We start from the raw sequence: 122,779 nt of genomic DNA, 5'->3' as shown, positions 1-122,779 counted from the left end.
ATTTAAGACACTGGTCCACAACTAATGTAAAAGAATGCTTGTCTTGGCTCGTGTTTTTTAACCCTTAGGCAACTAGAGCAAATACAAAATATTTGAACAATGCAGTTATCGCTCAAAGGTGAAATAAAAAATACAAATAACATGCAAGCTTATTTGTTGCCTTGGGTTTTCCTTTATATTATCTTGATAAGTTTTTTCAATTGCCATCTTAAAGTGTGACATGGGAAAATATCACCACAGTTTAGAGAAAGAGAGCTTTGCTTGTTTACTGGTCATTCCTATTTGAGTTAGACTTTTTTTAGACTATGGACTTTTGCTTCCCAATCATCAGACTGGTCTCACTGGCTGTTAATGATAGAAACTCTGTCTCCTAAGGCCAGCTACTTAACCAAACTACACTTTTTTAGGGATAAAATAACTAAAATAAGTGAAGTGCAAGGATTAATTTTCCCTACGAGAAGGCAAACAAAACCCTAATTTTATCTCATAAACCAGGTTCACTGCTGTTACAATTTTTTTCTTTAAATGTTTTGTAGCCCAAACTGAAATCATACATCCGACCCCTGCTAAAACAGATCAAGCCGCATGAAACTAAGTGATTCCAGATGCTGGAGATATTTAACTCAAGTATCTGTGAGAACAGAATGATGCTCTCCCTGGTCCTACTCAATCTGACGTCTGTTTTCGTCAATACAGACAATTACTCACTCAACTGAACCAGGAGTACCTGAGTCTGCTTGCCTAAATGCTGTTGCTGTAGGCATTAAGGGGTACTCTGAGGGGTCCATGGCATAACAAAGGCAGGCAAACACACAGATGGTAAAGCAATGTTTGGAGCCATGAAGAGATCAGGTTTCATGGATATGGAATGGAAAATGTTAGACGTATTGGAATGGAGGAAAACTGGAACAAATGCCAACCAATGACTGGAAATGGGAGGGCCATTTATAGAACTGTTTCAAGGACCCTTTTTTGTACTGTATACTGTACATCCTATGCTTACATCAGTAGAAAGTATGGTAACGTAAAAAGCTTCAAATCATATTAAATAAATCCTACTGAACATGGTATTTAGGTACATATTCACAAGTGAGTTATTTTAGGCTATTTTACAATTGAAAGTCCACATCACCCAAGCTGTGCACCTCACTGGGCCAGTAGGTTTCTGGACTAAATGGGTTACTTCCAGTAAATCCTTCCTTCCCTCAAGCCTTAGTAACATTCCCTCAGAAAAGATTGGGATGTGCAGGGAAGGGTGGGGCCGTCCAGGGCCAGGAGGTCTGTGTTTTCACCCCCCTATAGTGAACTGATGAATGTTATAGAACTTGAGTCATCCACAAGGCAGGTAGAGACAGGACAGAGAAGTGGGTGGGGGGGTGGGAGGTCTGGCTGAGAGAAAAAGACAGAAAAGGGAGAGAGAGTCAGCATTGAAGATGTGGCAGTGAGAGGAGGAGAGCTTGCCTGCTTGTCTCCCTCTGCACAAGGCATAAACATGGCTAATGAAATGTTTTGAAATACAGCGTCTGTTTCTTTGGCAAGCTCTCCAAGAATTTGAATATGACGAGCTCTGAACCTCAGAGAAAGATGTTCAAAAGAAAATTCACTGCTGGACTGCTGGTGTCTTCTCCCAAATTACCATTCATTATTAGCTGGTCAAGGTTTCTTTAGAATGGCTTACTTTCTCAGCCAGCAGTGTGTGTTAGTGATAGTGATTATCACTGAAGTCAATACAGGGTAGTTCTAAGGCCAGGTTCCTTGTTATAAAGAGGCTCCTTTGGTTAAGTTGTTGAATGCAGGAATGATCGGCCTGTCTTGTATCGAATGCTGAAGGTTAGAGGTTTAATTTGCCCAGTTTCCAAATTTTGTTTCACAAAATATACATTACATTTTGGACAACAACAAAAAATCCTGTTACTATTTATTGGATTCTTGTTTATTACCAATTAGTCTGATTTTGTTAGTGGCTTTATGAGCAAATAAACACTTACTGCCCAAATAAATAGCTCTAAAGTATTTCAGGTGGCCTAAGAATTTGCACAGTTCTGTATCTTATAGAGACAGTTGGGAAAGATAGAGGTGAGAGTTTTTTCTAAAAGAGCAAGCGGCTGAATTTAAATTTAAAGTGCAAGACAGGAAGTGATGTAAACCACCAGCCTGGACTAGCTCTCTATACGTAATAATCAGCTATACCTTTTGGCGAGAATGTATTTTTTTCGTTAACATGCGTATATCGTAGGTCTAGAAATAAAGTGCTCTAAAGGCATTCTGTACGGTTATATATCTATAGATACCTATCACCCGGCACAGCCAGAAGAGGACTAGTCACCCCTCTGAGCCTGGGTCCTCTCTAGGTTTCTTCCTAAAATTCGTCCTTCTTAGGGAGTTTTCTTAGGGAGTTCTTAAATTCGTCCTTCTTAGGGAGTTTTTCCTAGCCACCGAAATTCGACACTACTGTTGTTTGCTCCTTGGGGTTTAAGGCCGGGTGTCTCTGTAAAAGCACTTTGTGACAACTGCTGTTGTAAAAAGGGCCTAATAAATAAAATTGATTGAAAAAATGGATTGACCTATAGAAATGAAAAAGTCCAAAGATTTGTCTACGCCCCTGCGTTTACTCAGACTAGACCATTCAATATAGAAAACCTCCACCGCCCCCCTCATTGCTAGACAGCTGTTGTCTTGTGAGTTTCTGAACCAAATTGGTGTTTAACGGGGCTTCCAATGGGTTAGGTGTGTTTGAGCACACGTTAATAGTAGCTATTTGTGTAATGTACAGAGACAGGGAGGGGAAAGGAAGCTTTAAATATATCTCTGTGCGGAGTACTTTGTAAAGTACTGTCATTCCAAGGTAAAATATGTACTAAGTATTTGAGTCAGCATTCCAAAATTGCACACTATTCCTTATACAGTGAACTACAGATGTGTTGTCTTAATTTGATCACACAGTTGTCACTGATAATGTCCCTGTGCTGCAGGGATTTAAAGAAATGTTGAAGGTAAAATTATCTTTCTAGTTCTCTTTCTATCTCGTTTGCTCAGTCGATTAAATACGCAGTCAGGGATTTTTGCGATTAACAACATATTTTTTAAAATCTTTCTGGATGTGTAATATGTTGTTGTTCTTGTACATAATCTATTAGTAGAATCCCTATCATACTCCAGTTTGCACAAAATTCTAGTTTGAAAGCAAGTGGTTTAGTTTACAATTGTACCCTATACATAAATTAGTATCTGCCACATCTGCATGCTTAGCAAAGCAAAATACTAAGAACTTTACATTTATTTCTCAATATCCCAGTTGAAAGATTCCCAGAATTAGTAGAGAAAAACCAGGAATCCAGAATCCATCCATGATTTCTGGAAAACTAGGCCATAAATTGAAATATTTGAAACTGAAATATTTATGCAACACAACTGTAGAAATGCTGCACCTAAACTATAACATGTATCCTGTCAAAAGTAATTTAACAACCACTATTTGGTTCCGGAGTGGCATAGCGGTATTGGTAAGGCATGGCATTGCAGCTACATTGCAACCCAGAATTGTATAGATGGTTCATGAGGTTACTTACTGTTGGAGGAGATAAATTAGAAAAGTTAACTCTCCATGTTTGCTGTGAGAGATTAAAACCTGCAACTTAAAATGATCACATAAAATGTAGATTTTAAGTAGTTAGTGTTTATTTCACAAAGTTTAGACAATTCTCCTCTGTGGGGGAAAAGCAGTGTAACTACATGACATTGTACCTTGCTCTCCCTGAGTGAGAGAGTTGAGTGCATAGAGAGAAAGTCCAACAATAACGTAAAGCAATTTCTAAACCTATTTTTGAAATTCGTTGTTATTCCCCTTTAAGATCCCAGAGCCCTGGTAAAAAAAGAAGTGTGCTACAAAGGGTTCCATTTGGGACATAGTCTGTAAATGGTGAGCATGCTGTTATTTTCTAGTGTTCCAGTTTTTCTTCCTTTCAATTCCAATTTGGCTACACAAAAAGGTTTTTTCCCCAACTACATACACTGCAGAGTAAAAGCATGCTTTATAAAAGTATAAAAGCAGTCAATTAAAGCACTACTAAAACATTTGATTGTAATCTCTGAACCAAATTCTTCTCCTTCCGGTCACTTTTCATGTTTCCATCGTGGAGCATTATTCATGGAACAGTTCTGTAAACACAGGAAGGCCAAAAGATAGAGAGAGAGAGAGAGAGAGAGAGAGAATGTGGGAGAGGAGGTATGCTATGACAGTGAATTGTTAATAACAGAGCTTTTCTCCTGTATAAGACTAGCAGAATGAACCAAACTGTAGTGTGAGTCATAAGAACATTCTTCCTATTATATCTGATAGTGAAAGGACAGAGATATAAAACACAAGAAGTTCCTACTTACATCATGGATTATACATGTCTAACTCTCTCTACAGAAAAGTACACGTATCGGTGGGTGAAACCACTGAGGGTATGAAAGAGTGTGGTTGTGGAATAATCTTCAGGCTGTTAGTTCTGAATTTTGCCCCTCCCTTATTTCTATATTTTTCTCTGTCTTTCAGTGTCAGTTTGTTTCTCCTGGATATTGAAATGAGGACATTGTTTTTTTTTCTCCTCTCTCTGTTTTTGTGTCTCGTCCAAGTGTACTCCCTTCTGTTGATGTGGCAGACAGACCTGAGACAAGAACTGGGGCTCTGCTCTCATGTTAGCAAAGCCTCCTGGAGAAAGTTGTCCATCTCCCTTTGAACAGTGTTCTGTCTCATGCGTAAAACAGGTGGGTAGAAATGGGTGAAGGCTGTCTTTATATGACCCTCAAAATAATTTATTGAGGATTCCTATTAAACAATTGAACAGGTTAATAATGAAACTTTGAATGAACCTCCTCAACTCCCCCCCAAGTTTAAGCAGTTTAGCAGATGCTCTAATTCATGACAACTTAACTTAGTGAGGAGAGGACCTATATTTTAAACCAGGGGTTATTGAAATTACAACCTTGAATTTTGCAAGGGTCATGCTCTAACAACTGAGCTACACGGGACTAAGTCAATAACTGAAGGGACTGCAACTTAGTCAGTTTAGCTGGGGGAGCCTGTGTTAGGCGGGCTATAGAGGCTGGATCTAGCCTTCAGCTTAGCGTGTTTCCATGATGTGATGTAGAGAAAGGAAACAGATGGCCAGCTCAACCCTATTCCAAGGGTTCAGCTAAACACAAAGTCTGGAGAAACTAGAGGCTCATCTAAATATGGGCATTGTTTCATAGCCAATCAGAATACTAGGAATCAGTTCATAGCCAATCCAAGAATTAGAATCCTCAGGCTCCACCATCCATTCCAAGTTCACACTCTCTCTTCCAGTGACTAACTTTCACCTCATCCTTTTCCCAGTTGAACACGTGATGTGGAAACCTCAAGTTCTAACATTTCTCTGAAGTTCTTTTCTTGTTTAAAAACGTGGCTCAGTCAGGTTGTCTCTCGTCAATCAGGTTGTCTCCTTTGTCTCCTCCTGCCTTCTATCATTCTCTCCTCTCCTCCCCATTTTCTCTGCTCCACTCTCCTCTACATCCCCTCTCATCCCCTCTTCTCACCTGCCCTCTCCTCTCCTTCCTTTTTCCTCCCCACCAGTCGATGTCTTCTGTGCCCCCTCCTGGTTGAGAGTTTCTCATAGATGTCTGGGTCCCAGCTGATAGAGGGATGGGGGCTTTGCTCTTGGCTGGGAGAAGACATGTCAATGGGATGTGGGATGTTTGCAGTGGCTCTCCGTCTGGTAGCGGCATATTGGCTCCCTAAAGTTGTTTCCATAGGTGTAGGGCTTGTTTCTCAGTGTTTCCCTACAGATTGTCAGCAATAAAACAATCTTGTACTGCCAGTTAAGCTATAAAGACAACTGGACCAGACTTTTGTTCTGCTCATAGGGAGTGTCTGCAGGATGAACAAAACCTGTCCATAGTCCATGAACATTAGACACTAGACATCTTTCAAGAGAAAAATAAGTTTCTCATTTAAGTAATCAGATGTCCAGAACTTCCAGCATGTCCCCTTCCCCCTGCCCCGCCCATACCCTCCCCCCACATTGATATGACTGGCTGCCAGTTAACCAGCCATCAACTGTGTTTCTCTAGCTCACCAATAGAAGGCGTTTCAAGCTTCGGTCGTATGTTTCGGTCTTCGTCGTATGTTTGAGCATTTGCAAAGGGAGGCGGGGGTGAGCAGGGGAGCTTCACTGTTTAAAATTAAGGCCAGTCTCATGTGCTGCTTCACAATGACCAGGCACACTAATCAAATCCTGCTGTCTCTCCTTCCAGTTATGTTCAGCTGATGCTCTCGGGCCCAATGAAGGTAGTAAACATCTGAATGTTACGATTTACGTGGCTAAACACTTGCATGTGATTCTATTTAGGTAGAAGGAAAGGGAATCTCATACAGTACCTGGTTATCGCCCAGTGAACTGCAGATGGGTATTCTGTCTGTACGTCAGGATAACAGACACAATTTCAGCCCTGAATTCCCAAAAGCACGGGTGTAATTATGACAGCAATGACAGGACCCATACTGTTTACATCTTACTTTTTCCACCACCACAAAAGGATTACAGTAAAATGCTACTGCAGACATCAATGAGGCCCGTTGAGTGCACTCGCCACGTCCATAATGCATGCCTGTGTTCTGCTGCTATCCCAAGGTGTAATTGGGATCTCCACGAGACACACAGGGTGCGCCCAGCTCACCTCGGAAAATCTTCCCAGCTGGCAGAACCTTTAGTGAAGTCTTGGTCCGTTTCTACGCTGCCTGTAATGGGACCTTTTGGGTAGATCGTTTTGGTGACCAGAAAAGCAATTTGACATAGACTGTGAGAAGTGGTTGTGAGAAAGAGATTGAGTTGAGGCAGACACGTTTCAACAGAGTGCCTGCCCTGAACTACTTGGCTGCTGAACAGTAGATGGGGTTCTACTGTATCTGGTTTCAATACTGCAATCCAGGGACAATCTGGTTTTGTCACACATAGACCATGTTTGAGAGTTTGTAAGTCAATGAACTCATCTCTAGGTAGAGGGACTGTCAAATACATTAGGCAGCAGAGAGAGAGAGAGAACAGATCCTGTGAAATTATACTTTGGAGTGCTTACAAAGGTCTTTCACTGAATGGATATCCTCACCTGTTTAATAAAATGGAATGGAAAATGTGAATGTGTGCCACTTGGCATCTTAGACACAGTTTGAAAACTGTTTCTTAAACAGATTATATTGTCAGATTATGACTACAGATGTTTGTACGCCCATACAAAATGTGAGGTCTTTAAAATACAAATTGTCTGTGATTCCAGTCAGCATAACATAAGTTTGGGACAGCTACATAATCAGTATGTAGCTATCTCCCGACATTGAGGAACAGGGATACAGGACTGGTTACCAACAAAGTGAACTAGCATAACTATGGGATTACTGTGGAATGAAATCCAGACATTTCACATAATGGTTGCCCTTTCACCGTCATAACTATACAATTCAACCCTCTGGTCACTAGCCACATATGAGAACCTAGGATGGAGGAAGGAGACAAAGAAACTGTATCAATAAAAGTTGGTTTGTTTTCATGTCAGCCATCATAAATACTGTTTGTGGACCCGGGGAACACAATGGAAATACGTGTTTTGCAAAAAATAAATAAATTGTTATGTCATTGTAACGTATGAACATATGCTCAGAAAATTCCAAATGAAATCTATGTAATCCAACCATCCAGCTCTTTCCCAGCTCTATCTGGCAGAACACCAGATATGACAACGAAGTAGAAAATTGGACTGAAGGCTGCAATCTGCATGGTACCAGGCCCAAAACCAAGTTCACCAACCCAGTTAGCCTCTAATTTGGCTTCTTATTTTAAGAGGTTTTATTGAGTGTGTTCTGTGTGACGATTCTAAGTCACTTAAGGCAACAATGACCTTGCAGTCTCTTCACTGTTTTATGTACAGACCATAGTCCTTTGTCACACCCTTTTTCCTACATAGCGCACTACTTTAGACCAGGGCACGTTCAGGCCTTTATACAGAAAGAGCGCCTTTTGGGATTTGAGACGGATGAGCTGGTTAAATCTGCTCTTTATTTCAGGACTGAATTACAGAGCACACAGTTATGGGAAATAAGTATCCACGTGACATGAGAACTAAACGTCGTTCTCTGAAAGAATATTAAAAGGAGGCCATGTCTTTCCTGTAGTGCAGGGGTGGCAAGTTAATTGAAGAGCATAAAAGCACAGTAGACTTATTACTGTTTACAGTAGAATCATATCTGTTTATATGATTCTACTGTAATATATATATATACACACACACACACACAATATATTATATATATATATACATACAGGTGCTGGTCATAAAATTACAATATCATCAAAAAGTTGATTTATTTCAGTAATTCCATTCAAAAAGTGAAACTTGTATTATGTATACATTCATTCCACATATATTTCAAGTGTTTATTTCTTTTAATTTGGATGATTATAACTGACAACTAATGGTGCCACACTCTAATCAGCTAATTAACCCAAAACACCTGCAAAGGCCTTTAAATGGTCTCTCAGTCTAGTTCTGTAGGCAACATAATCATGGGGAAGACTGCTGACTTGACAGCTGTCCAAAAGACGACCATTGACACCTTGCACAAGGAGGGCAAGACACAAAAGGTCATAGCTAAAGAGGCTGGCTGTTCACAGAACTCTGTGACCAAGCACATTAAGAGAGGCGAAGGGAAGGAAAAGATGTGGTAGAAAAAAGTGTACAAGCAATAGGGATAACCGCACCCTGGAGAGGATTGTGAAACAAAACCCATTCAAAAATGTGGGGGAGATTCACAAAGAGTGGAGTGTAGCTGGAGTCAGTGCTTTAAGAACCACAACGCACAGACGTATGCAAGACATGGGTTTCAGCTGTCGCATTCCTTGTGTCAAGCCAGTCTTGAACAAGACACAGCGATAGAAAGCGTTTCGCCTGGGCTAAAGACAAAAAGGACTGGACTGCTGCGGAGTGGTCCAAAGTTATGTTCTCTGATGAAAGTAAATTTTGCATTTCCTTGGGAAATCAAGGTCCCAGAGTCTGGAGGAAGAGAGGAGAGGCACAGAATCCACGTTACTTGAAGTCAAGTGTAAAGTTTCCACAGTCAGTGATGGTTTGGGGTGCCATGTCATCTGCTGGTGTTGGTCCACTGTGTTTTCTCAGGTCCAAGGTCAACGCAGCGGTCTACCAGGAAGTTTTAGAGCACTTCATGCTTTCTGCTGCTGATTGGTCCAAAGTTATGTTCTCTGATGAAAGTAAATTTTGCATTTCCTTGGGAAATCAAGGTCCCAGAGTCTGGAGGAAGAGAGGAGAGGCACAGAATCCACGTTACTTGAAGTCAAGTGTAAAGTTTCCAAAGTCAGTGATGGTTTGGGGTGCCATGTCATCTGCTGGTGTTGGTCCACTGTGTTTTCTCAGGTCCAAGGTCAACGCAGCGGTCTACCAGGAAGTTTTAGAGCACTTCATGCTTTCTGCTGCTGATTGGTCCAAAGTTATGTTCTCTGATGAAAGTAAATTTTGCATTTCCCTGGGAAATCAAGGTCCCAGAGTCTGGAGGAAGAGAGGAGAGGCACAGAATCCACGTTACTTGAAGTCAAGTGTAAAGTTTCCAAAGTCAGTGATGGTTTGGGGTGCCATGTCATCTGCTGGTGTTGGTCCACTGTGTTTTCTCAGGTCCAACGTCAACGCAGCGGTCTACCAGGAAGTTTTAGAGCACTTCATGCTTTCTGCTACTGACCAACTTTATGGAGATGCAGATTTCATTTTCCAACAGGACTTGGCACCTGCACACAGTGCCAAAGCTACCAGTACCTGGTTTAAGGACCATGGTATCCCTGTTCTTAATTGGCCAGCAAACTCACCTGACCTTAACCCTATAGAAAATCTATGGGGTATTGTGAAGAGGAAGATGCGATATGCCAGACCCAACAATGCAGAAGAGCTGAAGACCACTATCAGAGCAACCTGGGCTCTCATAACACCTGAGCAGTGCCACAGACTGATCGACTCCATGCCACGCCGCATTGCTGCAGTAATTCAGGCAAAAGGAGCCCCAACTAAGTATTGAGGGCTGTACAGGCTCATACTTTTCATGTTCATATTTTTCAGTTTGCCAACATTTCTAAAAATGGGAACGGAGACCTAGTTCAGGCTGAGTCCAGTTGTCTGAGAGGTTAGACCAGGTTCAGGCCGAGTCCAGGTGTCTGAGAGGTTAGACCTGGTTCAAGCCGAGTCCTGGTGTCTGAGAGGTTAGACCTGGTTCAAGCCGAGTCCTGGTGTCTGAGAGGTTAGACCTGGTTCAGGCCGAGTCCAGGTGTCTGAGAGGTTAGACCTGGTTCAGGCCGAGTCCAGGTGTCTGAGAGGTTAGACCTGGTTCAGGCCGAGTCCAGGTGTCTGAGAGGTTAAACCTGGTTCAGGCCGAGTCCAGGTGTCTGAGGGTCGTGACCTAAATGCACAGTTCCATATACACCCTAGGGATGTCCTACAAATGAGACTGTCCAAAATGGCAGCTTAATCCTCATGAAGAGCATAACATTTAACCAGGGCATCTGTATTGCACAGTACAAAGACCCATCCTAAACTGAGGTCATGAGCCAATAACCAAATCCCCAACTGGTTTGTTAAACTCAAACTGACTAATAACCGTTTTCCTAACTGAAACTTATTTAATAACTTGCTTCATTATGTTGCTGCACAAGAGTTCATATTAAAGTACCAGACATGGGTCAAATTGGGTGCACATTAGGTTCCAGCTATAATAACCTAACTCTGGGTATTTATATTAAGGGGGAGTAACAGCTATGGTACTTAAGTCAGTGTGCATCTTACGGTGTCGACCGTAAAAGTTACTCACAGTAACTCAATTAAAGCAGCCCTAATAGGTGAGGAATTGTGCTGCCTCCAACCAGAAGACCTCCTACTGTAGCTCAGCCACAGCTCCTCATCCCCCCAGCCAACATCTGAAAGCCGTTAGCACCACGTTTCCAGGGTGACGGAGGAGGCCATCATAAATCCCGGTCATCCTCTGCTTCAGCGTCAAAACATGTGGCCAGCACCAGGGGAGCCTCGAAGCGTAGCACATGAAATGCCCCCATCACACGCCTCCACTGGAGATGGGATCACAGGCCGTGGACAGTAAAATGCCTGGGGCAGGATATCGAATGACCCCCTGTAGGGTCTGGACCAGGGCTACAGGGACCAATACAGGTTAGACTAGACACCCAGAACCAAATGCCCTGCGTGCACTGACCCCGTTCGAAGGTGTCACGAAGGTTAAACAGTACCACTAGTCTGGTTGCTCCTGATGGCCTTCCGCTTTGCCATCGAAGTCGATGGAGTGAAATAAAAAATGTGAAGTTGAAATCAGAGAGGATTTATCTTGCATGCATAATCAAAAAAGAATTCCGTGGATGTACACGTATGCCAGAAAAAACTCCATTTTAAATCTCTGCCCCGTCTGGGGAAAAACAACAGCCGACGAGAGGAAGAGGCTAACGTGGCAGCTAATGTTAGACTGACCCAATGGATGTGGTTGGATGTCATGGGGGGAGGAAGAGGAAGAAGAGGGAGGGAGAAGGAGAATGGTTGTGGCCATTTTAAAAAGACGAAAAGGCTCATTCTCTCCCTCCGCTAAACAGTGGGTTCGGAGGAGAGCACATATTAAGCTTGATGTTAGGGGAGGAATCAACCGCGGCGCTGAATTCTTCTCCAGTGAGGTCACTGCTGCAGATTCTCTCTGCTCTACCATTCTGAACCACTCAGCGAGTGGAGAGGCCTGCTGCACTGGTCCCCCTCTGCAAGCTTTAGTTGTGTTTCAGTGCTGGGGCCCCGGGGGTCTGTCCGCACATGCTCAGAAGATTGTGTCACATGGTGTTCTCCCACTGACCTAGCCCTTCCTCCACCCGCCCAGAGAATCTGACTTTCTATAATACATTACTCCCTTTGCTGTATGTCTCAGAGGTTTTCACTACATTCCTCTGGTCTACTGTAAACCAAGCTAAAACGTAGACCTGAGTTCATGGCCTCATCTAGCCCAGCATCTCAACTCCGTTCTCTCTTATGTCAGAGTTGAACTGCGATGGAAGACCGTACGACATGCTAGCGACAACACTGTAAGCGAGGTGGTTGTATTCAATAAACATTTGTAAAAGTTTGCATTGGCACCCCTCTGACGGACCGCGCCCACACGGAAAACTCATGCAAAACCTATGCACATATATGATGAGAATTTCTCAACATATATTTACATAATGTGCCCTGAATATATTCATAAAATACATAACATGTACTTCTCACAATATCATAATACAATGCATGTCATATATTTTAACGCTGAATATTATGGTTTAAAATAATGAAATATATAAATATGTAGAACTTTAAGCATTTCTCATCAACACATCATGGAATTAACCCTGAAGACATTATTTTCCAGTGAATCCCCTTGTTATAGTGAGATTAACAAACTATCATTGGCAAAGTGGGGAGCAAACCAACATAACCACTTGTCTAGGCCATATTGCATTAAATAGATTACTATGAAAAAGCCCATTATTAACTTTTACAAACAAGAGCCGATTTGTAAATTGCACAGTATGTATTAACCATAATTTCTATTGAATACATTGTCAATGCAAGTAAAGAAACAACTGGTTAGAGTCAGTCATCTTAATTTAATAAGAACCTATATTCACAGTATCATACAACTGCCATTGTGTCACAATACAATGAAAAAATATTTAGTAAATACACCAGTTTTGACTTTCGTCACTGTCAAGCAGCATATAGCACCTTTTTCACTTTTAATATAATGAACCACACTGTAAAAAAAACGCACTTTTTCTGGCAGCTGGAATGCCGGAGAAATACCTTTAAAAAACAGATTTATGTTGTAAAACTACACAGCGTAAAATTACATTATTAATCTGTAGAAATACTTCAAATGAAGTATATTGATGTAATTTCACAGCAAGAATTGATTTGCTCCCCCAAATTCTCCCCTTTGTTGCTGTCATTTATACCTTTCGAAAATGTTTGTTCTTCTAGTTTAATGCATCTATACATTACCTATTTGTATTTTGATGACTCATGCCTTACCAACTCCTACCAGTCACAATGGTGACAGAAATATGCCAGAGTCAAAGCTACAAAGCAGCAAATCACACCAAATAGAATCGTCTTCTTTTCTATGGTTGGCACACAAACACAACCATAACCCCAAAAAACATTCCAAAGGGTAACACTGTACATAAAGAACAAGATGGCAAAAAACCCAAAGCTCTTTCACCTTCATATCAATCACAACAAACATAAACATTAACTAAATGAACTGCCGCAAAGCATGCTGGGGTATCAATAATAAAACAGAAATAATCTGTATTTATAAAGTTTTTTTTTGTAAACTCCGAATCAAAGTCTGTGGAAAAACAGATAATTCCTATGTTTCCTGATAACAGACTTTTCCAGTTATTTTACAGGACAAATGTTAAATGAAGGTTTTAATGTGTAATTTAAAACAGAATTTTACTGTAATTCTGAAATACAGAGAATTACATGTACAATTTCAAGTAAATTACCATAAAATACAATTTCTTTTTTACAGTGCAATTTGTACTCTAAGTTTACATTTCAAAAGAGATTAATTATGAAAACAATATGCATACATTTTAACACAGTATCATGAATGCTATTCCTCTCTGTAAAAGAATTTCAAAGAAATTATTAGATAACATATTAGACAGGAAACAATACAAATATATCAGATGTAAATGCTAAATGCATATTACCAAATTTAGTTGTGTCATTTATGTAAATATATTTACATGTATTTAAAACATTAAAACATATTTGAAAATGGCCAAAATCAAATATGTAAATATATGTATGAAATATATGGCCAAACATTAGTAATACATACAGTGGGGAGAACAAGTATTTGATACACTGCCGATTTTGCAGGTTTTCCCACTTACAAAGCATGTAGAAGTCTGTAATTTTTATCATAGGTACTCTTCAACTGTGAGTGACGGAATAAAAAAATCCAGAAAATTACATTGTAATTAATTTGCATTTTATTGCATGACATAAGTATTTGATACATCATAAAAGTAGTTAATATTTGGTACAGAAACCTTTGTTTGCAATTTTAGAGATCATACGTTCTTGACCAGGTTTACACACACTGCAGCAGGGATTTTGGCCCACTCTTCCATACACACCTTCTCCAGAGCTTTCAGGTTTCGCGGGGCAATACGGACTTTCAGCTCCTTCCAAAGATGTTCTATTGGGTTCAGGTCTGGAGACAGGCTAGGCCACTCCAGGACCTTGAGATGCTTCTTACAGAGCCACTCCTTAGTTGCCCTGGCTGTGTGTTTTGGGTCGTTGTCATGCTGGAAGACCCAGCCACGACACATTTTCAATGCTCTTACTGAGGGAAGGAGGTTGTTGGCCAAGATCTCACAATACATGGCCCCATCCATCCTTCCCTCAATACGGTGCAGTCGTCCTGTCCCCTTTGCAGAAAAGCATCCCCAAAGAATGATGTTTACACCTCCATGCTTCACTGTTGGGATGGTGTTCTTGGGGTCATACTCATCCTTCTTCTTCCTCCAAACACGGCGAGTGGAGTATAGACCAAAAAGCTCTATTTTTGTCTCATCAGACCACATGACCTTCTCCCATTCCTCCTCTGGATCATCCAAATGGTAATTGGCAAACATCAGACGGGCCTGGACATGCGCTGGCTTGAGCAGGGGGACCTTGCGTGCATTGCAGGATTTTAATCCTTGACGGCATAGTGTGTTACTAATGGTTTTCTTTGAGACTGTGGTCCCAGCTCTCTTCAGGTCATTGACCAGGTCCTGCCATGTAGTTCTGGGCTGATCCCTCACCTTCCTCATGATCATTGATGCCCTACGAGGTGAGATCTTGCATGGAGCCCAAGACAGAGGGAGATTGACTGTCATCTTGAACTTCTTCCATTTTCTAATACTTGCGCCAACAGTTGTTGCCTTCTCACCAAGCTGCTTGCCTATTGTCCTGTAGCCCATCCCAGCCTTGTGCAGGTCTACAATTTTATCCCTGATGTCCTTACACAGCTCTCTGGTCTTGGCCATTGTGGAGAGGTTGGAGTCTGTTTGATTGAGTGTGTGGACAGGTCTCTTTTATACAAGTAAACAGGTGCAGTTAATACAGGTAATGAGTGGAGAAAAGGAGGGCTTCTTAAAGAAAAACTAACAGGTCTGTGGAGAGCCGGAATTCTTACTGGTTGGTAGGTGATCAAATACTTGTCATGCAATAAAATGCAAATTAATTATTTAGAAATCACACAATGTGATTTTCTGGATTTCTGTTTTAGATTCCGTCTCTCACAGTTGAAGTGTACCTATGTTAAAAATTACAGACTTGTACATGCATTGTAAGTGGGTAAACCTGCAAAATCGGCAGTGTATCAAATACTTGTTCTCCCCACTGTATATTAATATATGTTTAAAAACATATAGGCACATATTAAAAATATATTTTCTAAGTATATGTCAATACAGTGAGGGATTATTTTTTTAATCCCCTGCTGATTTTGTACTTTTGCCCCCTGACAAAGAACTGATCAGTCTATAATATTAATGGTAGGTTTATTTGAACAGTGAGAGACAAAAAAAATTCCAGAACATTTTATAAATTGATTTACATTTTAATGAGTGAAATAAGTATTTGACCCCTCTCAATCAGAAAGATTTCTGGCTCCCAGGTGTCTTTTATACAGGTAATGAGCTGAGATTAGGAGCACACTCTTAAAGGGAGTGCTTCTAATCTCATTTTGTTACCTGTATAAAAGACCTGTCCACAGAAGCATCAATCAGATTCCAAACTCTCCACCATGGCCAAGAACAAAGAGCTGTCCAAGGATGTCAGGGACAAGATTGTAGACCTACACAAGGCTAGTATGGGCTACAAGACCATCGCCAAGCACCTTTGTGAGAAGGTGACAACAGTTGGTGCAATTATTCGTAAATGGAAGAAACACAAAAGAACTGTCAATCTCTCATTTCACCTTGTGGAGATGCAATGATCATGAGAATGGTGAAGTATCAGCCCAGAATTACACGGGAGGATCTTGTCAATGATCTCAAGGCAGCTGGGACCATAGTCACCAAGAAAACAATTGGTGACACACTACGCTGTGAAGGACTAAAATCCTGCAGCACCCGCAAGGTCCCCTGCTCAAGAAAGCACATGTGCAGGCCCGTCTGAAGTTTGCCAATGAACATCTGAATGATTCAGAGGAGAGCTGAGTGAAAGTGTTGTGGTCAGATGAGACCAAAATCTAGGTCTTTGGCATCACCTCAACTCGCCGACAATGACCCAAAACACACGGCCAAGGCACCAAAGGAGGGGCTTAAGAAGAAGCACATTAAGGTCCTGGAGTGGCCTAGCCAGTCTCCAGAACTTAATCCCATAGAACATTTGTGGAGGGAGCTGAAGGTTCGAGTTGCGAAACGTCAGCCTCAAAACCTTAATGACTTGGAGAATATCTGCAAAGAGGAGTGGGACAAAATCACTCTTGAGATGTGTGCAAACCTGGTGGCCAACTACAAGAAACGTCTGACCTCTGTGATTACCAACAAGGGTTTTGCCACCAAGTACTAAGTCATGTTCTGCAGAGGGGTCGAATACTTATTTCACTCATTAAAATGCAAATCAATTTATAACATTTCTGATGTGTTTTTTTTAGGATAATTTTGTTATTATTCTGTCTCTCACCATTAAAATTATAGACTGATAATTTCTTTGTTAGTGGACAAATGTACAAAATCAGCTGGGAATCAAATATTTTTTTCCCTCACTATATTAGCAGTTAAGCCCAAACGTATTCAGACCCATGCTAAATTTTGAGCCATCGTGAATTTTTACGTTTCTTCTGGCTGGAAAGGATATAAACAAGTGATAAAACATGGTAAGACATTGTGCTGGAGACACAAATGAATAACGTAACCATTTCTGCAAAATGTCCGTGTGGGACCGTTGCACAAGAGAACACACAGCCATTTTCAAATAATTGACAGATGGTTCCCCCATTCATGACTACTTTGTCTGATATAATAATTAGAACAAATTTCAGCTAAAATGTATGTAAAATGGCAATTTCAGAGCCTGTCTGTTTTATATGTACCAGATGGGCAGAAGCATCTCATCCAGCATTTCCATGAGCTATAGGAGTAAAATGGTGTAGCCTATATTTTTGTGCCCATTAAAATCTCAAGTTGGCACATGTGTGAGCATGCGGTGTGCACAAGCAGACACAAACTCCCAGTTTCTCACATACCTCAGCCTGTTTAATGGTTCAGTCCTCACACTTCCTGCTAGGGCCGCTAAAGAATACTGCACTGATACAACACAGGCTAGAAGCACGAATCATGTCATCAACCAACACTTAACATTTGCCCCTCAGACATTAGGGCAGAACTAATACACTACCTCTAGGTAGCGTGTGAATGATGAGGGAATCCTCCCTTTACTCTTCACACCAATATAAACAGTTTACACAGCACATATTATTCTGATGACCTTTTCATGTTGTCATTGTTTATGAACCTTTCCTAAAACACCACCATGGAAAGTCAAGTAATTGCAAAATCCGCCCCGGCGCTCTTCCAATACATGTTTTGAATTTATAGATGCATTTGTTGTGAGAATGTTGACTTGAGAGCTATTTAGGTTTCACTCTGATGTTGAGAGTCATTAAGGTTTACAAGACAGACCGAAGTAAATACAAACCATATCTTCACAACAAGAAAACAGGATTAATCTTAATAAAATAGGCCAACTAAAGTAGCTCTAACCCAGGCACAAACATTATTTGATTCACAAATACATTTGTTAGATCATTGGTATTTTGTTTCTGAATATCGTTTCTAGACACTTCTGATGGAATTATCCGCCAAACTTGGACTTCATTAGCCGTTTATGAACCTTTAATCTGCTTAGCCTACCAACGAGCCACTTGCAACACCTTCACCCATGTCTTGTGGACCCAAGCACCAATCGATAACATTCTGAGAGTTCAGTGACTAGCCAGAGGAAGACGACCCAACAGAGGTGTCTCAGGGGGTTACAGTAGGTACTCTGTGCCACACAGCTGGTTCCACTGATTGATCTGTCTCCCTCTGTTTAGGTAAGACACAACCTTCACTGGAGCAGATACGGGGCAAAGCAGCATCGACGCCCCTTCCATCCTCCTTCCATCCTGTTCGAGTAGAAATGTTGGGCATAGTCTACCTGTTTCCCCCAATTTACAATGTATAGGCTAAAGGCCTTTTCTTCTCTGTGACATAGGAACACTCATGTTATACCAGGATTATTCTTTATTGTTGTTGCTTGCTATTTGGGTTTTTAAGCTGGGTATTTCTATAAGCACTCTGTGACAACTGCTGATGTAAAAGGCCTTTATCAGTACATTTGTTTGATTAGCGAGCTAGTTAATTGAAGGAACATTTTAGTGAATATAGTTGTACCTGCTGGTTAACTTCTCTTTTGTTATATGAAATGTCTGTCTTTGGCTAGACTGGAGGTTGGCTAGTAAAGTTAGTTTCCATTCATATATTTTATTTGGATTCACGTCTGGCAATGTTTTGATTGGTGACAATCAAAAGATGACCAATACTCTGAAAAATCACTGCCTTTCAACTATATCGAAGCAAAGGGTTAATTTGTAATGAATAAAAGGCTGCTGCACTACCATATTGTGTCACATCCAATGGCAGTGTCCAAGCTCAAGAATCACCTAGGTTTAAATCTCAATGGATGATGCATTAATAATGCTAAATGACATGAAAAGTAGTGGAACTGTTTTATACAGAACACATTTGAACTGAAAATTGCATATTTGCTGTACTCAATAGCCCGGGGATGTTGTTTGTTTCTTACTAATATAAATTATTTCAAGCACCACCTATATCTGGCCAAAACATTCATTAATATAACTGAAAGACTTGCATGCTGTCAATGCTCTTTTATTTTATTTTGTTTGTCAGCACAAACAAAATGAGTGCCTCATATCACTACATAAATAAATATACCTTCATCTCTTGGCCATTGTGCATAAGAGGAATGAAAAGTGGTGTCAATGGTCCATCCAGGGTTACTCAGAAATGTAAAACAACGCACTATTGTGGTTGAAAAAAGAACCATATGAATGATGTTTGGAAGTAATTTCAAAACATGGTTCACATGTAAGATGTTTTAGTATTTGAATTTGCTGCTTTGTACATTACAAGGAACAATCTATTTCAGCCAATGTCAATGGAAAAAAAGTCTACCTTCAAGGCTGGTTTGGCTAAAGCAAGTTGGCCTCATCTCGGGGATGTAATACTTACTTGGAATAGATACTGGGACAGACATATGTCTAACTGCCAGGTGGAACAATGTAATTCTGGATGTTCTGCATAGAAGAAAAATGACACAGGGCAGAATTTGGAAATGAAATATGCGAGAACAGATTGGGGAGGGAAAAAAACAGAACGCCAAGGCTGCCGCAAGTGAATTAATGTGGATGATAACATCTGCTGTTTCTGTTTGGTAGGAAGAAAGAAATATGGGAAAATCAGAGATGGGAGTGTGAAAAAGGGTATGCTAGGTATGGCTGCCATGTGAGGTGATCGCATGCTTGTTTTGGTTCTTCTTGGTAGCCTGCGGTAAATCAGACTGAATCAAATGAAGAGGGGGTGCTTTGCTCTTTAGATGTAATAAAACATGGTGAGGGAATTGACTTGAAATTCCACATGGTTTTGTCCTGCGCTGACATAAAGACAAAGCACAATCCTTCGTAGAAACCGTGTCTTAGTCTCACAGACTAAAAAAGCGTCCCCTGGTCTGAAAAGTTTCTGAGTTTGGTTTTAGTTTGAGGGGAGAGTGTGACTCATCGGTGCGAATGGGCACATTTTCCTCCCACGTTTCCAAAATTCTCCACATCCCATCCTGGCTAAGTCAAAGCTGAGGTTATCCCCTTTTTTCTGTCTCTCATTCTCTCCCTCTTTTTTCTGTCTCCATCTCTCACTCTCTGTTTTTCACTCTACCTTCATTTCGCTTACTCCAACTCTCTTACTTTCAGTCTCTTTCCCTCTTTCTTTTCAGCATCTCTTTCCCCTTTCTCTCGGTCATCCTTTCTTTGACTTGCCTTCTGCCTCAACGTTCCCCGTCTCTCAGACTATGGACACATGCCCACAGGTGCCTGAACGTTTATGAGTGCTTGCCTTGCGATGAGGTGTCTGGTAACCGGGGTGACAGAGATACTTTATCCTGACCAGTTTTTTAAACAAGCTAACTTCCCCCAATCATTTCCCCATACTCACTGGTCAACTATGATGCAGTCAGATCTGTACCTTGTCTAATATTTTTGTTACCTGCCATGATGTACTGCAGAAGATAAGAGTTCACAGTCGAGCACAATATTAATGAAATCAAGACCTTCAGACTGAAGCTTCTTGAAACAATACTGAAAAGTGATCCGACAGCTTTTAGCAATCAACAATCATGTAGGTGTCAATACCTTTCTCATAATTGTTAATGCTAGCTGGAAGAATAAACAGAAAAGCAGCTTCAGTAAAGATGGTTCCAGGGAATTGAGGGAACATCAAAAGATACACGGAGTTAGAAATAAACCGTGAATAAAAGCCATGAAGTCTCTTTCCACCAGATGCAGCCCTGGCCATGCACCAAGGAGATGGAGAGCCTGCCAGGGGTGACTGGAAATTATGGCTTATGTCGAACAGGCTGGAAGTTTCTCCCCCTGCACATCTCTCAAAACGACTGCCATTTAACAGTGTCTGCGTGTGTGGGTCAGGCCTAATCCGTCTTATCAAATTATACCAGATACTGTGTATATGTCAGCTTACAGAAACCTCTAAACGCATAGAAAAGCCTCATATAACTAACTTTGGACAATATTGGAGAAGCTGTTAACATAAGATTTCAATTTGAACACGTCACTTGTAGAAAAAAAACATCCCTTTATTTTCCCCAAATGTTCAACCCCTCCTAAATCCAGCCTCCCCCTTTTTCCGACAGAATAGTCTCTCCCTAGAGCCTCCCAGGTGGTGTGGCAGTCTAAGGCTGTCTTCATATACAAGTCATTTAGCAGATGCTCTTATCCACAGTAAAGTGGTGAGTGCGTACTTTTTTGCTCTGCAACACCACCCCCACGCCCGTGGGAATCGAACCTTTGACTGTGACGCTTGCCAAATGCGAAACCCATGGGCAACGCAAGCTGGCCAGCGTCACCTGGGGAGGGGGAGGCATTATCACGGTCTAGCGCCTCCCTCAGGTGCTTCGGGCACCTCAAAAAAGCAAAATGAGGTCGTTAGGTGAGTTAGTGTGACCTCACATGCGGTGATTAATGTGACTTCCTGGTTGGAAAAAAGCGCAGAAAACTGCAGATCTTGGCATGAAGGGTTGTGGGTGGGAACAGACTCCCAGATGAGGCTTTCAGGACCTTGGGTTCGGTCTGGTGGCTTCTGCCATTGTGGTCACACTCAATTAACGTCAAGTACAGAAATCAGAAAAGCAATTATTTGATATTTAAACTGAGAAATAAAGTTGTAAATGACTGCACAGTGAAATATGATCTACGAAGAGTAAATCACTCAAGTCTGACTTGGGGGGGGTTTGAATCTGTTGGTTTATGCAAATAGCATTTGAGGGACTGTGTAAATGATTTCGATATACAAACAAACAGCTCCCTAACAAAAAACGTTGTCATGGACTGTCATGTCATAACAATAAGTCGCACAGCGAGCAGCCCCCCACCCCCACCCCCACCCCCACCCCCACCCAGAGAAACTGCTCACATTCTTCAATACCTTGTCTCTCCTTCCCTGTATTTCTGTCATGTCTGCTAGCAGAGCACCAGCACCAGACTTACATATTATCTGGAGTCAAGGAACAAGTCGGTCATATTTTCCATCTCCTCAGTGTCTGACTGGGTATGTCTGAGTAGAGGCAAGAGGGGGAGGACTGGAGAACACAGAAGGAAGGAGAGAGGGAGGCCTTTAGAGATGGCACGTTCCGGGGAAAGAACAAAAACTGGACCAGGAAACAGAGGAAAAACACTGCCGCAACAATTTATGTTCAGGCTAACTTGAAGAGAGCACAAATACTTAACATACAGCTAATCTGACCAAATGTTTTCCATGAAGAGGCAACTTAACATAATAGTCTAATGAAATGAGGGTTGTGTCGAAGTGTTATCTTGATGGTTTATGATAGACAAAGACCATAGGTGTATGGTTGGGACTACTCACTCCTTCCCAGGTGGTCTGATGCTGAGGTAGTATATATTACAGACGTATTGGTGGCTAATCAGTGTTGACATAGTCTCTCAACAGAAATAATGAAATAAATAAAAAGCCAAATCATTCACAAATGTAACTCCCTATATAGTGAAACTCCTTAAAAAATACAATACTCCTAAAACACCAGAACCCCAACGAAGATCCACGTCAGTTCAGAGGTCCACTCCATGTACGATATGACACAATCCTCTTCCAACATTCCATTCTCAGCCATAGTGAAAAAAAGACACTACACTGGATGGGAATGACTATTGTGGAGACAAGTTTGAATCTCTCCTAGTACTATTCCCAGCCAGAAAACTGGGAACGCCAAGGCATTGCATGATTATGGTTCACAGGGACTCCACTTACAACAAAGACAGGCCCAGGTTTAGTGAGGTGGGCTGAGTAAGGTGAGGAGCAGCCACCTTATAATTCATGTAATTGACTTTTCCTAAATGCTACAGGTACGTCCCCCCTGATAATATTAGACGGATTTGAACAGTATCTATAGCAGGGAGCCTTCTATTTCTATCTGTGCTTGTGGTAAAACAGTGTGACAGAGAGGAGTAGAGAGAGAGAGAGCGAGCAAGAAACAGAAATAGAGAGAGAGGTATGAGAGAGGGAGGGGAAGAGATTTCAGGTAATAGAGAAAGAAAAGGAGCGAAAGAACAAGAGAGACAGAGAAAGAGATTGATGCTCCAAGAAAGGAAAAGGAAATGCTAGGTAGAAGTGAGAGGTAGCTAGGAAGGGAAAAAGAGGGAGAGACAGACAGTGGTCGCTGAAGGCATTGAGACAGAGAAACAAAGGAGTGCATCAAGAACACATGCACTTCTTCCTACTCTGTAGGATGTTATATTTATCTGTTTACACAGACCACATCTCTTTAGGGTGGCTTGGAAAACTATCTTCAGTGATTCTAGAATATCTTGGCTTGTGGCAAGTTGCAGTGTATCTAAAAAAAAAAGTTAGTTTGTCATTATTAATCTAGGGAATCTTCCTTTCCTCTAGCTGTAGGCTATCTGTAATGAAACCTCTAAACGCTGACTTTAAGATGTTTGATAGTATTAACAATATGCCTATTTTGACATTAGAAACAGTTGGAACAAATCTAGCAGAAGATCCAACTTACAAGTAGAAACACGTGGACAGAGCAAGATGCTTTATTGCTGCTTGCAACAGTGTAGCTCAGAGGCTTGGAGAGGAATGCTCTGTGATTCTTTTCTTCAGGGTGGAGATAAGGTTTGACATTACAGATAAAAAAACATTTGAAAATCTGAGCTTATTTTGTTGAGGAATTACCCTTAATTTGGTTTATTTACATGAACTGAAACAATTAACTGGAGAAGCTAGGGGCCGCAATGCTTTTGCAGACATGTTGTCAAGTGAGGCAGTGTCTTCAGTAATCTTCACATTTCCATAAAATGTCTCTCTTTACACACACGTCTATTTTTTACAAACAGCAGGCAATTCATACATCACCCGAATATCATTTTAAATGTTAACAGATCAAAGTGGACATATCAACCCATCATTTCCTGGGCATCCTACATTCACAATAACATCTCACCACAAACCAATGCTGGCCCTAAGCCTGCACTCACGGAGCTGTATAGATCCATAAGTACACACTAGAAAATGGACACTCAGAGGTGTTACTCATGGCCGGTGACTTTAATGCAGGGAAACTGTAATCTGTTTAAGTGCATCTTAACCAACATGTAATATGCGCATCTGGAGGTGAAAAAAAAACTCTGGATTACTTTTACTTTCACTCACAACGATGTATACAAGGCTGTTCCCCCTCCCTCCCTAAGGTAAATCAGACCCTCCCCCACCCTCCCTAAGGCAAATCAGACCAAAACTTTATTCTCCTGCTTCCTGCCTACAAACAAAAACTCCAACAAGAAGTAGCACTGATGGATCCATAAGGAAGTAGTTTCTATCGGAAAAACATTTTGTTTAATAAAATATATAAGAAAAGGAATCCTGTTCTATTTATTTTTTATGCAGATAAATGTTGTAATTTTTAATTGTGCTAGCAGTTTGTTTTTAGCAGCACTTGTGAGAAAAAGGTTGTCCGAGCAGGCCATAAAGGACTGTTGAATCTCTGGTCCAGTCCGTTTCCACATTCTGCCACCAACCACCAGTCTGAATCTTGACACTGTGACCGCAGAAATATAGATTACTGTCAATTCATTCCAACAAAAAACCAAAATCACAAGTTTTGCTTAAAAGTTTCCCCAGCAGACTTCCTCCTCGTTTCACTACAACAGTAGTATCTTAGTGTCTTTAACAACTATGAACACTCCAGACCAAATAAAACAGCAAGAACAGACAATTCGAAATTAATTATGCATTAAGAGTTTAATTTTAAAAGAGTGGGTAAGTACTTTACAGCATTATGTTGAATGACTCCTCCACCTGAAAGAAATGGGACAGGAGAAATTGTAATCCATGGTTCAGTTCTTCAAACAGTCACAATCTTCACTTAACTTTAGTCAATTCTAAAAAACCTTCAGAAATAAGAGGGCATTGACCAAAATTACCTGACTAGCTCAAACACAAAATGTCTCCACCATTGGTATGCAATTTGTGATTACGGCCATGTCTCAGGAAAATTGAACACTGAGACATGCCTCTTCCAAAGCACTTCCTGTCCAGCAGTTCTGCTTCTTATCGAACTACAAGCTCAACCAGGAAACTGGTGAGCCAATTTGCACCAACTTTCTGTTGAACTCACGGACACAGTCAATATGCAACAACCACAATAAGAACCTGAGGTACATATCAAATTTGCACTAAGATTCAGGCACTTGGGCACAATAACAAAAATAATTAGGTTCACATGTCCCTATCACTTCAACAGATTTTTACTGGTTCATGGTTATGGTGGTTTATAGTGCCTAAAACCATTACATAATTTATTTTTGTTCACACTATTATACTAATAAGTCTGATTACACCTCAGAGATAGCAACAGCGGTGGTGCCGTAACCAGATATCCCTATTTCCACAGTGCATGTGTAATTACAGAGGTTTGAAGGCGAGACACAAACATTATGGACTGGCTGGCAAGAAAGAGAGAGATTGTGTCTGCATTTTTTTTATGGTTGTCTGACAGAGAATCATACATTCTGAATGGGCACACATATTTGGAATAGTTTAAATAAATAAATAGTTTTTAAAAATAAGGGTTGATACATTTCAGTACGGCCTGGGGGCATGGCCGAGACCAAATATACGCACTACAAGCTTGCAGTAATAGCAAGGATGTTCAGGTTTGACATGAGAGTCAAACGCACACAAAAAGGAAAATCATAGCCTAACATCTGTATATGTTAAAAATTTGATAAACAACAGGTGCCCATCTCCTAAGTTACTATATGAGGCAGCCCCCCTTATCAGCTTTCATTGGGTTTTTAACGGCACAGTAAAAAAATAAACATCTGTGAAGAGTAAAACACATAGCACATGGACTAATCAGGGAGCTGGAACTTTGGAGAATAATAGACATTACCAGCCCACCCTCAGAAATGTAGGACATCCAGCTTATAGGCTTTTATGAACAGAAAGACTACCCAAAATCTAGCAGTTAACTGTGATGTCCAGCACACCCATTGTTTTAAAGAAAACAATATTTCTGGACTATTTCATTCATTCACCGTAGTCAGAAAGTCAAAGACATGATTCTCGAGTAACTTATTGACATACACTACCGTCCAAAGGTTTGAGGTAACTTAGAAATGTTCTAATAATTGTGTCCTTCAAACTTTGCTTTTGTCAAAGAATCCTGCTTTGGATAATTTTGCTCAAATCAAGCGCCATCCCCAGGGTGCTGCAAAATGGAGTTCTTTAAGATCCCTTTTGCCCTGAAAAAAAATCTCCCACTTCACCACACCCAAAGCACCCCCAGACCATCACATCACCTCCATGCTTGACAGATGGCACCAAGCACTCCCCCAGCATCTTTTCATTTGGTCTGGGTCTGACAAATGTTCTTCTTTGTGATGCAATCTCAAACTTAGATTTGTCTGTCCATAACCCTTTTTTCCAAACTTTATCTTTTCTTTTTATGGGCTATCCTGAGATATGGCTTTTTCGTTTGCACTGGCGGTTACTGATAATTGGCCTCTGTATACCTATGTAGATATTCCATAAAAAATCTGCCATTTCCAGCTACAAGTCATTCACAACATTAACAATGTCTACACTGTATGATCAATCTGATGTTATTTTAATGGACCAAAATTTTTGTATTTTCTTTCAAATACAAGGACATTTCTAAGTGACCCTAAACCTTTGAACAGTAGCGTACATACAACCAGCGGCGTTGTTGGGCCTGGGTGTCTGGGGCTATAGCCCCGTTTCTTTTATCAATAGCCCCGGATCTCAAATAGACCAAAAATATAAATAAAAAAGCCCCTGATCTATTCATCTATAATTCCGATCGCACATTATAATAATGTTTGCGTATTGGCCACTAGCATGCGCTTAACATTTTTCTTATAGCATGTACATTCAGAACCCTGTACTTTCTGTGGGGGGGGCTGAGCCCCGAATGTATTGTGATCCTAGCAACGCCTCTGCATACAACTAAGACAAATGGGAGAAGGAAGCGAGGAGGTCAGATGAGGCCACGGGTATAGAAGCTGCAACGTGTCCTCTCACTGAGTGTGCAGTGATACTGCCACATTTTCTTCTCTCTTTCTTCTCTAACATCACTGTACACATGGGAGTGGCCATGACTTGGAGAAGCTGCATTATGCATGTCATGTAATTACAGTGATTGCTGTACATGATTGTATACCATTCAAATTTCTTTGTCAATTCCGAGTCGACCATGAATAGTGAAATAATGTTGGATACACACTTGGGAGATTTTTTTAATTTAATGTTTAATTTAATAGTAAATACTAGAATCACTAAATAAATGTTAAAAGATCATTATCTCAAGCTTCCCCAAGGCAATAATATCAGAAATTCTCTTTTCACAAGACCACTGAATTCAGAAACATGAAGGATTCCCTAAACGTGCATAAAAAACGTCTGTGTTATTAATTAGTGCTTGATTTCGGAAGTAGGCTAGTTTCCATGATCTGTCGAAATCAGATAATTATTATGATGCTTGCATTTCACACAGTGCTGAAAAACCTCATCATAAAATAAAATGTTAAAGTTTCACAATTCAAACTGTTATTCCACATAAAATAAAAGTAAGTTATCTACAAAAACATTCAAAAGATACAGCACTTGATTGCATTTATCCGATAAACTGCCTTTTGTTTTGGCAATGAGAAACATTTTGGATAAAAGATATTGATAAAAAATGATGGAACGTCCTTGACACGTTGCCATAGGGGAATAGTCTACTGTCAAGTTTTTAAATATTAACGAAAACGGTTCGTTGGAATAAGTAAAGAACATCCATGTAGTCAGATATGCCTTGACGATGTCATCCCTTTCGAAACGCAGAACAGCGCACCGGTGTTCGAATAGCCACGTTTTAACCAAAATGTGAACTTGTTTGATATGTTTTAAAACGCTCCCCACACCCTCCCTTTTAGAATTGTGAAGGAGGGACTCCTTTCACTTGAACATGTAAAAGTTATCTTCTGCGCCCAGGACCTCCCCAAAAGTTTGGCATATAAAAGCCCAGTTTTTGTTTAGGCAGTAGGGAGGTTCTGTCAGGGTCTGGATTGGAGTAACAAAGAACCGGACCCTACTTTTTATGGTTGGAGTCTGAGGAGTAAACCCAGGATTCCCCTTGCCTCAAAGAGTCTACATGTCTAATATTTAGACATGTTCAGCTTTGTGGATATTCGGTTAGCGCTGTTGCTGAGCGCAACAGTGCTTTTGGCGAGAGGTCAAGGAGAGGACGATAGTAAGTATTACTTTATATGAGATTATGGGACCCATGGACGTTTGCAGGAACAATGGATAGCGCGTAAAAGGATACTGCGCACATTTCTATTATGTTTGGGATGTTGCAAATGATACCTGGGGCACCTGACGTTAAATTGTCAGCAAACATCATCAGAGGTTATACCATTGTTTTTGAGCTCCGAAACTCGATGCATTGAACAAGGATTTTACCTTTTTCTGATTTTATGCCTGAGCGTTCCCTGGCGTGCAGACACATGTTTTGTGCGCCCCTGCCCTATTCACGCGCTATTCCATATCCTCCGGCTGAGGGAATTGTAGCTGCAGAGCCTGGGTGTGCGATTATGACATGATGTTCAGATGGAATTGAAAACTACAAATATACAAAACATTTTTATCTTTAAATAAAACCACCAATAAGAAATTATTGTATTTTTTTAAAGTTTATTCGCAGCTGAGGTCTATCACACAAATTAAGGAATTATATTATGTACAATGCCACATCAAATTTTACCTGGACTGAAACAAGCTCCTAGAACTACAGATAATAGTTAAGCCAAGCCTTTCCCAATTAACCTATAGTAGGCTATATATATACACGTTTGTAGCCTATAGTATATAGTATAGCATATGCAATAAGACGTTTCTATTGTTGGTTTAGACAAAAATGTATAAAAAGAGTTTCGATAATAAAAATAGTTGCGGTATTACGTCTTCAGTGGAAATGTCTAGACATCAATATTTCTGATTGAGGGGCGTGTGCCTGGGTTTATCAGAATCTTACCGTACGGGCTTGGAGCGCCCCTCTGTGGCAGATACGGAAATACAGGCCTCATCAATAGCAAGACAAACCTAGGGCGACTCCACCCACTTGAGTCCTAAAAGTGGCAAGGCCTTGGCTTGGCTACATAGCCTAAGCCTGCTGTAGTAGGCTCTATTGGCTCTATTTTTAGGCACGTTGGCTCTATTTAAGCATAGGGTGGCCTAAACCATATTCCATTCTTGTTTAATATTTAGACATCCGCCTTTGTAATTCCTAAATTACATACGCAACGATATATTTAATTGCGTTCGGACACGTTAATGTATGCATAGGTTTTTTTTCCCCATTAGACATTCTGTCATTTGTCCAACGCTTGTCGACGCCTACCGCAATGGTTAGAACAACCCAACAGGGCATCCAGTTCAGTCACGTGAGGACTTTTAACCCTTTATTTAAAGGGAGAAAAACAGTCTCTAGAGACAATCTGTAAATAATTATATAAATAGGCTCTAATTCATGTATACATTATTCTTTTATTGAGACTTGAGGGTTAGGGATTCTGTGAGGTCTGTAGGCCCATGACATGTTCATTTTAGCTCTATGTCAATCGAGATCAGCGTTCGGTATGCACCCTTAATTATGCAACGCGTTTCACTGTCTGGTCTTAGCTGTTTATTTTATTTGAATTATTTCCATTTAGGCGTTAAACAGTAGGCTCCCTACTCTTCTGATAGGTGAATTTACTTAGGCTACATGTGACTTACCTTGGGTCTCCTTTGTAGGCGGTTTCGGCAGCTGCTCGTTGGACGGCCAACAATACAACGACAAGGATGTATGGAAACCAGAACCCTGCCAGATCTGCGTCTGTGACAGCGGAACCGTTATGTGCGATGAAGTGATTTGTGAAGACACAACCGACTGCGCAGACCCTATCATCCCCGATGGCGAATGCTGTCCCATCTGCCCCGAGACCGGTAGCCTTACTTTGATGATCTCATCTCATACACCTGTGCTTTTTGATAGTGTTCCGGCGCCCCCAAGTGGCACCAGTCGGCTTCAACGATTCCAATTGTAGACAGAAGGGGACAAACACAAAAAAGCTGAGCAGGCCTTTCACAGCCCATACAGGGCTGGCAGTTACTTAGAATGGACTGTGGATACCCTATTGAGGATGAGCAGAAAATAATTGCCCTGGATATTACAGTTGATTTTCTTTCTGCCCACCTTGTTTATCAATGGATTAACTAAGTTCTGTGTTGAAGAAATGGATGTGCACAGTAGCTGTAAATTCACATTAAGCTGTCTCCTCACAGGCCTACCTATTTTTCGTAATATGCCTGTGTTGTATTATAATTTCGAACCCGCCACCATTTTCAATCAACATAGCACAGTACATTATTGCTCATTGCAAGTCATTTTAATTGTTTTGCAGGACAAGGTTTTGTTTGATTTCTTGTTTGATATCAGTTTATTTGAGTTTACACATTGATAAGGATTAGTAAGGTTTTGTACACATTAAATATGAATTCATCATCATCAGTATTAATAACATTACGTCTTTCTCTTTTAATTTCATAGATAACGAGGAACAGACTCCAGTGGTATTTATTCCCCTTCTATTCTTCAGGGATTGTTTTTAATGCATGACTGTATTCATGTTATTGGTTAATGATGTGTCTGTGGCCTACCTACAGGAGTCCGTTTATATGTATTTATATGTATATGCTATTTATTTAGATTATTTCAAACTGGGATGCCTGTTGATAAGGATGTATGCCTGACATTTGACCTTCCACAAAAGGTTCAGTGTCTTAGTTAGGCCTACTGCACATTTGTAGGGCCTGCAGAAGGTTGTAGCTCGGCTGATAGTTAGTTTACAGCTCTCTTATTGAACTGCAGTGACAGACGAAAGGCAGTGCACCTGATTCTCTTTTCCTTTTCCCACAGGGACCACCAGGAGATCTAGGCCCTAAGGGAGATCCTGTAAGTTAAATGGTTTATTTTAACCCTTACCCTAGAATTAATATGTATACATATTAACATACATTTCTACGGTTGTAATACTTAAAAAAGACATCTAGGTTTGGTGGGTTAGTGTAACTTTTCAAGAATCACAGCTTCTAAGAGGTGCTGCTTCAATAGTCGGCTGGGATTTGAAATGTATAGGATTGTAAATAGAGGCATTTTACTCTATTTACTAGGAGGTGCTAGGGTCAGGCTTTAGCACAAGCTTTGATTTATTTTCTGTTTCTGTTCAGCACAGAATATCTCAGCTCCCCGAATCAACTGTATTTACTTGCCAATGCATGTGACTTTTGAGATCTGTTTACACATCTATGGAACACAACTGTAGGACAAAGAAAGCAGTTCATACAGAACTATTTCACTTGGACCTATTGTTAAATGTGAAGGTTAACATTAGTTTCCAATGACATATTCAACCCTGTGAACTAAGTTGATGACCTTTGGTTGAACTTTGATCTTTGCATGACATATAAACATGTATAGTTTTACCAAGATGTAAAACGATACATCTTAGTAACTGCTGTTCACAGCATGGACCCCTATACTTCTTCAATCACCACTTCATAATACCAGGTCTGTGCTAATGTAAATAGTTCTAGTTCTACAAACAGAGCTTTAACTAATACCTGAACTAACCCAGCCTTGGGTATTTCAAGGCTGAGCTGTTACTGTCTATTTGCCTGTCCACCTCTCTGTCTACAGTAATAGGTAGCAGTCAATCTGTCTGTCCATCTCTATTTCTGACAGTGATTAATAGTCTGTCTGTCCATCTCTACAGGGTCCCCCAGGTGTTCCCGGTAATGATGGCCTGGACGGCCAGCCTGGACTTCCCGGGCCCCAAGGCCCCCCTGGACCACCTGGCCTTGGTGGCGGAGTAAGTTTGCACCATGAACAATTAAATCTGCCTGCTATTTAATGTGGTTATTTACCAGTTACTACTAGTCTGCGTTACTGCTACTGAGCAGTTGTCTATATCCATGCCTCTTAGTCTACCTGAGAGAAAAGGCCAGCTAATCTTTTCTTTCCATTCCTGCAGAACTTCTCTCCTCAGATGCATCATGGTTATGACGAGAAATCCGGCGGCGGCGGCGGATCCATTATTGGACCAATGGTATGACTGCTGCAATACACGCGCTCTTCAGAAAGGTCTATTACCAAACCGCCATAAAAACTGTCATCAGAGTTACACAACCGAATAACCTGACCCGTAAATCAGAAGTTGGCCTTCAAAAGTATGACATTCTTTTGAAGAAGAGCATCAGCTGTCTTTTATCATTTACATTACAATTTCCCCTCAGATTCCTTCTATGTCAATGAGTGACTATTAAGTAATATGAACTAATGAATTAATTGGTTAAGTAGTATGAACTAATTCGTTTATTGATTGAGTAGTATGAACTAATGAGTTAATTGATTGAGTAGTATGAACTAATGAGTTAATTGGTTGTTGTGTTTTCCAACAGGGCCCAATGGGTCCACGTGGTCTTCCCGGCCCACCAGGCAACTCTGTAAGTATCGCGTCACCATAAACACATTAAATCGGACTCTGGAAATTAATTTTGAATTATTTGTTTTCTGAATGTCTGATTGCATGAGATTAATGTGTGTTCCTGTCCCCCATCAGGGGCCCTCTGGTCACCCCGGCCCTGCTGGTGAGCCTGGTGAGCCCGGCGCTGCTGTGAGTACACAAAAGTGACAGGTCCATGTCAATTTCAACTGACAGACCGGCTCACATTCTGAAGGCATCCCACCTTGTTCATACCTAACCCCACAAACACACACACACACACACACACACACACATTTACCTAAACCCTAACCATAACACTTAACCCAATCTTAAACCCCCATAACATTTAACCCAATCTTAAACCCCCATAACATTTAACCTAACACAGACAGACAAACACACATTCATCACAGTACATTATTACATTTATATGCAGTTATATTTCTGCATTTGCATTACCATGTTTCTATTCTGTACTTACAATAGTCACATTATTGAGAGGGAAGCGATAACTTGCAATGAAGCAATTCCCTTGTATCTTGTACACTATTAATGTGTTTACACAGGCTTAAAGGCAGTCCCACTTTGTTTAAATAGTTGGTCTTTCCTGTGCGTGTGACAAATCCATGTGATTTGACTTTTTGTGTTTCTTTCAGGGCCCCATGGGTCCCCGTGGTTCAATGGGCCCCCCTGGCAAGAACGGAGATAATGTAAGTTACGTTTTTGCATAATCTCAACATTTCTTTTCTTTTTCTTGTGGCTACAAAATAATTTTCTTTGGTAAACACATAACTCAGCATGGAGTTCCTGTAGCTTTACCTTTTTGCAGCGTATCGCAGATTTCCTTTCACTATATCCTCATGTTTTAATGCTATTAACGGTGACTGTGTATCTGACAGACAAATAGGTCATTTGTATGTCGTAAATGGATGACCTCTATCTGTGTCTCAAAATGACCCTGGGGTGCCATTTTTGCTTAATGAACCCATCTCCTTTTCAGGGTGAGGCTGGCAGATCTGGTCGCCCTGGTGAGCGTGGCTCCGCTGGCCCTCAGGTTAGTTGGCATCTAACCAAAGAGGTCATGGGTCAGATTGTCCAATCAGTCCAATCAGCCACCTTTTATATTGCGGTTTGCCCTGTATTGTGTACCATATAAGGATTAGGATGTCATTACAGGAGGCCATCAACAGTAAAAGACCTATCAAAGTAACTTAATAAGTTGTGGTTGAATGTTGAATAAGAACGAGTAGATTAATTAATTAGCAAATTAATTAAGCAAATAGGGAAATGGTTCATTTCAGCTCTAAAAAAGCATACACAAAGGATGAGGACGAATCTTGGTTTATGTCTCTTATGAAGATAAGTCCATTAAATTCCTTGCCCTTCTCCACAGGGAGCTCGTGGTACCCCCGGAACCCCTGGACTTCCTGGGATCAAGGGACACAGAGTGAGTAATAAAGAGGGGGTGACAGGGTGACATGACAGCCATGACACAGTAGGTGTCCTAAATGCATACACTCCTGTCTGGAGTGACAGTCAATGCTCTAATACATGCTCTTTCATTTCCTGCTCAGGGTTTCAACGGTCTGGACGGAGCTAAGGGAGATTCGGGTCCAGCCGGCCCTAAGGTCAGAGGTCAATCTAACAGTATCTTTCACCGTGCGATTCTGTTGTTACCTGTTTCCCGGTCCGGAAAGCTCACCTGTTCCTCCGTTTCACCTTTCCCCTCTGACCTCAGGGAGAAGCTGGTGCCCCCGGTTCCAACGGTAGCCCCGGTTCCATGGTAAGTTTGGTTCTACCGTAACTACGGCCAAAACATTACGGCTCACTGAAATCTGCCGCCCCTGTCGTGGTGGTTACCGATCTCACTATACCGCTCCCACCCGTTTCTTCCTCCCAGGGTGCTCGTGGTCTTCCCGGTGAGAGAGGCCGTCCCGGACCCCCTGGCCCCTCTGTAAGTACAGAGTGCCTTCACTCTTCATTTGATCGATCGATTAATTGGACTAATTTCACGGCCTAAAGCCAAGCCGGTATAGCGGATGGCCGGTGTGTTTAGGTTCCTTGTAAACACATTGTATTTATGGTATTTTCCTCTGTCCTCCTCTAGGGTGCTCGTGGTAATGATGGTAACTCTGGCCCTGCTGGATCTGCTGTAAGTTGCATCATTGTTTAGGGCAGAAGGGGGCGTGATAAATGGCTGATATACGACCGCTCAGGTCTGTTCTTATGCACCACTCAGGGTGTTGTGGATATAGCCCTTAGCTGTGTCGTATGTCGCCAATATACCACAAAACCCTGGGTTGACCTACTATTATCATTAACCAGTTTTCAAAACAATAAAAACAGCAAAACATAATTTGTTTGTCACACCCGTGGTATAGGGTCTCATACCATGGGTTTTAGCCAATCAGCATTCAGTGTTCGATTCAGCAATTTATAATGTTCAGTAACCTACCTGTCAATGCAATTCTGGGTATGCCACTTAGTGCCATGTATTGGGACTGGCTAAATTAATTGAACCATATTTGCTCCATATCTTTTTAGGGACCCACCGGCCCTGCTGGTCCCCCCGGATTCCCTGGAGGTGCTGGAGCTAAGGTAGGTCATATCCACCAGTAAAAAGCTCATTCACTTGCTTTTCCCTGGTTGTTAGATCCCACTTCATCTTTAGAGTGTATTCCTGCAGTCCTCCCATACATCTTGGATATATCATGAATCTTGAAACTTTTTTACAGTTGTCCTTAAACACAAAATGATATATTGAATGATAGTATAGTTTTGAAATCCTGAATGGTCCGTCCTTGCATCCACCAGCTTGTTCAATGAATTTGAGAATGATTCAATTTCTCTATCATCACCAATTTAGCTGAAACAACGGCTGGAAATGGGCTTTGTTGTTGTTTTCACTATTGATTGCTACTTTAAAAGAATTAGACTGCAAATAAGTGAAAGGAAGTGAAAGTGCAAACTTACATACAGAATCAGACCTACTTAAACCATGGCCAGATCATATCGGCAACAACCACTAGATGGCATAATGACACTGCTTTTTTAAGCAGTGGAACTTTAAACAGGAGAGCATCAGTTTGTTACAAAGTTACTTGAAAACAAATGTATGTTGATGAATGATGTATGTGATGTATTAGATGAATAAAACTCCAACCACACACACACACACACATATATATATAAGCAAACACAGTCACACACACACACACACACACATGCCATCCTAAATCCTTTTCTGTTGCCCCCTCACAGGGAGAGACTGGTCCTCAGGGCGGCCGTGGATCAGACGGACCCCAAGGATCTCGTGGAGAGCCCGGTAACCCCGGACCCGCTGGTGCTACTGGACCTGCTGTGAGTGATGTCATGTTTATGTTTGCCCATATGCTTCTGTGGGTTGCTCTAATGGTGCACTGTTATGTTTGACCCTTGAAGAGTACAGTAACATAATGCCACATGCTCTGTCTTTCCCTCTCACCAAAGGGCGCCCCCGGCAGTGATGGTCAGCCAGGAGGCAAGGGTGCACCTGTAAGTTGAGTCACTGTAGATTTACTGGATCAAACTGATCAGATGACTTTGTAAATCATTAGATCATCATTATGTTCTAATGGATAGACACACACAGACACTTTCATGCCACTTCAAACCTTGTACCTTCATACTGGTTTCGGTTCAGTAGCCATGTTTGATTTGTGTCCTTGTGATGATACCCACAGGGTGCTGCTGGTATCTCTGGTGCTCCTGGTTTCCCAGGAACCCGCGGCCCTGCTGGACCCCCCGGTCCTGGAGGTGCCCCCGGCCCCAAGGGTCACCATGTGAGTAGCACACCTATGATCAATATTTTAGAAATTGTTCACCGTTATTGTACTGTATACATTTTCAGTCCATTTCTACGGGTCAGCTTCTTGCTAAATGTTCTTGGTGACAACACAGAGTTAGACAGATCATTAGGATTTGAAGGATTTGTTTTCAGGGTACAATAACAGCTTATAAATGTTTTAGAAAATGTGATTTTGAACAGGAAGTGGTGGTGAGGGTTGCCTAATTTGATTGGTCTGCATATTTCTCCTCATTAGGGTGATCACGGTCCCCAAGGCCCTAAGGGAGAGCCCGGCGTGAAGGGAGAGCCTGTGAGTTTGCTATGTACTATTTTATATCAACTATGAAAAAACACTTAGCTGCTGTATTATATCAGTAGCCTAGCATGTCTGGAAACATTTCTGGATGGTTTCCTGGATACATTTCAAGTCGGACTGGTTGTGGAACAAAAAACATGTTCACTGGATAATCTCCACTGTCATAGCTTTTTTTCATCCAGGACCGTGCTTAATCTGTGTCTGGGAAAACCTGACCTCAGTCTAAAAAACCTGTTGCTAATGACGGTGTTGTTAGACAGATGAGTTGCTAACCCCTCGGTCCCTCCTCCTTTGGTTCCACCCAGGGTTCCACTGGTCCAGCTGGACTCCCTGGCCCCTCTGGTGAGGAGGGTAAGAGAGGTGCTCGTGGTGAGCCCGGCGGAGCTGGTGTTGTTGGACCCCCTGGAGAGCGCGTAAGTTACCCTTCCCTCAGTCCCTCAGGCCACATCAGATAGCTTGTCCCTGACGTCCCCCTTTTCAGAAGTACTGTGCCTACAGTGAGTGATCCATGTGGTCATATCCATACGAGTACATTAAATAACCATTTTGATGAGAGCTTCAGTCCCCAGTCTAAACTACTTAAACCAACATAAACCACCTGTATATCCCAGGTGGAAAACATATACATTACAAAGTACTTGTTATTTTGATGACACCCAAGGAAATACATTCAATTCAATGTACACAGTATATGTATTTTATTATCACTGAAATATAAGACATTTAAATGTGTATAAATTGGGACAAACATGGTACAAAAGAAATTGTCCCAATAAAGAAACATTTGAATGCATGTAATATACTCTATAATAATGTGATAGTGATATATTTATTTGAACCGGGACAATGTACAACTAAACATTCTCAGTACAATTGAGAAAAGCTGAGTTGTACTAGATTAAACACCTAATTTCCGTCTTTCCCCCTTCTCCAGCCAGGCAAACATATAAACAAGAGAAATATTATACATTAACTGACAACCAACAACCATTCTTTCAAAATATTGTAACAGTACCTGTTTGTTGCTACACAGAATATATAGCAATATATATTGTTATTATTGGATCCACTGCTGTTAGTTAATAAATTAAAATACACATTGTAAAAAACAGCAACACAAACAAACAGCAAAAGTGGCTTCAAACCTGCTAATGTTAATGAAATTAAGCTAGGTTAAATTCCCAGGGGACAGTGTCTGGTAGTCATGGCGACATTGTCTGGTAGTTAAGGGGACAGTGTTTGGTAGTCAAGTGGATAGTGTCTGATAGTCAATGGGATGGTGTCTGGTAGTCAAGGGGATGGTGTCTGGTAGTCAAGGGGATGGTGTCTGGTAGTCAAGGGGATGGTGTCTGGTAGTCAAGGGGGTGGTGTCTGGTAGTCAAGGGGATAATATCTGGTAGTCAAGGGGATAATATCTGGTAGTCAAGGGGATAATATCTGGTAGTCAAGGTGATAGTGTCTGGTAGTCAAGGGGATAGTGTCTGGTAGTCAAGGGGATAGTGTCTGGTAGTCAAGGGGATAGTGTGGTAGTCAAGGGGACAGTGAGTGTCATTAGTCAAGAGAACAGTGTCTGTTAGTCCTGGCTTTGTTCCATGATGTGTCTGTATCATAGTCCTGTATGTTATACCGGGCCATTATTCTGTGTTAAATACTGTGTCATGGTTCTGTTTCAACAGGGTATGCCTGGTATGCGAGGTTTCCCTGGCTCTGATGGAGCTGCTGGTGGAAAGGTAAGTCAACGTTTCCAAACAATAATACTGAATATACCGTATAATACAAATAAATACTGTATATATCAGCACAGAAGATAAAATATAACACCTCCACTGTCTTTCTCTGGGTGTAATAGGGTGGTCCTGGTGAGCGCGGCGCTAATGGACCAGCTGGAGCCCAAGGTGCTACTGGTGAGCCCGGTCGTCCCGGAGAACCTGGCTTGCCCGGATCCAAGGTGAACTTTCCACATCTCTCTCAGTATTTCTCTCCCAATCACCCTGTGCCCTTCAACTTCACTGTACATCATATATTTATTTTGTGCAGCCTTGTAGCCATTGTAGCATGTATTCGCAGTCAGAATGTCCAGTCTTTTGTGTGCTGACTACTCTTTTCTCCGTTCTGCTCTAGGGAATGACTGGTAGCCCAGGCAGCCCCGGCCCCGATGGGAAAGTTGGCCCCGCTGTAAGTACTACTGATCTGCCGCCACCGAAAAAGTTTATGTCCGATATGCATATAGTCACCTTGTATTTACTATTGTGCATTAGAAACGTCATTAACAAGTGGATGTTATTTATGCGATTTAACTAATTTTAAACCCAATGTCCTTTGGTCTAAATGCAAAGATAATAAACCATTTCAAACTGATTGATAACCTGTGAGACCCTTCTCTCATCTAGGGTCTCCCAGGTAACGATGGTCGTGCTGGACCCCCAGGCTCTTCTGGACCCAGAGGTCAGCCCGGACTGATGGGATTCCCCGGACCCAAAGGACCTGCTGTAAGTGGACAAAAAAAACAATAAATTAACAAAACAAATAATGCTATAAATAAAAGTTGTTTTTATCTGCTGAACAAACGTAAATGAAGGCTACAGGTGATGTATTCCATTTCCAGTAAATGTGAATGTTGTCTCTTCCCTAAAGGGTGACAATGGAAAGCCCGGAGAGAGAGGTGACGCTGGTGCTGTTGGTGGTGTTGTAAGTAAAGTTGTTTTACCGCGACCTGAAATATATTCGATATATTAATGATTCTAATGAGCTTAAGTCTTAATAGGGCCCTCTTACTATAGGACATGCGTTTTCTTTGGGTTGTAACAGATGCCATCTTGTTTCTGTCTAGGGCGCTCCTGGCAAAGATGGTGACGTTGGTGCTCCCGGACCCTCAGGCCCTGCTGTAAGTACAGACACATGAGCTTTTCACATGCTCAATGGGAATACTGTTCGAATGGCACATTTAGCCATTTAGTGAACATCTACAGATGTCTCCTTCAATATGGTGTGTTCTCACAACACATTTTGTATACAGCATATTTTAATCAATTATTGCACTTTTGTATGTATTCATCCATCCACACACTGTACTTAAACTGTGCACTGACGCAGTTCCTCTGTCTTCCAGGGTGCTCAAGGAGAGAAAGGAGAGGGAGGTCCCGCCGGCCCTAATGGATTCCAGGTGGGTTACCCATGATCCTCTTCAATCGTTACTCGTCATTTACCTTTTCAACTGATAATGCTACGTGTCAACCTAATACCTCAACCTTACTTATCCTATCATTCCAATAGGGTCTGCCTGGTACTCAAGGAGCTACTGGAGAGCCAGGAAAGGCTGGTGAGCCTGTAAGTAATAGCAACTCTTCCCTGGATGCTTTTTTGTAATAAGGTGTATTATGTTAGAACTGGTGCTTTAAAAAAATCTAGAAACACATGCTGTTGAGTCATTGGCTGACTGACTGCCTGGCTGATTGATCCTGTTTTTTTTTTTGCTCGGCAGGGTAACCCTGGTGAGGTTGGTGCTCCCGGACCCAACGGAGCCAGAGTAAGTACACACACACACACACACACACACACACATTAATACATACTGTACATTTGGTGTCATTCAAATAACCCGCCATTAATTAATCAATTGGCTGGGTGTTCATTGAGTCCTCTTTACTATTTAACCACTGCTGAGTTAGCGCATTAGCAGAACACCAGCTCTGGATTGGCTCTGTACAAACGATATTATTCGTAAATGTCTTCTCCGTTCACCTCCTTTCCCATCTTCTCTTACCCTCTCGTCTTCTTCCCCTCAGGGTGAAAGAGGTTTCCCCGGTGAGCGTGGTGGTATTGGACCCGCAGGCCCAGTCGGACCTCGTGGAGCCAATGGATCTCCTGGTAACGACGGCGCTAGGGTAAGAGACCCCCGGAGGACCTTCTGCTTTCACACCTGCATGGATGGACAGAGGGGCCTTGGGGCCTCGTACCACCGTATCACGGCTCATTCTTTTGTTCTTCACTGCCCCAAAATGGGTTTTTTTTTTCCCGGATGAAAAAGAAGGCGCCGTGTGTTTCAATGTCTGTGTGTCGTCTCTGTCCAGGGAGAGCCTGGTATTCCTGGTGCTTCCGGTGGTGTTGGAGCCCCCGGTATGCAGGGAATGCCCGGCGAGCGTGGCTCCAGCGGTAACCCCGGTGCCAAGGGAGAGAGAGGTGATGGTGGCCCTAAGGGAGCCGATGGTGGCCCTGGAAAAGACGGCATGCGTGGTCCAACCGGACCCATCGGATCCCCCGGACCCACCGGTGCTCACGGAGAGAAGGTGAGAGAGAAACGCTGTTCGGATTCATGCAGCTGGTTTACTCAGTGAACTGTACCGTTTAAAACGATTAGGTAGCCAGGGTAATCTAGCAAATCTTCTGGGAAAGAAAGTTGCGTAATTCAATATCCTAATCTTCTAAGCATTTACTCTCTGTGTTTAGGGTGAGGCTGGTCTCGCTGGCCCCCCTGGTCCCAGTGGTGGTCGTGGTTCCCCTGTGAGTACCTTACAGTGACACGCTACAAGCTCACCTTTTCGTGACTGTGCAATGACCAACAGGGGCAAACCGTTTTCCTTCATCACACCAAATAATAATTACAAAGGAACACTATTCAGAAGGAAAAAAATAAACAGCTTTTCTATTTCTACCCATAATCCCCCAGGGTGAGCGTGGTGAGCATGGTGCCCCCGGACCTGCTGGATTTGCTGGACCCCCAGTGAGTAGCTTCACCACCCGGTCCCAGAACACTGGAGCTGGATTCCATCTTATTTCCAGATGTAATCCCATAACCCACGTGTGATCGATCCTGTCCTCTTCTCCCCACTTCAGGGTGCTGACGGTCAGCCTGGCAACAAGGGAGAGCCTGGTAACACTGGCCCCAAGGGTGATGCTGGTGCTCCCGGACCTGGTGGACCCGTTGGCGCTCCTGGACCTCAGGTACGGCTGTCTGAAGCAGCCCCATAAGCTTTGACCCCTGTACCCCCCAAAAAACAAAACTCATACTTGTGTTTGAGCCACAGCGTTGTGGGCTTTAAAGTAGCCTGTACTGCCGTCCTAAATAATGGTAATGTTCAGGTCTTAGAGGTAGCATGCTGTGTCATCCAGTGTGTTCTGTACTGACTCCCAGGCGGTTTGTCTTCCCAGGGCCCTGCCGGTAGTGCTGGTAGTAAAGGAGCCCGTGGTGCTGCTGGACCCCCTGTAAGAATCACTCGCTCTTCCTCAGATCAACTACAGTTTGGTCTAAACAGATCAGAAATATATACAAAACACGTAGTTTTAACGTATGTCATTTGATGTGTGCGTGTGTGTGTGTGTGTTTACAGGGTGCTTCTGGTATGCCTGGACCAAGTGGAAGAGTTGGCCCTCCTGGCGGCAGTGTAAGTCCACCTGGCCATTTTTCTTGGCAATTTTTATTGCCAAGAAAGTTTTATTGAAAAATCTTTATCTCACCTACTGTCATCTCAACACAACAGCAAACCCTCATCATCTCCTAAATGTTTTCAGGGAGCTCCCGGACCCCCAGGCCCTCCTGGTCCTGCTGGTAAAGAGGGACAGAGGGGTGGACGTGGTGAGACTGGTCATGCTGGTCGCCCCGGTGAGCCTGGAGGAGCTGGACCCCCCGGACCCCCAGGACCAACTGGATCAAAGGGTAACGATGGCTCAGCGGTGAGTACAAAGCAATAAACATAAACAATATAAACAACAGAAAACAACATATAGTGTTACAACTAAATGTTTAAATAGAAAACTGGAGATACAAATAAATGTACACGTTATCTCTACGGCATGTTATAAACAAATATTTTTAGAAATAAAATGGATTGTTCTGGTTCTGCCGGCTGCAGTCAATGATCTGCCATCTTTTCCTCTGCCTGTGCTCTTGCCCAGGGAGCCCCAGGACTCCCTGGACCCGGAGGTATTGCAGGACAGCGTGGTATTGTGGGCGCACCAGGAGGAAGGGGACCCAGTGGCAACTCAGGAACCCCTGGACCTGCCGTGAGTGTCGCCATAAACATTAGACCCACAACACTGGCTAACTACTATTTAACCTGACCCCTAACCTCTATCAACATTAGACCCAAAACACTGGCTAACTACTATTTAACCTGACCCCTAACCTCTATCAACAGTAGACCCAAAACACTGGCTAAGTACTATTTAACTTGACCCCTAACCTATATCAACAGTAGATCCAAAAAAGTGGCTAACTACTATTTAACCTGAACCCTAATCTCTATCAACAGTAGACCCAAAACACTGACTAACTACTATTTAACCTGAACCCTAATCTCTATCAACAGTAGATCCAAAACACTGGCTAACTACTATTTAACCTGACCCCTAACCTTTATCAACAGTAGACCCAAAACACTGGCTAACTACTATTTAAGCTGACCCCTAACCTCTATCAACATTAGACCCAAAACACTGGCTAACTACTATTGAAGCTGACCCCTAACCTCTATCAACAGTAGACCCAAAACACTGGCTAACTACTATTTAACCTGACCCCTAACGTCTGTCAACAGTTGACCCAAAACATTGGCTAACTACTATTTACCTGACCCCTAACCTCTATCAACTCTTATGACCATTACTGTTTTTCACATACAAATTAATAACCAAGGTTTTGTGTTTTGAGGTTTGTCTTTACTCCCAAAGCCTTGACCTGTGACCTGCCCCTTGTCCTACCTCAGGGAGAGCCCGGTAAGCAAGGACCCAGCGGCCCAGTTGGTGAGCGTGGATCCCCTGGCCCCATGGGACCCCCTGGACTGCCCGGTGCTAATGGCGAGGCTGGTCGTGAAGGTTCCCCTGGTCATGATGGTGTTTCCGGTCGCGATGGACATCCCGGCCCCAAGGTAGGCCCCTGTCAAACTCCCTCGCTCCTCTCTCTCACAAACGTGCCGTTAGAAACAACCTTTCTGTAGGATAGAAAATGACCAATGCATATGAAGAGTGTACTGGTCTCAGAAAGATCCGGTTGCATGTTTAATAAGAGCTTCTGAAGACGTTTACAGTGCTTCACAATGTCATGGAGAAAACTCACCTTGTCCGGCCAATGTTTGGTGAATTTACTCTCACGGCTCTTTTCTCGTCTGTGTCTGTTCATTTCAGGGAGACCGCGGTGAGCAAGGTCATGCTGGTTCTCCTGGAGCTCCCGGACCTCCCGGTGCCCCCGGTCCCGCTGGTGCTTCTGGCAAGGCTGGTGCCCGCGGAGAGACTGTAAGTGCCCCTCATCGCTCCTTATTCATTAAGGACAACACGTCTTCGGAACGTTCGGCCCACGGGCCTTTGAAAACATTGTGAGAGATTTGGACTTTTGTTAAACTGCTGACAGTGTTACTTGGCAATGAATCAATTTCAGTCTTTTTGACCGGGGAACTGAGTCGTAATCCATTCATGTCTCATTCATTGCCAATATCGTTTCATGTACACGTGAATAGTAATCTTTCTGTTTCCGGCGTGTTTAGGGTCCTGCTGGTCCCGCTGGCCCAAGTGGTCCTGCTGGTGGTCGTGGTGGTCTTGTAAGTTCCTCATCATTCGCGCACCTGAACCTAACGCACTGTAAGGACGTCCCATATCGACCGCCAGTGACCGTGCGGAGTGCCCCTTTGACCTGTCGACCTTTCTCTGCAGGGCCCTGCTGGTGCACGCGGAGACAAGGGAGAGGCTGGAGAGAGTGGCGAGAGAGGCCACAAGGGACACAGGGGTTTCAATGGCATGCCCGGTGCTCCTGGACTCCCTGTGAGTACCCCCTTAGAGCTGTCTAATCTGAGGCCTGCTATGTCATACAGCGCTACTATTCTTTATGGTTAGGTACCAGCATTTTGAAAGTTGTTTTTATTCATTTGAGGCATCAGTTAAACATGATCATTGAAGTTCTGTTGTCCATGCTTTGATTGACATCCCAAGAATACATCCCAGAAAGTGGTAGGGGAAGGGAAGAACACATATGGTGGTAGGGGTGTATGAAATGCAAGCAGTGCAAGTCTAATTGGCATCCAGACAAGGCTATTCCCTAACAACAAAAACAATACAATTACACACTGGAAGATGTAGGTCACATGAGTAAACCAGTGTCTGGGGCGAAACATAATTGTAATAACTTCAATGAAATCATTTGTATTATCCCAAAAAGAGATTTTCATGTTTTTAAAAGAATAATTTAATTGAAACAATTAGGGTTATTAAATGCCTTGCCCAGGGGCAGAACATCAGATTTAGTTTCCCACTAAGCAACACCAGAGGTTCTGTCATGACATACCTAAACCACTGATTGAGGTGGGCCTTTCCTTAGGGTAGATCAGGTGTTAACAAAACTGGATTGCCATTTTAATGTAGGGGATGGTATGTGAGCTTAATAATGGGATGTTTCTGGTTTCAGGGCCCCCCTGGTGAGTCTGGACCTGCTGGACTTAACGGACCCTCTGGACCCAGAGTGAGTATGACTCCCCCTCCAGGACCACATACAGAACATGAATCCAGGCGGATCATATAACATACACACAGTACTATTTATCACATAAACTAATGCACTTGTTAAAACTCTTCAGCTGGATGAGGTGGTTCATAGCTGCTGCACACATCCACTTTCACAGGGATTTCCTGTGTGCTGCATAGAACATTCAGTAACGTGACATTAACCCTGAATCAGTGAAAGAGAAAAAACACTTCCTGTTATTATGTGTCTGTCCTATAGGGACCCCACGGTCCTAGCGGCGCAACCGGTAAGGATGGCATGAACGGTCTGCCTGGACCTATTGGACCCCCAGGACCCCGTGGTCGCAACGGAGAGATGGGACCCGCTGTAAGTGTCTGCACTCCTTCCCTCAGCATAGACCATGTAGATGCACATGTAGACTGTCCATGTAGATGCACATGTAGACTGTCCATGTAGATGCACATGTAGACTGTCCATGTAGATGCACATGTAGACTGTCCATGTAGATGCACATGTAGACTGTCCATGTAGATGCACACGTAGACTGTCCATGTAGATGCACACGTAGACTGTCCATGTAGATGCACACGTAGACTGTCCATGTAGATGCACACGTAGACTGTCCATGTAGATGCACATGTAGACTGTCCATGTAGATGCACACGTAGACTTTCCATGTAGATGCACATGTCAAGCCTAGATGGAGACATAACAGCTTCCTCTTTTATCATTTTCTCTTCTACCCAGGGTGCTCCCGGTTCTCCAGGTCTCCCCGGACCCCCTGGCCCACCCGGCGGCGGTTTCCACATTGCACCCATTTACCACCAGGAGAAGGGACCGGACCCCCTGCGTGGAGGCAGCTACAACTACCGCGCTGACGAGCCTGACAAGATGAACGACCGTGACATGGAGGTGGACACCACCCTGAAGACCCTGAGCCAGAAGGTCGAGAACATCCGTAGCCCAGAGGGAACCCAGAAGAACCCTGCCCGCATGTGCCGTGACATCAGGATGTGCCATCCCGAGTGGAAGAGCGGTAAGCTTCCGAGCCAACGGTGGCTTGAGGCGGCCACTGGTCAGGGATAAGGCACGCGGTGATCAATCATCGGTTTGTTGATCGGCAGAATTGATTAGATCCAAAGCCAGCAGTGTCTAAATCAAAACCAATGGGGAAGACAATAAAGTTCTCTCTCTGTTACTAATTGTAAATGGTTCTGTGTTAAACTCACAGGCCAGTACTGGGTGGATCCCAACCAGGGCTCCCCTCTGGATGCTGTCCAGGTCTACTGCAACATGGAGACTGGAGAGACCTGCGTCTACCCATCCCAGGACACCATTCCCATGAAGAACTGGTACACCAGCAAGAACATCAGGGAGAAGAAGCACGTCTGGTTCTCAGAGTCCATGGACAATGGCTTCCAGGTAAGAACCAATCAGCACCGACCAGGGCTCAGAGATGGACACCTGTCAATTTGGACTCAAGGTTTAGTGTGATGCCTTCACTATAAAGCCGCCTTCATGATACTAAAACCCAGTCCTCTCTCCTCACCCGGTCCTCTCCAGTTCCAGTACGGTAGCGAGGGCTCCAACCCAGAGGATGTCAACATCCAGCTGACCTTCATGCGCCTGATGTCCAACGAGGCTTCACAGAACGTCACGTACCACTGCAAGAACAGCATCGCCTACATGGACGAGGCCACAGGCAACCTGAAGAAGGCCCTGCTGCTCCAGGGAGCCAACGAGATCGAGATCAAAGCAGAGGGCAACAGCCGCTTCACATACACCGTCAGCGAGGATGGCTGCACGGTGAGATCCTCTACTTTTCCCTTCTCCTCCCCTGTCTACTGATCCCATGTCTCTTTATGCCTCTCTTTTTGGTTTAGCTTACCTGCTATCACGTAAGGCGGTCGGCTGGATTTTGAGTTCAAGATTGTGTGAAATTCACATTATAGGAGTAAAGCTAGATAAAGTGACCCAGTGACAGCTGTAAAGGCAACTTTGTTATCCAACATTTTCCTAATTTTCTCTCCTCTCTCCTTCTTACCACAGTCACATAGTGGCACATGGGGCAAGACAGTCATCGACTACAAGACATCAAAAACATCTCGCCTTCCCATCATTGACATCGCTCCTATGGACGTTGGTGCACCTGATCAGGAGTTTGGCGTCGAAGTGGGCCCCGTCTGCTTCGTATAAAAACAAAAGAATTATGGACATGAAATTGTTTGTTTTTTCTAGCAGTCATCTCTAATTCTATTTTCTATTCATTACCTACAAACTCATTCGGCTGCCACTGGTCCACAAGCTTAAAACTACTCTGCTGAAGATGTCATTTGCGTGTTTTTGATTCGGAAGAAATATTTTTTGGAACTGCTACTTCAACCAAAACCTACAACAATCAAGGACACTTAAAAAAAGAATATTTCATTTCAACTTGCAGCAAGAAAATAATGTAAAGTTGTAAAGTGTAAAATCCCCCCTGGAGAAACAAAATGAGATCATGGTGACTTTTTTTATACCACTGCGGAAGGACAATGAAAGAAACCAAATGCTATGTACCATTGGATGGTATTAAATAAATCTTAAAAATGACAGTGAAGTGTCTTCTTGTTCTAAATTTACATCTGAAAGTTCACCTTAATTTTTAATACCTTAATGGCTACCTCAGAAAAGAAGTCCATGTTACCAAAAATGTTTCAGTATCCCTAGGGCAGATTTTACACTCCATGCGTTTATCATTGGAATCAACTGTCAAAGGTGCTATAATATCAACTCAAAAGGTCCAGTTATTGGTGTTTGATGGAGAAATATTAGCAACATCCAGTAATTGCTTTTGGATCTTTGGTGCTATAAAATCAATACAATGTATAGCTTGTTTTCTTTGTCAAGTGTTGGTTTATTAACAGTTCTGAAATATAATTTACTGTGTGGATAAATCATGCTGATGGTTTCTGGTGTAGACTTAAGCGAGTGGTTTTGTTTTTGGTTGTATTTCATTTCCCTGACTCCCTGATGTCGCACCCCTCTGACTGTTGCTATCACTACACCACTAAAGTACCACAAAACCCCTGGTCTGTTTGTTTGTGTTTTGTTTGTTAAAAAAAAACATTTTAGCGAAGTTTCTAAAAAAAAAAGATGGGAAGAGTAGAAAAAAATCGGAGAAGCAGACACACTTCCACGGTTTTGAATAAAGAGAATCTGTACTGATGTTGTACATGTATAATAAATCAAGATGTTTTTAATTATTTGGATGCTGAATAAAGCATGTGAAGTGGTCTACTCAATGTTTCACATGTCAACTTCCCTTTTTCCATTCATCTCACATGCACCATACGCAAATCAAATTCAACTGGCGATTCAGCGAGAGAAGTTGATTAACAATAAAATATTTAGGCGTTCTTCCCCAAACAAGTGTCTATCAAGTCCATCACAAAGTCGCATAAGAGTTACTGAAAACCTTAAGACCTTAAACCTATTATTTCTCAACATAAATGTCTAACTCTTATAACACATTATCTTTTACAGCAGCAGTTTGGGTTAAGTTCTTTAGGGGCCAGGACTGCATTATTTTACTTTGCAGGCCCGGCACCAGGACGAAGTGACTGAGGGGGCAGAAAATAATAATCTTTTTTTTTTCTTTTTTTTTTTCTATAGAGTATTTAACATTTTAACTGGGAGGGGCAGAAAATAAAACTGAGGGGGCTAAGCCCCTTGCTCTTCTTGGATCTACCTGGGATATTGATTTGATGTTACCTGCCTCTTGCTGGACACAGATTTATAAGGCCTATTTGGATGAGTGCCCTTAAGCGTAAACTAGCGTAGTAAGTTGAAACAAACCAAAACATTTTCTAATAACTTGCTCCAAATTTGGCATAGCCTACATTTCCATTCGCAGTCAGCTACACGTTTTGATCGAAGCTTCTGAGACGTATCACCGCCGTGTGCCGACCCCTTGTGGAATTCCGTGGAATAGTTCTTAATTGTAGGATGGGCCAATGTGCGGGCTACAAACTGTTCCCTACCTAATGCCGCAGGTCTACGTGTTTCATTTCTGCCGTAGACTAAAAGCTGTCCAATTTTATTGCAGAAGAGTGCCGCGTGGCATGGCTTGGAGCAGCACTTTCACGAGTGCAGCAACAAAACGAAGACAGGCTGAAACGTGTGGATTCTTTGCTACCCTTGGCTACTACAATTCCCCTTAAGGATCATCGGTGTTTTTGTTTTGAATATGATCAAATGACAGTTCGACAGAGTTACTGAATTTTTTTAAGGATGTCTTCATAAAGACGATTTGGATCAAGTGGATGAAAGTCGATGCTGCCTGGTTCTAAGCGTGTTTCACCTGTTCGTTTGTTGTAACCTACTTTACTGTAATTGTGTCCCTAAATTATTTTCTATGATATGGTAAGTAGTATTAGGCATGTTGGCTACACTAATCTGACAAGGCAATCAACTGACCGATATTATGGCATGATTATTATTAATTTCTACATGACAATTAAACAGTGCATTTACCGATGTACGTACCAGTAATACAAAAAAAAAAAAAATAGAAAATACAGTTGTTTAGAGGTTTTATAAAGGAAAACATTCAATTCAATCTAGGTTAATGTGTGTACAAAATAGAATCTAGGTGCATGGCAGACCGAAGACTCCAATAAAGGTTATAACATATTATAATAATAGATTATGAAACAAAATCAGTGGTAACAGTGATTCTACACATAGTCGCTTGTAAATATTCACAACCAGAGGAAAAAATTATAATGAAATCTATGAAGATAGGATTTAGTGAAGCAAAAACCTCTTAAACATCCCACAGCAAAACCACAATATTAGTAGAACACTGCTATTTCCTGTCTGTATGGCTTCAATTCCTGTTGGAACAAAAACACTATTGTTAAAAAACAGCCAGCCAATTCATTATCATTATTTAATTCCTGTAATGTTTTTACTTATTTTTTACCTGGGTAATGTGTCAGTGTTGATTTCCCTGTGAAAACAAAATAAGAATTTAACCTTTAAACTGAATAGCAATGACTTAGTAAATCGTTTTTGGTATCTTATTGTGATCCTAAACAGCTTAGTAAATTATATTGTGCTCATTACTTTCATATGTTTAATAATATACCAAACATTAAAGCAATATGTACAGTAAACTCTGATAGTATTAAACCATCATTATACCTTAAATGATGGCAGTAAAGGTCAAGCATGAACATGATTTACTGGTTCACTATTAATCTGCTCCACTAGGTGGTGCTATAGACCAAATATCATATAATTCAACAGGAATAGTATGAACAGCTCTCGTATGAAATAAAAACCATGACAAAAGTAAGTTCAATGTGAGTTAAGCTAGCCTAGTCCCCTACGTGCTGTAACTGCAACTATCTGAATGGCCACAAACAAGTTGACAGACCGCCTGGACCAAGCTGCAGTAGAGTAAATTCTCTACCAGTAATTACATGTAAGCTATACTACTAGTAAGCCACTCACTGCTGGGCCAGGATGAGGGGGATGCTGGGGCTGTCAGTCTGAAAGGGCGGAGCTGTCTCCCCAGTGCGGGCATTGAACATGGACCGTGTGGAGAGGGGAGGGGGGACCCCACGACCAGCAGCCATGCTCCGCAGTTCCGTGGTGTTACCGTGTATGGTGTGGTGGTGGTACAGCTGAATACTGAATGCATAGAAAGAAAGCAGGTGGAGAGCAAGGCTTACATTAGTCAACCATTATACTGATTTTATCCCTTGAAGTGATTTATCAAATCCTGGATTTGTTACTACAGGTAATCCATTAGATGTCCTGACATTCTGTATTTCTGGGACTGTGATTAATGTCTGTCTTCCTGGCACTGTGATGAATGTCTATGTTCCTGGGACTGTGATTAATGTCTGTCTTCCTGGGACTGTGATGAATGTCTATGTTCCTGGGACTGTGATGAATGTCTATGTTCCTGGGACTGTGATGAATGTCTATGTTCTTGGGATTGTGATGAATGTCTATGTTCCTGGGACTGTGATGAATGTCTATGTTCCTGGGACTGTGATGAATGTCTGTCTTCCTGGCACTGTGATGAATGTCTATGTTCCTGGGATTGTGATGAATGTCTATGTTCCTGGGATTGTGATGAATGTCTATGTTCCTGGGACTGTGATGAATGTCTATGTTCCTGGGATTGTGATGAATGTCTATGTTCCTGGGATTGTGATGAATGTCTATGTTCCTGGGATTGTGATGAATGTCTATGTTCCTGGGACTGTGATGAATGTCTATGTTCCTGGGACTGTGATGAATGTCTATGTTCCTGGGATTGTGATGAATGTCTATGTTCCTGGGATTGTGATGAATGTCTATGTTCCTGGGATTGTGATGAATGTCTATGTTCCTGGGACTGTGATGAATGTCTATGTTCCTGGGATTGTGATGAATGTCTATGTTCCTGGGATTGTGATGAATGTCTATGTTCCTGGGATTGTGATGAATGTCTATGTTCCTGGGATTGTGATGAATGTCTATGTTCCTGGGATTGTGATGAATGTCTATGTTCCTGGGATTGTGATGAATGTCTATGTTCCTGGGATTGTGATGAATGTCTATGTTCCTGGGATTGTGATGAATGTCTATGTTCCTGGGATTGTGATGAATGTCTATGTTCCTGGGATTGTGATGAATGTCTATGTTCCTGGGATTGTGATGAATGTCTATGTTCCTGGGATTGTGATGAATGTCTATGTTCCTGGGACTGTGATGAATGTCTATGTTCCTGGTACTGTGATGAATGTCGGTCTTCCTGGGACTGTGATGAATGTCTGTCTTCCTGGCACTGTGATGAATGTCTATGTTCCTGGGACTGTGATGAATGTCTATGTTCCTGGGACTGTGATGAATGTCTGTCTTCCTGGGACTGTGATGAATGTCTATGTTCCTGGGATTGTGATGAATGTCTATGTTCTTGGGATTGTGATGAATGTCTGTCTTCCTGGGACTGTGATGAATGTCTGTCTTCCTGGGACTGTGATGAATGTCTGTCTTCCTGGCACTGTGATGAATGTCTATGTTCCTGGGACTGTGATGAATGTCTATGTTCCTGGGACTGTGATGAATGTCTGTCTTCCTGGGACTGTGATGAATGTCTATGTTCCTGGGATTGTGATGAATGTCTATGTTCTTGGGATTGTGATGAATGTCTGTCTTCCTGGGACTGTGATGAATGTCTGTCTTCCTGGGACTGTGATGAATGTCTGTCTTCCTGGGACTGTGATGAATGTCTGTCTTCCTGGGACTGTGATGAATGTCTGTCTTCCTGGGACTGTGATGAATGTCTGTCTTCCTGGGACTGTGATGAATGTCTGTCTTCCTGGGACTGTGATGAATGTCTGTCTTCCTGGGACTGGGATGAGTGCCTGTCTTTCTGGGACTGTGATTAATATATTTTCTGTATGTTTTTCAACCTTACTGTCCTGGAGAGCAGGTGTACATCTTATTAGGTGATGATGTCTACTTACTCTGGTGTTTTCGAATCCCTTTTCTCCCTGAAAGTGAACACCAAAGAACATGAACAACCACTCTATAATAATAATGTTAATAATACAGGACACACTGACAAATGTGAAGGTTTTAAAATGTTTCCACTGGGCTTAATGTATTCTGACAGGTTGATTAACACTAAACAAAAATAAAAACCCATTAAAACCCATTGAAACCTCAGTTGAATACAACAGACATACACTCCCTCTCGTCTGCAGCACATGATGTAGGAGAGAAGGAGACACAGGATGATGGCCAGGACCAAGGGGACGATCACAGTCACTATGTAGTCTGGCAGGAAGTCTCTGGGCGGTGGGGACTCTGGAGGATCGTAAACGCCTTCAGCATCCAGGATACCAGGGCCCATGGTGGGGGCGGGAGAGAAGGCCACGGGGCTGGATACATCAATCTATGTACAGTAAGCACAGGGACAGAGGAGGAGGACTCACATGGAGGAGGGAGGTTTGGACATGTGCAAAATAGTCCTCTTGAACTATCTCAGCCTCCTTCCAGGAATGATTGCAATGTCAGTAATGTGGTGCTTTTCTACGCCGAGACGTTCCCAGCGCTTGTGCTTGTGGACTCACCAGTGTGGAATTGCACCAGGTGACGCAGTTGCTCGGGTAGGAGCAGACCGCGCAGTTCCCGGGGACCCTGCCTCCAGCCTCGCACTGCCTCTTGTGCTCGGCAGTCTGAAGCCTCAACAAACACTCAGAGAAGCGCTGGTCAGAACCCACCTTCACATACACCCTTGGACACAATACATGACACCAGCTTTTCAACTGTTTGTTCACATTTCCAAAGACTTAAAAATAAAACCTGTGTAGGGCATTTTAACCAACTTAAAATGCCCTACACAGGTAATTTGGAATTATTGCCTGGTGTAATGTTCTTCTGAAGATCTGCCTCCCGGGAGCCTACTCACTAAGTAATTCTCCTGCTGGTCTGAGATGCTCCCTGTTTAATACTACTAGTAGTAATTGTTAGTGACAGTTGAAATTTGACACTTCTTTACCCCTCAAAGTGTCCGGCCAGAGGCAGGGGGACACGGCCACCTCGGTCCAAAGCAGACGTGATGTTGACAAATGTTAGCTGGTCTGTCTTCCAAATCCTCTTCAAATCCTGACGGATTTCTTCCTGGACTGCAGAGGGCAGCACCTTCTCAATCTCCCTCAGTGGGATGAAGAACTCAGCCTGATAGGGCAATCTCTTCTCTGTAAGCATGGCCAATAGTGGGATATTCTTTTTTTCTAGCACAAGGGTTTTGTGTAGGTCAGAATGTGTTTTGTGCTACAGTCAGAAAACACTTACCTGGTGGATCAATTCTTATGATCAGTCGGTCTCTAAACGTGTCGTAGCTCCGCTTGTTAATTACTGTGATCTGAAAAAGATAGGAAAATTACTTTTCACTTTATCCATGCATTGTTATACAAATATTGTTATCTCCAAGGCAAGTCATGCTTGAAAATATTGTTAAAAAAAGTTTAAAGAAACATCAGAACACCCCATAATTATTTCCACTGAGAAGAGTTCTGATAACACTGTCTGTGGTCCCACCCTGGCTCTGGTCCAACTTACTACACGATCACAGTGTTCACCGACCTTTTTTTGGTTACTCCACCAACAACAAAATGTTTGTCTGCCCAGAGTCTGCCTTCATGTGCCTTCTACAAGTAGGCCTACAAGTAGACTCTCGCCCAGGGAAGCTCCGCCCAGGGAAGCTCCGCCCATATTGAACACCCTCCTCTAAAGTACCCTCCTGTGGATAGGCCAAGTAACCCCAGGAGTCCTGGTAGACGGGCTGGGGAACACTGTCCCATTTAGTGTCTCAGAGCATCTGTGGTTGGAGTCTGTTCGGTGTACCTCAATAATAGTCTTCTCCTGGACCAGCGGGGTGCCGTAGAGGAAGCCGTTATCATAAGGATGCCTCTGGGTAAAGCGCAGCCAACCCGGCAGGTCTGGGAAGGCCTGCTTATTGCACTTAAACAGCATGGGATCATTGTAGACTTTTCCTGCTTTTCAGAATGGGAGAGCGAGAGGATTGCATTAAAAACACTTCCCTGGGGATGAATGCTGACTGTTGCATGGAAGGCTTTTCTAATACAAACTATTCATTTACATACCAAAATTTTCCAAACATCTGCACTTTTACATTAGTCAGTTCATATAAGTGTGTCTATTCATTCTGAATGATGTAAAGTTTGAATAAAATAGAATAGAAGATACCACAACAGAATACCGTTCTTGAAAAGGATTTCTATTTAATGATTATCATTATGTAACTAATTAGCTAAATGTGATCTCAAGATTTACTTCGGATGACTTCATGTCAGGCTTACCGTAATGATGCAGGAAAGGTTCGAAATCATTCTGGAAGATCTCCCTCTGCAGCTCGAACACAAACAGCTGTCCCATCGGGGTATTCACCTTGATGTCTGTCTTGACCACCAAGATACAGGCCACACACACTGTGTACAACAAGTAGACAAGAACACAGACACAAATTCTGATTTGCCACCCCATGGCCACCATTCCATTCCAGTTTGCATTTATATTCCGGTCATTAGAAACATGTACATCATGCGGTATATTGGCAACACAATTTGACTCCTCTTGTTTTACGCCTTTAATAACTGCTACGTTCTCTAGAATGTCTACTACAAAACACAAATCCTATCCGCTACAGCAGTAAATAAAAGAAGCTTGTCAGTATGGTCATTTTCACTTTTATAAATGAAGAAATACTTCAACTTGCCTGTTAAAATAAGCCCCCAGCTTGCCCAGTCTGCCATCTTGTTTTGAAAAGTGATTGACAGGGCCAAGAGGAGAGGAAGGCTGGGTCGCAGTCAACCAGGGGCCTACAAGGCTATTTCTGATCCACGCACTACACAATAATAGACTTCCTAAAGTCTCTCTCTGTGGGTGTGTGTGTGACTGCATGTCTGTGTGTTTAAAGCATTATAATAAAAACACCAGCTGTGTAATCTGCCTTGCACTACTGAGTGTCTCTCTTTCTTCCTTTACCCTATTCTGTCAACCATGTCTACACACTGGCAGGGGAGGTCTGCTGTCGTCATTGTATCCAATCAATGTTTTTTATTATCTGGTGCTTATGATTCTGTAAAATGGATGTGAGAAGAAAACGTATTACAATTATGAAAAACCATGACATGAACTAGTGTACACTTACATTCATATTCTGTAGATACTTTTTTTTGTTCAAACATAAAACACTATTATAAAAAGGTGCGTTAATTAAAATATAAATCAAGAAGCAGAGCATCCATGATCTTACACACACACACAAACACACACACACACACACACGTTTGTGTGTCTGTCATTATGGGATCCTGATACTTAATCTGAAATCCATGTGCATTATCCCCTAAACCTAACCTTCTCTTGACCCCAAATACCTAAACTTTATGGCTAAATTCAACCTTGCCCTAATGCCTAATCTTAATCCTGATTGGTAATGCCTAAAACTAAATGTTACACCAATTGTAACACTATGCACTGCTGTAGGTTTTACCCCAGAACTAACCCTGCCAAAATGTGGGACCATATGTTTTAGGTTTTACTAATTTTGTGGGGACTTCAGTTCCCAACTTGCACACATTGACCAGGATCACACACACACACACACACACACACACATACACACACACACACACACACACACACACACACACACACACAGAAACACCCTGGAAATGTCCACATCCCTTATATTTTATTTTGCAGTGTGGGTTTCCATATCAGCAATAATGAGATGCAATCACTAACATTTCAGAATAATTTATAAATTAAATGTAATGTTGATTACTACAAAGAGGCTACTACACTTTAACTATGAAACAGTACTAGGAATAGCATAGCGCCCCCGTTATACAGCATCAAAATGCAGGAGTGACGTGTGCACGCATGGCATCTCAATGGGTGCTGCTTCTTAATTTCGGTTGTATTATGATGGGTATATTATGTCTTGCCATTATCAATATTACTAATCTGGTTTCCTTTCCTGAAATACATAAATGAGTCTACGGTCTTTCTTCATAGCTAGCTGTTGTGCCTCGAACACTCACAGTATGGACGTAGCGCATTGAGTTGCAGTCATGATGCTGTGTAGTGTGTAGGAGGCGCGGTGGGATATAGCCTGCAGAATGATTAGCAAACCAAGGTAGGTCGCCATGAGGCTGGGGAAATATAGGCTATCCTACCCATTACACAGCCAAAATAATGTAACAATGGAAGCAATTAAAGGTATCTGATAAAAACAGTGTACAACGCCAAAAACCTCTTAGCCAGTAGATGCAGGAAGCGATATTACAGAACGGATACATCATCATGGCATGTTGGCAACAGTACAGTAATCTGACACACGCGGGTTTGTATTTCTTCAGGGTCCTAAAATGAAATACAATCAATGTGTCAAATATATTTTTAGTTAGATTTGGATGACCTGTTAAAAATAGGAGTTTTCCATTATGATATATCGATCTGTAGGTTATTTTCACTAGGCTATAAATAAAGTTGTAGGAATAAAAACGTAGCGGAACAGTAAATGCAACACGCGCTATGACCCAGTTATGTCCCATCCTCAGCAGCAGTCTGCTTTTACGCGAGCGAGGATAGGAGGACCCATAGACAGAAATCTGCAGCTCAGAAAATCAAGAGATCAAAATGATGCTGCTGGTCGCCCAAAAGGATTAAACGGAAGCAATCTGTCAGCGAACAATCCAATGTTAGGTTAGTGTTCCTGTTTTTTGCTGTGATGTTGTGGTAACCGCGGTGTTTTAATCCGCCCGCATTTTTTGGTCAGGTTGGTGTTTCAATTACGAGCAAATTACTAATACATCGTTTTTTACTTTCCTCCATTACACAGGATTACATGTGATGGACGCGGCCTAAAAGAAAAAAAGAAAACGATTTATTTAATTTCCATTAGCTAGTCAATTCTAGTCGGCACCGTCTCCCTAACAGATTTGACTGTTGGTGAGAACGGACCGATTTGTGCTGACAACTGCGCTAGGGAAAGGGAGAGATGCCGCTGCTGAAAGGACGTTGTGACGCTTGACTGACCATGATGAAGACTGAATCCTCATCTTCCAAGAGCCCCGGCTCCGGTTCGACGCTGCGGAGCCCATCCCCTCACCGGAACGCATACGAGGCGGGGATGAAGGCGCTAAAGCCTGCGAAGGACAATGCTGCGAACGGCGATCATATGCAGGAAGGCCCCCGCGGGCGCCGGAGTTACGGCTCCAACGTGCATCGTATCAAGAACATGTTCCAGCAGATGCAAGGCCCAGGGAGCACGTCTCCCGGCAGGGAGGGGGAGGGAGGGGATGAACCAGAGAAGACAACCGAGAGGGTGCGTCTTTCTCTTCCCAGAGCCGGTAGCCTGAATGAGAATGTGGACCACAGCGCTTTGCTGAAGCTGGGATCCACTGTCTCAGAACGGGTTAACCGGTTCGACCCTGGTGCCAAAGCAGAGAACGGACAGATTCCCAGAGCCTCGTCCCCCAGTTACTCTAAGCTGCAGGAGACACGGAAGATATTTGAACAACAGCAGGCGGCACAGCAGCTAGAGCGTGAGAAGCAAGCCGCTGCCACAAACAGGGTCCTACTGAAGACTGAGCGGACTTCAGGCCTGGGCTTCCAGGATGGCAGGCTGGACGTTGTGGCACGCTTCAATGGTAGCACAGAATCCCTGGACAGCCTGGACACCACCGAGGCCGTGTCCCCAACCGTCTCGCAGCTCAGCGCTGTCTTCGAACGGGCCTCCGAGCTCCGCAACAACCTGCACCGCCTCTCCTCCACCCCTCCGCTGCCCTCCCGGGGTGTCAGCACCAAGGTGGGGGTACAGCTCAACTCCAAAATCATCTCCAAGAGGGCCAGCCGTGCTTCCGCCCTCCCGATGGCCAACCAGGAGGAGGAGGGGGGCCGGGGGCGCAGCCAGAGGGCCCAAGACGGACCCCCCAGGAGCCTCAGGGCAAAGGCTACCAACTCATCCTCCTCCGCCTCAGAGGGCCAGCACGGAGGTCAGAATGGAGGCCAAAGCAGCCCGACGCTACCCGGTGGTGGGACGGAGCTCAGGGATGGCTGGGCTGGGCTGGAGTCCGGGGACCAGGCCACAGTTGCCGGCCAGGAGGACTTTCCAAGCGACCGGGAGCCAAGTAACGCCTTAGTGAAAGCTGACATCCACCAAGTGTCCCTGGAGAATGGGGAGGACAGGGCAGAGTGGGAGGCCCAGGTAAGGGAGACCTCTCCCAAGGACACTAGCGGTGAGAGGGCCGGGCAGAGTGGAGACGGAGGGATTGGCCAGGGGGTTGCAGCGGAGGAGAGGGAGGAGAGGACGGTCAAGGAGGACCAGGCAGGAGGGGAGCATGTGGACGTCAGAACCTACAGTGCGGTTGGGGAGGACTCCAAAGGCAGCCAGCAGGATGAGGAGGAGGACGAGGAGGAAGATGACGATGAAGATGACGATGAGCCCTACGAGCCCGAGTCCAGCTGTCACGAGAAGCCGGGGCTGCCTGAAGAGGAAGACCCTCCACCCAGCCGGAAGATCCGTTTCAGCACAGGGCCGATCAAGGTGAGCTCCCACTCTTCTCCAGGTGAACACGCTCTTTCCCTACCACACGGGCATCCATCTTTACAGACAGTCCTTTTGCTTCGGTTTCTTTCTCACTCTCTTTCTCTCTCTCTCTCTCTCTCTCTGCAGCTCCTTCTCTGCCCCCTCTCTGTTTCAGTGCCTCTTTGTTAATAATTGTTAGGAAGGAACAAAGAGACAACATAATTAGCGTAGCTTCTTTCCTATTGTGTGGCGTACAATCTTGTTCAGTGGTTGTTTTGTATGGGTGGCAGTGATGCTCCTGAATAGTATTTATCGCCACAGAATATGAAGTTGTTTATATGGGCTGGTTGGTGATGGGTCCACATCCATGTGCTTTTTTAAGTAATAAGTGATGAGCAAGAAATAATATTTATGATTTCTTTCTCTGCAATGGCTGTTTTCTGCATTATCTTGACCCAGCACTTCATTGTTAACTAATGGGCCATTAGATGTGGATGGGCTTCCCTTTTGATTTAAAGTAGTTAGGTTGGTCTATGGGCTTGTTTAAGATACGAGAGAGGGAGTGAAATGTGACGCATGCTACCTCCGAATTTGGCGTCTCGAGCTATCAATATTTGTAACTTTACACATCAAAATAATCTAGAGTAATTTAAACAAGCCCTACGCCATCAAATCATTACACCTGAGCTAAGGGGCAATCCAAAAGTAGTTGACTGGACCAACAACTCAGAATTACCTTTATTTGCCAAGTACATTAACATGTTATTGGCAAACCGTAATTTGATTTAGTGGGGTGGTGGGGCTACAATAAACTGAACATAGACGATAAACAGAGTACAGATAAAAAATCAACAAGGAGACACTTATTTTTATTATTAAAATGACATTAAAAAGGGAGTAATAAGCATGGTATGGATCTCTTTACAATGGAGTGCAGTTTTAATGCACTTTCAATCCCCTATCATATTGAATATCAAGAAAATCCATCAATATTGATTTTCCGGGCTAGTCACAAATTATTATAGACTTGGGCAATAGAGATGTACTGTATGCAATTCTAGACACCATAATATGATGGAGGTTCCATCCATATCAGGGCTTGGAGGAGAGAAGTGGATTCATACTGTCTCTCTGCAGACTGGGTAAGTGTAATGATCCGAAAAGCAGACTGTGATTCTTCTCTGCCCAAGAGAATCATGGTCTGGGTCGCCGTAGGGGCTCCGGTTAGAAGCAGTGCACTTCCAGGGAAGCGTACCGTATTCAGCCCTGTTCTCCGCCATCCCAGCTCGGTCTCACCGGCCTGAGGTCTCCAGCGTTAATGTGGTTAGAGAAGCCCTCGCTCCGCCAAGTCAAGTGTGCTGCGATGCTGTCAAATCCCACACTTGCAGCACCAGCTAGCCAGCTCAAGCAGAGAGCGGGTTATTTCCCCTGTCGCGACCGTTCGCGTCGCTCTTCCTCCTCTCACGAGAGGTTCTTCGTCCCTTTTAACCAACGTCTATGTCGTGAGGTATGTTGTAATATTTCAGCCTGTTATGATAACCCATGATTCCCAGTGTAGTAGCCTCTCAGTGGAGGATGGGGTTAGTTCAAATCCCATAAGAGGATGAAGCAGTGAATTGATGACGTATCCTAAAATAGTTTTCAGCCGCGACAGTTTGTTAGACCCAACTGGGAGTGGTGGCCGGTTTCTAGCCTTACCTTGTACAGTTGCACCTTACCAGCATGTGTGGTCATAGGAATAATAGTAGGGTATTACATTTCAATAGTGCTTTACAGGCTGTTTGACTGATGCCTAGTCGTTTTGATATCAGATTATTACTGCTGTGGCCGTTGTCCCCTCCCACTGACATGGTCCTTCACACTCTATCAAAGTGTCCTTTGTTGGCGACAGGGCGTTGGGTACAGTGGGTCTGCACAGGAGTCGGGGGAGCGAGGTCATGTTGAAGGCCATTTATTTGGCAGCTAAAATGTCATGGTATAATGAATGCCAGGACTATGGTCACACAGTAGTGTCACTAGGCTTTTTGTTGTGGCTGAATCTCTCTCTCTCTCTCTCTCTCTCTCTCTCTCCCTCTCTCTCTCTCACAATGTAAATACATTTCAGTTTGTTTATCAGCTTTTTGTAACAATGTACATATCACGGTGCGTATGTTATGAAATTGTTGTCGATTTGCTATGTAACATTAAGGTATTTCATCAATAATCGAGATTGTGGTCACAACTAAAATAGAAACACATACATATTCTGTCTCTCACGCACGCACACTCTCTCTCATACAGGAAACACTTGTGCTTGGCCATTTTTGGGTGAATACTCCCCCCGTTGTAACCACGCTCTCCATCTCACCCACTCACAGGGGCCGTCGTGGTCTTAGTCAAAAGTATCTTCTCAAACTGGAACAAACAACATTGCGGGTGCAGAGTTCAGTTCACACTACCAGCTTTGTTCACATTCTCTAACACCCTCATCCACTCTGGCTCTTTCTTTTTCCCTCACTCCCCCTCTTTTCTATCTCTATCTCTTTCTATATCTCTATCTCTCTGTCACCGTTCCGCCGCTCCTGTTTTTTGTGAAGTTGATAAAAATAGCTGCATTGTAATCATCACAGACAGGCCTCTCCTTTGGGATTGTCGGCTCGTTTTAAACACAGGAAGCTGCTCTCTGGCTCCACTCTTAATTCATTTATAGGGTTGATTGTCCATATTCTTTGTATTTCACTGTTTTTACAACACTGTATTTCATAACTGTCCTCTCCCGTTCTTCTGGTACTAGGTGTTATGATTTGTTTTTAATCTAATAGTGATTGGGACATTACAACCTGAGACTCTGTTCTCTGTGACCCAACATTAACTGTCTTCTCCATCCTCATCCTTATTCCTTAGTTGTCTTTTTGATGAAGATCTGCAGCCTATGCAATCACAGCAGATAGTAATCCAACTCTGTTGTAGGCCTAGTCACGTATAAACAAATGTTTTACACTGTCTGCAATTTAAACAATGAATGATGTCGTTATAGCCCAGAGTTTGTATTCAATGTTTACTGAAAAGGAACACATTGAGTTGAAATGGTTGGTCTTTGCTTTGACTGCAAGGGAAAGGGAAATCTGTTCACTCTAGGTATCCTAAAACAGTTCATGCTTGTGAATCTGTTGTCCATCTCAAAAATGACATAGTCCAGTAAATGTATTGGCCAGTCATAACGGCAGGGTAAGCTAGTGGACAAGATCAGGTGATTTGAGCCAGTAAACGAAAAGTGAAAAATTATTTTGTTCTGTCTCTGAGCGAGACACCACCCTAATTTCTCCCAGGTTGCTGGCTGGCTGTAAAATAAGAATATTTTTGTTTTATATACCTAGTAAAATAACCGGAAAGAAAGAAACAAAATGTATCCAGGGAATCTAATTGACCAGTCATATCTCACATACTGTGCCATCCTGTGAAACTATTGGCCAGTAATATCTCACATACTGTACTATCCAGTGAATCTATTGACCAGTAATATCTCACATACTGTACCATCCAGTGAAACTATTGGCCAGTAATATCTCACCTACTGTACCATCCAGTGAAACTATTGGCCAGTAATATCTCACATACTGTACCATCCAGTGAAACTATTGGCCAGTAATATCTTACATACTGTACCATCCAGTGAAACTATTGGCCAGTCATATCTCACATACTGTACCGTCCAGTGAAACTATTGGCCAGTCATATCTCACATACTGTACTATCCAGTGAAACTATTGGCCAGTCATATCTCACATACTGTACCATCCAGTGAAACTATTGGCCAGTAATATCTCACCTACTGTACCATCCAGTGAAACTATTGGCCAGTAATATCTTACATACTGTACCATCCAGTGAAACTATTGGCCAGTCATATCTCACATACTGTACCATCCAGTGAAACTATTGGCCAGTCATATCTCACATACTGTACCATCCAGTGAAACTATTGGCCAGTAATATCTCACATACTGTACCATCCAGTGAAACTATTGGCCAGTAATATCTCACATACTGTACCATCCAGTGAAACTATTGGCCAGTAATATCTCACATACTGTACCATCCAGTGAAACTATTGGCCAGTAATATCTCACATACTGTACCATCCAGTGAAACTACTGGCCAGTCATATCTCACATACTGTACCATTCAGTGAAACTATTGGCCAGGCATATCTCACACCATGCAGTGAATCTGTTGTCTAGTCATATCACACAAACTGCACTATCCACTCAGAGGGAAAAGGGGGGTCGGGACCAGAGAGATTATCAGCAAGGTCATTGTGTCCCACTTTTCTGGCCTGGTTGCGCTATATTACACACTCTATGAAATGCACCAGATCATACAGTCTATGGGAGTGGTCGCTAACAGTGACATTCCTTAAGCGGATGGTCAGGGCTCAGAACATTATCAGGCTAGTAGTTTAAATGTATGCATGGCTAATGTAAGTCAGTCTGGATAAGTGTCTGCTAAATGACTTACAAACAGACAACATGAACGTTTGCTGCCAAGTGTTTACATTTCTGCAGATGAGTACATAAATGTAAGCACTCGCTGTGACCATAAGTATACACAGTAACACAACAGAAATGGCTAGGTGATCTGTTTATCTGTCCGAACCTACTGAGATAGACAGCAGCACGCACACAGAAAGAGCTCACCCAGAGTCACACAAAGTATATAGAGAGTGGTCAGTGAGGTTTCGGTCCAACATTTAGAGAGCCCCGTTTCTCTTTCAAGTGTTAAACAAAAACCAATGAATATATTCAGGGAAAGCAGACATGCAATTTGTTCACACCAAAATAGGCAGCACAGACATGCGTAAACTATTTTGCTTGTTTTATTTGCTGTTGTTTTTCGTTTGTTTTATGATAGGGGACTTACAGTGCCCTCCGTAAGCATTGGGACAGTAAAGTTAAAATTTCTATTTTTGCTCTACACTTAAGGCATAAGAAAATACAGCTAAAAGATGAATATGAGGCAAAAGTTCAGCATGTCCCCTTGTATTTCTGTCTTTTTCAACGCTTTTACCAACTAAGAATAACAGCCCTGTTAAAGTCCCATCGGCCGATTTTATGTGAGCATCAGTATTGGGACATTCGGCTGCGTCAGGTTCTTCCTGTTACTTTGATTGTTCACACATAAAAGGTCTGTTAATGTGAAGTCACAGTTCTGTCCTTTGCCTTTGCCTCTGGAGTCTGTGTTTTGTGTCAGAGGGCATAATCCAATATGAACACAAGGGAGATGTCGGTGAAAGAAAAGCTAGCAATTTAGATGATGAAAGAAAAGAGGAACTAAATAAGAACTATAGCACAAAAGTTTGGCATAGACAAATCAACAGTTTCAAATTTACTGAAAAAGAAAGTAACCACTATTGTCTTCAGCTATCGGCAACAACCGTGTCAAACCAAGGAAAACAACAGCAGTCGGTGACAAAAAAATGACCAGAGCTGAGACAAACAACACTAGAAGTGTTAGTAAAATCACCAACAATCTCTAGAATTTAGGCATGAAAGTGTCACAATCTATGTTTTACATAATTACAAACGCTACACTGCAAGATGCAAACCTCTGATCAGCACCAAAAACAGAAAGACCAGATAAAAATTTGCTAAAATATGCAGAGATCAGCCAGTACAGTTTTGGAACAGCCTATGGACAGATGAGACAAAGGTAAACCTGTAACAAACTGATAGGAAGGCAAAGGTTTAGTGAGAAAAGGAACTGCAGATTATCAAAAGCTTACCTGCTATATTATTGTGCTGGGGGACATGAGGGATGTACTACTAACTTTTCTCAGTTTCCTCCAATTTTACATTTTAGAAGGAGATGAGTTCCTGGTCCACACCTGCGGATTACCTGGTTTGGGGGGACCGTTGCTGTTCCTGTCCTTGTCCACCTGGTCATACTTCTGACCTAGTCTAAAATCAAATATACTCTGGATTTAGCCAAGAGAAATTTATTTATTATTCCAATTGGACTCTTAATATCTCACCCGGCACAGCCAGAAGAGGACTGGTCACCCCTCTGAGCCTGGGTCCTCTCTAGGTTTCTTCCTAAAATTCGACCTTCTTAGGGAGTTTTTCCTAGCCACTGAAATTCAACACTACTGTTGTTTGCTCCTTGGGGTTTAAGGCCGGGTGTCTCTGTAAAGCACTTTGTGACAACTGCTGTTGTAAAAAGCGCTTTATAAATAAATTTTGATTGATTGATTGATTGATTACCACCTCATCTGTTATACATGGTGGAGGTAGTGTCATGGCATGGGCATGCATGGAAACCTCTGGAACTGGCTCCCTCATCTTTATTAATGATGTAATAAATTAGGAAAACAGAATGAATTCAGAAGTACAAAAGCATACAAAAGGATATCATTGAACAATAAAATGACACCAGGCTTATGGTGGCAATGAAATAGGACACAAAACACACCAACGCAACCAAGGAGTTGTTTAGATGGGGGAAAAGTGTAATGTTTTAGACTGGCCAAGTCTGCCTCCTGATTGAACATGCATTTCACTCGCTGAATTTGCATTTTTGTCCCAATACTTATGGAGGGCACTTTAGATCCTCAAAACAAGGATTTCTAAGCGACTGACCGAAGTGGATGGGCTACACAAGCAGAAGACCATACCGGGTTCCTTTCCTGTAAGCTAAGAACAGGAATACGATGCTACAGTAGGAATGTGATGACCAGAACTGGACGGTTGAATATTAGAAAACGTTGCCTTTTTTGACAGTCAGATTGTCATGTAAACTGCATGAACCCATCCTGCCTTGTGGCAACAGTGCAGGTCGTTGGTGATCAGGGTGTGGGGTATGTTTTCTAGGCACACATTTGACAGACCCCTTAAATGGCTGTAGTCTATCCGTCTTAAAATGGATATTTCCCATATGGTGTGCCATGCAATGGAGTTCAATCAACATTCCTACCTAGTGAGAAAACAGGATTTTATGACTGGTCATGGTATTTATGAGAATGGACAATGGTAATTTTTGGGCTAATTTAAAATCACTCTGCCACAATAATAAAAAAAACTTCCTGTAAGCCTTGAAAAAGTGACATACCGACATATTCCAATACAGTAGTAATGTTTAATGCCTGGACAGTACTCTCCATAAACTTCTCCAGTGTGTTGATCTACCTTAAAAAGTACTTCCCAAATGGCACCCTATTGCCTCTGTAGTACACTACTTTGCTGCTCCAGAAATTCACTGAAAATATGTTCATTTCGTAGGGAATAGGGCGCCGTTTGGGACCAGAGAACCGTTCTCATGCTGTGGTGCTGTGTTGATTCCCGCCCAGGGTCAGCCAAGCTCATTGTGACAGTGCTGACTAAGTCTGCCATGCCAACAACGCTATGCAACCGTTACCATGACAGAGCTGACTAAGTCTGCCATGCCAGCAACGTTACGCAACTGTTACCATGACAGAGCTGACTAAGTCTGCCATGCCAACAACGCTACACAACCGTTACCATGACCGAGTTGCCACCGCATTCAGTATCTGAACTGGCAGATGGATGACGGTATTGGAGGGCGGTAGGATACAGGGGTGACAGTCAGGAGAGATGGTAGGAATGAGGGATGACAGTGGAGGAATGGAGTGTGGTAGAATGGACAGATGACAGTGTTAAGGGATGGTTGGATTGAGGGATGAAAGTGTAGAAGGATGGTAGGATTACAGTGTGTAGGGATTGTAGGATGACAGTGTGGAGGGATGGTAGGATGGAGTGGGTAGATGGGTGTCATGATAGCAGAATGGCAGGACAGAAGGGTAGTTGGAAAGAAGCTGGGTGGAGGAGTAGATAGATGGTAGGATGGAGGGATGGATGGATGGTAGGGTGGAGGGATGGATAGATGGTAGGATGGAGGGATGATAGATGGTAGGGTGGAGGGATGGATAGATGGTAGGGTGGAGGGATGATAGATGGTAGGGTGGAGGGATGATAGATGGTAGGGTGGAGGAGTGGATAGATGGTAGGGTGGAGGGATGATAGATGGTAGGGTGGAGGGATGGATAGATGGTAGGGTGGAGGGATGATAGATGGTAGGGTGGAGGGATGATAGATGGTAGGGTGGAGGGATGGATAGATGGTAGGGTGGAGGGATGATAGATAGTAGGGTGGAGGGATGATAGATTGGAGGGTGGAGGGATGGATGGATGGTAGGGTGGAGGGATGATAGATGGTAGAGTGGAGGGATGATAGATGGTAGGGTGGAGGGATGATAGATGGTAGGGTGGAGGGATGATAGATGGTAGGGTGGAGGGATGATAGGGAATTTGTTGTATTGCTGTCATGGCTGCAGGGCTGTAGGGATTGGGACTGATCTAATGTTTTAGGAGGATTTCATGTTTTTAGAGAATAACTACCCCCTCCTCTGCTTTGGCCTGAGACCAGACAGCCTAACCCAGTTATACTGTTACGTGTAGAGAATAGAACTGTAACCCGGTTATGCGTGTACACTAGAACTGTAACCCAGTTACACTGTTACAGTGGGGAGAACATGTATTTGATAGACTGCTGATTTTGCAGGTTTTCCCACTTACAAAGCATGTCATTTTTATCATAGGTACTCTTCAACTGTGAGTGACTTCAATGCTCTTACTGAGGGAAGGAGGTTGTTGGCCAAGATCTCGCAATACATGGCCCCATCCATCCTCCCCTCAATACGGTGCAGTCGTCCTGTCCCCTTTGCAGAAAAGCATCCCCAAAGAATGATGTTTACACCTCCATGCTTCACGGTTGGGATGGTGATCTTGGGGTTGTACTCATCCTTCTTCTTCCTCCAAACACGGCGAGTGGAGTTTAGACCAAATAGCTCTATTTCTGTCTCATCAGACCACATGACCTTCTCCCATTCCTCCTCTGGATCATCCAGATGGTCATTGGCAAACTTCAGACAGGCCTGGACATGTGCTAGCTTGAGCAGGGGGACCTTGCGTGCGCTGCAGGATTTTAATGCATGACGGCGTAGTGTGTTACTAATGGTTTGAGAATGTGGTCCCAGCTCTCTTCAGGTCATTGACCAGGTCCTGCTGTGTAGTTCTGGGCTGATCCCTCACCTTCCTCATGATCATTGATGCCCCACGAGGTGAGATCTTGCATGGAGCCCCAGACCGAGGGAGATTGACCATCATCTTGAACTTCTTCCATTTTCTAATAATTGCGCCAACAGTTGTTGCCTTCTCACCAAGCTGCTTGCCTATTGTCCTGTAGCCCATCTCAGCCTTGTGCAGGTTTACAATTTTATCCCTGATGTCCTTACACAGCTCTCTGGTCTTGGCCATTTTGGAGAGGTTGGAGTCTGTTTTATTGAGTGTGTGGACAGGGGTCTTTTATACAGGTAACGAGTTCAAACAGGTGCAGTTAATACAGGTAATGAGTGGAGAACAGGAGGGCTTCTTAAAGAAAAACTAACAGGTCTGTGAGAGCCGGAATTCTTACTGGTTGGTAGGTGATCAAATACTTATATCATGCAATAAAATGCAAATTAATTATTTAAAAATCATACAATGTGATTTTCTGATTTTCGTTTTAGATTCCCTCTCTCACAGTTGAAGTGTAACTATGATAAAATGTAAAGACCTCTAAAATCGGCAGTGTATCAAATACTTGTTCTCCCCACTGTACACACACTGGCATATTTAGAGGGTTTCTGGTGACAATGAGCCCAGAAGGGTGCACTGGATGCTGGTCCTGTGTCTAAAAGGTACTAATCCCTGCATAGCACACTACTCTTGAACAGAGCATTATGCGCCCTGGTAAAAACTACAATGTGATTTTCTGGATTTCTGTTTTAGATTCCGTCTCTCACAGTTGAAGTGTACCTATGATAAAAATTACAGCCCTGTAGATGCTTTGTAAGTAGGAAAACCTGCAAAATCGGCAGTGTATGAAATACTTGTTCTCCCCACTATAGGTGTGGAGACAGGAGTACAATGGCCACTCTTTCGTCTTGGCCATAGGCTTTAAATGTTTTCAAATGTATACGTTAAGGCAACATGTTTGTTTGTTGGAGGTATGGGCTTGGAAACATCTCACAGGGACATCATTTTAATTCGCTTATTTATGATGAGTTTGTTGCTGCTACAGTTTAATTAAGTCACAGGCCAGCCCTCAAAACGAATTTATCCCACATTCACTGGGTTAACTACAACAGATATCTGGACAATTAAATGAAAGGAGACAGAGATGCAGGCCAGGCTATAGGACTCATGGGAATTCATGTCTTTCCAATGGAGATTTACCTTGAATCTAATGACACTGCATCAGTCAGAGTTATCCTCATTTCAAAGTGGAATTCCTTTGGGACATGGGGATAATTGGTGTGGGTTTCCCAGGGTACCAGTGGGTACCGGGTCCTTCTCATGAGACCTCACCAGTGGGAATGAAATGAGGATTTAAGAAAATAAACATTGAGATTAAGATCTGAGATCATTAGATTCATATATACAGTGGATATAAAAAGTCTACAGACCTCTGTTAAAATGCCAGGTTCTTGTTATGTAAAAGAATGAGACAAAGATAAATCATGTCAGAACTTTTTCCACCTTTAATGTGACCCATAACGTGAACAATTCAATTGATAAACGAAAAATAAAAAACTCACAATAGCCTGGTTGCATAAGTGTGCACACCCTTAAACTACTACTTTGTTGAAGCACCTTTTGATTTTAATAGGAGTCTATTAGCATGGGACATCTTGATGTGGCAGTATTTGCCCACTCTTCTTTGCAAAAGAGCTCCAAATCTGTCAGATTGCGAGGACATCTCCAAAACGTTCATCTTCTTCTGATGAAGCCATGCTTTTGTGGATTTGGATGTGTTCTTTGGGTCATTGTCTTGCTGAAAGGTGAACTTCCTCTTCATCTTCAGCTTTCTAACAGACGCCTGAATATTTTGTGCCAAAATTGCCTGGTATTTGGAACTGTTCATAATTCCTTCCACCCTGACCAAGGCCCCGGTTCCAGCTGAAGAAAAACGGCCCCAAAGCATGATGCTGCCACCACCATGGCTTTGGAAATTATTTTGTACCCTTCTCCTGAATGATATCTTTCAACAATGAGATCCCTCTGATGCTTCGGAAACTCTCTGCGGACCATGGCTTTTGCTCTGAGATGCAACTAAGAAAATGTCCTACTAGAACAGCTGAACTTTATTTGTGATTTAAAATGATGGGAGGTGTGTAATGACTTCTATTTAACATCTATTTAACATGAGTTTGAATGTGATTGGTTAATTCTGAACACAGCCACATCTCCAGTTATAAGAGGGTGTGCACACTTTTGCAACCAGGTTATAGGTTTTTATTTTTCATTTTTCCCCCTCAAAGATTTCAGTTGGTTTTTCAATTGAATTGTTCACATTATAGGTCACATTAAAAGTGGAAAAAGTTCTGACATGATTTATCTTTGTCTCATTCTTATACATCACAAAAACATGGCATTTTAACAGGGGTGTGTAGACTTTTTATATCCACTGTATTGTACATATTTCTCTTTTTTTACAAGATGTTGTCTTTACTGCCGGAAAAAAAAAAGTGATTGTAGTGTGAGACATGAGTGTGAGATGCCCCGGTGGTTACGTTAATATATTCGAAGTAGAGCCTGTGGAGAGGCCCTGTGGAGAGGAACAGGCTATTTCTATTGTGAGAAACCTCATCCGTCGCCACCACCTCCACACATCCTATGTGGTTTAGCCCAAAACTAGATTTGTTTCTTGGGAAAGCAAGAGGAGGAATGGGGCAAACTGGTTTCTCTAGATGTAACCACACAACCAGATGCCAGAGTCATCCCTCATAGCCTGGGGCTGTGTCCCGAACATAAACCTACTCCCCTTGGGCTGCACATTCAAGACCCACTGTGGTCTATTTTAAGAAAGAAAACTGCATGAGGTAATTTAATACATGATACATTCCTTTAGTGTTAACATGATTCAGCTAGTACATCAATGTGTTGCCATGGCATTAGTGTCTCCAACAAGGGCTGTCATTCTAATCACTGCATGCAGACACTGACTGGGTTGCCTAGCCTGAAAGACGATAATATCATGGAGAAAAGCAAGGTTTTATTTACTGTAGCTGCACACTGAGCTTTCCTGTGACATCCCAGTTAGTCAGTCAGCGTCCCAGTCAGTCAGTGTCCCAGTCAGTCAGTCAGTCAGTGTCCCAGTCAGTCAGTCAGTCAGTGTCCCAGTCAGTCAGTCAGTGTCCCAGTTAGTCAGTCAGCGTCCCAGTCAGTCAGTCAGTCAGCGTCCCAGTCAGTCAGTGTCCCAGTCAGTCAGTCAGTCAGTGTCCCAGTCAGTCAGTCAGTGTCCCAGTCAGTCAGTGTCCCAGTCAGTCAGTCAGTTTCCCAGTCAGTCAGTGTCCCAGTCAGTCAGTCAGTGTCCCAGTCAGTCAGTGTCCCAGTCAGTCAGTCAGTCAGTGTCCCAGTCAGTCAGTCAGTGTCCCAGTCAGTCAGTGTCCCAGTCAGTCAGTGTCCCAGTCAGTCAGTCAGTGTCCCAGTCAGTCAGTCAGTGTCCCAGTCAGTCAGTGTCGACTGGTGGCGGAGAGAGGGGGAGGCGTGGATGGGATCCCGGCCATCTGTCAAGCACTGTGACCTAATATCTGTCACAACTGGAGCAGCAGCGTGCAGTTCTGCCTGTGTCCTCCCCCAGCCCGCTTCCCCCCACCTTAATCCCAGTGTTTGTGTCCTAAAAGGGGAAAGGCTGTCGCTCTCGTTCGCCGCCACAACGCCGCCAGATCCGGCCACGCCCAGCCAGCGTTCGTCTCCCGTCTGCTTACTTTCCACACGGGAAGGGAGGCAGGGATGGAAGGCTAGACGGAGGGAGAGAGAGGGGTACATGGAATGCGGGGGAGGACGGAGGGAAAGAGAAGGATGCAGGGAGGATATGAGGTCATCGTGTTGAGTGATCAGTGTTTGTCTGTCCTCTGTGGGATAATCCCGTGTAAGGAGGGACAGCTCTTGACTAGGGAGAGGAGAGGGTTGGCTTTGCTCCTTGTTGATCAATGTGTGTGTGTGTGTGTGTGTTTGTGGGTGTGTTTGTGTGTGGCCATGTGTGTGTTGCCTAGGCAGTCAGTCACGGGCAGAAGATGCAGCACAGTGGAACCCAGGCAGGTGATATAGACACGTCCGGTTGTATTGGAATGTTGGTCTTTTGTTGTGTTCAGATAGGGCTGGACTCTTTTTAAAAAATCTAAATCACAATACTGATGCGCAACATTTGTATCTCAAAAGCATGTGATATACTGAAACACCTCAGCCACGTGAAAACATTTGTTTTCCTGGTTTACTCCAATTCTTTCTCTTCCCTTTCTACACACAAAGCCCTCTGTCAGATGAGCAACGCGGTTTATCTTGCCCAGTTTTTCGCTATAACCTTGCCTGCTGTTTTGTTAGGTCAAATGCAATCAAACGATTGTTTCGAACGAAAACGCTATTGCTTCTGACTTTGCTATTAAATTAGTAATTATATTTCCGGTTCAGCCAGTCAACATATATATCTATACCTTGAGGTATATTGCGCCATTGAATCACAGTCACAATATTTGTTCAAATGATTGAGAAAATACTATTTTGAACCTATGCTTTGCTATGCATATGGTCTGAACTCTGGTAGTTCGCAAAGCTACAAAATGATCATATAACATTTGTATTTTATTTTATCGCTACGATGACATTTTAGACATATAAAGTGCCAGTACAGACACAATGATGGCCTTCTATATGCCAGCCCTACCTAGTCACAACACAACTGATAAGCTTGAATGCATAAAGAAATTCCACAAATTAACTTTTGACAAGGCACACCTGTTAATTGAAATGCATTCCAGGTCACTACCTCATGAAGCTGGTTGAGAGAATGCCAACCGTGTACAAAGGTGCCTTCAAGGTCAAGGGTGGCTACTTTGAAGAATCTAAAATATAAATGTATTTTAATTTGTTAACAGTCTTTTAGTTACTAAATGATTCCGTGTGTGTTAACTATTATTCTACAATGTAAATGTGTGTTAGCTATTATTCTACAATATAAATAGAAAACAGTAAAAAAAAGGAATGTGTAAAGCATGCACAGGCACAGAGAAATTTACTAGAAATGAAGAGGCCTCTAGTTGGCAATAAGAATGTAACCAGTGACATCACTACTGGAGTTACACAATGAGCTTTGAAAGAGCACTGGGCAACATCCATTCACAAGAAGGAAAAACATATATTAATCCTCAAGCTTTGATTGGGCATTTACATGAGTCATTAGTGGCCTTTATGGTAGCGGATGTGCTTTGATTCAAGGCCTTCTCTTACAAATATCGAAAACCATTCATACAACTGGCGATACCAGTATACATTTAGCTTTGTCAAAGAAATGTTCCTTATCTCAACCCATCCAGTATTTCATGTTACAAAGAAAAAGTAAACAAAGAACAATAATATATGCCATTTAGCGTAGGGTTTTACCCAAAGCAACATCCAGTCATGTGTGCTTACATTTTAATACTCTATACTTCTCTTACAAAAAGGTAGGTTGAATTGTAGGGGCAATGTCAAATCAGACAAGCACTTCACTGTGGTTGCTATGGAAACCGAGACCATGTGATTTGGACAGCACTGTTAAAGCAAAGAGATTGTACTTTCTGTGTGTGTGTGTGTGTGTACTGACTAGTCTGATGATACTACGATGGATATGGATGAAGTGAGGACATAGGGAAGGAGGGAGGTACAGTGAAAAGGAGTGAGTCTTACCGAAGGGAGTGGGGAGAGTCAGGGAAAGAGAGGATGAGGCTCGGGGATGGTCCTGTGTAGCCTAGTCAGACCCTGGCTGTGTGAGGTGCACGTGTGAGGTGGTGCATACATAATGACCCTTCCCCTGGAAGACCAGAGAACACTGGCCGGTTCCGAGGAGGCTTTCAAATTCAGCCATGTTGGCAGCTCCCTGTGTGTGTGTGTGTTTGTGTGTGTGTGTGTGTGCAGCTGCAGTGACCAGGACTGCATTAGCATGCTGCAGGTGCTCATGTAAACTGTCACAGACCACATCCCAAATGGCACCTTACCCCCTATCCCCTTTATAGGGTCTGTAGAACCCTGGTCAAAAGTGTACTATTTAGGGCACACTACTTTTGGGTGCCATTTAGGGTGCCATTTGGGAGGAAATCATTTTAGTTGGTGCTGGGCACAAAGTGATTTACAGATTGTGCTCTGTAGTAGTATCAGACCCACACAAAGCCCTTTTCTAAGCAGCTGTTGTGTTCCGTCTGTTTTTCAGGTGTTTGCCACCTACCCCAACGAGGACTACGACCGGCGGAACGAGGATGTGGACCCCATGGCTGCTTCGGCCGAGTACGAACTGGAGAAGAGGGTGGAGAGGCTGGATCTGTTCCCTGTCGAGCTGGAGAAAGGTACACCCTGGCTTAGTCACCCACATAACCTTCATGTTGTCTGGGATTCAGAAACCACCCCATTCCCCCTTCAGAATAGCCCTCTCCGCAGTGCTGTAAAGAGGAGTTTATCTTCCTTCTCTTGAGCCGGTCAATCTATCCCCCCACTCAGTCAGCAACCATCCATCATCCCTCCATCTGCTTTCTGTTTGACCCTCCTCCCAGGGAATTCGCACTACATCTTTACGTTTGTGAAAGACATACTGAAAAGGACTGTCGCGATAAGGTGAACGGTCAGTCACAGGAAACACTCTAACAAAATAAGGCATTTCATTGTCACTATGGAGTCGGTCTACAGTGGTTTTCCTCTCCTGGCTCCGGCTGAATTTCTCCTCTGTCCACTGTCTTCAGATGGGGACGGGCTGGGCATCAGTATCATTGGAATGGGGGCTGGGGCTGACATGGGCCTGGAGAAACTGGGCATCTTTGTCAAGACAGTCACAGATGGAGGAGCAGCGCACAGGGATGGCAGGTACGTCATCAAACGGTGGTCTCAAATTATGGGGCTTCTCTATCAGTCCTTCTCCGAGACTTGCCTGAAGGAGTCCTGTGTGACCAAACACGCCGGTGACATTAGCAAGCCTGTTGTGGTGTCAGACGAATGGGTTCAGTAATGTCCCACATAGTTGCTTTTCCAGAGAAACGTCTCAGACCTAGCAGGAACAGGTCTCGCTGAATAGATTTTCAAATGAGACAAACCGATGTGTGTTGAATAACAAAGGAAATGAAAAGTGAGCATTCTCTCACTGTGGCTCTGAGGTGTGGTTGTCCCCGTGCAGGATCCAGGTGAACGATCTGATCGTGGAGGTGGACGGGACCAGTCTGGTAGGGGTCACCCAGACCTTCGCTGCCTCCGTCCTCAGGAACACCACAGGCACCGTCAAGTGAGTGTTCTCTTTTTGGGGCGATGCTCTTCAAAGGCATGCTGGTCTCTTTACATGCTGGTCTCTTTACATGCTGGTCTCTTCACATGCTGGTCTCTTCACATGCTGGTCTCTTTACATGCTGGTCTCTTTACATGCTGGTCTCTTCACATGCTGGTCTCTTTACAGTGCAGCATAGAGAATATGGGTGGACAGTGTGATGACTCAGAGGCTTCTGGGTAACAATTCTTTTTAGCAGGTCTATTTTACTTCCTAATACTTACCGATTTCAATGTAACACTGAGTATAGTTGCCTTAACGGACGACTCTTGTAAACACTTGAATACAGACAGTTACATTGCTTGGACATTTTCTTCTTTGTTTGCCTCAGTTTTAGATACTAGAGCCCCCATAGTCAACAGGTGGACGGCAGACCATGGGCCAGATCCATACCCGATGTATAGTGAATACAGAACTTGGGCCCCAACAGAAATGTATACCAAACACCAACACATTTCTGGAGAAGACTTGGTCAGAATTTGACCCCTGGTTTCATATTAATACACACCCAATACATTATAGACCTTTATTTCATTTAGACCGTTGAATTATCCAAACTTCTCAACCATTTTTTTACTACCCCTGCTCAAGAGAGAATGAAAAAGATGACCACATCCTACTGCATGCTGACGGTGTACATCTGAGCACAAGGATTAGTCCATCATCCCAAGTCGAACAGGGCCACGAAGTGATGAAGAACAAACTGTTCCTTTCAGACATACAGGGAAAGCTCAACATCACCACCATCATAGACTGCCAGCTTAAGCTCCACGTTCTGCACTATAGAGCTGGAAAAACACTACCGTTGTCATGACAGCGGCATCAACACTGTTACTATTCGGAAATGCCAGAGCGGTTTATATGTTGTCGACTGAACGGGGTACCAGAGTCACTCCTAGCTGTTATCCCGTTCCCACATTCCCCATTGTTGGCCTATACAGGCTCATTCATTTATAATTCAGGAGCTAGTGGTCAGTGGCGCTATGGGACGAAATGTTTAGTGTCTATTTAATTGTAGGTGTTTTGCTCATTGTAGTGCTCATGCATAATAGAGGATGGTAGTAAGGGTTAAGGCATCCAGGCGGTTGGTCAGGCCTGTTCATTAAAATGTCAGGCAGGGAAATTGATGGATGAGGATGGAGACTGTGTTGGTTAGCATGTAGCTAGCTGATAGTTAGTGGAGGGAATTGTAAGATTATTGTGATAACTCACTATGGTTACTCTCATTCTGATTTGCACTAAATTGCTCAGATTCTTTCTCCATATCTGCAATGCAGTGAAAAACATCTCACAGAGTATAGAGTAAAAATAGTATACATTTTGCGAAAAAGAAAGTAAACCACCTGGAAAGCTTTCTGTTTCCCCCCTTTTTTTACACATTCGGAGACAAGGCCTTCCATAAGACATCAACAAATCATCTTAAGGTCAAAAGACCTGCTTAGATATACCAAAACTAAGAGTGGGCTACATTTATTTCTAGTCAATGTAGGAGACTGAGACAAGTAAATGAAATGCTATATGAAGCCCAAGGAGACCTTATCAGCTATGAAGCTCATGGAGATCTTATCAGCTATGAAGCTCAAGGAGACCTTATCAGCTATGAAGCTCATGGAGACCTTATCAGCTATGAAGCTCAAGGAGACCTTATCAACTATGAAGCTCATGGAGACCTTATTCTCTGCTTTGTGACATTTCATTTTTGTTAAGAAAATAAATATATAATATGTATATGTTTCTTAAATCAACTTACCTTTTGTCTTCCAATAGTATTAAAGTGAAGATTACATATCCATATTCCCAAATATGTCAAATAAAAAAGCGGTGTAATTGTATGCAGGTTTCTGATTGGTCGAGAGAAGCCAGGCGAGCAGAGTGAGGTGGCCCAGCTGATCCAGCAGACCCTGGAACAGGAGCGCTGGCAGAGAGAGATGCTGGAGCAGCGTTACAGTCAGTACATGGACGACCAAGAGGTATGTCTGCAGCCAGGCCACACCTGGACAATATACCACACTCCATTGTGCCTTACTGCACAGATATACCAAACATTTCAGCGGCATTCAGGTTTGGAAGCACCCAATTTATAATTGTACCTATATACCGTGTGGTTTTAATTCTGACTGCTAATTGGTTGAAAGATGTAATGCGTTGTGGCTAAGAACCGTCATGGTGTATTGGCAATGTACCAAACCCCATTGTGAATTATTGCTTAATTATAACATTGATGATTAACATCAGTTATAACATTGAAATAATAAAGATATACTTTTCTGTCTTTTTGTCATAGCTTCCTCTTTTTACATACAAATAGGAAGCACCTTATACATGGCATATCTCAGTGGACCCGCATCACATTCTCTTCTATTTTCTATTCTTTATCATTTCAATTCTTCTTTTTTTTTTTTTTGACTGAATTTTTACAATATGGAAAACCTTTCATACATCTCACTTCACATGCTTTGCAGCTACACTTAGCGGGGAGATTAAATCTTGTTTCAAAAATAGTTTTCAGTAAAAAAAAAAACCTCAGACATCACAGGAGTGAACTGTTCTGATGATGGCTGAAAGCAAATTCAAATGACTGAGGACGTCACTCAATACGTTTTCTGCCATAAATTCCACATAAATAATTTCCGCAATGTGTTGTCGTTCTTGTCGCAAAATCCACAGAGAAAATCAACCATCGGTGTCTTGTGCACATTGGCTGTTCTCTTGACAGTAATGCCTTAGCCATCAAGCACAAAGTAAAAGTAGATGATGATGCTCAGTAGACTTTGAAGACCTTGTTGCAAGCGAGATATTGATCAGATAAGGACCGTGAAAGCCTTAACTGAGTCCACAGAGTTTGGCTGAAAACACACTGTGCTACATCAGGCAATGCAGGGAGGGGGCTCTCCCTTTTAGTTTTGACTCGATTATCTGATGCTGATTGACAGAACTTAGTGGATGGTAAATACATAAAATGGGTGCTGTTGAATGAGTCTTAATGAGTGTGCTATCAATTAATTCATGAAATGACAAAAAAATATGATATTATTTTATTAATGTCCTGAATTGATCAAAGGGACATTTTAAATGAATAAACGATCTGGCCAGCAGTTGAATAGCTCAGGCCTGAGTGTAGGCAGTAGGCCACTCAGTCCCGAAAGCACAGTAGGTTGGATTGGATATGACATTCTGTTCCCCTGGGACCCCTCTTTTTAAAACGGAAACAGTTTTCTGATGAGTTGGCATCTTCTGCTCAGAGTTATTTGGGAATATATCTTGAACATACAGCACCCAAAAATGATTCCTGGGTTACTTATCAACCATAACAACAAGGACGTGTAGCCTTTTGCCTTTATCCAATTAAAATCCTGTATGTAGGCACAACATTCTTGGCTTCTTGGTCTTGATGATACAAGGTTTTGTCTTAATCTGGTGTTTTCTCAATATGGGCATACTCCTCTTTACTCGTGTTCCACCATCTAGTGGTCAATGAGCGTAACAACAGTCTTACATTTACTGTTACTGGCTCCAGTTACTGTCACTAAGAATGCTGTGAAAAAGATGGATTGATGAATGAAAGCACATAGAACTTATTGAAAGAAGCTGAGACTTCTCAAGATCTCTCAAGATCTTTTGACCAGTGTGATAAACTTCCCAGTTCTTCATCATGTCATCATCTTCACATCTGTTTCCTCCAGGGTGGTGAATATGGTACTGATGAGGAGGAGGATGATGATGAGGAGGGCAGCCCCACGTACCCCTCTGCCATCGAAGTGTTTGATCTAGCTGAGAATGAGGACATGTCTCCCCTGGAGACGGACCCTGAGAAGTTGGCCCATAAATACCGGGAGGTATTTAATCCTGATTGAGGCATTAATGACAGTGACCGGAGGGCAGTGCAAATTGGCTTAGCGCCATGCCCGGTATCATGTCCGACAGGCCTACCTTCTCAAATGACAAATGACAAATTATACCCTATATAGTCTATATATAGACGGATTTTGTAACCACTTTACTCTCCTCAGCTTCAAATAAAGCATGCTGTTACACAAGCGGAAATCCAACAGCTGAAAAGAAAAGTAAGTAAAAATATGCTTATTACATGTCCTAATGTTTTATTGTACAATATGGCCAGTTGATATGCTGTGGTCTTAAAGGGATAGTTCACCTAAAAATCATATTTATCAAAAAATTCACCAAGTTAGTCCAGAATGGACATAGTGATATTTTCCAAACAATATTCAGCTCAGTCCCCAGGTATAATTAGCATTCTTAGCATTGTCCGAATTTGTGAATGGAAACTGTTGGTTCCACTTCATAAAAGCTGCATTGCAAGCGGAAAACGACTCCAAAACACTTCAAACTACATTTAGTAATCTGTCGCGGTTGCACCGGTGGAATTTGGTCAATCCAAACCAGCACTAGCGAACCATTTCCTACAGCCACTCACACAGCCTGTGTGCTTTCGTGATGACGTCATCGGGGTGGGAGTTAACTTTAACCTCCAAAATCTACGCTGGGTGAGTTTCTCTAGCTGGCCCATTATCGTGAATAACGTCGGTGGACTTCAGTTTTATTTCTGTCGTTGTGAAAAATGCCGCAATCGTGTTTTCTTTCCAAAGAAAGGGATACAAGAGACCTGGGAGAGGAGGCTTGGTGTTTCACTTGTTGACATATCTTAATCCAGACATGTAACACTTCATTCTACCATTGACATATGATTTAGTTAGATATACAGGTATATTGACTCTTGTAAAAGTGTCTACCATTGTCCAATTCGCTTTTTTCATTTGAATAGAAAAGTTTAGCTTTGAGCCTAAAGCCTCCAAGTCAACATTTGTGCACCATGAACAATGGACCAGAAGGTAGGTTTACATTTAAGGGGTTTAGCAAATTAGCTCTGTTCAGATACACTTTATTGAATGCATAGAAATGAGACACTTTTTGCATGTTTCTCATCATACTATAGATGATGCAAAAGCATCATGTTTAGTCTGATGTACAACAGGCCCAAACAGTGCATTTTGGATGTACAATCACATTATGAAACATTATGAAACAAAATACATTAATCAGATAAATGTCCAGCAACGTATAATCAACCTAGATTACTGCTTCAATCAAAACAGAAAGATAGCACTATTGTTTTAAAGAGATTTTGGGTATGGGGGGGGGGGGGGGGGGGGTGTTTCTGGATGATCAACCACACATCTTTAAACGAGTTCAGCTTCAGGGACTGGGTCATTCATAGTCTCCAGCATTGGAATCAATTGTTCCCATTCGTTGCAACAAAAGCCTTCCGGTTGGCATTAGATTGCACGATCTACAGCTACACCACCATCCTCCGGACATTCTGGGCAAGGGTTGGGGATTAATCGGTTCACCGTCGTCAGCTGCTGTTCTAGCTTCTAGCTCGGTCAATTCCTCCTCTGTGTATTTTGGTTCGAACAAGTAAGGTTCTATCCCCCCGGAAGAAATCTTCCTTGACGTATTCATGTATTTTCCTTTGTTTCTCAAGCAAGTAAACTTTGACTGTCCTTTGGTGTACATCAATGACGAAATAGGTAACTTGCTTCCTAACAAGCAAATCCCAACATTTGTTTACTGTGATGTATACACCTCCACTTCCCGAAAGAACGCACGGCTTGATGCAATTGTCAACTAACTGACCGGTAAAACCTGTTTATTTAAAATGAAATATATATCGCGAAACCTACAACTTTTTCAGAGGAATACAACATCATCATGTTCTTTGAGTTAAACAACACCACTAGTCTTAGTTTGAAGTCGTTTTTCACTTGCAATACAGCTTTGCTGTAGTGTGACCAAGAGTTCATGAATTTGGACACTTCTAAGAACGCTAATTACAGCCGGGGACATAACTGAATAATGGATGGTATGTCCATTCTGGACTAACTTTTGGTAAGAACATTTTTAGATAAATATGATTTTTAGACAAACTATCTCTAATGGTTTTCTTCCCAGTCTGCATGTTTGTCCTTGTGCACATCTCTGAGTGTTGTTCTCCATGCTCCCAGCTCAACCACGCAGAGCAGGACAAACAGCGCTGGCGAATGGACAAGGCCCAGCTGGAGCAAACCCTGCAGGAAAACAAGGAGCGTATGGAGAAGCTGGAAGGCTACTGGATGGAGGCCCAGAGTCTGTGTCAGGCGGTGGATGAGCACCTGAAGGAGACACAGGCCCAGTACCAGGCTCTGGAGCGCAAGTACAGCAAGGCTAAGCGCCTCATCAAGGAGTACCAGCAAAAGTAAATCAGGGGCATACATAACCACTTACTTACATAGATACACATACAAAGAATTTAGGGTGTGGTAATGTTGTACCTTTATGTTAATTGAAGTAAATAATAGATAATTCAAACAGACTGCACACACAGAAAAGTACCACTTGTTCTGTCTTTTTCTCCACAGCCTTTTTCAAAGCCAAGGGGTGGAAGATGGTTGCATTTCCAAAGTCTGCTATTTTACAAATGCAAATCAGATAAGATCCAACATATCCTACAACCTACAGTTAAGCACAAAGGTATTCATACCCATGCCAAATTTGGAGCCATAGTGAATTTTTAAACCTATAGGTTTCTTCTTGCTGGAAATGACATAAACAAGTGACAAAACACAGTGTTGTGCTGTTCTCAATTTATAGGTTATTAAAATGCTCTCTCATGGTGGAAATTACAAGACCATTTTAAATGGTATGGAAACTTGCATTTTCTCAAAAGATTTGCAACAATTTCAAGGGGTATAAATAATGTTGGACATGGCATTTTTAGTAAAAAAATAAATACTGAAATAGTTATGTTATTCATTTGTATCTCCAGCACAATGTCTTACCGTGTTTTGTCACTTGTTTACATCATATCCAGCCAGAAGAAACCTATTGGTCAAATACAAATTCACTGTGGCTCAAAATTTAGCATGCGTATGAATACTTTTGGGCTTAACTGTATATCCTAAAACACATTAATTATAATGTTTCTCTGTGATGTGTTCTTTCTAGGGAGATTGAGTATCTGAAGAAGGAGACACAACGCTGTGTACAGGACGGAGCAGAGGCCTCGCTAAGGGAGGAGTCGGGACAGCTCCAAGATCAGGTACTAACGCAGTATGTGATGGTTTTGTGATTCCTGCTGAAGCCACTGGTGCTAACAATGGATGCAAACATGACTATAAATTGCTTTAGATAACTGTTAAATAGCATTTACTACAGTAGTATATTGGTGAAACCATTAGTGAAGCAGAACTTTGAAAGCAGTTGCAGACGTGAATGTATAGGAAATGTGATTGAAATGAATAGAAACAAACTCCATTTCAGTGAAGTTTGTAGTACTGGTTTACTGTAATACACAAACATAACAATGACCTTCTGTGTTTCGCTCTCAGGTAGCAGATCTGGAATGCAGGGTTGAAGAGCTAAAATCGGAACCTTTATAATAGCCTAAGAATCTCTGAAACTTCCATGAGGGGAGAACGAGGACAGTGTTATTGTAATTGCAGTGGGCCCAGGGTATTTCTTGTCTCAAACTTTAGCTTGGTTTGCGGTCGCATACATGTACCCACAGCGTTTGTATTGCTGCATATAATCTCTTTATCTAACAAGCCCTTTTATTCCTATGTTGTTGTTTTTTTGTTAAGATTCCCCTTCTGGGAGTATATAACCAATGGGTACTGGTTTGCCAGTTTAATCTACATTTAAAAAAGATTGTCAAGAACTTTTGTTGCTGTTAACTTTTTCCAATATTCAGTATTTGAACCTTTGATTACAAAGTGTTAGGGAGAATTACAGAAGACACCTAGCTTTTCATCACAAATGTCAAAAACAATTTCCTTTTTCTTTCTCTGCCCTGTTTCGTGATGTTTTATTTTCTGGGATTTAAACTGTACAGCAGTAATACTGTATGTGGTTTATCAAACAAAGTTTGATTTGTATATATTTTTATTAATATATGTATAACATTTAACATATGAACTAATGAAGTCGAGAGGCAGTGCATATGATAACTTATGTGACTGGTATAAATTGTAAAAGGTCAACACTGGAGAAGCTACATCGATTTCATGGTTTTTCTGGGCGCTTCACTGGAATGAACGGTGGAAGGACAGGGAGGCCATCTCCAACTGCTGCCTACCCTTCAGCTACAGTATGTGTTTAATCGATAGACTCACCGGTAGTGGTTATTGATGAGATTCTGTAACAGCATACCAACATGCCAGTTTGCTTAACAGCAGGGTCTACATTTGGGGGACACTACATTTCCATTTTCTAACCAAATGAACAGCACGATGGACCTCACCATGGACTTTGTGATGAAACCTCACTAGCAGCTTTCGGACACTCCCTAGTCTTTGAACAGTAGCACATGGATTTACTGCCAGATAGTATTCACCTGATTCTGAGGGATTCATGTAAAAAGCCTGTCAACTCTCATACCAATTTTAGTTATGCTTTATGTTTAGATTATGGTAAATGCCGTGTGAGGTATTGGAATAAAGCTGGTAAGAAAAGCAAGTAACTTAGTGATGAAAGAAAAGTGTTTCAGTGACAAGACCTGGGTGATATCACGGAGTGTTAAATAGGTTATCAAATTAAGAACTCTCCCATGGGCATGTTTTAAATATTTTCATAAGGTTTTAGGCTTGTACAGAGCACATGCTTTGCATTACATGTTTTGTGGAATAAATGGTGATCTGTGATACTGAAGTCAGTAATTTTATTTTATGAAAACAGCTTCCTTTTTCTTAAGATCAGTCTCAAATTTGCTTCAGGGACAATCAAGTTTGAACCAAAATTGAATTTAAATTGCATATTGTTGATTCCAAGTAACAACGTTTTGCTTGTGTCAAACAAAAGTATCAACCAAAAGATGACTTAAGTGCTGAACAAAACAACAACAGGCAGCTGTGTTTCCATCCAAATTACGAGTGCATTTTTTCATGGTGCCTGGTAAGGTGATAACTTCGTGAAAATCTTTTCCCGCATTGCTCACACTTGAACCGGCGCTCTCCGTTATGCAACAGCAGGTGAGCTTTCAGACTCTGAGGACGGCTAAAGCTTTTCCCACATTCGGGACAGGTGCAGGGTTTCACTCCCGTGTGTTTCCTTTCGTGTCGCTTCAGATCCCCGGACTGACGGAAACTCTCGCCACACTCGGTGCACAGGAAAGGCCTCTCCCCTGTGTGTACCCTCACGTGCACGTTTAGCTGTCCAGAGTGGGTGAAACCCTTCTGGCAGAAAGTACAGCGGTACGGCTTCTCTCCCGTGTGTATCCTCTGATGCTGCTTAAGGCTGTAAAGACAAGAGAAACCTTTCCCGCACTCGTCGCATAAGTTCAGTTTGGCCTCCACGGAGCGGAAACACCGGTGAGCTTTGAAGCTTTGAGCGTACTTGTAGCTCTTCCCGCACTGAAAGCAGAGGTGGACCTCGCCCGCTCCGACTGACCCTGACAGGGCCTGGCTCGAACCCATAAGACAGACATACTCGTTAGGGTGGTGTCTCTTAATGTGCTTCTGGAGGTACCTCTCCTCTGTGAAGGAGAACTGGCAGTAGGAGCAGGGATAGGCTTCGGAACTCAGCTGGACGTCCTTACACACTTCTGCCTCCAGGTGGCGCTGTAGGCCACCAGCCTGGCTGAAGAACCGCCCACAGTGGGTGCAGCAATGGGACTGGTGTTGCTTCGGGTGCTTGTTGAGCGTGTGCTTCTTCAGGGTAGTGTGGCGTTTGAAGGTCGCTCCACACGTAGAGCACGTGTATGGGGTTGCCACGCCGGCCGGAACGCACTGGTGTGCTTTGAGGGACTCTGCGTTGCTGTAGCTTCTCAGACACTCTGTGCAGCTGTACCGTGCCTCCGCTTCTACATCTTCCTCCTCTACGTCCGCTGTGTCTGTAGAGCTTGAATGAATCTTCTCCTTGTTACTGGCGTGTCTTTGTTTCAGTGAGTTTGCCTTCATTTTGGCCATGGACATCCTGGAGGATTTCACCCGGAGGTTCTTCAGTCTTTGAGAGGGAGATCTCCCTGCCTGGGTACCTGAAGGCAGGTCATTGGAGGATGCCGGACTCTCCCCTCCAAGCTGTACCGAAGCTTTTTCCTGTTTCTTCTTCTTTCCATGAACTCGAGTCTGGTGCCTGGCCAGATCGTACCCCTGAGCGAAACACTTCCTACACTGGAGACAGCAGTATGGCCTGACGTTGGAGTGTACGGCTCGCATGTGCCTCTGGACATGGCCCTTATGCTTGAACATCTTTCCACACTGAGAGCAGCTGTAGGCCTCTTCGCCGGTTTGCGCCAGCTCATTTGTCTGTGTTGGTGGAGCCCCTAAAGAGGGTTCAGGGGGTTCATCCGTCTCGGTCTCTGTAGGTAGAGCAACTAAGGAGGGTTCAGGAAGTTCAGGATTGGCATTAATTTCCCCTCTGACCTCTACAGATGCTTGTATTTGAATAACCTTCGTCCTTCTTTGGCTATGCCTCCTCATGTGCTGAGAAAGGCTGCTTTTCATAGAGGAAGAAAATGGGCAGTGAGGACAAGGGAACAAGACAGAGGTTGTTATACGTGGACTGTCAGAGGCAGGGGGGTTGAGCTCCTGGTCCTCTGCATGCTTCTTTCTGTGAACTCGTATCTGGTGCCTGGCTAGACAAGACAGTTGAGCAAAGCACCGCCTGCAGTGGATGCAGCAGTACGGCTTCACCTTGGAGTGGACAGTTTGCAGGTGCCTCTGGACATGGCCTTTCTGCTTAAAGCTCTTCGGACATTGAGGGCACTTGTAGGCCAAACCGCTTTCCAAAGCTGCTTCAGGGTCTGGCTTCTTTGTAGCACTGCAATGGTGATTGTCAGGCTCACACAAAAACAGGTCCACAGGGTGGGACTGCTTGGTATGTCTTTGGAGATAAGACTCTGTGGTAAAAGAAAGCTGGCACTGACGGCAGAGGAAAACCTGGGATGACAAGCCTGTCCTCAACTCTGAAAAACAGAAAATAAAAGCATTTCGAAAATATTTGAATTGTTGAAATGTAAAATTGCCTCGTAATCTCAATACATAGTGATTACCAGACACTTTGCCAAAGTGAGTTGATTAGAGACGGGGAGCATTAGATACCTGAAGGAGTGCAGTTTCTGAGCCAGATTTGGTCAGAGGGGTCCTTAAACCTGTCAATGTATTCAGCTCCAGGCCAAAACAAGAGCTCTTCACCCGGGAGGACTGAGCGACAGCAGTGGAAGAAAACCACCCCCCTGTACTGGAGTGCTACAAGATTAGCCTCCTTTTTATTACGAGCACAGTTAACATACCTAAGAGACAGACGGAGGGAGACACAGGGTGATAGAATCATTTCACTAAGCACTGACTGAAAGACAGGGAGAGACAGGCAGAAGCGATGCAATGTGTATATTATACAACACCTCAACCAGTTGGAATGAGTGTCTCTTGCAGCATCGATATACTCAGATTCACCCTTACTGTTCCAGACCTGAGAAGAGACAAACGATTCTGTTGTAACAAAATGTCAAGCACAATATAATCATAATGTAGCCATAGAAACATTGTAGAGACAATGACCAAGAATGGACCTAGAATGACCAAACACAGTATGTTTGACCCCAGGGACAGCCAGGTTGTAATAAGTTCTGTTAATTTTATTTCCACATATTGCCATGTCTTCTCCTTGTCCTGTTGCAAAAGTGAAAGTATAGACTAGCAGGAAATGATCTCTGCTGTCAAGACGGGAGCCGCAAACAACATATTTTTCATTATCTTGTCAGCAAGAGGGATTGAAACTAGTGACCTTTCAGTTACTGTCCCATCTGTTGACCACTAGGACCCCTGTCAAAAGTTAATGCACTATATAAGCATTTGGGGTACTATATGGGCACAATTACATTCCATTTGGGACACAGAGGTACTCACCTCCCAGGAATAGTCACTTTTAAGGGCTCTGTCTCTTGTAGTCACCTCCCCTTCATATGGGCCGAAGTGCATTCCTGGCAGTAAAGTTGGCCCCAGGTTCAAGACTCCCAGACCTGCCCCGGTAATACTGGACCTGCCCACCACCAGCCCATGAGGTAGAGTGAGCAGTGCCCTCTGCGGTATACCCATTGGAGTGGGAGAGTCCAGCATGAAGGCCAGGCTACCTTGGTTGTCGCTCTGGTCTTTGTTAGAGGCATCACACTCCTCACAATCTAGAATCAGAAAGAAATTGAACTAGATAAGATGGTATGATATTTGTATAACACACTAGATCTAAGCAACTACATTTTAATTGTGCTAACTGTGTACAGACAGATGTGTCAAGTTAAAAAATAAATGGATGCAAAGACCATTTGTGGTTTTGGAATTTGAAATCTCACTCACGGATGATCATGTTATGTGATGGGTAATCCTCCTCTACCACAGTGTTCGCCATATTTTCGACAGTGCTGTCAGGAAAAACTGTCACAACAGGATAGCGTGGGGAAAACATTCCTACAAAATCTAAAACTATGACTGAATTTGGTTACTGTAGCCTACAACCACTCACCTGCAGATGGGTTGGTGGTAGTCTCTGCCCACTCCACAATAATCAACTCTTCAGACATGAGAGCAGACTGTAGTCCGTTATGGTAGTTGCAAAAAAAGATACAAATCAGTAATGTAATACAATAAGCAAAATATACGTTTTTTTTACTCGTTCACTGGCTTTCATGATAAGCTATTACAGTACCCAGTCCAGATATTTAAAAAAATGTACTAATTATTTTAACAGTAATGTACATAAAACCACAATTGTTAGATAGTACTAGTACACCAAGCTAACTAGCAACAGAAAAAAACTAGACAGATATTATAGCTTGCTATATTATTATATGTATAATTATTAGGAACTACCCAATAACATACATAGGCAGTGCCAAACTTGGATAACCTGATCCTCACGAAACTTCTACATACTACTCGTAGCTAATAATATTCGTAATTGTTTTTGCTTCGTAGTATTACAAATAGAGTAAATCGTTTGTGGGTTGCTAGCCAGCTAGCTAGAAATTTTCGATGATGTTATAGCAAGAATGCTAGTTTCTCATTCTCAACGAATTGTGCAAAACAGCGACATTACCGTCCAGTGTTGGTTAACCGATTATTATGTTAACATGCGTTTTGTTAAGTCCGAAAAACTGTTCAATATTAAATTTTCAATGTCAGACGTTTGCTAAAATTGAGACTTTTCTGTTAAAGTTAGCTAGCTTGTTTAAAATTGACGCTGGTATTACTCAGCGCACATCATTGCTTAATCTAGGTTACTAAATTATTTTTGATAAGCAAGTTAAGCAAACCAGATACTCTTTCTAAAATCCCCGTGGAAGCCTAAACCGCAGAGACCGAGTATAAACTGTGCCGAGTATCGAAGTTGCCTGATTTGATTGAAAGTAGACAGAGCAAGCACATCGTAAATCCAGAAGACCCTAACACAACCCGCCTAAATTATATTTTTGCTACAAACCATACCTATAATTATGATTGTATGAACCCGCCCACGTTCATTTTCTCAAGGCAAGTACACAGTCATGAAAAATAAACCACTGTACAGGAAACCGTCCCGTCTGGCAACACGGCAATTCTGTAAACACAGGGTACTGTTTGACCCGGAAGTAAAAGAAACGTATAAGAACGGATTTCGCCTGTTTTAGGGATGATTTAAACCTAGAATATTATCCATATATTTCTGTTTAATACATTAACAATGACATAAACATATATGTATATATATAAATATATATATGTGTATATAAATAGGTTATATTGACTATAATCTCAAGCTATGTCATCAGCGCCGCTGGTGTAGTGGTATCATGGAAGATTCCCATTCTTTCGACCCGGGTTCGATTCCCGGGCGGCGCAGGTGTTTTGTAATTTAAACGACGGTCTGTTCATTTTTGTGGACAAGTTAGTTTGTTTCCAACTCTTTCGAGACTTGTTTCCGACTCTTTAGTATCAGCAAATGCAGCTCAATTCTTTGCTTTATTTTTACCGTATAAGCAGCTGGCAGTAGGTGTTGTATTGTCGCATGGCAACAACGAAGCCTAGTTTCAGCAGGAAGTTGCAGTGCATTATGTATGAAATTTAACGTAGCAATCTTGTAAATGTATAAATACTAGTTACGCGCATATAGGACAAAGCAATGAAAAGCGTTAGACCTACAGAACCGTGTGCTGACAAAGTAGATAATCTTCGTTGCAAGAAAGACGATGCAGATTTTAATATATGTGGAAATAGCCAAACTTGTGTCTTCACTACCAAGCTCAACGATTCTATCCAGTGGCTGTCTCGCGCAGGGGACGCGTCAAAAAGAAGATACCTCACGGGTGTTCTCGTGCGGTGTCAAAGTGTCGAGATTCTAGAAAATGTTAAAAAAGTTCTGCAAGTTACATTTGGTAAAGATTTTACCTATACCAGATCACGTCAGAAGCCAAGTCTTCCAGAAGACATGATCACTTGGAGTTCGGACCGAGCGCTTGACACCAAAATGCTTGGGATGGAAATGGTGGACACTTGGAACTGGTTCAGTCGTAGCAATCACTGGACAAAATCCAACTATCTTTTAAGAATCCTTTCCCTATGCGATACACAGCTTCTTCACATGCTCGGAAACTTAACAAGTGTGCTAATAGCGAGAAAAAAACGTGCCTTCCTGCAATATAAACACTGTATGTAATATATCAAATGTAACATCATACTTTATTTAGATTTATGACGCGTTTATGATTATATATGAATATATATGATTACATTATATTCCTAATGCAAAAGTAACGCTACGATTTGGTTTTAGTGCTGGACACCTCTTCTATCCGAGAATCCACCTACTCCTTTAACTCTCAGGAGGATCATCCAGACCTGGACCTCCTCATCCAGGCCAGCTCCTTCTATGAGCCTGTCAGTGTGTACAATTTCACAGACATGGACACAACAGATGGAAGGCAGGAGACGTGCCATGATGCAGAGCTCTGTGAGTGCTGCCTTTGGAAATGTTTTGCTATCATCAATGAATGCCAGAAACTATTCCATTTTACTCTGGCTGAGCTTTAAGACTGAGGGGTCTGTAGGTTCTTGAGTTACTATATGGAATAGATAAGAATTTCACCTTTGGTTATTCAAGGTTGAATACAATTACCTAATTTGTGGACGATTTCTGCAATATTTCTGAATCTACACCTTGCCGTTTTTCCAGCGAATAGCTGCCAACTTAATGCAGTTCCACGGGTGTGTCTCTGCCCTGGGCCTGAAGACTTGCCCAGCTTTGACCGTGTGTATATGGGGACAGTGAAGAAAGATAGCGACAATGAATCCATCAGCTCAGACGACCCTGCCCTAATGGTGGTCCCCCAGTGCTCCCGCTCTGTCTCCGGAGTCAGTCGGGACAGAGACTTCATCCGTGGTCTCCCTGTTCATCTTGCTAAGAGGATTTTAGGTGAACACCCCGCCTTTCCCCCACCGCAGCAAAACGCATCTAGGCAATCTTTTATTAGACTGCTATTATGCTCTATATCTTCCCCTAGTAGCTAATTATGACATGGTCGGTGTTAATGCAGACTTAGTATATGCAGCTGTGAATGTATGTGTGCTGTGCGCCCCTCTGACCCATTAAGTCTCCTGAAATGCAGTGTTCATCAGGTTTTGTTGAGAGACAGCGGTGAACACTCACTACTGCTCCCTTTTGTCTAGATTGAAGTGCTTTTTGACATTTCCTTGAAGCAGCCGCATAAAGACAAATCAGGGGCCAATAGAAATGCTATGGTGATGACTTTGTTATACAAGGCTGCCCTTTCAAGATGTTGGTTTCTCAGCCTTCATACTGTACACCTGGCCTAACTGGATGTTTACGAGAGACAAAAGAACAGCAAACATTTGCCCAGTAACCAGTATAACATTCCTGTGGAACTGTTGTTAAAATTATGTTTTATAGCCTTTGTTAACATTTAACAAACATTCCTACAAAATAAGTTTGCAAACCAAAAAAAGCACTGCAATAGTTTAAAATATTGTAGAAGATTGTATTTTTCAGACATAACTTTTCAACAATAGTTCATCATTTCAAATACCATCTGTGAAGTGTGCAGAGTTCCTTCGATATTGTGTTCTCATTTCATGCTCTTAAAACATGTTTTGACATGTTTCCATGGTGCAAACCAAAATATTAGTTTGTATTCATAATTCTCTACTTCTAGTTTGTTTCAGTCCTCATTCAATGGAGCTCGTAGCCATTAGGTGTATGAAAGTAACCTTTAAAGGATGGCTGCACATGAAGCTGTGTGTTTCAGGTCTTTTAGACAAAGCCTCTCTGCACTCCTGCAAAGATGTCTCCCAACACTGGCGATACCTGACAGAAGACACTCAGCAGGATCTTAAATGCAAGAAGATTGTAGAGAAACAATCTATGTTGATGCAGGTATTGTAAGATAAACAGTAGAACAAATTATTGGGAATATACCATTTACAAACACCTTTTAACATTTGGGATAGTAAAGATTTGATTGATTAACGGGTCAAGATAGGGATCACAGGGATGATTGTCCATGATCATCATGTCAAGCTAACTGAACAAGGTACAGGGTAATACAGTCCTTTGATTCTTTGAGCCTATTAGAATACAACAATTGTCATGACAACAATTTCATTAAAATAACATTTTCATAACATGTAAATACAATTTCAGTCTCACTAGCGGGGAGAAACTCACTGCAGCGTAAGGTGTGACACAGGCGTGCGCCAATGTCCGATGTGAAAGAAGGATAAACTCCCTTCGAGTGGTGTTTGCTTGGTAACTGGCCATGGCGCTCTCCATCAAAAAAGTGCTGTTGCTGGTGATAGTAGAATTGTTTCGGTGCAACTGTGAGATTGATCTCAAACGCAAATGTGACAACAGGCCTCGTTCATCTCAATAATACTATCGTTGTGTAAAAGCACTCTTTCTCGCCCCTCAGAGCAACATTACCACAGACGTCAGCTCTACCTACGCCAAAGTCCGTGAGGTCTTATTGCCCATAAGGGAGGATGAGGAGCACCAGGACCACGGAGACATCTTCTCCGAAATCAAATGGGTAAACGTATGATTGACGTATCATCAAATCAACCAGCGTTCGCCACTTAACCCAGATGCTGCAACGCAGCTGACCCTTGGATGACACAGTGTTTCTTATCATACGTACATTTGTTTGTGGGTCTGTGGGCCTTTACAGGAGAGGGGTTTTGCTGCCGTCTATGCTGGCGTTAGAACCCGAGCTGTGTGGATGGAAGAGCGGAATGTGTTCTGTGGAGTGTACAACATCCTGCTGCTGCTGGACAGGTCAGTAAGATGACCCAGTGTCTGTGTAACACTGTAGCTGCTGCTACTTGTGAGTAACACAGGAACAAGGCCTGGAATTCACAGTCCAATGAGATACAAGGGATTATGTCACATTACTTTTACAGCACATTGTTTATGGAGCCCTTTTGGTCGTTTAAATGAACGACCAGGTCTCTAACTTAATTACTCAGGTTACACAAGGTGATACTGGATCAAAGTAAATACATGAATGGCTAGGTGTGTTCCAACTGGCACCATATTCCCTCTCTTGTGCACTGCTTTTCATCAGAATCCATGAGCCCCTAAGTGTTGGTCAACTATGTAGGGAATGTAGTGATACTTGAGACATAACCAATCTGATCCCAAATGTATATGGTGTTTGGTGGACAGGGAGGACCCGTCCAGGGTGGTGCACTATGACGGAGGTCAGCTGGTGGCAGTGGGCTCCAAGGACCGCATGGTGCGTTTGCTGGACGTGGTGGCGCTGAAGGAGGTGTTCCCTGTAATCCAGGGCCATGCCGGCTCCATCAGGGCCCTTGTGCTCTGTGAGGAGAGGGGTCTGGTTATCAGCGCCAGCTACGACCTCAGCATCAGGTAGAAGTACAGTAGAGGAAGACATAAACATAGAATTACTAGAATGGTAATCTCTTTTGAAGTCAACAAGAACCTTATTTGGGGTTTGGACGCATTTTACTTAATGATATGCTAAATGCTAAATATCTAACTGGCTGGTCAGTATTGTTTGTGTGTGATCTGGTTAAGAAATAGAAACAATATTAGAAAATAAAATGGCTGTTTTGAGATTTATTGTATGTTGTACACACCTTGCTAATGAAGTCCTTTATAAAATTACTTTGACATATACCTGAACTGAACATCCATTGTAGGTGTTGGAATCTGAAAACAGGCACATGCACGATGCTCTTGCGGGGCCATTTGGGTACCATCAACTGCCTGGACCTTCATGAGGATTGTCTAGTCTCAGGGGCAAAGGACTGCAAAGTCAAGGGTAAATGTCAAGCTGTCACTCTCAGGCAGTTTGCTGAAATATTTTGCAACCTAAGTGTTATATTAGCCTCAAAGTGTGTGTGTGTGTGTGTTTGCCTCCATGGCAGTGTGGAACCTGCAGACAGGGAAGTGCTTTGAGAAGCTCAAGTTTAAGCACCACAACCCCATTTTGTGTGTGAAGATAGATAAGACTCTTGTGTTGAGCAGCTGCGAAAAAGGCTTGGTGAAGATGTGGGGCATGGAGACCGCATCACTCCTGAAAGTGAGTTGGTCAGTTGGCCGCCATGCCAAAACACAACAAGGATTTATATGTTCAGGAAACCAGTGAAAATAAATGTACAAAATACTTCAAACTCATTTTTTTTTAGAAGAGACATCTAATAGATTTGATTTGACCACATTTGATTTGGATTGGTTTTGAGTGAAAGACTTCTCTTGGTTTCAGACAATCAATGCACACCACAGCTCTGTGAAGTGTCTGTTTTTCGACCAGTGGCATATTCTATCGGGAGGTTCGGACGGAAAGGTCATGGCCTGGAGCACCAGCTGTGAAATGAAGAAAAGCCTGATGACCTATCGCCACCCGAAGTACGTTTAGATCATTAATAACCCATCATAAAAAGTACTTGTTTTTCACCAGTTTATCTTGAGGTTCATTGAACACTTTAATGGTGTGTATGTATGTGTTTTATCATCTAGGGAAGTTCTGGCACTGATTCTTCAATTTCTGCGTGTCATCACCGGCTGTGCTGACGGAAAGATCCGCATATTCAACTTCCTAACAGGGGATTGCCTCAGGGTCATCAAGGCAGGAGGTCAACATAGCCCTATACTCTCTCTTCACACACACAACAACAAGTTAGTACTGTATTGTCCCTTCGCACAACAAGCCGGTGACGTCCCTTCAAACAAATGAAACAAATGAAATTACAATGTTGTCCGTTGGGGCTGAAGCACCCCTACTTCTCGCTGCAGTGACTTTCCCGTCACACAAAAACAACACCTTCGTGTTAATTTACTTCCTTTTAATCAATTAGTGGATAGAAAAAAATATTAAATTCAATTCATAGTCAGCAGCTTAATTTGCTCTGGTACTCATGCCTTCAAAGTTGGGACCCTTAATGGTGACACCAGCTCAACCTCAATGCTTGATGCTCCCCCCAGATCTGTTGCGTTAACAAAACATTAACAACATCTGTGTGGAGGACAGTGGCGCTGTTCCCCATCCTGTGATCTCCACCTTCATGACATCTCTGCTCCTCATGAGCGTTCTCGTTCTTTCCCTCCTCTTCGTCTCCCTCAGTATGGTGGTGAACACGCGCTCCAGCGTTCTGCTCTTCCGCTTTACCAGGGTGCGTTGGGACTACTCTATGCCTGCCGAGAGGGAGTGTTGTAGCGAACACCAGGGCACTCCTAAAGGCGCGCTCAGCAGAAACACATCCCCACACGCCCAGGTCAGGGCAGAGCGCATGGCCCTGGTGGGCTCGTCCAACTGTAAGATCTACAACCGCGAGGGCAAGGATCCGGAGAAGCTGGGGCTGTCCCACCACGCACGCTCCCTGTCTGCCTCCAGCATGCGCCGGGCACAGGGTGAGTGCCAGAGTCTGGAGGCTGCATACTGCCAGCCTGAAATCCAACCTGTTGTTATGGTATTACTCCGTGTCTTTATTTCCTCCATGTCTTTCCTGACACCATCCTCAAACCGTTCTTTCTTTATGACAGGAATTTTGCTCTGTAAGAGTACTTTACTTTTCGCATTGCTTCTCAAATAGGAGAACATATTCAACAATACAGTTCTGATATATGTAACAGCTTTTTCTAAGATACTCAGCTATTTTTACGTAAAATCAATCCATCAAATATTTACTGCATTGTAGCTCCTGAACCCATGCAAATAGAGCAATGGAAAGTTTATGGAATCTCATATTTTGCCATGTTTCTTTTAATAATAATAATATTTTAAAATAAACATGGGGATATTTTAAGAAATTTGCATGAACTGTCTAATCACCTCTTTCTAAGGTATTGCCCCGAAGACAGTAGTTGACCCCTTGAAATCACCCCTCAACCTTCCTTATGGCTTTTCCCATGATATATGTACTTTAGAATATATCGTTATAGAAATAACCAATGCATATTTATTTTATCATTAGAAAAAAAGGTATGTGGATTTACCACTTTGTTTACATTCTATCCCATGGAGAGATAGACTGTAAGTAGATTTATCTTTTTTTCATTGTAAGTTATAATTTCAGTATGTGAAATCTCCATCAACATAGCCGCTTTGCACCCCCCCACAAAGTACCCTTCCAATTTTGTGATGGCCACTTCTCAATTCTGGCCTTGCCTTACTTGTTATCACAATACTCACTTAAAACCAATATGCTTTTGCTGGTAAATGCATGCTAGAGGTGAATTAATTCCCCAGCCTAAACCCTGACGATTCAAAAACCTGTCTGCGATGAGGCACCTGTACTGCGAAGCATGTATCTATGTACCGTAACTGACTCTACCCCTCATATTTCTGAAAGTTCTGGGGAAAAAGTCGGCTTGCATAGGTCATCGTAGAAATATTGGCAGTTTCTGATTTTAAATCAAACCATGAAGTAGAAAAACAGATTACTTGACGAATAAATGATTCACTTCGGAAACACAGCCAAAAGACGTCAACAAAAGGTGTTTTTCCAAGTGGTCGTAACATTACATTATTCAGTTTGCATCCCAGACTAGAATACTGCGTCTCTGAAGTAACCAAGAGCCACGTAGCTGTAACAGCAGGAAGAGTTGTCAACACTTTAAAGTGTCTACCCAGATCCAGATCTAGATGAGAGATTACACATACTGGGTGGATGAATGATATCATTTTTCCAATAACATATTAACAGTGTTATCCTAAACTGGTCCCATTCTCTGTTCTGTATCTAGCTCTTCTATGTTTTTTGTGCCAGGTGTAATAATGAATGAAAACAGAGGGGAGTTAGAAACGGCATAAACATACTGGACCACCATGTTAGGTTAATAGCATCCTGCTGTGACTACTTTATCAAGGCTTCTGGCATCAGAATATATCACCACAATGGTGCAGGGAAATTGCTATGGTCTGAGGGCCTTTTTCCTCATTCTACTAATGAAATTCCTGCGGTCTGCCTCCACTCTACAGCAGTCCAGCAGGAATCTAGGAGGCCTGCTACATGGAGCGAGCTACAGAGCTACCGTAGGAGCCGGGCCTACATCGACCTGCAGCCAGAGTTCATCACTAAGCCCCCCTCAGCCATCTCTCCGTGGGGACTGGTCAGCGGACACACCCAAGAGTCCCAAACCAGGACCATCCACACTCCCAGTAGCAATACCACCAGTACAGGTAAACACAATACAATATTACACTCCCAGTAAAAATACCACCAGTACAGGTAAACACAATACAATATTACACTCCCAGTAAAAATACCACCAGTACAGGTAAACACAATACAATATTACATTCCCAGTAAAAATACCACTAGTACAGGTAAACACAATACAATATTACATTCCCAGTAAAAATACCACTAGTACAGGTAAACACAATACAATATTACACTCCCAGTCAAAATACCACCAGTACAGGTAAACACAGTACAATATTACACTCCCATACCACAAAGAGTGGTTGAACATAATAGTTTAATTTCCCTCATCCATCGCTGGGTTTTACCAAAATCAGACAGATAACAAAAGTGTATGTTCACTTTTATTGCTTGGAATCCACTATATAAAGCTCCCTCTCACAGCCAGAGACACATACGTGACCACTAAGTGGATGCTGACTCGCAGTGAGAAGGCTGTGAGGGACAGAGTGAAGAAGAGGGGCCCCCATCACAACATCACCACTGATCGGGTCCTCCTCAGTGTCAGCTCCACCCAGCGGGCCAAGGCAAGGGACCAGGCCGGGGTCAACATGGAGCTTAATGCTCAGCTACGGGATGATTGGGGCTCTCCTCCATCTCTTACTCCCCCTGACCAAGGGAAGGACCCAGAGCCCCAAACCTCCCCACAACCTCCAGTCCCAAAACAGAGCCCACTGAGTACATTTCAGAAGGCCCCATCAGCACCCAGCCACCGGGCCTTCCAGTACAGCATGACCAAGACGTACACTCCCCTCCTGACCCGGGCTCTGGACCTCAAACCGAGACGGGAGGTCCGCTCGTCCGTCCCCTCCCCCGTGGTGGTGCGGCCCCAGACGTCACTGGGCGTGCCCGAGTCGGCGGTGAGCAAGGTAGGGGCATTCACCACCAGTGCCCAGTCAGACGTCAAGGAGCCGCAGCGTATGTTTCCAGGACGCCGCGTGGACTTTGTGATGCCGAATAAGACCATCGGCCTGCACAACTCACCGGACCCATTCAGGTCTGATGTGAATAGAATTACATACAGAACACATTGTAGACACATTTCTATTTGGATATGACCACAGTGAGGGGGAAAAATGATTTGATCCCCTGGTGATTTTGTAAGTTTGCCCACTGACAAAGAAATGATCAGTCTATAATTTTAATGGTAGGTTTATTTGAACAGTGAGAAACAGAATAACAACAAAATAATCCAGAAAAACGCATTTCAAAAGTGTTATAAATTGATTTGCGTTTTAATGAGTGAAATAAGTATTCGACCCCTCTGCGAAACATAACTTAGTACTTGGTGGCAAAACAATCATAGAGGTCAGACGTTTCTTGTAGTTGGCCACCAGGTTTGAACACATCTCAGGAGGGATTTTGTCCCACTCCTCTTTGCAGATATTCTCCAAGTCATTAAGGTTTTTTAGGCTGACGTTTGGCAACTCAAACCTTCAGCTCCCTCCAAAGATTTTCTATGGGATTAAGGTCTGGAGACCTCTAGGACATTAATGTGCTTCTTCTTGAGCCACTCCTTTGTTGCCTTGGGTGTGTGTTTTGGGTCATTGTCATAATGGAATACCCATCCACGACCCATTTTCAATGCCCTGGCTGAGGGAAGTTCTTACCCAAGATTTGACGGTACATGGCCCCTCCCCTCGTCCCTTTGATGCGGTGAAGTTGTCCTGTCCCCTTAGCAGAAAAACACCCCCAAAGCATAATGTTTCCACCTCCATGTCATAGGCAGCATTCCTCCTCCTCCTCCTAACACGGCAAGTTGAGTTAATGCCAAAGAGCTCGATTTTGGTCTCATCTGACCACAACACTTTCACTCAGCTGTCCTCTGAATCATTCAGATGTTCATTTGCAAAGTTCAGACGGGCCTGTACATGTGCTTTCTTGAGCAGGGGGACCTTGCGGGCGCTGCAGGATTTCTGTCTTTCACGGCGTAATGTGTTACCAATTGTTTTCTTGGTGACTATGGTCCCAGCTGCCTGGTCATTGACAAGATCCTCCCGTGTAGTTCTGGGCTGATTCCTCACCGTTCTCATGATCATTGCAATTCCATGAGGTGAGATCTTGCATGGAGTCCCAGACTGAGGGAGATTAACCGTTCTTTTGTGTTTCTTCCATTTGCGAATAATCGCACCAGCTGTTGTCACCTTCTCACCAAGCTGCTTGGCGATGGTCTTGTAGCCCCTTCCAGACTTGTGTAGGTCTACAATCTTGTCCCTGACATCCTTGGACAGCTCTTTGGTCTTGGCCATGGTGGAGAGTTTGGAATTTGATTGATTGATTGCTTCTGTGGACAGGTGTCTTTTATACAGGTAACAAACTGAGATTAGGAGCACTCCCTTTAAGAGTGTGCTCCTAATCTCAGCTCATTATCTGTATAAAAGACACCTGGGAGACAGAAATCTTTCTGATGGAGAGGGGATCAAATACTTATTTCACTCATTAAAATGCAATTCAATTTATAAAATGTTTGACATGCGTTTTTCTGGATGTTAGTGTTGTTATTCTGTCTCTCACTGTTCAAATAAACCTACCATTAAAATTATAGACTAATTTCTTTGTCAGTGGGCAAACGTACAAAATCAGCCGGGGATCAAATACTTTTTTCCCCACACTGTACATGCTGCACCATTTATGTTCTATTCCTTTATATTTTATTCACTTGAATTAATCCACTAATGAGTTACTTTATTCATCCATTTATTTAGGCTTTTCGGGGCTTTCAGACTCCTCACAGACACTCAGTTACAGGGTTACATCAGATCACAGACACACCAGCATGGTGAGGGATGCTCTGCGACCTGGGAGGACCAGGAGAAGCAGAGGAAGACGACGTGGACGGTAAAGGTCAAAGGTGTCTCCATCCCAGACCACACCGAGCAGGACCAGGTGTATGCACCCGAGCTGGGACAGGACTCCTACATCTGACACTGTCCGACACTGACCTGGACATGTGATTGGCCAGGAAACCCAATAAGTGTCTGATCTGTGCGGCCATGCCAGGACAAGGGGAGAGCTCAGGGCAATGGCATGTATGATTCCTCCCTCTGAATGCTTGTCTCTAGATTTGTTGATTCTGGGCTCACTATTCAGAAGTGAATTCCTTTTTTACTGTATGCATACTTCTAACGTGCAAACATATAAATACTTAGTATTTCTTTACTTTCACCAATGCATATGTTATTTTCATAATCTGCTCAGAATTTAACAAATGATGTTCTTCTGCACTAAAGGTTTATACATCATTTTGACGTTCATGTCAGTAATGTGTCTTTGTTCAGAGCAGGTACCTGCATCAGCTATGTATTCTACAATCTACATTTTCAGGCTTTTTGTGCTTTATTGGAAAGGAAAGTGGTGAAAGATATCAGGTCTGATTTGAGCCTACACTAACAGCTACTAGGGTTGCTTAGCCTGGACCGCTGGAATAACCTAAGTCACTACATCATTTGTATTCACTTTTCTTCTACACTCCACCGTAAGTTTGCGCTGGTTTCCAGTAGAGGTCAGTGTTGTACCATCTGAGGGATGTTAAGTTGTGTCTAATGGATACTGGGGCTGTCAGTCCGGTTTTGTAGTGGCTGACCTAGTGAAAAGTTTCTGATTTTCCATTCTAGCATATGTAGGATTGCAAATGTTCATAAATGCATGCAATAACTGCTTCCCAGTTAATCTTTGGTCATTTATTTTATGGCAAAGATGAAAACAACACAGTTCTGTATGGCACTAATATCTGTATAAGTATCAGGGAGGAATATTCTATATTGCATTTTGTCAGCGGTGACCATCATCTACTGAATGATCCCTGAGCTCAGACTTCCACCACGTGAGGATATCTGACGTCACCTAAGGAAATAGAGACAAAAACTTAACTTTTGTCATTTTTCATAAAAAGCTCTCTATGTTTCGAATTTCTAGATGATAGATGTAATTTTTTTGTGCTTGACAACTTGTTAGCTGTTAAGCCAATAGTGTTTCTCACGACAGTAAAAGAAAATGTGTTAATACATCCTATTGACCTGTCTTTCACCAGTTTATGAATGTAGTATAATCATGTGACCAGTCACCCATAGTCCATAATGGCTCCTACATATTGGCTGCTAAATGTTCATTTACATATATACTTTGGTGATTTATCTTACACTTCTATCCAGAGTGGCTTCCAGTTTGTGCATTCATCTTTAATAGCTCATTGAGAAAGCTGCAAATACAAATCCTAGTAGCTAAGAGTGGCCTACATTCCTCAGTAGGGCAGGTATCAGCAAAGGCAATGCTTGGGAAAGAAAAGAGTGGGCGGCTGGAGCAATTGGGGTGAAGTGCCTAGCTCAAGGGCACAGTTCCAGATTCCAAGTCCTACTTTCAGGCTAAAGAAGCGTGTCGCCCCAAAGCCGTTGAAACCCGCCAGCTGCCCTCTGGTCGGGAGCCTTCAGGGCATCATTAAAGGGTAGAGGAGGAGGAGGAGACCTGGGGAGGAAAGGTTGGTCTCTTCTTTTGACTACAGCGGCAGAACAGCTGGGAGCCATAGAACACAGAGAAGGTAGAGGGGGAGTGGGTAGTGGCTGGAAAAGACGAAAACACAGCCCCTTTGGAGATTATCCTTATTCAGAGGCAGTCCTGCTACTAATTTGATTTAATCTGCAGAAAATTGGGGTTTTAGGGCAATGTGTCTTCCCCTTTGCCTTTTCTCCCAAGGCACTGACTGTGTCTGAGGTGGAGGGGACAAGACCCCCCCCCCACAGTCCCCACCACAGCTTAGCCCGACCAGGCAGTGTAAACCTCCATTGTTCCGCCAGGTATGGAAGCCCTTGTCTGGGGCCACCGGAGCCACGGGGAAATAATGAGCGTGAAATCAAAGCAAAGGTGGAAAAGAGAAAGTCTTCATGGATGGAGGAATGCCCAGAGACCTTCTGCTCCCTAGAGCTGGCCCGGGGGGGATGGGTGACGCAAGCGGGGCGGGGATGTCGGAGTGAATGAGGACGGGCGGGTAAAATCTTTGAAGAGATGACGGTTACCCATAGATAAATGGGAGGTTATGGGGGGTGGAGGTGGGACCAGAGGATACAAAGAGACTTTGTGGAATAGGACCTTGTTGACCCCGTGACATCATCTGCAACACTCTGCATCTGAACACCGCGTTAAGGGCAGATATTTGCATTCCCTATAGTTCATTTGTCAAATCAATTTTCCTGTTTGTCATGCTGCTTCAGTGGCAGGTTTTCACTCCAGAACTAAGGTTGCATAGCGGGTGCCTGTCTGTCATGGTTCAGACGTCGTTGACACGATCAAGATCTGAAGTCCCGGGCCATTTGCATGACACTCAGACAGTATGCTGAACTGCCCCGAAGCTTTGCGGAAACCAAACTAGCAGTAACCCGCTAATGAAACATTGAACTGAACCACCTTCTGTTAATAATTCACATTTGCAACTGCAACATAAAAAATCAAATGTAAGCAGTTTGGGCTTACTACGACATTTTTGATAGCTAGCTATGGACTACGGTAGTAATAGAACCTATGTATCAAATCTTAGGAGCCCATTGGCAAGGGGTTAAATGACTAGAGCTGATGAAGAACACTGTGAGGTTCTTAGACATAACGTTCATAATGAAAACCACCAGTGACTGACAACATAGCGATGACATCACCACGCAGTTCTCAAAATAAGTCTCTAATCTCTAAATAATCTAAACAGCCAAGCTGCTTCGCAGCAGAGCAATGTTTCCATTCTCCCCATGTACCTCAGAAAAGACGCTGTGCGTATGTGTGTCCTTATGTCTGTGTGTGTGTAGCTCTGTACTCCCTAGCATTCGCCCCGTGTGTGGAAATGGGATCTGCCTGCTTTTCCTTGCCTACTGACCTCATTCTCAGATAAAGATCACAGGCGTAAGAGGATCCAGCCACATCGAGGGAGAAGCAATTAGCAGTAACACCACTACCACCACCATGATATTGCACTGATTAAGACTCAGCCAAGCCAAATAGATAAGAGGGAATCTGATTGGCTTGTTGCTAATTGATTGGCTATCCAGTTTGACATAGCCAGGTTTTGTTTTCGAATTGCGGTATGACCTATCGCCACTCAAAGCCAAGCTCTGCATAGAGCCGCGAAGAGGGGGAGGTGGTCAGGAAGCCACTGAAACCGCACGGCAGGGCAGGAGGAGGGTGATCAGAGGGGGGTGCGGGTGGCTGGTGATTCGAATGAAAAATGAGCTCCATTTAATTGGTTGTATATATTCGTAGCTGGAGTGTCTGTCTGCTCCCATCAGTAAAAGGAGATGGGGCTGAGTTCTGTCTCTCTCTGCCCTCTGTTTCTCTCCCCTCTGTCCTGTTCTTGACCTTCTTGATCATCTGACTCCCACCTTTCTGTCTTTCTTCATTTCAGTCCATTTGTCTATCCCTCTCTCTCTCTTTCTCTTCCTGTCTATATCTCTCTCTCTCTTTTCTACATCTGTCTGTCTCCCACCCTCTCGTTCTGCACCTCTTTCTCCCTTCCCTGTCTTTCTCTACCTGTCTGTCTCTTTCTCCCCCCTTTCTCATAATTACCTCTGTCTGTCTCCATATTTTTTTTCCGATCTCTGTCTGTCTCACAGTCATTAATAAAATTCCTGCTTCTTAAAATGTTTTTCCTCTAGAGGGAGCTGCTGGTTCACACATCGCCTTTGCGGACCGGCAGAGAATATGAAAGCATTTTAAAAATGATATACCAGGAGCAGTTCTACACTGTACTGTGTCATTATTTCCAGATAAAACACAGTGTTTCTCAGTGTCAGTTCACCGTTTACACTGCTTCCATTCAATTAGCAGGGCTCAGTTTATCTGCAAGCCTGGGACTGAAACTGTGAGGAACGACCTCTTTAGCCTGGTCTCAGATCAGTTTGCTCTTCAGAGCCAACTGTTATGGTGGGTGTCACGCCAAACAGCACAAACAGATCTGAGACCAGACTTCATAATTATATTAAAGGACTCTGCTCATGTCCTAGGTATAATCTGTTAAAGTCTGTCAATAAAAAGTACAACCAACCTATTTTCCAATCCGGTGAAACAAATACACGAAAAGACAAAATAGCTAGGGAATGGCAGCGGTATTATTAATTCTGTCTAGTTGCTGCTATAATTAGAGTGATTGTAGCATTATGTTCAATTCCATGCAGAAACACAACTTTGATGTCTCAAAGAATGTACCGCCAAAATATTATTGTGTGTTTTTATTACCTCTTGAGAGGCTTGTAACTATTTGTATGAAGCTAATTAGAAGTGTAGTGGATGTCAGATTTTTTGGGGAGATTTCTTAACATTTTGTGTTCTAGACAGTATAAAAAGCCACGCATCACACCCTGATGCTATTTCTTTCCACTAATAATATATCTTCATGGGTTCAAGGGGTGAACACGTTTTTGGTGTTACAATTTTTTGGATTCTGAAATCAGCAGTCTAGATAGGGATCTAGAAATCAACAGTCTACTTTTGTAAATTCTCTTCACAATTTGTACACACCCACCCTATCCGTTTTTTAGTACTCCCACACCATTCTGACACAGAAAAGCTGTTGTTTAACACACTTAAAGCAATGTTTTGTAGGTAATTATCAGATTATATTTAATAGAAATCTGAAGCCACTGGACAAGGATAATATCACGGTATAACTTGGATACTCAGGTTGACGTGTATGTGGAATTGTGAGGAATAGGGTCAAGAGGCTGCTAATGGTTAAGTAACATATTTTACAAGCTATTTAAATACTGTTATTTTTTTCATGAGATATCAATGGGAATGTGTTCCATTGTATGACACCACTACTTTACTATTACCCTGTGGTCTCAATAGCTCCCACTCATAGTCAAGCTCTTCCGGACATCTGCAGGCGACAGACAGTGTTAAGCGTCATAATTCCACTCTTTTCTGAGAGGGAAACAGGGAGACATGGTCTGTCCCAAATGGTACCCTATTCTTGTTTCAGTGTGCTAATTATGACCGGGCCTATATTGGTTATAGGGAGCCATTCAGGACGCGATTCGTAGGGTCAAGGGTCAGCCGCATAAAACAGCCCTTTTTGGGTCCAGTTGGATGCTGGGTGGCTTGAGGGGGGAAGTAACCAGCAACCTGAAACAAGTGGCCAATTCACACAGGAAAAGTTTTAGGTAAGCAGCCTCTGACTTGGTTTCCTGCTACCTAACAGAAACAAGAAATGAATTGTAACACAGCACTACAGAGGTTTGTCATGCTCCAGAGAAACAGAACAAACTAACCAACTAGACCAGATCTGCTGCCAGGTGACCTGACAAAGGGTTAGAGGTTCAGTGTGTTCAGTGTTGAACGAGATCATACCATGGTGGCTTAGTCTTTGAAGAGGACTCTGCTGGAAATAAATAAATAGTTGACAGAGGCAGACACGGCAAAAAGAAAACAAAATCAGTTTGCTAACTATTTAAGCTTTTGCTTCGTGCACTGGTTTCAAGGCCCTGCTATAAACACAGCTACAAATTCAATGCACTTCACCATTTAAAATGCTGCCGGCAGTCAGGCTGACTTCGTCAGGCTGAAAAAAAGAATAGTTTGGAAACATCTGAAGGTGGAATTCCTGAGGCGGCGTGTGGTGCAGATATCCTGGGAACTACATGGAGGGGCCATATCAATCACTCCTATCGTCATTGAGTTTAAAGAGGTTCGGAGGGTCTGGGTCTTTCTGTTGAGTCTTTGCCAAGTCTTACACAAGCACCTTCACGGAGACCTTGCACCAAGTCAAAGGAAGTTCACTTACTGGTTTCACGTCATTAGATTATCTAATGCCCTATGTGACCTGAGCTCAAGAAGTCAAGGATTTCCCTACTCGCGCTTTCAATAAAAAACACTCAAGTCACATTGTTTGCTGCTACATGTTTAAAAAAGAAAATGAACAATGTTAAGAAAAAAATCCAGAGGTCAAAAAGTGTATTTCAGTATCTCATTATGTTTTGTTGTAGAAGTGTATCATGACTGTGAGTACTAGGACCCATTCATAGTTGAGGATTCCTTTAATATTGTTAGCAGAAGAAAGCTGAAGAAGATATATGCTGTCGCTAAACTATGAATGGCATTTTGATATTATCTGAAAAATGTCAATACTGTACATATATTTATCATTAATAGAAACATTTTTAATATTGAAAAGAAAAATTGGATTTTTAATGTTACAATTCCAGAGTGGAATCTCTTGTTCTTCTTACCCCTTTCCTCTGTTTCAGAATTACATTATATAAAAATGTACCTTGAAATCAATGTTTTTGCTTCAAATAATTATGATACTGCAAATGAAAATTCTAGAGCTTATAGTGTTTTCATGTTCCTCAATCTTTCATAAGAGTAATTTAAGTAACAGACATCCAAAGTACCATTTGGATACAAATGTGAGCATAAAAGAAAACACTCATATAGTGTATGAGTTTTAATGGTCCCTGTTCCAAATAAATACAGGAATAGGTTGCCATTTAGGCAAAACCTTGGTAACACTTTATTTGTACATGGGTTAGGTTAGCGCGGTGGGGGCGGTGCAGCGTGATTTGAAGCCACTGCAGTGGGCGTGGTTTCCTTGGGGATTTGAATATTTTCTAAATATTTAGCTTTACATTTGGTGACACATTTAGATTTAACATTTTACATTTAGATATTTATTTAAGATTTAGATATAATATTTAGATATATATTTAAGATTTAGATTTAGATATAACATTTAGATTTAACATTTAGATATAAATTTAACATTTAGATTTAGATATAACATTTAGATTTAACATTTAACATTTAGATATTATATATATAATTTCTGTCTCAAATGTGAGGAAAATGTGCTAAATGTGAGGAAAGTGAGCTAAATGTTGAAAATATATCAGCTAAAAAATTGTAACCGAACTTTTACATTCGGCACCCCATACTTAGTTACATCTGTGTCATTATGGGCACCCCATCTCCGCCCAAAAGACCGTAAATGACACACTCTGGTAACGCATTTACCGTAATGGCTTATACGGACCGGGTTCGCAAGATACTGCTGAACACAATAAAAGAAAAATGGTGCAGGTAGCACAAACATAACAGGATCAGGCAACTCATAATAACTTAACCAGAACTATACGATAGGCTAGTATTTGAGGGGTGCCAATGGATAACAAGACTCCACGTTTTGTCAGTTATTCCTAGAGAACACTTTTGGGAAATAGTGATAACCGGTTCAACAGGAGCGGATGGATCGTGTATTGAAGGATGTAGCGTGTACGGCCATGTTTCTTACTTCTGTAGGGCTACACCACTGTCAGTCACTGGGGATGAAACAGCTGCATATTAAAGGGGACTCGTGATTGCCAGCAATTACATAATAAACCACTCTTAAAGCCCCCGGATCCCTTTTGGATTGTGAGAAACAGTCCTGGATCTTTCTCATCAGAGACCACTCCGCAGTCTGCAGAGATAGTCAAACACAGCACGATAGGTCTAGTTTCTATTGTCATTGCTTGATTCATCCAACCACTCCATCCCTCCGACCCCATCTTCAGCTGTTTAAACAGCAGAAATTATGCCTGTAATTGTTTCAGTGTGTAGCCTGTTATTTTAGTGGGCCAAACTGGATGAGTTAGGAATAAAAAGTATTTTCTGACTACTGAGATTTTTTCTTTTCTGGCACCCTTGGACTAGCTTTTTGAAATACTTCGACTAATTATCAGGTGTGTCCAATTTCTTCACATTGAAATGAAATGGATACCACCACAGAGAAGGAGTAAGAGAATGATTGAATAAGAGACAGCGAGGGAGAAACTGGCAGGGAGAGGAAAAGGAAGAGAGAGGGAGAGAAAGAGGGCATGAAGACAGGAGTCTGATTACTATTGAGATGACCTGCAACTCCATGGACAGATTTAACAGAAGCCTATGGGCTGGAGAGAGATGGCTCCACCATGCTTTCTGACATCTTCTCTCTGTTTCTTAAACCTCCAATAATTCTTAACACCATCTCATTTGTAAAGGAGCCCATGTTGAGATGCCTGACTGCTGAGGTAAGAGTAAATCAGGACGGTGTCCATATTAGGACTGTCTCTTAAGTAGGACTTGTGTCAGTCTTGTCCTAAAGTCTAATAAAGGCCCATCTGACCGCTACATTTCAGTGGGTTAGGGTCGGGTTTTTACGGACAACAGTGGGTTTTGCTGATTTATTGTATATCTTTCATCACTCAGTTGACTGACTAGCAGCAGGCTACTGTTATGAACAATGCCACAACCAAATATGTGATAGTCAAAATTCCCCTCTTGATGATTTTAAAGGCTTGTTCACAGATGAAGATATTTTTATCTTTAAGTGTCTTGGTAGAACGACTTAACAAGCACAACCTCGCCCATTTTGAACAAATCTTTCAGGACCTCTTCTCCCCCTCTTCCTCTCCCCTTCTCTCTGCCTGTATCTCTGTTTTAATGTTTCCAACACTCCATCGTCTTGGCTGTTTTCTCACTTTGAGTCTCCATTTTATTACGTCTTCCCCTGCCACTCGTTAAGAGTTTTAATGAAACCGTTTTTGTAGACTTTCTTCTCCAAACATCTGTTAACCACTGCAAGGAAACTAATTAAAGGCCAAGGAGAGGAGGGAGAGAGATAGAAGAGAGAAGCAGAAAAAAACAAGAATAAATACCTGAATGGTCACCATTCCCCGACATGAATCTGGGAGAATTTACGGTGTTCACTGTGTTTGAAGCTATTGGGTGAGATAAAATATGAATGGTTCCCTATACAGCTGCAGTTCCTGCGAATGCTTCAACCTCTTGTGCTCGGAGTCTCCGCTCTGTTACATTTAACCAATATACCAATTAAATAAATGTGACACTTCAAACCCTGTATAGGTTCCACACTCCCTATGACGATGCGCCCCTTGTCAGGCAAAAAAAGGCAATGAAAATAGTTTGATGGCAGCTAACTGTAACATAGAACATCTCGGTGTTGAGTAAGCGCCCAGTGCTTTCTCTCCCATTGGCCTCAGGAGAAACGTTTGTTGTCCAAACGATTCATTAACTGACCCCATTTTAGAGATAGGCTATGCAAAGTGTAGGGAGGGACTATGGCTACAGTAAACCCAGGGAAGAGGGAAAAAAGTGACAGGGGTTGAAAGATATCAGTTGCAATCGGTTGGCTGAGGAGGTGGAGGAAACGAGGGAGAGTCTAGGCACTGAATCCATGGCAATTCCACTAAGAGCTTTCCGAACCGTGAGCCACTGCTTATGTAAAGACGGGTAACCTGATCTGATTTGATAAGTTGGAAACATCAGGCCTCCACTTCTCAATCAGCATGGGTTTAGGTTAGCACGCTGACATGTTTGACGTGGGGACATCAGAAGTGATCTTCTTAGCAAGGTTGAAGCAGCGGCTTTGCCACTCTGAGGCAGCTCATGTGTTTCAAATCAGCAATATTCCATCAAAAAAAGGAAAGAAGTTGGTTAGGAGAATAAATTGAGTGTTCAACAGACTGCATTCCAAATGACACTCTATTTTCTAAATAGTGCCACTACTTCTAACTAGAACTGTATGGGCCCTGGTCAGAATTAGTGGACTAAATATGGAAACGTCTGTTATTCATTGTAAACCTTTGAAGGCATGATGGAACATCACAAATGGACAAGTTTTGAGAGAATTATTCCCTAATGCTTATTGGCTAATTAATCCCAGAATGATTTCTTGAGCATAAAGGGCTAAGAATAAATTGGGTCTTCTTTATCTGATTCCAATCTTTTGAAAATCATGAAGCATCACAACCATTCCAATCCCAGCTATAATAATGCTCAATGATCACTGTAAAAGTTACTCCACATGCAGTTACAGTATTTAAGATAAAGAGAATGTGATGAGATACACTTTTGGTTTGATGACAACACAAAACCTTCCATGGCGTGCCTCATCATCATAGCATTGGCCTAGAACAGAAAAGATCTGTCTGTGTAGATTGCTGTTATGGGATACTAGTGATGAATGTGCTTTAGTTTTCCTGTTGTACCATAAGATACAGAATATGCTGAATCCCAGCCACTTTACTGGAACCTAAATACATGTAGATCTCTTGTTCTACAATGTTACAATGTTTATTCAATTGTTCAGTAGAAACTATGGGCATCTAAACCGGACAGAGTACGTTAACTTATTTCTACAAAATCTCTCATTTCAGATATTTGTTTCCTGAAAATCCATATACAGTAATACATATTTTTGAGTTTGATAACACAAAGGATATTGCTAAATACTGGACAATATTTAAACAAAAATATTGTGGCCGAAAATACCTGGTAGACCATTTGTTTTTGGAGAAGATTAGATAGAAATGTACTGCTGCCGAATTTGTACATGGTGCACACAGTGGCCGAAAATACCTGGTAAACCATTTGTTTTTGGGGAAGATTAGATAAAAATTTACTGCAGCCGCTGGAAGCCTTTAGTCATCTAGTGAAGCCTGCAGTTGTCCAATAAAAGCAGAGACAGGGCCCACTACTCTCTCTACAAAGAGGGAGACACCCCAATGTTCAGTAATTAAGACCTTAAAAAGAGAAACTCTAAACTCTCATCCATTCCAAAGATACTAATCACTAAATCTACAGTGCATTCCTTGGTGACTTGGAGTCACACCCCTCCCCATACACAGTTGGCCTACACACACACCAAGTTGATTGCCCTTAAAAAATCCTGCTTGTACTAATACTTACCCTAAGCTTAACCCTAACCCTTTCCTTAACCTCAATCTAACCTGACCGTAACCTCAGCAACCTTTAGGCATTATAACATTTATGCCTAAACCTAACTAAGCCCTAATCCTTAACCCTTACCTTGAACCTTACCTTACTTCTAACTCCGTTCACATTTGTAACTTTTTTCCCTAAAGCTAACCCTTAAGCCAAAACATTGCCTTTTTCAAATTGGGGATAGCAAATGAGATCCCATTAGTATAATGCTTCTTATTTAACCACAGTACAGTGGGGCTTGAAAGTTTGGGCACCCCAGGTAAACATTTGTATTAATGATCATTAAGAAGCCAAGATGCCAAAAGGCATCAAATGACAGATTAGACATTCTTATAATGTCACAAAAAAAAGTTAGATTTTATTTCCATCATTTACACTTTCAAAATAACAGAAAACAAAAAAATGGCGTCTGCAAAAGTTTGAGCACCCTGCAGAGTTTATAGCATGCACCGCCCCATTTGGAGAGCTGAGACCTTACAGTGTCATGGATTGTTCTCAATCATCGTCTGGAAAGACCAGGTGATGTCAATCTCAAAGGTTTTAAATGCCCAGACTCATCTGACCTTGCCCCAACAATCAGCACCATGGGTTCTTCTAAGCAGTTGTCTAGAAAACTTAAACTGAAAATAGTTGACGCTCGCAAAGCAGGAGAAGGCTATAAGAAGATAGCAAAGTGTTTTCAGATGCCAATATCCTCTGTTCGGAATGTAATTAAGAAATGGCAGTCATCAGGAACAGTGGAAGTTAAAGCAAGATCTGGAAGACCAAGAAAAATATCAGACAGAACAGCTCGCAGGATTGTGAGAAAAGCAAGTCAAAACCCACGTTTGACTGCATGATCCATCCAGAAAGACCTGGCAGACACTGGAGTTGTGGTGCACCATTCCACTATAAAGAGATACTTGTACAAATATGGTCTTCATGGAAGACCTCACCACAAAATCAGCGTTTGAAGTTTGCAAATTAACATATAGACAAGCCTGATGCATTCTGGAAACAAGTTTTGTGGACCAATGAGGTTCAAATATAACTTTTTGGCCGGAATGAGCAAAGGTACGTTTGGAGAAGAAAGGGCACAGAATTTAATGAAAAGAACTCCTGTCCAACTGTTAAGCATGGGGGTGGATCAATCATGCTTTGGGGTTGTATTGCAGCCAGTGGCACAGGGAACATTTCACGAGTAGAAGGAAAAATGGATTCAATAAAATTTCAGCATATTTTGGACGCTTACTTGATGCCATCTGTGAAAAAGCTGAAGATTAAAGAGAGGATGGCTTCTACAAATGGATTATGATCCTAAACACACCTCAAAATCCACAGTGGATTACATCAAGTGGCGTGAACTGAAGGTTTTGCCATGGCCTTCACAATCTCCTGACCTCAACATAATTAAAAATCTATGGATAGACCTTAAAGAGCAGTGCGTGACAGACAGCCCAGAAATCTCAAAGAACTGGAAGACTTTTGTAAGGAAGAAGGGGCGAAGATACCTCAAACAAGAATTGAAAGACTCTTGGCTGGCTACAAAAAGCGTTTACAAGCTGTGATACTTGCCAAAGGGGGCAATACAAGGTATCAACTCTGCAGGGTGCCCAAACTTTTGCAGACGCCATTTTTTTGTTTTCTGTTATTTTGAAAGTGTAAATGATGGAAATAAAATCTAACTTTTTGTGACATATTATAAGAATGTCTAATCTGTCATTTGATGCCTTTTGGAGATTTTTCAATATTTTCTTGGCTTCTTTATGCACATTAATAAAAATAATTACCTGGGGTGCCCAAACTTTCCAGCCCCACTGTATGGGGATGTTTCTGTCACTGTTATACTGTATAGTTAAGTCAGAAACAAACACACACATATACACACATTTCACATTTTAATATGGTTAGTGGGACCTTCTAAAGTACCTTTGTGAAACCTATCCTTAGATTGCGGTTTTTTAAAAGGGCTGAGTCAATTCAAACCCAATTGGGAATAATCTTTCTGTCTAATTAACATAAACCAGTGGATTACAATCAGGATCCTGTTGTCATGCCCCATATAAACAGTAGATGGCCTTTAAATGGATTAAGGCAGTGGTTCCCAACCAGGGGTACTAGGACCCCTGGGGGTACTTGGCCTTTCCACAGGGGGTACTTGAAAACACTCATGACACCATAGACTTACTAGTGAAATGAACATGAGGGGGTACTTCAGGGGTACTCCAAGCAGTGCAAATTCTTTTTGGGGGTACAATAACTGAAAAGGTTGAGAGCCACTGGATTAAGGGATAGGCAATCCTGGGTTCCAACAATTAAAACAGAGGATGTGTCCCAGGCTGAGTCCGTGATGAAATCTAATTCTATACATAGTGCCCTAGTTTTTACCAGGGCGCATAATGCTCTGTTCAAGAGTAGTGTGCTATGCAGGGATTAGTACCTTTTAGACACAGGACCAGCTTCCAGTGCATCCTTCTAGGCTCATTGTCACCAGAAACCCTCTAAATATGCCAGTGTATGTACAGTGGGCAGAACAAGTATTTGATACACTGCCGATTTTAGAGGTCTTTAAATTTTATCATAGTTACACTTCAACTGTGAGAGACGGAATCTAAAATGAAAATCCAGAAAATCACAGTGTGATTTCTAAATAATTAATTTGCATTTTATTGCATGTTATAAGTATTTGATCACCTACCAACCAGTAAGAATTCCGGCTCTCACAGACCTGTTAGTTTTTCTTTAAGAAGCCCTCCTGTTCTCCACTCATTACCTGTATTAACTGCACCTGTTTGAACTCGTTACCTGTATAAAAGACCCCTGTCCACACACTCAATAAAACAGACTCATTCTTTGGGGATGCTTTTCTGCAAAGGGGACAGGACGACTGTACCGTATTGAGGGGAGGATGGATGTGGCCATGTATCGCGAGATCTTGGCCAACAACCTCCTTCCCTCAGTAAGAGCATTGAAGATGGGTCATGGATGGGTCTTCCAGCATGACAACGACCCGAAACACACAGCCAGGGCAACTAAGGAGTGGCTCCGTAAGAAGCATCTCAAGGTCCTGGAGTGGCCTAACCAGTCTCCAGACCTGAACCCAACAGAGCATCTTTGGAGAGAGCTGAAAGTCTGTATTGCCCAGCGACAGCCCGAAACATGAAGGATCTGGAGAAGGTCTGTAAGGAGGAGTGGGCCAAAATCCCTGCTGCAGTGTGTGTAAACCTGGTCGAAAACTACAGGAAACGTATGAGCTCTGTTATTGCAAACAAAGGTTCCTGTACCAAATATTAAGTTCTGCTTTTCTGATGTATCAAATACTTATGTCATGCAATAAAATGCTAATTAATTACTTAAAAATCATACAATATGATCTTCTGGATTTTTGTTTTAGATTCAGTCACTCACAGTTGAAGAGTACCTATGATAAAAATTACAGACTTCTACATGCTTTGTAAGTGGGAAAACCTGCAAAATCGGCAGTGTATCAAATACTTGTTTTCCCCACTGTATGTATATATATATATATATATATATATATATATATATATATCCATTCTTTAACGAGCAGGCTGACTGTTTCTTTCCCTGCCTGTGCGAATCTTGTACTGTATATTTGACTTTCTGAGGTTAGTAACGTCTAGAAGACTTGGTCTCAAGTGACATTCAGATGTGGCAGTGGCCTCTGGCTTGGAACCTGTTCCAGGGTGCCAGGGGCTCTACAGGGAGGCTGAGGAAAAAGGATTCCTAAATCTCCAGATGAAGCTAAGCTTTCCCACATGTGAAAGCCAGCAAATTTTTTGGAACTTCTGGCATATGTTAAACAATCGAACCTGAGATTCCAGGCTTAGATATCCTGCTCTCAAATGATCTTCGACTATTGGCTTTTGTGTGTTTTCAATGGGGCATATTCCTCTTCCATAGTCTTGTAATGAATATTTCATATAGGGTTTTATAGATGCATAAGTGATATTGCTGAATATACAGTTCTAGTTTTCCTTTACATGAGCTGTTTACAGTTTTTGTTAATCAGATTCAAATATTCTAATACAAACACACACACACACACACTAGAACAATAGGTTTTCAGACACAAGATATACGCTGTAATATTCAACCCCTCTGTATCTGTCTTCCTGTATCTGTCTCTATGTTTCTCCCTGTCTCTGCCTGTTTCTGTCTTCCTGTATCTGTTTCTGTGTTTCTTCCTTTCTCTGTCTCTCCCTGTCTGTTAGTTTCTGTCTACCTCTCACTTTCTGTCTCTGTCTCCTAACCTATCTCTGTCTCTCAGTGTTTTTTGACCTCATGGTGTTCTGTCTGTAGGACTATTTATGTTTGGAGTGTGTCGAAGAACATAGCCAGCACTCACATCCTTTCATGTTAGTCAACCTAAAACTGAGATCTCCCACTATCTGAACTATTTCTCATCAGAGGATAAAAGATTGGTGCCATGTCCTCTCCCAGTTCCACTGTAAACATTTCATGAACTTCAATCTCTGCCCAAATCAGCAACAAATATTTCCCTTAGAAGTGGACTAATCTCGTTTGTTTCATGTCTTGTATTTATTGGAAATGATACTGTCGAAAGTTAAGAGAATAAAGTTGGGATGTTGGAACTTTGGGTCATATTCAAGAGTATTTAAGAGGCTGACCAACCCAAGCCACGGAAACAGTGTGCTGGTGGAGAATGGAGAAGCATTGTGTATTGAAGGACTGTCTGTCTTTGTCACTCATTTGTTCCCCTACATGATTTGGATTGTCTCACTGGATTATTAGATGTATTAGATGGTTTGATGCCTATTCATACACACCGAACATTGGATATTTGGAATGGTATGTTTTGAGTTCTAAAGAAAATAATTTCATTTGACTTGACCATGTGTCCATCTTTCAACAAATTTGGAAAACATTTGAAACTATGTCACCAAAAATGATAACACTATGGTAGTTACATTCACATTAAAACTGATGTTTATCATTGTTTTGTCTTTAACTTTTCTTTATTATTCTGCCCACATTTCAACAGATTTCAACGAATCTTCACTAAAACACTCTCGACTGCTGTGCCTACAATTTCAGGGCAAATTAAGGGCAAAAACACAGGTCCACATTATATTTTCTTCTTCTGAAATGTTTTGAGTGATTTCCAAATTTGGTTGTGCACCAGAAGTTATTCTATTGATAAGCCAGTAATTGACAGTCAGTCAAAATCAGCTATAGTTAGGTCCGGAAATAACTGGACATTGACACATGTTGTTATTTTGGCATTTACCAAAATATATTCAATTCACAGTTACATAATGAATATTGACTTAAAGTGCTGTCTCTCAGCTTTAATTTTGTATTCACATCCAAATTGGAGGAAGGATTTAGGAATTACAGCTCTTTAATATGTAGTCCCCTATTTTTCAAGAGGACCAAAAGTAATCGGGCAGTCGACTCAAAAGCTGTTTCATGGACAGTCTTGGGATATTTTTTGTTGTTCTTTTGTTATTTAAAATCAACAGTTTGGTACATTTGGAGAGAAAAAGGAACACCAGTGAGCTCTGCAACACAAAAAGGCCTGAACGTCCACGGAAGACAATAGTGGTGGATGATAATAGGATCCTTTCCATGGTAAAGAAAAACCCCTTCACAACATCCAGCCAAGTGAAGAACACTCTCCAGGAGGTAGGCATATTATTAGCCAAGTCTACTACAAAGAGAAGACTTCACGAGAACAAATAGAGAGGGTTCACCACAAGGTGCAAACCATTCATTAGCCTCAAGAACAGAAAGGCCAGATTTGCCAAAAAACATCTACAAAAGCCAGCTCAGTTCTGGAACAGAATTCTTTGGACAGATTAAACTAATATCAACCTGTACCAGAATGATGAGAAGAAAAAAGTATGGAGAAGAACGGCTCATGAACCGAAGAATACCACATCAGTATCACATCAGTTATACCTCTGTAAAACATGGTGGATGGCAGTGTGATGGCATGGGCAGGCACAGCTTCCAATGGCACTAGTGTTTATTGATGATGTGACAGAAGACAGAAGAAGCCAGATCAATTCTGAAGTGTATAGGGATATATTGTTTGCACAGATTCAGCCAAATTCTGTGAAGTTGATTGGACTGCTCTTCACTTTACAGATGGACAATGACCCAAACATAATACGAAAGCAACCCAGGAGTTTTTTAAGGATAAGGAGTGGAATATTCTGCAATGGCCAGGTCAATCGCCTGATCTCAACCCAATCGAGTATGCATTTCACTTGCTGAATACAAAACCTAAAGCAGAAAGACCTATGAACAAACAACAATTGAAGACAGCAGCAGTAAAGGCCTGGCAAAGCAAGGGAGGAAACCCAATGTTTGGTGATGTCCATGCGTTTCAGCATTCAAGCACTCATTGCATGCAAAGGATTCTTGACAAGGCATTAAAATTAAACATTTTATTTATGATTGTGTTCATTTGTCCAATTACATTTGAGCCCCTGAAATAAGGGGACTGTGTATGAAAATGGTTGCAATTCCTAAACGTTTCATAGGATATTTTTGTTCAACCCCTTGAGTTAGAGCTGAAAGTCTGCACTTCAATTGCATCTTGGTTGTTTAATTTCAAATCCATTGTGGTGGGGTACAGAGACAAAATTATGAAAATTAGGTTCAAATATTTCCAGACCTAACTGTAACTATTTTTAAATTGAAGGTCTAACCAGTTATCTAAACTAGCCCGTTATCCAAACTGCACTTTGTGATCAACGTCTGAAATAAAAAGGGCTTAAAAAGAAATTTGATTGATTGAATTTAACCGCTGATGATGGATGATGGAGAAGGGGTTACTCATAATATAACAACTAAGTGTAAATAATGTACTTTTTACTGAATGTTCATGGACTTAGACTAAGTCACCGGCTCGTACTAAAACTCAACCACACATCTACACCAATGACTCCACCTCCAACAATGCATCTGTGTACACATGACATGATCTCTCCAGATGGAATGGTAAATCTGTAAATGTATAAATCAAATGAAAATTAGGGTATAGAATAAGCTCCTACCTCTTATATATCCCATCATCTCATACAGTCACCACTTGTATATAAATGTACTGTATGTCAACATTAAGAAGAGTTGACATATCCTGTCAAGATATGTTGTTCAGTAATATCAGCTCTTTATTCAAATTCTGATAAAATTCACAAAGGCAATTCTGATATGGATTCTGAAGGTGTATGCACACACACAGACACACACACACACACACACTAACAGCCCCTCTGAAAAACGAACCAGAATTATGTTTGTGACATTTTGTTTGACATCTTGGCTAAGACCAGTAAAGCATGGAGGTTTGATTTTGCCCTTAGACCTAGGCATTTCCATTGTATTAACATATTATGAAGGTAATAATGTACTATTATGTGGCATGAGAATATCTTGGCACGCTAGAAGACACATTACAAGCAATGCCAAAAATAATATGGTGACACGAATTTTCCTCTGCAAGTGCTTCTAATTTCTGTTTCTTACGGTATAGTAATAGGTAGCTGGTGTACATCGTTACGCCACTATAGAAGAAGACAAGCCCTGAGGTAATATAATGAAGGCAGCTGTGGAGCCAACTATAAATGGAGTGGGGAAAAAAAGGAAATAATATCTCCAGATAGGTGCCATAGCAACGTGGCCATCAAAGCCACACACATGAAAAGGGGAGGAAGACGAGGGTGTGAAAGAAAATACCAATTAGGTCCTTTCCCTCATGTTGAAGTTATAATGACATTCACAAGATGAGGGTCCTTTGACCAGCAGATTTCCTGCCTTTGGTTTGAGAAGGGGAAATACATGGTTGGATAAGAGTTTATTTTGCTTTTTCCAGGTGTACATCAGGAACTTCTGCGGATACTACAATCCTGGGAGCTGACTGTGGGAATAATGTTGTCTGCCCGGGAAGCGATGAGGAAAGAGATCTGACACGTATAGCCTATTTGGTCCAGCAGGTACAGAACACAGATAACATCAAACCACATTACATTAAAGATTACAGTTCTGTCACTGCAACCCTCAGGACATGCCTGTCTTTTACAGGTTTCCTCTGTTCTACAATGCTATCAGTCACACTATGCACGCACACCTGATTGTCAATGTTTTTGTGGTGGTGTGGTTGGGAATGGGGTGGAGGAAGCATACAATGACAAAGGAAGTCACAATAATATGCAACAGCTCTACGGAGAGTTAAGCAGATTTTGTGGCGGATGAAGTATGGAGTTCTGGCTTTGAACTGTCTGCACATGACTACTGAGAGAAGAGCACAGAGTGAGAGTCAGAGCTTAAAATGCTGTAATGTTATTAGTGTCAGGCTGTGAAATAGCCTATCACCAGCTTATCTGCCTTCTACAGCTGAACAGACACCTTTCAAATAATGTTTTTTTGGCCAGGCTTTATGATCACTGGTGACTGAGGTGACATCTTGAGTTTCCCAGGTTAACAAAGAGCTTGGTTTGATTGTCCTCACGCTCATTGTTTTCATGATAGGAAATTCAATAATAATAATTAAAAAAAAACAGTGTTCATGAGTGTCTCTTATAGCCACCTGAACCTGAAAAGGGAACAGCAGATGGCGGTTGGCTTTGTGATGCCAGAAAGGGGTTTTGAAATTAAGCCACTCTCTCTGAAGTCATGAAACTGGATGCTCACTGGTGGTTGTGGGGCTCCCAGTCCTTTCACTCCACCCATGTCTCCACACAATTAATGACACCACCACTTATCATTCCTGAGCTATCAGTAAGCTAGCATGTGAGATGGAGACACCATACCCGGTCCTTATACAACACAAACACAGCGATGACAATAACCACGGATGAATCAGACAACTCATACCAGATTAACGTCTATATTAGATGTTTGTCCAACCCGACAAAATGTCTATATATGTATTAACTGAAAAACAGCAAACATCATGGGTCGAGGGATCACGATGGATTTTCAGATTCAACTATGTGCCACAGGTGCAGATGTGTTTCTTTCAAATTGATGTCAAAATATATTTCTGTGCCAGAAAACGGCAGTTAACTAAAACATTTATGGGTCCATTATCGTTTCAACATTGTTTGATTAAGTTTTGCACGAAGTAATATACAGTTTGTCCTGTCACATTTGGATAGATTTAGTTTTAACCCATAACAAGCAGAAATTCTTTACCTTTTCGCAACTTGATGTTAGTTGGTTCCCTGCCCTGAAAGAAGTCTGAAGGCCAAGAAAAACATTAATCCACGGTTTAGTTTTCTTTAAAGGCAAAAGACCTTAACTCACCAGTGTGTAGAACTAAGAAAAATGACTTTGTTTTCCAGCCAAATTAGTTGTAGGCAGAACATTGGAAATGTGCCAATTCTTTGTTTTTTTTAACAAAGTTATTTATTTACATTAAAATCTTGAGCTCACATTGATCTTTGACCCTTTTTCGGAAGTTAATGTATTCTTTATTTTCATCGTCTGCAAAATAATAAGGGTTCATGCCAAAGCAAAATGCATCCACTTCCATGTGATTGCTCACTTGGTTGCTGATCACTCTTTTAAATCCGCATAATGATAACATTGATATTGTTGTTTTTGACATGACAAATGTAGACACAGATGACATCAATCAAACAAGTGTTTTGCATGTGAGCGGGTAACGTTTTGCAACCAATTTATTTAGTGAAATGTTTACTAACCCAACGGATAGTACTGTTAAGGACCCACCACTTGTATTTTGGTTTTGTTTGTCAAGTAGTTTTAGTTCGATCAATCAATCGATATATCTATCTTATAGCCTAACCTTTCTTACATTGATCGTGGTGTATGCGTTTTAAAACCATCTCCACCAAAACTTTCCCACAAGAGCAATGGGTCATTCTTAAAAGCTAGATCTAATGTTAGTACAAACTAAAAACTACCACTGTAACATTATTTGCTTTACACTTTTTTCAAGCTACTGTGTGTGTCAGAAATACTTAAATGACAGATATGAATACATGGGCATTACACCATAACTCAGAAACTTCATTTAGATGCGCAACAAAACAAAGGCAGAGTACCTTATTAACTCAATTTGAACATTCTGGAGTGCAGCAAAACAAAGACAAAAAACTTCTGCCTTCGGATTCTGCCTTCTCTAGGGCTTTTGGAAGTTACGGCAAAAACAACCCACTGTTTTCTCCAAAAAACAACAAAATGTTGTTGTTTTTTGGAGAAAACAGTTATTTTTTCAAGATATTCCAAAAATGACAATAACTCAATTTCGTTCAAAATTTAAGTGATGTCCTTTTGCCTATGCACGGTAGTATGGTAAACTAACTTTTGCCACTGTTAACAAAAAATCTATGGACATAATGATGGCATATGAACATGTTTGTTTTGTAATGGTCAAATTACCTTTAAGATTACACTGAATATCCTGTTCATTTCAATTGTTTTTGTAGAACTTGATCACATTACTTTCATCCATTTTGAGGTAGCGGTGGCTAAATATAGCAGATATTTGCAATGGCTGTTTAAAATAATTTAAACCATATATTACATGTTTTGGCCCATAGTCTATTTCAAAGGTAAGGAACCATCTAACAGTAAGTTGCAAAAAAGTGAAATTGTCCTTTAATCACATTGGAACTTTTAATCACATTTCACCCAAAGATGTTCTTCTAGCTTCAAAAACATCTGATACTGATGTGCCATAAAGTGTCTGATACTGAAGTGAATTTGTAATACTGCCAGTTTGGTGTTGAAATGTCTATCACCTGTGACTTATAGCTATAAGGAATACATTTCTGCCTTTTTGTTTGAGTCCTTTGACTATTGCTTGCCTTTAATTAGTCAGTTTTTCAGTATTTTTTCCATGACTGAGCTAGGTAACGAGTTTGAAAGGAATATTAGGTTTGAATCTCAACTACAGTCAATGACCAGCATTCTCACACAGAGAGAATTCTCTAGGTTTTTTGAGCATTCATTTTCTTCATCCTTTATGGATTTTAGGACCTTTACTGATCTTGAATGCATTGCACGCCAAGTCGTTAGTGTACTTTATGCTGTCAGAGGGATTGAAGGGCCTTTCAAACTGTTTCCCAAATGACACCCTATTCCCTTATTAGTGCAATCATTTTGACCTGGACCCATAGAGGTCCGGTCAATAGTAGCACACTATATAGGGTGCCATTATGGACACTATCTCTGTCTTTGGCAGCCATTGTGAAGCACGGCTGCTGTGAACATAGACCAGCCTCTGCCCCAGCCCCGATGCGGTCTCTACTGGCTCGGCTATAATAGAATGATTAATAAGGCTGTGTCTTAGAGTTGGCGAGAAAAAGAAAGGAGAATTGGGCTTAGTGTTGGAGGGGAGAGTGTAGAAGAAAAGAGAGGAATTATCAGTAGATGAGGTATAGACTGATTCTGGAGTATCTACAGGTTCAGTAGCATTACTATAATTGATAGATTGATAGGCAGTGAGTGGATTTGAAACCAAAGGATGACACGGCAAAATCTGTATCCACATGGAACGTTGTGTTGCAGTGTAATGCAAGGTGGATGTTCACAAGGAAAGGACACAAGGAAGAGAAAAGCTAAGTCAATCATATGAACATTGGCAAGACGATCCTATCATTTTGTTGGTATGAAATTATGTTTTCTGTTGAAAGGAGATAATCCGTTCCATACAAAGTCATGTGACCTAATGAAGCACCAGCCAGCATATCCTAGTCAGATACAGATGGACGGCATGATGAAGTTTTGTAGAGCGCTG

At 42.3% G+C, this 122,779-nt stretch overlaps 5 protein-coding genes, 1 long non-coding RNA gene and 1 other non-coding gene across 20 annotated transcripts; 4 read left to right on the top strand and 3 right to left on the bottom strand.

Moving 5' to 3' along the window:
* Positions 1-23,499: 23,499 nt before the first annotated feature.
* On the bottom strand, positions 23,500-29,843 carry LOC117594507. Of its 2 annotated transcripts, none has more exons than XR_004575760.1 (3): positions 29,763-29,843; positions 24,746-24,776; positions 23,500-24,516 (listed from the first exon to the last, which is right to left on the bottom strand). It is a non-coding gene; the product is annotated as an uncharacterized LOC117594507 (long non-coding RNA). The 2 variants fall into 2 exon arrangements; XR_004575759.1 differs by having other exon boundaries at positions 24,751-24,776.
* Positions 28,014-48,400, top strand: col1a1b (collagen, type I, alpha 1b). Its single transcript, XM_010888666.5, has 49 exons — positions 28,014-28,236; positions 29,781-29,972; positions 30,577-30,599; positions 30,946-30,981; positions 31,802-31,897; positions 32,060-32,134; positions 32,487-32,531; positions 32,648-32,701; positions 33,190-33,243; positions 33,534-33,587; positions 33,927-33,980; positions 34,108-34,161; positions 34,272-34,316; positions 34,434-34,487; positions 34,641-34,685; positions 35,078-35,131; positions 35,795-35,893; positions 36,023-36,067; positions 36,256-36,354; positions 36,616-36,669; positions 36,981-37,088; positions 38,352-38,405; positions 38,525-38,623; positions 38,797-38,850; positions 39,066-39,164; positions 39,310-39,363; positions 39,506-39,559; positions 39,785-39,838; positions 39,949-40,002; positions 40,157-40,201; positions 40,461-40,559; positions 40,746-40,961; positions 41,122-41,175; positions 41,342-41,395; positions 41,509-41,616; positions 41,824-41,877; positions 42,003-42,056; positions 42,184-42,345; positions 42,568-42,675; positions 43,377-43,538; positions 43,795-43,902; positions 44,151-44,204; positions 44,317-44,424; positions 45,065-45,118; positions 45,380-45,487; positions 45,869-46,157; positions 46,353-46,543; positions 46,685-46,927; positions 47,171-48,400. Exons 1-49 carry the CDS (start codon positions 28,155-28,157, stop codon positions 47,315-47,317), a joined length of 4,362 nt encoding a protein of 1,453 aa, XP_010886968.4. The 5' UTR covers positions 28,014-28,154; the 3' UTR covers positions 47,318-48,400.
* Positions 48,401-48,755: 355 nt separating this feature from the next.
* On the bottom strand, positions 48,756-57,225 carry sgca (sarcoglycan, alpha). 4 transcript variants are annotated; one of them, XM_020046491.3, is made up of 12 exons: positions 56,740-57,225; positions 55,407-55,769; positions 54,991-55,119; positions 54,515-54,666; positions 53,963-54,032; positions 53,667-53,865; positions 53,239-53,401; positions 52,852-53,060; positions 52,630-52,656; positions 50,621-50,800; positions 50,088-50,114; positions 48,756-49,998 (listed from the first exon to the last, which is right to left on the bottom strand). In XM_020046491.3, the coding sequence occupies exons 2-12, from the start codon at positions 55,441-55,443 to the stop codon at positions 49,992-49,994; spliced, it is 1,200 nt and encodes a 399-aa protein (XP_019902050.2). In that variant the 5' UTR covers positions 55,444-55,769; positions 56,740-57,225; the 3' UTR covers positions 48,756-49,991. The 4 variants fall into 4 exon arrangements, with proteins under 4 accessions (XP_019902050.2, XP_010886969.2, XP_034148112.1 ...); XM_010888667.4 differs by lacking the exon at positions 56,740-57,225 and having other exon boundaries at positions 55,407-55,850; XM_034292221.1 differs by lacking the exons at positions 55,407-55,769; positions 56,740-57,225 and having other exon boundaries at positions 54,991-55,377.
* Positions 57,226-57,287: 62 nt separating this feature from the next.
* On the top strand, positions 57,288-84,297 carry LOC105021171 (neurabin-2). 2 transcript variants are annotated; one of them, XM_010888656.5, is made up of 11 exons: positions 57,290-57,403; positions 57,540-59,246; positions 74,507-74,639; positions 75,030-75,150; positions 75,458-75,562; positions 77,439-77,571; positions 79,285-79,437; positions 79,612-79,665; positions 81,625-81,854; positions 82,604-82,697; positions 82,987-84,297. In XM_010888656.5, exons 2-11 carry the CDS (start codon positions 57,738-57,740, stop codon positions 83,035-83,037), a joined length of 2,583 nt encoding a protein of 860 aa, XP_010886958.2. In that variant the 5' UTR covers positions 57,290-57,403; positions 57,540-57,737; the 3' UTR covers positions 83,038-84,297. The 2 variants fall into 2 exon arrangements, with proteins under 2 accessions (XP_019902049.2, XP_010886958.2); XM_020046490.3 differs by lacking the exon at positions 82,987-84,297 and adding an exon at positions 82,018-82,060 and having other exon boundaries at positions 57,288-59,246; positions 82,604-82,692.
* On the bottom strand, positions 84,297-89,176 carry LOC105021172 (zinc finger protein 665). Of its 8 annotated transcripts, none has more exons than XM_010888658.3 (7): positions 89,074-89,176; positions 88,112-88,178; positions 87,946-88,023; positions 87,502-87,773; positions 86,997-87,064; positions 86,695-86,885; positions 84,297-86,558 (listed from the first exon to the last, which is right to left on the bottom strand). In XM_010888658.3, exons 2-7 carry the CDS (start codon positions 88,167-88,169, stop codon positions 84,520-84,522), a joined length of 2,706 nt encoding a protein of 901 aa, XP_010886960.2. In that variant the 5' UTR covers positions 88,170-88,178; positions 89,074-89,176; the 3' UTR covers positions 84,297-84,519. The 8 variants fall into 8 exon arrangements, with proteins under 8 accessions (XP_010886960.2, XP_010886963.2, XP_010886959.2 ...); XM_010888661.3 differs by having other exon boundaries at positions 87,946-88,010; XM_010888657.4 differs by lacking the exon at positions 89,074-89,176 and adding an exon at positions 88,471-89,043.
* A 219-nt stretch (positions 89,177-89,395) lies between these two features.
* On the top strand, positions 89,396-89,466 carry trnag-ccc. The gene has a single exon. It is a non-coding gene; the product is annotated as a tRNA-Gly (tRNA).
* An 89-nt stretch (positions 89,467-89,555) lies between these two features.
* fbxw10 (F-box and WD repeat domain containing 10) lies at positions 89,556-100,470 on the top strand. 2 transcript variants are annotated; one of them, XM_010888654.3, is made up of 15 exons: positions 89,556-90,272; positions 90,398-90,574; positions 90,797-91,036; positions 91,887-92,014; positions 92,550-92,666; positions 92,805-92,911; positions 93,302-93,505; positions 93,799-93,920; positions 94,027-94,181; positions 94,365-94,507; positions 94,619-94,777; positions 95,223-95,509; positions 97,080-97,280; positions 97,690-98,302; positions 100,011-100,470. In XM_010888654.3, exons 1-15 carry the CDS (start codon positions 89,747-89,749, stop codon positions 100,228-100,230), a joined length of 3,399 nt encoding a protein of 1,132 aa, XP_010886956.3. In that variant the 5' UTR covers positions 89,556-89,746; the 3' UTR covers positions 100,231-100,470. The 2 variants fall into 2 exon arrangements, with proteins under 2 accessions (XP_010886956.3, XP_019901871.2); XM_020046312.2 differs by lacking the exons at positions 89,556-90,272; positions 90,398-90,574; positions 91,887-92,014 and having other exon boundaries at positions 90,969-91,036.
* The last annotated feature ends 22,309 nt before the right edge of the window (positions 100,471-122,779 follow it).

Source organism: Esox lucius, chromosome 5 (genome assembly GCF_011004845.1).
Source record: "Esox lucius isolate fEsoLuc1 chromosome 5, fEsoLuc1.pri, whole genome shotgun sequence".
Lineage (NCBI taxonomy): Eukaryota > Metazoa > Chordata > Actinopteri > Esociformes > Esocidae > Esox > Esox lucius.
Note: the sequence above shows the minus strand (reverse complement) of the source record. Positions and strands in the feature narration are given on the sequence as shown.

Coding starts and splice junctions, on each gene's coding strand:
- col1a1b (XM_010888666.5), top strand. CDS start 28,155: ATGTTCAGCTTTGTGGATATTCGGTTAGCGCTGTTGCTGAGCGCAACA. Junction 39,560..39,784: donor CCGGACCCTCAGGCCCTGCT/GTAAGTACAGAC, acceptor TCTGTCTTCCAG/GGTGCTCAAGGAGAGAAAGG. Junction 43,539..43,794: donor ATGGACATCCCGGCCCCAAG/GTAGGCCCCTGT, acceptor TGTTCATTTCAG/GGAGACCGCGGTGAGCAAGG.
- sgca (XM_034292221.1), bottom strand. CDS start 55,183: ATGGTGGCCATGGGGTGGCAAATCAGAATTTGTGTCTGTGTTCTTGTC. Junction 53,402..53,666: donor CTGGCCGGACACTTTGAGGG/GTAAAGAAGTGT, acceptor ATTGTGTCCAAG/GGTGTATGTGAAGGTGGGTT. Junction 50,115..50,620: donor CCCCTCATCCTGGCCCAGCA/GTGAGTGGCTTA, acceptor TTGTTTTCACAG/GGAAATCAACACTGACACAT.
- LOC105021171 (XM_010888656.5), top strand. CDS start 57,738: ATGATGAAGACTGAATCCTCATCTTCCAAGAGCCCCGGCTCCGGTTCG. Junction 75,151..75,457: donor GCAGCGCACAGGGATGGCAG/GTACGTCATCAA, acceptor GTCCCCGTGCAG/GATCCAGGTGAACGATCTGA. Junction 77,572..79,284: donor AGTACATGGACGACCAAGAG/GTATGTCTGCAG, acceptor TGTTTCCTCCAG/GGTGGTGAATATGGTACTGA.
- LOC105021172 (XM_010888658.3), bottom strand. CDS start 88,169: ATGTCTGAAGAGTTGATTATTGTGGAGTGGGCAGAGACTACCACCAAC. Junction 87,065..87,501: donor AAAGTGACTATTCCTGGGAG/GTGAGTACCTCT, acceptor GTCTCTTCTCAG/GTCTGGAACAGTAAGGGTGA. Junction 86,559..86,694: donor CAGAAACTGCACTCCTTCAG/GTATCTAATGCT, acceptor TCTGTTTTTCAG/AGTTGAGGACAGGCTTGTCA.
- fbxw10 (XM_010888654.3), top strand. CDS start 89,747: ATGAAAAGCGTTAGACCTACAGAACCGTGTGCTGACAAAGTAGATAAT. Junction 94,778..95,222: donor CTTCACACACACAACAACAA/GTTAGTACTGTA, acceptor CGTCTCCCTCAG/TATGGTGGTGAACACGCGCT. Junction 98,303..100,010: donor AACTCACCGGACCCATTCAG/GTCTGATGTGAA, acceptor CCATTTATTTAG/GCTTTTCGGGGCTTTCAGAC.